Genomic DNA, 144,179 nt, shown 5'->3' on the forward strand with positions numbered 1-144,179 from the left:
CCTATTGGAAGACACAAAGAGGTGGAAGTGGTGAAAGGTCCTCTTTAAAGGGAAGACAAAATACATGCCTCTTAAAACACACATGAATGATGTTTTTTTTTCAACATGTTATGGGAAATAATTTTATTAAGGAAAGATAGGGTATCATAGCTTCCCTTTAACTGTGAGACCTCACTAATAAAGTTATTCTAAGAGGGTTTGGGTAATTCAGTGGAGATATTGGTAGGGTAGTCTGTGTTATTTTACACGCCTGTCACTATAATAATCACTATTAGTGGTGTAACAATGATCACTATTAATATGGACACCCGTTTGGTCATTTTATATATATAAAAAAGTCAATAATCACCGAAAAGGTTGGTATTGCACATTTTATAAGAAACAACATGGTGTCTCTTAGCCTATGCCACAGTGCCACTTATCTGTGTGTAGCTATACGTGCTGTGTGGGGTTGGTTCTAAGTGTATACTATGTGCTACTGTGAAATGTTAGGGCCGGTCATCAAGATCTGTCTACCCGGTCGGCATCGCCCCAAGGCTACCACTTGTATATGTCACTCCTGCATTGAAAGAGGTGGACACCATAGTCTAGAGATCCAAAGTGTCTCCACAAAACAGAGGTAGGTGAGCCGAGGACATGTCGCTCCCCTCTTGTGTCATTTCCTTTTCAGGAATAAGACCATGCATATAGAATATTGTGCCAAATGTAAGATCACTGTTTTGCATGAATCCAGAGACTAGATTACTATTGATTGTCTTGAATCTACTGTGATCATGAAACGCTTTCTCTACTTTTAAGCTGCTGCAAAGGACAAAGTTGCTTGGGGTTCTATGTGGTTTCTAAATACTTGCAATCTGTGTTTCCCAATCTATAAAAAAACAAACAAAATAAACCAAAAAAAGACATTGTGTATGGCTGTGCTGTGTCTCAAGTTAGCTCGATATTAGACAGATAGATAGATAGATAGATAGATAGATAGATAGATAGATAGATAGATAAGATATTCCTTTTAATAGTCCCACAATGGGGAAATTTCAGTGATACAGTTTCATAGATGGTACAGTAGTATATAACAAGAGAGAAACACATAGAAGCTCATGGCAGATAGAGAAATCCTAGGAATCATAGCAACTAAAAAAGAAAGAAACACAGACACACTGCAGGATCATTTAGTTCTCTGTGCAGATTGATGTTAATAATAATAATACAGCCGACTTGGTTGTAGGACACGAGGAGGGGGGTCACAGCATGTAGATATAACAAGCAGAAATTTTTGCAGAGGTGGGGGACATATGCAGCTATCATGATAACATGTGGTAGTTCCTTTGGTAGGTGGTGAGATCTCCTGCTCACAGCTGATAATTCGGTATCTTGCATCAGCACTATTGTCCTTTTAACCACAAAAAATGCCCCAAATGTCCTTCATCACAAGCCCTCCTCCTCCTCCTTACCACAGTGTTCTACTGCCCCAAGGAAGTCAGAGACCATCCAGGTATACATGGTGCTGCTCTCTTGCCAAGCTTCCATAACTCCTGGGGTAGGTGGGTGATGGTAGGTTCCCAGGTTGTAACAGTGTCCCACGTGTCCACAGTAATAGAAAGAAATACCAGTCAGCTGTAGCATCTTCACACATCAGCAATTGACGCCAGAAATCATCTCCTTGAACGAAGAAGTCCGCATTTCCATGTAGGTTTCTCTTCCATGCCGCATGTTGAGCCATGCTGTCCTAGCTGGGGGGATGGTAACAGGCACATGTGGAAACCAGCTGAACCAGGTCTTGAGTCCATGCTTTACAATGGAAACAAAAGGAACAAAAAACTCCACAGGGTCTTCCATTCGATTTATAGTTGCTAAATTCATAGTGCTAGATTGCTTGGTTACCGGATTCTTGAAGATAGAGAAAAAAAGAGTGAAAAAGGAAAGAAAAGTTTGCTCCCAGCTTGGAGCACTGCATCAAGGCAGCCAGCCTCTCAGGGGGCGGCGCCTAGTAGGGGGATAGATAGATATTAGATAAACAGATATTAGATAGATAGTAGATCGATAGATAGGTAAATAGATAGAGATAAATATTAGGCAGATATTGGATAGATAGAGAGAGAGAGAGAGAGAGAGATAGATAGATAGATAGATAGATAGATAGATAGATAGATAGATAGATAGATAGATAGATAGGAGATAGATAGGAGATAGATAATATATAGACAAATATTAGATAGAGGGATAGATAGATATAGGATAGGCAGATATTAGATAGTGATAGATATTAGGTAGATGATAGACAGATATATTAGATACATAGATATTAGATAAACAGATATTAGATAGATAGATAGATAGATAGATAGATAGATAGATAGATAGATAGATAGATAGATAACTTGAGTAAACACCTCCAAGGTTCCTTTCTTGAATATCCTTATTAAGACTGACCCGGAGGGTAATATGATGGATCTATATAGAGAAGACTGTTTTCTTAATGCCAAGAACACAGATTTGCCCCGGACCATTAGAGGAGTTCCTCAGGATGGAAAGGAATTGTTGTAGCTTTGAGGATTTTAAACATCAAGCCAGTGATTTAACCCCTTCCCTCCGGAGGAAATTTTAAAGTCTGCTGACACCCTTCCTGAACACCCTAAGAGCATTTGCCCACCAGTCTAACTTATTATCTATGAAACACCCATGTTACTTATAAACCAAGGCCCTCTCACCCCCAGCCCCTCCCCCTATGACGGGTGGACAGGTGCTCTTCCTGACAAAGTCAATCACCATCTCCCTGGTTTTGCCTAAATTCAACAGGACGCAAAATTTGGTGAAAGGTGAGTACCTTTGAAGGGCCGGCCTCTCCGGAATAACTGCATGTCTAGCAAACAAGGAGTAAGGAATTGGCTAAAGTGTCATTGGAAAAAACAAAAACATGGCGACAACCATCAAGTTATGTGGTGTCCACTTGAGGGTATACTAAGTTATGTGGGGGCTATTTGAAGGGACACTATATTATGTAGCGGACACTTGAGGGTACGCTAAATTATGTGGTGGCAACTTCAGGGATCATTATATTGTGTGGGATCTACTTGAGGAGACATTAAATTATGTGGGGTCAGTTGAGGGCACTCCAAGATCTGTTTGACCAAGAATTTCTCTCCGCAGTTTTCAGGCGGAAACCTGGCGGACCCAATTATAGTTTATGGGATCTGCAGGTAGGCATTTTTTAAATCTCCAAGTGGACCCGAAGACTGGAAACCGAACACAGTTGTGAACATAGAGCAAAATTATAATCTGAAGCATCAACGTACAGAGTGGATGTCTAAGGCAGTCTTCACCTTTAACCACTTCCGGACCGCCCGTAGACTATAAACGTCCAGAAAGTGATTGCCTTGTTCTGACAGGACATGCCGGTACGAGATTTTGCAGCTGCTGATACTGGGAGCCCCGTCTGTAGCTACAGAGAGAAGGCAGGCAAGGTTTATTAACTTCCCTGCCTTCCAGATCGAAGTATGTACAGCTATGCGCGCCGCCATGATGGGGCCACCTCATGGCTATTAAAAAGGCTATTGAGGTGCTGCCTCCAGTTCTTTCAAAGACCCCCCATTTTTAGTAAAATTTGGTAAAAACGATATGGTAATGAGGCTCACCGAGTACCCTGGGCAAGCGAGCACCCCCCACGTCATACCTCTGTAACACACCTCCGTTGCTTGCACTCCAAAAGACCTCCTCCTCCACACTAGCTGTACCACCTACATCCTCTGTTGTCTCGCTCCTGGTGCTTCAAATCCCGTGCATGCACCATAACGCTCCGTTCTGAGCGCTACTGCGCATGTTCAAGTGCCGTTTTTTTGTAGAGAACTGCATGACCATACTGCGCATGCATTGCACACTCGAGTAGTTCTCAGGGAAACTGAGCATACTAAGCTGCATGCGCTGCACGGTTGTGCAGTACTCTACAAGAAGATGGTGCTCGGGCATGCGCAGTAGCACTCAGAACGAAGCGTTATTGTGCGTGCACGGGATTTGAAGGACCAGGAGCAAGACAACAGAGGATGTAGGCGGTACAGCAAGTATGGAGGAGGAGGGCATAACGGGTCACAAGGCACAAAAGGTTGTTACTGAGGTATGACGTGGGGGATGCTCGTTGGCCCTGGGGAACGCCAGGGTGCTCAGTGAGCCTCATTAGCATATTGTTTTTACTAAAAACGGGGGGGGGGGGGGGGGGGTGTCACTTGAATAGCCTTTTTAAAGGCTATTCAGGCATATGCTTAGGTCAAAATACGTTTTCTGAATGATTCAGCCCCTTTAAAGGGATTCTATCATTAAAATGCAATTTTTTCTGGGTACCACTTCAGAATAGCCTTAAGAGAGGCTATTCCTCTCCTACCTTTAGATGTCTTCTCTGCGCCGCCATTCGGTATAAATCCCGATTTTCGTTGGTATGCAAATTAGTTCTCTCGGAGCACTGGGGGTGGGCCCCAGCACTCAAACAGCGCTGGGGGCATCCCCAATGCTGCACGAGAACTCTCCAGCGCCGCCTCCATCTTCCTCTGGAATGGCCTCTCTTCACGTCTTCTTCCGGCACTGCCTTCAAACTTCTAGGCCTCGGGCAAAGCCGACTGCGCATACCCACCGGTCACAAGAAAATGGCCGCTTACACAGCATTGTAAGTGGCCATTTTCTTGTGGCCGGCGGGCATGCGCAGTTGGCTGCCTGAGGCTTAGAAGTTTGAAGCCAGTGCCGGAAGAAGACCCGTTCCTGAAGAAGATGGAAGCGGCGCTGGAGAGTTCTCTCGCAGCATTGGGGACGCCCCCAGTGCTGTTTGAGCTTTGGGGACCGCCCCCAGTGCTGCCAGAGAATTCATTTAAATACTGACAAAAACTAGGATTTATTCCAAATGGCGGCGCGGAGAAGACATCTAAAGGTAGGAGAAGGATAGCCTTTCTTAAGGCTATTCCGACGTGGTACCCAGAAAAAATAGCATTTTAATGATAGAATCCCTTTAATCAACATAAAGAGGTACAAACTTTGTCACAGGAAATCCCCAGGTCTCTATTCCTAGAGTAGTTATTGATAGCTGACACAGACTCAAGTAAGAGATTCCATGTTATTGTATAGGAGCCCCAGGAAAAATTAGTAAGCCGATAAAGCAAAGGTCAAGACAGGCAAGTTCAATTGTTAGTAAAGGTCAGGCAGAGGTCAGGATGGGCAGCAAACGGGTAGATGAGAAACCAACTGGGTCATAAATGCAGAAATCACGCAGGAATGCACCTTTGTAGAAGAGGAACCAAATGGACCTTTGGAAGCCCTGACATGTAGTGATACTGAAGGGACCATTATACTACACGTGGGGCACTGAGGGGGCCATTACATAACTGTTGATGGGGGCTTCAAACAAAGCATTATTTTGTTAACATTTATAAGAGATCTTTACTTTGGGGCTACTCAGTTGGGATACTTTGCTTGCAAAGTTTGAGAAACACTGATCTAAGACAGTGCTTGAGGTACCTGTAACCCAGGGGGGTACGTTATGTAGTTTCAGGGGGTACCAGCCATGGCTAAGACCTACTGCTCTGGAAGTGACAGATTTTGCAAGTGCTTAAGTTCTGAAGCTCCTGGGGGGTAGTGCTGCGCAAATCCTCCACCATCTTCAAATACTGAGGCACAGTAATTGTCAAGCAGAGGCATACAGCACAAGACGTTGGGTCAGTATTAAGAGGGAGGGTCTCAATACTGAATACACAGATAGCTTCTGATCTGTGAAGAGATGGTAGGAAGCTAGAAGACCCTCAGAACTGTTAGTGTACGTCACCCAAAGCCGTCCCCATAAGAAAAAGGATTTCCTTGACTCACTATGTTTGCTGGTTCTTCATCCCCAAGATGTCCCATAAAGGACACCACAGTGTGTGTAGGGGGCACTTGGTTGGAACTTTTTTCACAAGAGGGTACTTGGCTCGAGAAGGTTGAGATACACTGGCCTAAGGCACTTGGGGGTAAATACACAAACTACTGTCAAGGTTTCCATATACTTTACTACTACTGCCTTTGAGGACTGACGTAATGGTATTCAGCTCCTGAGCAGCCGCCATATTTAAAGACCCGGCATCCACTGTAGTATTATGGCTGATGTCAGGAAGGGGTTAAAGGAAGTCTGCCACCAAAACAATTCACGTTATTAAAATCTATGAGATATGCTAATGAGCTGCTTGATGCAACGAGGATTATACCATGTAGTATAATACATCCAATAGTAACTCTAGGCCATTGACCTTGTTTCTTCTGGCACTTGGGACCCCCCAAAATGTGTAGTAAACTACAAAGGAAACTGACCGGGAATGGGGTGTTAAGGGCAGACGTGGAATGGTCTCCCACCACTGTCTGGTCCAGTTGCTCCAAGGGACTTGTTCCTGTGGAAATCCTCGCCACATGTGACTGGTCTCAGTGGCCTAAGTAAAGGAACTGGGATGTCGCTCGCATACGTTACTTGTGATTGGACTCAGCGGTCAAGTGCGGTGAGGGCTTCCGCTGGAACAGAGAGCTGTGGGGGACCCAGGAGCCTAAATTCATTTTCTCACTTTCCATGACCTCCTTACAAAAACCTGAAATTACTGGACAACCCTCTTAGAGTAAGTACATACAGTGGAAAACGTACAGGAATGCCTCTTCATTCTCCGCCGCTGTTTTCCGGCTGCAATCCACCGGCAACAAGATGCCGAGCCGGGCAATGACATTCCGTCGCGGCTTTCTGCTGCTGACTAGGCCCACATGAATGGGCTTGCAGAGGACCTTTCATGTCCTCGTCGGTGTCTGCTTTCCCAGTATGCAACTTGGTGCTGGAGATGTCAGTAGATTGTATATTGCGAGTCGCATATAGTAATCACAATGTACATTTTTTCTTCCTATCAGTATGTCTTTGTAGAATGGGAGGAAATCCACGCAAACACGGGGAGACCATACAAACTCCTTGCAGATGTTGTTCCTGGTGGGGTTCGAACCTAGGACTCCAGCGTTGCAAGGCTGCAGTGTTAACCACTGTTGCCCCCCCCCCGATGCCAGTATCTCCGCACTGTCAAAGGGGTGAACTTTACAGTCTAGCGTCATCACTAGTCTGTCAGTACAGGTCTATGGAAGGGTACACCAGGCTGTAAGACTCGCCCTTCTCACAGGGGGGGAGATATCTCCAGCACTGGGGTGTATACTGGGAAAGCGTTGAATCGGTACTGGTATATAATATCGCAAATTGATGAGGATGTGAAAGGTCCTCTTTAACCAGCAGGGGGTCTGCAGAAAGATTATATTTTCAACGTCCTGTTGCGACCTCTGCCTTTCCATGTAAACAATATGAGGCCGAATCTGGGTGGTGTATTGTTTTGCTTTCTTTGTGTATGTTCTGATTTGTTCTGTCCATATTGGACGTTTCTCTTTGTTGTGGGGCTGGCTGGGTCGCCACCTTGTCCTGCCTCCGTTTTGTATTTGTTCTTGTTTATATATAAATAAATAAAAAATTATATATAAATAATAATAAAAAAAATCTCAGTGGAATCTGCGTCAATGTGAACTTCTTAAGGGCTAGTTCACACGGCGGAAACCTTCTCCGCCGTGTAATTTCTCGGCACGGCTAGCCGCAAAGAGATGCCGATGCAGTGGGCCGAATGAATGGGCCTAATCGGGAGTGAGTCTCGCGTCGCAGGTCAGTCAGCCGAAGATAGGGCATGTCGCTTCTTTTTGCCATTAAGGGAAAAAAAGCGTCAGTGCTAATGGAGTTTTTTGTCGCTGATTTTGTCGCTGAATACACCAAAAAAAAAACTCCCAATAGAAATGGGAGGGTTTTTTAGAGACTGATTTTGAGGCGGATTCAGCATCAAAATCAGCGCCAATAACCTCCGCGTGCACTGACCCTAAGGTGCCCCAGGCGGTGTCTGTCCGGTGCTTACTCTTCTCTCTCCATAGACTGCACATTCTAGTAGGCGCGCTTATTTCGGAGTTCCAGTTAGGGGCTCAGCTAATAGGGGGTGTCATGGGGGCAATGTGTAACGGGCCCTATATCCTCAGGGGGCCTACTACATTAGAAGACAGCAGTATTGCAGATAACATAAGGCTGGTTGGGGCCCGGAAGCTTCATGTGCCACCTCCGCCTCCCTGAATACGGCCATGGCCCTTGCTTGGGCCCGGTATACCCCTGCTAGTCCGGTTCCACAGGCCGCACCCCCCGGTGTCCCCAGCAGAGGTCAGCTCACGTCACTGCCTACATCCCCGAGATGCTACTTCATTACTTTGTCCCCAGACTCCACCCATTCCTGCCCAAAGCCACACCCCTCTCCGGTTCAGTGCCGAATTATGATGACGTAACGAACGCGCTTCGGATTGGTCGGCTGGGCTGTACCACTCGAGCAGGGGTGTTCTGGCCGTGTTTTGCTTTCCCTTTCTGCCTCTCTCGTAAATCTTCCTAGCACGGCAAACCCTCTTCGCGCGCGAAGTGGTTCAGTCTGGGCCTCGCTGCCTCTTCGTTGTTCCCGGGAGCGGAAGGAGCCTAGAGTCCGGTAATAGGTGAGGGAGTCTACTGCGTGGCGGTAACGGAGGCCTGTGTAATTGCAGCGTGCACGGAGAAGTTAGGAGAGGGCTAGTGGTGCAAAACTGCGCCGGGTGGGCATTGCTGGGAGTAGAGGACACTACGTATGTAATAGGTGAATGTGCAAGTGCTGCTCCGAGTCACATACATGGCTGTAATATGTATAGGGCTCCATGTGCATGCATGTATGTGCACAGGTCTGTATGGAGCATGCATTGTGCTTATGTGTCACTGGCTGCATGTACGAGTCCTGTCTGCCTGAGGCTCTATGTATCAGTGTATACAGCAGTGTGCACACTGTATATACTGCCCTGTATGTATCTGTAGTATTACCAGGGCCATAGGACTGACCTGAGTCTCTGATGGCTATTACATTAGTAGTGATCGTAGGCCTTGTGTGACACTGATGTTAGGGGAAACGTTGGCCACACCTCTTATCACAATGACACCCCCCCCAAAAAAAAAAAAAAAAAAAAAAAGAGTCCCTAATGTGTCCCCTGTATGAATGGAGCTGTGACCATACCAAAGCACCAACACTCCATTTATAAGGAGTCCCTCAGAGGTGGTGGGTGTCGTAACATTCGGAACATCAGAGTAAAGGGAGTCTGTTGGGGGAATGTAAACACCATTAAAGGACGTCTGTCACCAGACCCAGCATATCTCCCCAGCTCTGCCGATAGATAGCCAAGGATCCCCAGACCCGCAGATAGATAGCCAAGGATCCCCAGACCCGCAGATAGATAGCCAAGGATCCCCAGACCCGCAGATAGATAGCCACGGATCACCAGACCCGCAGATAGATAGCCACGGATCACCAGACCCGCAGATAGATAGCCACGGATCACCAGACCCGCAGATAGACAGCTTATGATCATCAGACACAACATATCACTGCAGCCCTGCCGATAGATAACTTAGGGTCACAGGACCCCACCGTATCATCCAAGCCCCGCAGATAGATAGCTTATGGTCATCAGATCCCAGCATATTACTCCAACCCCATAGGTATCTGACTCAAATAGTGTTTCCCCCTTGTGAATCACTGCCTCCATTACTGAGATATCACTGTTTTTGTCAATTTGCAAATGACCTCTTTGGAGCAACAAGGACGTTGTTGTTCCAAAAACATAAGCCCTCGTTCACATCTGCGTCGGTAATCCATTCGGGGGAGTCTGCATGGGGACCCTCCGAACGGACTACCAAGCGCATTTGCAAGCGGTGTGCAGTGAAAGCATATGCACCCCATAGACTATAATGGGGTCTGTGTGCTTGTTGCAAGATCTCCGCAGGGAACATGCGGACAGGAAAGTAGATCACAATCTACTTTCCTGTCCGCATGATTTGTGCGGGCAGCGTGCGGCAAGCACACGGACTCCCCGAACAGATTGCCAAACGCAGATGTGAACCAAGGATAGGCTACAACACCCCCCTCCCCCCCCCCCCCACCCCCCATTGCTCCAAAGAACTCATTTGCATGTTGACAAAAACAACGATACGGAGACACTTCTTCAGATGACCTTAACCTATATTGGTCCCTTATATTATATATTGGTCCCTTATATTATATATTGGTTCCTTAGTTTAAGATAAGCCTGTCAGGCCTGAGACCGCCCATAGGGCGCCATTATCCTACTATGGACACAAACTGTGTAGCCCTAGTCTACCTTAAGTTGCTTTCACACAAGAATTTTTTCCAGCTTTTTTTGAGCATGTTAAACAGTGTCTTTGTACCACGAAAATTGCAGTTAGGGTTTATCTGGCTTATATGACTGATGGCCTATCCTTATTCTTATTCTTATGGTAGAGTTGGAAGGGACCTCAAGGGCCATCGGGTCCAACCCCCTGCGAGTGCAGGTTTTCCTAAATCATCCCAGCTATATGTTTATCCAGATTGCGCTTGAAGATTTCCATTGATGGAGCGCCCACCACCTCCCGTGGCAGCCTATTCCACTCTCTCACTCCCCTCACTGTCAGAAAGTTTTTCCTAATGTCTAATCTGTATCTCTTTCCCTTTAGTTTCATCCCATTGCTTCTTGTACTTCCTTGTGCTAATGAGAATAGGGGAGATCCCTCTGCACTGTGACTACCTTTCAGATATTTGTAGACTGCTATTAAATCTCCCCTCAGCCTTCTCTTCTGCAAACTAAACAATCCCAGGTCTTTTAGCCGCTCCTCATAGGACATGGTTTGCAGACCTTCCACCATTTTGGTTGCTCTTCTCTGGACTTGCTCCAATATATCGATGTCTTTCTTGAATTGAGGCGCCCAGAACTGTACACAGTATTCCAGGTGTGGTCTGACCAGGGAAGAGTACAGCGGAATAATGACCTCTCTTGATCTAGATTCAATGCTTGTCTTAATACATCCCAGAATTTTATTAGCCTTTTTTGCAGCAGCACCGCACTGTTGGCTCATGTTGAATTTGTGATCTACTATTATGCCCAAGTCCTTTTCCCCTATGCTATCACTTAGTTCTATTCCTCCCATACTATATGTTTTTTACATTTCTGTTACCCAGATGTAGAACTTTGCATTTGTCCCTGTTACATACCATTTTGTTCGCCTCAGCCCATTGTTCCAGTGTGTCTAAGTCCTTTTGAATACTCTCTCTCTCCTCTCTAGTGTTGGCTATTCCTCCTATCTTCGTATCATCTGCAAATTTTATGAGTTCCCCAATAATTCCATCGTCCAGATCATTTATAAAGTTATTAAAAAGTACTGGGCCCAGAACAGAGCCCTGCGGCACCCCGCTTTTGACTTTCTTCCAGTTCGATGTGTAGCCATTTAGTATTACTCGTTGTGCCCGATCATTAAGCCAGTTGTGAATCCACCTAACTGATTTTTTGTCAAAGCCATACTTAATCATTTTTTCAATAAGAAGGTTATGTGATACTTTATCAAATGCCTTACTGAAGTCAAGATATACTATGTCCACGGCATTCCCTTGGTCCAACCATTCAGTGATTTTGTTGTAGAAGGAAATCAGGTTAGTCTGACAAGATTTATTGGTCCTAAAGCCGTGCTGGCTCTGGTTAATTAATGCCTTCCCATCCAGGTACCGAAGTAAATGTTCCTTGACAATTTGCTCAAAGATTTTTCCTGCTATCGAGGTCAGACTTACCGGCCTGTAATTTCCTGGATCGTCCCTTTTCCCCTTTTTGTAGATGGGGACAACATTTGCCCTTTTCCAATCTAAAGGGACCACTCCTGTTTCCCATGACTTACTGAAGATTATAGCAAGGGGTTCTGTTATTTCCTCTGCTATCTCTTTCAGGACTCTAGGGTGTAAATCATCTGGTCCTGGGGACTTGGTTTCCTGTAACTTGGCTAAGTGCTCTCTTACCAGACCTTTGCTTATAGACAGCTTGGAGTCCTCCTTCCCCTCATCTCCATCACCATTAATGTCGATATTTCCATTAGTTTCTTAGGAGAAGACGGATACAAAATATGAATTTAGTAGCTCCACCTGCTGTTCCACCATGTTAACTGTTTCTCCTTTGTCATTCTTCAGGACTCCAATGGTCTCCTTCACTTTTCTTTTGCTTTTAACATATCCCCAAAATCCTTTTACCTTACTCTTTGCCTCTTTTGCAAGCTTCAATTCGTGTTCAGCCTTAGCTCCTTTGATGCTTGTCTTGCAGAGTCTGCAGACTGCTGTGTACTCTTCCTTAGGTATAGTTCCCATCTTCCACTTTTTGTATGTTTCCTTTTTAGCAGGTTATGTAATTTTTTGGTCATCCATCCTGATATTTTTAGGTGCTTCCCATTTTTCTTCCTTCTAGGTATTGTTAGTTCCTGTGCTTTAATGATTTCCCTACGGAAGATTTCCCACCCTTCATGTGCATTTTTGTGCTTAAGAATTTTGCACCATGGAATTCTGCTAACCCTTGCCTTCAGGCTCTTGAAGTCTGCCCTGCTAAAGTCGAGCCTTGAAGTCTGTGTCTTCTCAGGTCTTCTTCTTCTTGCAACCCCAAACTCAAGTATAGCATGATCGCTGAATCCCAGTGTCCCTGCTACCCGTAGTCCCTTAACCATGTGCTCTTTGTTGGTTAGGACTAGGTCCAAAATGGATGTTCCTCTCGTGTTTTCTTCTACTAGCTGGGCAATGAAGTTGTCTGCTAGAGAGGATAAAAATTTGATGGAGCCTTTACTCTTGGCTGTGTGGGTTTCCCAATGAATGTCAGGGTAATTGAAGTCTCCCATGATCACTATTTCATGTTTCTTTGAGAGCATGGTCATTTGCTGTGAAAAAATCTCATCCATGTCTTCTGTCTGTCCTGGTGGTCTGTAATAAACGCCTAGAGTCCTGAAAGAAATCCTGTTGGGGTCCGACAACCAGGTACCCCGCAGATCACGGGTACTGAGGCGCTGCTTACTTTACGTATAAACTGTAGCAGTGAGTGTAGGTATTGCAGCACTGCCTTAGACTTCAGTGGGGCACATTTCATGTTGTTGTTGTTGCTGCTTTTGCATTTTTTATCTGAAAATGCAGCATGTTCTGGGTCTGTTGTTATTTTTAGGCATTCTTCATTGCAGGTTGGAGTAAATTGCTTTAAAAAAAAAAAATACAGTAAAATTGCTGTGTGAATGAAAAAAATACCTGAATGTAAAACCAAGTTACAGATCCGTGGAGGCCTTGTACCCCTCTTGACTCTTATAGGCCCAGCAGAAGACGACTCCATTCAGAGCTGACCATTTTATTCTCCCTAGGCTCTATGCCTTTGAGTTAGTTCCTAATTTCCCTAAATTTTGCACACAAGCCACGCGATGTATCATGAATAACATCTAACTCTCTGCAACTAGAATTGGTTGCGCATATCTGAATGGAGTCATTTCTGATGGACGTCCATGAATTTTTGCAAACCTTATATACACTCACCGGCCACTTTATTAGGTACACCTGTCCAACTGCTCGTTAACACTTAATTTCTAATCAGCCAATCACATGGCGGCAACTCAGTGCATTTAGGCATGTAGACATGGTCAAGACAATCTCCTGCAGTTCAAACCGAGCATCAGTATGGGGAAGAAAGGTGATTTGAGTGCCTTTGAACGTGGCATGGTTGTTGGTGCCAGAAGGGCTGGTCTGAGTATTTCAGAAACTGCTGATCTACTGGGATTTTCACGCACAACCATCTCTAGGGTTTACAGAGAATGGTCCGAAAAAGAAAAAACATCCAGTGAGCGGCAGTTCTGTGGGCGGAAATTCGTTGTTGATGCCAGAGGTCAGAGGAGAATGGCCAGACTGGTTCGAGCTGATAGAAAGGCAACAGTGACTCAAATAGCCACCCGTTACAACCAAGGTAGCCAGAAGAGCATCTCAGTACGTCGAACTTTGAGGCAGATGGGCTACAGCAGCAGAAGACCACACCAGGTGCCACTCCTTTCAGCTAAGAACAGGAAACTGAGGCTACAATTTGCACAAGCTCATCGAAATTGGACAATTGAAGATTGGAAAAACGTTGCCTGGTCTGATGAGTCTCGATTTCTGCTGCGACATTCGGATGGTAGGGTCAGAATTTGGCGTCAACAACATGAAAGCATGGATCCATCCTGCCTTGTATCAATGGTTCAGGCTGGTGGTGGTGGTGTCATGGTGTGGGGAATATTTTCTTGGTACTCTTTGGGCCCCTTGGTACCAATTGAGCATCGTTGCAACGCCAAAGCCTACCTGAGTATTGTTGCTGACCATGTCCATCCCTTTATGACCACAATGTACCCAACATCTGATGGCTACTTTCAGCAGGATAATGCGCCATGTCATAAAGCTGGAATCATCTCAGACTGGTTTCTTGAACATGACAATGAGTTCACTGTACTCCAATGGCCTCCACAGTCACCAGATCTCAATCCAATAGAGCATCTTTGGGATGTGGTGGAACGGGAGATTCGCATCATGGATGTGCAGCCGACAAATCTGCGGCAACTGTGTGATGCCATCATGTCAATATGGACCAAAATCTCTGAGGAATGCTTCCAGCACCTTGTTGAATCTATGCCACGAAGAATTGAGGCAGTTCTGAAGGCAAAAGGGGGTCCAACCCGTTACTAGCATGGTGTACCTAATAAAGTGGCCGGTGAGTGTAGATGTTCAGTGAGAGACCAATGTGAAAACACATTATCGCCAACTCTTTCTTAGTCCCCTATACTTACCCATGATGTCCTATACTTTTCCTAGTTTAGGGTAGCTCCATTATGCTTGGTCCCTGACATGACACTTTTCTAAATCTTGGCTCCTTCATGGGTTTCCTGTCATTTCTATTTGCCAGTATGGCTATGTCCATTTCTCCTTACTTCCTCATCCCCTTCTTTCCTTGGGTGAAGTTTTTCCAAAAACTTTTGTTGAGGTTACATTCACACTGTTTAGTTTATGAAACAGTCTCAAAGTCAGCGTGCCGGCCGCTTCCATTCATTCCTATGGGTGCGTGCGTAACGGCCGTTTCGAACAGTACTCGCTCATCTCTAATAAGAACCTAAAAAAATGTGTCCTTATATTCTTATCTATTTATGTGTGACCTACCTGTTGTATTTTCTTCTGCACTTTGTTCCTCTACCTATAGTAAGTGGAGAAATGCATTTTGTGTACGTACCCTATCAGTTTTTTAGGTGACATGGACTTAAGACTTATTCTGTAGGTGAGGCCTTTTAGTTTAGCTCACTCGCCTTCCCTATTTCACATCAATAACGCTCTCATGAGCAGTAACAATGTATAATCCAATTAGTTTCCATTATAAGCAAGAGGCCTCTTGCACACGGCATAATGTATAGGATGTTATATGGCGGCTTTTGGAGACCCCTGCAGGTTTGCATTAGAGAACTTCAGGGATTCCTTGTGACATGTCACATGTTGTCAGGTGCTACATAGGGAGTAATCGCTTGACATGTATTGGATTGTGCTTTTGTATGACATTGACACTTAGAGAGATGCAGAGTTCCCTATTATGGGTGTTGGGGCTGAGCAGCTATATGGCAGCCACTGACTTTCCTGCTCCAGTTTCTTGTGTGAGAACAGTGCATTACATATGTTTGTTGGTAAAGGTGTATATCCCTGCATCGGATGGGTCGGTTACCTGGCCCTAATTGTCTTAGGTGTCCTCACGCGGACTTCTGGCACATGCTGTGGAGCTGCCCGGTTATCCAAGCTTTTTGGATGTTCTGAACCAACCTGTCCCATTTTCTCCCGAAATATGCCTATTCGGTGTGTTGGAGGAGGAGCTATGGCAGCATCACATCCACGTTTTCCTCCAGGAATGCCTGTTCTATGCTAGGAAGGCCATCGCCTTGCGGTGGATGGCCCCTAGACCTCCATCTCTTCCCCAGTGGCGGAAGCTGGTTAATGCGGTTCTTCCATTTAATGGGATTATATATAAAGGGAGAGGTTGTCCCAAGAAGTTTTCTAAAGTTTGGGGAGCGTGTGACTCCCCCATGACCCAATATTCTGCCCCTTCAATGCATTCGGCTATTGATGCCTTCACTTCGTAAGGGGTGGCGTGTGCTTTTCACGGCTCCCCCTGTCATGGTACTGCTTCATTTTGTTGGTGTGTTCTGTAATATTCTGCTCTGAACTGTACGGGCGGTGGGTGGGGTTTGGGGACGGGAGGTGATGATGCTGTGGCATATTTCTGTTTGTAATTTTTCTGTTTGTTTGATTTGAGCTTACATTCGATTCCACTGTGTTATTTGCTTTGTTATGCACTTTTCAATAAAACGAGTTTAATAAAATAGGTGTATATCCCTACACCATCTGATAATGACAGTGCCACATTGTGCAGGGTATGGGGAATGTAGCTCGGTAGAAGCAGTGGTGCGGACCCAAACATGTTAAGGGCCCTGTCACACGGGCACAGAGGGGGCAGATTATCACGCGTAATCCACGTCATAATCCGCCCCCTCACCATGGAGGCCTATGTAGACCGCCAAGGCTACTTTTTTCCCTGAGCGGCATGTTGCCACTCATGGGAAAAAAGAAGCGGGCTGCCCTTTCTGCAGATAGATTCCACGGCTCATGGAGCTGCGGCATCCGCCTGGCGGCAGCAACCTCCGGTGTCGGCCCATTCATTTGAGCCGACTCCGGAGGGGAAAAGCATGACAGTCGTGGCAGGCGTCTTTTGACCCGAGAGTGACGCGGCTCCCTGCGTCACTCTTGGTGCCAAAAATCGCCCCCCCCCGTGTGAACTTGGCCTAAGACAGATAAAAAAAAAAACAGGAAAATAAATAAACCTTCACTTCCGGCACAAATGAGTAAAACAAAATACAGCCTTAACTTCAGGCAAAAATAAAATATAATCCTGCTCTACCGAGCGACTAACTAAACAAAAAACACAAGCACAAATTAGTCTCACCGTACTCAGGGTTACAGGACAGACCCAGTCATCTCCTCACTCCCTGGATCTGCCCTGAAGTGAAGGCTCTGCAACCTTTTATGGGCCAGTAACAAGTCTCAGGACCCACTCCGGGGGCTGAGGCCTAGTCCACACAGGACCACACATAAGTCAGGAATCTGGGGCTGAAATAGCGGCACTACAGCACTTTGTCTTTAACCTTCTCAAAAGGGGTAATCCCCTAACAGGGACCACCCATAAAATCTTACGAGGAATAGCACAGTGCACAGTTATATGAACACATGCTTTAGAATTGTTATTTTGTCAGTAATACATGTACCCTATGTACGTAGACTTGTCAGGAGAGCTGATACACCCTCTAGAAATCAAAAACCTGCCTGGATAAAAGAACAGATTTTTATTATTTAGGAAGTAACTAAGGCTGGGTTCACATCTGCGCTTGTACTCCATACGGGGATTTTGTTCCCCTCTCCGCATGAAAAATGTGGAGAGAAAAGCGCTACAAACATCAATTATCTCTCCACATTTTTCGCCCTTTTCAGGCTGAAACCGAACAGAAACCACATGGACCCCATTATAGTCTATGGGGCCCATGGGTTTCCTAAGATATCCACATTTTTATGCGAATTAGATTTCAGTTCAGGGGGGCCCCAAGCGGACCCCCCGAATGGAAACATGAACTCAGATGTGAATATCGCTTAAGCAGGTTTCCACATGTAACCGCTATTGAAGCAGACAGGGTTTCTGAATGGGGACCCAAAGATTGAAAACACGAACACTAGTGTGAACCTAGCGTAATAAGACACAATATCTTCCTTCCATTTCCAAAAATTGTATTACAGTATAGTAATACAGTAAAGAGACTCATCCCTGGTCCACAGGATAGGGAATAAGTGTCACACTGGGTGATTATTAGGGGACTTCTGCACCCTTGTTCTCCTCATCACTGTGTGTCCCAACGATCAGAACCCCAAAGATGGGAGACTTCTCTTATTCTGTGGAAAGGGGATGAGTGTCTTAAATGGCACATTTGTGTGAATAAGACCTCAATCTAAAAATATCAGAGCCAGTTGGTATAGTCTGGTGGCAGCCAAATTAAAAATCTACAATTGCAGTACCAGCCACATCCAACGGACAGAAGTGGCGCCATTTCTGAAAGAAAGCAGTCCTCTTTTATAATCCTTAAAAAGAAGATATTAAGAAGAGTATACAAATTGTATTTTCCTCCACTAAGACCCCGTGACGCTGTTGTAGTAACACTACTCTTTTGGCGCATCTTTACACTTGGTTCAGCCATAGCAAAAGAAATCCAATGCCAAATCTGCAGCAAATTCTTGACATTAAAATGTGGCTTTTTCTGCTGTTTAGTTACCTATTCCATCCTTTGCATTGCAAATCTGCACAGCAGATCGGCCACGTCTGGGCTCAGCCACGATTTGCATTGGATTTTATTATTTATCCCTTGTAGTAGAAAGAATCTATGATTTACTGTATAAACCGGCGGAGATGATTTTATGCATTTATGTGTTGCTGCCATGTTTTCTAGGACAGGATCTGGACGCTCCGGCTTGTAAAGCAGACTGAAGATGTCTTCTGCAGCCTTCTTCCTAAAGAGCGCGCGCTGTATAGAAACGTAGACACGTTTGGAGCTGTGTCGGTAATAGAGATCTGGCTAACCTGTATCAGTATACCATAGATTATTATATTATATATGGCACATGCGTTATTATTCATGTCTTGTCACCCCACTAGAGAATCAGAGAGAGACTGTCACAAGAAACACAGCTATGGGCTCACAAAAATGCCCTGGCCCAGGAGACACCCAAGAATGTCTTCACTCTCCTCCTGAGCACGACAACGACTCTGGGATTGAAGATGAGCTGAGAGCAGAAGACAGCGATTCCACAATCTTCGTAGCATTCAAAGGGGACATAGGGGACAAAGACCTACAGTGCAAATTAGAGAAAATTTTACAAGGCGTACCCGATCTTATCACCATGGGTAAGAACATTCAGCATTGTACTACTCATACATATATCTCACTTAACATTGCAAAAGTTGTATTAAAGGGATTTTAATCTCCTTAGTATAGATCATTGGTATCACATTGGTGGAGAGTGATGATGCAAGGAACCCCCTGGTGAGCTGCCAGAACTAAACATTGGATTTAAAGGGGTTGTTCCATTATGGACACTTATTCCCTATCCACAGGGTCCCCGGTGATCAGGAAGACGGGGGAATGGAGCACCAATACGTTTACGTGACTGATCTTCTGTTCACTCCTATGAGGCAGTGCCTGTAACCCCATAGAAATGAATGGAGCATCGCTAACAAAAGTGCACTGGTGCTCCATTTATCAAGAGGCGTTAGGACAACTTTTGTGGCCCCTGTCCTCCTGATCACTGGCCTCAGCAGTCACATGCTTATAGGTCGCTGGTACCCGACCTGTGACTACTGAGGCTATAGCAGTCCTGTGCCCAACCACTTATTTTACTGTTCTGTTTTGTACATTTCATTGATGGTTTCTTAATGGATGTATTAACTCTATAGAGTCCAACCAACTGAAGCTTAGAAAGGTGGAGCCATGGAATAGTGTTCGGGTCACATTCAACATCCCCAGAGAAGCCGCCGAGCGCCTGCGTCTCCTTGCCCAAGGCAACAACCAGCAGCTACGAGATCTAGGAATTCTGTCAGTCCAGATTGAAGGTATGACCGTGTGATCGGGAGTAATTGTCATTTCATTAGACATCTCACATGTTATACAGACATATTAGGTTATGTAGGTGATGGTCTGGCCACTTGTACCCCGCTGACCGCTAGAATAAAGTTGCTTAAGAACACACGTGACTCTCCAGCTTTTGCAAAAACTACAACTCTCAGCTTGCAAAGATTTAATTTGCTGTCAGTAAATGGAAAAAAATATTCTGTACACATCCAGACGCTGAAAAACCTGTCCTGATCATGCCCTTGTTCATATGGGTGCATATTTGTTATGGAGACGCTGTCACCCTCTGTTTTCTTTGCTTAGACAGTGACTGAGTATTTCCACATATATGCAATAGTTGCCTACCTTTTGAAAACAAGGAACTGGGTCGGACTCTATAAATGCAGATCTTTGCTTTATGAAGCTTCTTCACTAGTGCACATACAGTCAGTACAGTCAGGAAGCAGAATAGACAGGATCTAGGTTCAAAGTGTTATGAGGATGTTTAGCTATGCTACTGGATACCATTTTAACATGTAAGGGTATGTTCACACAGCAAAATCTGGCTCTGATTTTGAGGCGGATTTTGCCTCAAAATCCGTGTAATATTCTGTTCTGATTCTGCCTTCCATTGTTTTCAATGGGAGGCAGGGATTGGCGCAGGACACAAACAGCAATGGCACGAAACAGTCAGCTGGTCAGCAACTGCAAATCACAGCAGAAACTTGACGCTCTACTGGAGAATCCACGTCAGAATACGTGCGGAAAAAAGCCTCCCATTGACTTCATTATAAATATAAACACTATGGACAAAAGCTTTTGATACCTACGCATTGAACTTATGGGAGCTTTATGTCATCCCATTATAAATTTGTAGGCAGTAAAACATTTGTCCAGGAATTTCATAACTCGTATAGGAGGCTGGGGAAGATGAAACATAAAAAAAAAATGATATTCACCTGTCTCCAGATTTCTGGTGTCTGTTGCCTCTGTACTTTTCCTCAATTGCTCTGATCCCCAAGGTCACAGCTCAGGGGATGGATCTGAACCGGAAATTAATTGCAAAATTGTCTTCCATAAATATTCCTTGTATCAGAATGGGCTTTAAATGACTGATTTATTTAATTTACGTTTCAGGAGAGGGAGCTATTAACCTGGCATTACCCCAAAATCCAGCGCAAGAAGTGAGGCTGAATGGTCCAGTAGCAGCAAGTAATGCCATGAGGATTGACCCCAACTTTGCAGTGCAAAATAGAGCAGGTACGTCTCAATTAGAGGTCCGCCTTCTACATTCAGCCATTTCCATACCGGGAATCTATGAAAAATGCGGAGAGAAAAGCATGTGGTTCCCATTATAGTCTATGGTGTCTGTGGGTTTCCTAAGGTAACCGTGTTTTTATGCGGCTTAGGTTTCCATTTGGGGGCTCCCCAAGTGGACCCCCTGAACAAAACCCAAGCACAGATGTGAACCGAGTTTTACCCTGCTTATGATATAGTAAAATAATAATAATAACTTCATTTGGAGATGACCTTTCTTAGACCTTCCACACAAGTATCACACTTACCAGCATAGGTTTATCACACATTATATGCCATTTTCTGTAGATTTGAGATTCAGGTGCACAGAGAGTAGAAGATTAGACTAACATAATAAAAGACATGGTGGAATATATTGGGCACATTTTTTTTTTCAATTCAAAGTTTTATTGCAAATTTTTGCGTACAACAAGGCCTGAAACAGACCAATAAACACAAAAAGGAAAAACGCAAGTACGAACAGTACATACCAACAAAATTAGTAGTAAAGACACCAACAACACCGGACCCCCAGGGAACCCCGGGAAAGGTCCGGCCATGATAGAAGCAAAAGGGCAAAGGGGAGAGAAGGAAGGAAGGAAAAAGAAAGGAGAGGCACCAGGGAGGGAGGGACGGAGAAGACGAGGAAGAGAGAGAAAAAAAAGTGGGGGGTACAGGGAAAGCACTCGAGAGAAGGGCACGGAAAGGGTTACAGATGGCAGACAAACCATCCGGGGAAAAAAAAGGGGGGAAGCCACAAGTCCAATACCGGAGAACATAAGGCAACAAAACAGTGGGAGCGAGAATGCACCTGCTTGCTGCAATCACGAGCAGAGTACACCTCACAGGTCTAGGAGGGAGGTTCAGAGCCCAGGAGCGTTCGATAGTCCCCAGAGCGTTGGAACTCAAACCAATAGAACCAGATCTTAGTGTAGGCTTCAGTCGTACCATGAAAGAGGTGAGATTTTCCAAACGCATGATCTCATTGACCTTCAAAATCCAGAGGGACAGAGGAGGGGGTTCAACTCTCCTCCAGAAGAGCAGAATGCAAGCACGGGCATATTGAGTACATCTTACTCCAGCGTCAACGAGATCAGTTCTGCTGTACGAAATACCAGTCTTCCTGAGTCTTCCCCACTGACTTTACGTGGCAACTAGCTATTCACTTTTGAATTCAGCCACTTAGGTAAAAAGTAGTGCTAGCAGCTTTCTTGCCCGTAACGCTCGCACCATTTTGGTTCACTGTTACGTCATGTGACTTGCAATCTGACCTTCTATATACATCTGCATCAAAGTTGACTGACGTCCTGTACTCTGTAAGAGAGAGAGTCAGTCTTCTAGTCACATGATGTAATAGCAGATCAGAAAGCAGTGGGTATTTTTCCAATAGGAGTGCTTCTTTGCAAGGCTTGTCCTATTCGAGATGACTCCTTTCAGAATGCAGCCCCCAGGATGATCACCTTATTGCCCCGGATATCACTCCCAGTACCCATGACAAACAACTGAATTTACCAACCCAAGATACAGCCAGCCAGACTCTCCCAGCAGCGACAATCGCAGTATAGATGTAGTATTACATGGTGACCAATAAAGGACATACATGGTGGCTTTCTGATCCAGCATACAAACGGGTTGTTATCCTGTATAAACACTTTAAGAAGCCAAATATTTCATCATTATTGCACTATGGCAAACCACATGTATTTGCTGCAATGAGATGGTGACAAAGGTTTTTCACTCATTTAAAAAAATATTAACTCTACTCTGCCTATTACTTCTCAGGCTTAGTCAGGATGAACAACCCAGCGGCAGCCTCCATGATGTCCCAGGGTCCTCATGTTTCATCAGCTATGATGGCTGCCGGTGGCAGCACGGACCTCCAGCCCAGGACTCCCAGGCCTCCTTCACAACAAGGTAAAATAGGTGAGATGAATCGTAAAATATTCAACCTATTCAAGCCAATGGAAACATTTATCAAAGGTAATGCCAGCCAAAGAGCTCAATGCAACCAATTAGGCTCCAGATTTCAGTGTTTTTGGGCGTTTGCTGCATTTTGGTTTTGCACTACTTTTGAAAATGTTCCCCAAATAATTTTCTTTTTTGTGTTTTGTTTTTTTTTTATCATGTTTTAATTATGAACAATATATTTTTTTTTTAATTTACATGCACATAGGACAACATATGAAGAAAAGATATGGATACAATTACAGATTCTACATAAAAACACAAACAGTAACAACAATCGACATGAGCCTCAGCTTAAACCCCCCCCCAGGAAATAGAGAATACATGTACTAGGGCTGTATATACTTCCAAATTAAGGATAAAGGGTCTCTCTAGCAGGGCACACATAGGATATAAGATATAAGCTTTTGTGGCGGAATCCGCCTGAAAATCCTGACCAAAAAAACGGCTCCCATTGAAATCAATGAGAGCTGGTCATTTCTTATTTACGTGAGCGGTCCGTTCCGGTTTCCGGGAAGAAGAAGCGACATACTCATTCTTCAGGCAGATGCCGCAGCCAGTTCAGCCACGGACGTCCGCCTGAAGACACTCCCTCTCGACTAGGCCCATTCATTTGGGCCTAATCCGGAGCGGAGTGCCTCAACTGCATGCCGATGCAGTGCACTGACATCCAGTCGCAGCTAGGGTTTTTTTGGTCCGGAATCTGAGGCGCCCTCCGCCTCAAATTCCGGATCAAAAAGCTCCATCTGTAAGTTTATTTCTGACGTTGTAAGCAGTTTACATCGAGCCACAATACATGGCCATGCTTTATACTATATTCTCTGCATTTCATCTATATCACGGAGATCAATGAGACCCAGCAAGCAAAGTCGCATCAAGGGCCAAAGTTGCATCACAAACCTTTTTGAAGTTGTAGAATTTTTCTCCAATAATCTCCCACATCATGTGCACTAAACTGACGTTTTCCATAGAGCACCTTGGGAATAATTGTCCTAATTTCTGCATTCTCAATCCAGTGTAAATGTGCATTTATCGCCCTAAGAAAAGATCATTCTGTGGAGTCCAGTAAATGGTTACAAGAATTTTTGACTCTGTAGGGCCTGTTACACAGACAACAAGGTTATATACACTGTCAATCTATCCAGAAGTGTATACCGCATGGTGAATTAGTTGTGTCATGAACCTCTGTCCTTTTGCTCACATACACCCCCAGCTTTTAACTGAAGTAGGTATTGTGGTGTACACAGCGGCAACATTTGAACTCGCTCAACTTTATTTATTCACCCTATAACACCAGTTGACTGTTAGATTCAGTAATAGGAATTTTCCGTCACATATATGCATTTTTCATTTATTATTACCATTATGTATTTTTCCATAGATTTTGTTTCCTTGCTGCAGATTATTACTAATAATCTGTTTTCCTCATAGATATTATGGATCCCTTCGGGTCTGGCTTGAATTCCCAACCTCAGAGTCACCCCTCCGGTTCCTTGGCTCCCCAAATGCACCCCATGCAGGGTGTTGTCGCTAACCGGCCAGTCAATCCAGCCAACTTTCAACAGTTTCAGCAGCAGGCTCGGCTGCCCCAACATCAGCAAGTATCCCAAGGCCTTCGCCCTGCTTTTGCAACGCCTGCACAAGTTCCTGTGCCCCCGGGCTGGAATCAACTAGCATCAGGAGCTCTGCAGCCACCTCCAGCCCAAGCAAGTATGGGGACAGTGGCCTCCAACCAACAATGGAAGAAATCTGGTCTGGGTGCAGGTCCATTACAGCAACAACAGCAGTTTCCTCAGAGGCCATCACTGTCCACAGGGCAAACACCTTCTCACCCACCACCTCCATACCCATTTGGCAGCCAGCAGGCATCACAAGTTCACTCCAATTTCCCTTCCATGGCCAATTCAAATCAGTTCAGCTCACCTCAAATGAAACCAATGCAGGGGGCACCTCCTCGGGTGCTCACTCCATTGCAGCAGCCCCATCTCTCCAAGTCTCCTGCCTCATCTCCTTCCTCCTTTCAGCAAAGCTCTCCTGCCTCCTCCCCTACAGTGAACCAAACACAACAGCAGGCCATGGGACCACGGGCAGGACAGGGCGGTACATTGCCTCAGGGGTTTCAGCAGCAGACTGTAAGCTCTCCTGGACGCAGTGGCATGATGTCACAGGGAAGCACAGCAGGAAACTTTTTGATGCAGCAGAACCAGGGTCCACAGAATATTCACACAGGTATGTTCACATTACCTAAAGCATACCCAGCCATACCATAAATCAGTAGTACGGTATGCGCACAGGCAGGAGTAACACCAGTTCTGGTTATTGTATGACTTGTATTCTGCAATTTTTTGGCAGTACCCCCTCTGCATGCACTGTCTTTAATGTTAAGTTGTTCTTGAGCTGATGGGTGAGGACTAGTTACTATGATGCCCACACTTTACGCAGAACCTAGAGGGGATTCTGCTCATCTGGCCATCTCACTCAGGGCTCGTTCACATCTGCGCCCAGTCTCCGTTCTGCAGGTTTCCGTTTCCTGCACAAAACAGAGGGAGGAGACGGAAACCTGCAGGACTCTTTCAATCCCAGAGTCGGACATGCAGTACTCTGTATCCGATTTAAAAAAAAAAAAAAAAAGGTTTGGCGGCGGAGAGCATAAAACGTTCACCGCGGCTCACGGCCAGACCCGGTCTGAAAGGTTTTCGTCTTCTGCAAGCAGAAGACAGAAACCACAGAACGGACTACCGAACGCTAGTGTGAACCTAGTGTAAGAAGTATTAGCAGGATCATTATAGGACATTATAGAATAGTACTGACTAGAGATGAGCGAATACTATTCGAAACGGCCGTTTCAAATAGCACGCACCCATAGGAATGAATGGAAGCGGCCGGCCACTTAACCCCCAGCTACGTCCATTCATTCCTATGGGTGTGTGCCATTCGAAACTGGAGTGTCGTATAGTACTCGCTCATCTCTAGTACTGACCTGTATAGGATTTAATAAAGCACTTCGGTGAGATAAAAACTTCCTATTTAGCTCCAGCAAACACTGTCTGTGCCTGTATCTCTCCACTCAGCTCCAGAGCTCTCCTCCCCTATACTTCCTCCATAGACTTCTTTGTAACTTGATAACTGTGAATCCATTCTGTCTTGTTTAACCAAGACAGATTCGGTAGAGCTTTCATAGTGAGTGTCAGTTTAGTAAGGAGAGGAGAAGAAATAGAGCCAGATGAGTGTAGAAATTATACCACAAAGTTCCTCATGTGTTTCTACTATTGAGTATTGACAGTTACTGTTACCTTTATCTGTCTGCAGAATTTTCTGCATAATCCTTGACCCCAATAGTCATGTATAAATCCTGCGGAGAGTGTAGGAATCTCCTGGTGATCAATTCCATTTGGGGTTGGAGTCATTTGTTCTAGTGCAGACAGAGCAGGGAGGGAGGAGGCTCCTGCTGCAGCCAGTTGTCTTACAGTCTGTCTTAGGGTTGTCAAGAGGATAAGGATGAGCTCCTGGGACATGCAGATTTCTCAGACACCAATTTTTATTTTTTTTGTGTGTGTGTTGAGTGTAGCAGTTAAACAACTTGACATTTGCAATTTAGAGTAGGGCGATGGTTTAATGTAAGACAATAGACTAAAAATCGGTTACCCATGATTGTGCCTAAGGATACGGATTTGTTTGTTTCTTACACTATGTTCACACTAGCTTTGCGGTATCACAAGGAGTCCGATGGACCCTATTGAATATAATGGGGTCTATTTTAAACTTAACTGGTAGAAGAAAAAGCCAATTTTCAGTCGATACAGACTCCGGCACAGATGTGAACCTAGCTTAAGGGTAAAAACTGTCAAAGAAAGACTCTTTGCGATCCTACATTCTCTTATAGGATCAAATGTTTCTAAAAATACAATTGTTTTTATCAACATTGATGAGTGTTATTGCCGAGTAGCCCACTGGTGACTATATACTCTTGTTTAATAACAAATGATTAATAGTGGCCAATGGAACACGATCATGTGCTACATTCAGTTTATGTGTAATATGCGTCCTTTTTGTTTCAAGGAGTTCCCAAACGGCTTCCACCAGGTTTTCCAGCGGGACAGACAAATACAAATTTTCTGCAGGGGCAGACGCCTCCCAGTGCTGCAGGCTCACCGGCCAATGGTGGAGCAACCCAGCCACAGACAAATCCTCCTGGACAGACAACAGGTATGCCTTATTCAGGTTACCCGCTGAAAGGAATACATCTCAATATGCAAAGGCCGACAATATATCTGCAGACCGAAGCAGCTGTGGTTGAAAGTCAAAGCTTGACACAAACTATAGCCAAAAAATACAAAACTATAGCTCCTCAAATTACTGCAGAATTGAGCGCAAGTTTAAGGGCTCCAGTATCAGTGAAAGCCAGCTGGCGCGCATTGCACAAGGTTGATATCCATGGCGGTGCTGCAATTGCCATAGCACCGTCGAGCTTTGACTTCCGACCATAGCCGCTTTTTTTTTTTTTTTTTTAGATGTAGATTGTGAGCCCCATATAGGGCTCACAATGTATATTTAGTTCCTATCAGTATGTCTTTGTAGAATGGGAGGAAATCCACGCAAACACAGGGAGAACATACAAACTCCTTGCAGATGTTATTCCTGGCGGGATTCGAACCAAGGACTCCAGCGCTGAAAGACTGCAGTGCTAACCACTAAGCCACCATGTTGCCCCTAGCCGCTTTTGTCTGTAAATGTTTTGCCGATCTTTTCATACTAAAATGTGACTATGGAACCGGTATACCTTGATACACCCATTAACTCAGCAATCTGGGTCATAGATGCCCCTACCAGGGTCCAGACCAACCATCAATGCTTTGTGGATCTCTGTAAGGTCTGACGTACTAGGTCTCTAAAACAAATTAACAGATTTTTAGAATACCACAAGTTAGGAAATGTATAAATAGTGATGCAAGTTACGTCATGACTTTTTTTTTTCAAATAAGAAGGCCCAGTGGGCTAAAATTGAGTATATTAAAATGGGGTGTTTGAGTTATTTTCTCCAACCCCTGCACATCTTGGTGCCCAACAATTCTTACTTTGGGTGGATCACTGTTTGTTTTTTGTGTCCTTCCTAGGTGGTCAGACCAATGGATCATCCCATAGTCAAATTCAAGGATCCCACAGTGGTCCTAATCTGATGCAGACCAATCTGATAGGACTTCATAACAACCTGAATAACCAGCAGACAAGTGGAGGTGGCGTCAGCCAGGTCAATATCGGTGGCTTGCATGGTCAACCACAACAAGGACAGCAATCTCAGATCCTTGGCATGCACCAGCAGATAATCTCCTCTCAAGGGCAAATGGTGAATCTTCAAGGACAAGCACCTTTGAATACACAGGGGCAGCTGGTACTTTCAAGAAATCAGCTCATGTCACAGGGACAAATGTTGGGAGCATCCCAAAATCTGGGTCAGGCACCTCAGAGAATGACACCGCCTAAGCAAATGATTCCCCCTCACAACCAGATGATGGTGGCCCAAGGTCAAACTGTAATGCAGCAGAATCCTGTAATGGAGCAAATTATGCAAGGCAATAAACAGGGATTTAGTAACCAAAACCCAGGAAGTGTGATGGCAGGACCTAGCCAGATAGTCAGGGGACCAACTCCTGGACTACCCAACAACTTGTTACAGTTTCAGGGGCAGACTGTCTCCCAGCAGGGCACAGCAGGCGGTAATCCTTCACAGGGTGTTAATCTGCAGGGTCAGGTCCTCCGACAGACTGTACCTGGCCAACATCTTCAGCAACCACATACTGAAACCACCGCTCAAGGTGGCAGCGATCTGGGTGCCATGTTGAATGACATTTCAATGCAGCAACAAGGAAACATGGCTCCACAACATCAACAACATTTGCAAAACATGCCAGGGAACAGTGGGCCAGGCCAGCACTTTCCAGGCCACGGCTTACCCTTTGCATCCGCGTTTGGTCAAGGGGGAAATGCAAATCAGCTTTCCTGTGGTCAGAGCCCAGCGTTCCCTGTTAATAAGGATGTTACCCTGACCAGCCCTCTCCTGGTGAATCTGCTTCAGAGCGACATATCTGCTGGACACTTCGGGATGAACAACAAACAGAATAGTAATGCTGCCAAACCTAAAAAGAAGAAGCCGCCAAGGAAGAAAAAGAATCAACAGGGAGAGGAACTTATGAAGTAGGTGGAGGATGAAACCAAATGCAATAGGAAACTACTAAGGGGAAAGTATATTTTCCTGGTAGGCTGGGGCTGCACATAGGCTTTCTGTAGCACTACTGTGTGATTTTAGTGAGTGCTACAGTGTACACAGTGGCATACAACTCAGTATACTGCTGTGGACTGCAGCTGTAGATTGATAGTAAAATCTTTAAGAAGTGCCACAAAAAGTCTATGGCAAGCCTTTTATTATTATTATTATTATTTTATTATTATTATTGTTTATTTAAATAGCACCATTAATTCCATGGTGCTTTACATTTGGGGGTTACATACAGTACACAGAATATACAGGTAGATATAATACTAACAGTGGCCGACTGGCACAGTGGGGTAGAACACTGTCAGGGCTCCTAGGAACCTATCTATAATACATAGTGTAGAACACTGTCAGGGCTCCTAGGAACCTATCTATAATACATAGTGTAGAACACTGTCAGGGCTCCTAGGAACCTATCTATAATACATAGTGTAGAACACTGTCAGGGCTCCTAGGAACCTATCTATAAAACATAGTGTAGAACACTGTCAGGGCTCCTAGGAACCTATCTATAATACATAGTGTAGAACACTGTCAGGGCTCCTAGGAACCTATCTATAAAACATAGTGTAGAACACTGTCAGGGCTCCTAGGAACCTATCTATAAAACATAGTGTAGAACACTGTCAGGGCTCCTAGGAACCTATCTATAAAACATAGTGTAGAACACTGTCAGGGCTCCTAGGAACCTATCTATAAAACATAGTGTAGAACACTGTCAGGGCTCCTAGGAACCTATCTATAAAACATAGTGTAGAACACTGTCAGAGCTCTTAGAATCCTATCTATCCAATTTTTAGCTATCTAAGTTAAAGAGGACCTTTCATCAGATTGGGCACAGGCAGTTCTATATACTGCCGGAAAGCTGACAGTGCGCTGAATTCAGCGCACTATCGGCTTCCCGATCTGTGCCCGGTGTAAAGCGCTATCGGCCTCGGTACCGTAGCGCTTTACAGTCAGAAGGGCGTTTCTGACAGTTAGCCAGGAACGCCCTTCTGCCCAGCAGCGCCTATCGCGCTGTACTGTGTGAGCGGGGAGAAACACCCCCTCCCTCTGCTCACAGTGCTCGTCCATAGACGAGTATTATCAGGAGGGGAGGGGGCGTTCCTCCCCACTCACACAGTACATTGCGATAGGTGCTGCTGGGCAGAAGGGCGTCCCCGGCTAAGTGTCAGAAACGCCCTTCTGACACTAAAGCTCTACGGTACCGGGACCGATAGCGCTTTACACCGGGCACAGATCGGGAAAGCCGATAGTGCGCTGAATTCAGCGCACTGTCAGCTTTCCGGCAGTATATAGAACCGCCTGTGCCCAATCTGATGAAAGGTCCTCTTTAAGCACAGCCAAAGTAATGTCAAAGTGGAAAGTGACATTATTGCACTCTGGTTTCTCTTCAGACTCCAGAGTATGATAGATTGAGGCCCTCGGGAAGGTGTAAAAAAAAAAAAAAAAAATCTTCCCTTCTGTTACCTTTTTTGGCCCACCTTATGGCATCTTGCTGTATCTCTCTGCCTCCTTGGTGAAGTCATATGTCTGGGGTAATGTCTAAATCCCATGATTGGGTCTCAGTGGTGACATGGGCACACTCAGCAGACTTCAGCAGTGAACTTGGATGCCTCAAGGAGGCCCAAAAGAGGTAGCCGAAGGTGCAGATTGCTGATCGGCAGGATGATTTTCTTATTAAAGAGAACTTAACACTGTACACCAATTGTACAGACCAGTAGAGTTGTACTACTCACCGCTATTGTTCCCACTGAACAGCCCCCCAAAATGCCAAATGTTTCTATGTGTCAATCCTTTTTAGAGCTGCTGACATTTTGTCTTTCTGACTAGCACCAGCGAGACTCGTATGGAGGACTCTGACCAGACTGGGATAGCTGGTGAGCAACTGGGAAACCTGGATGCTGCACCGAAACTTTCAGATTTCACCAACAGGCCTCCAGGTGAGAATCTTTTTAACTAGGAGTTATAATATATGCAATATGGTTGTTTCTAATAGTTGTTGTAGAAACTTGGAATTTCACAATGTCCATGAGCTTCCAACTCTTAAATGGGTTGTCCTGTTGTGAACACTTATTCCCTATAGACAGGACAGGGAATAATTGTCCGATTACTGAGGCCCGACCAAACGGCCCCCCCCAAGTGATCAGGGGGAGAGGGAACCAAAAGTCTCCTAAGTCTCCTTGTGAATGGAGCGCCAATGTGCTTGTATGACCAATACTCCATTCACTACTATGGGGCCAGGACTATTGTCTCATAGCATAGAAGTGAATGGAGCGCTGGTCCATTCACACAGAGGCTTTAAGTAGACTTTTAGTTCCCTGTCACCTTGATCGCTGGGGGAATCCTGCAGTCAGGTACCCTAGTGATCAGACACTTATTCCTTTATGCCAAAAGACAAGGATTATAAGACACTGTAGCTTGTGTGAGGTCTTCTCTAAGACCTCCCAGCATTGCCTTTAATTTTAATGTAAACGCTCTGGGACTTACCCTTACACATTTCATCCAGTGAGAATGGTGCCTTTAGGGTGTTGCTTCCAATCAGAACCACCAATAGTAACAATATGCATGTATACATTATATGAGATAGTGTTGGGTGCAAACATCCTGCCCCACATGTGTGCAAAACAAAAACCATGTACAACCGCCAACGCCTGTGCACATCTGGAACCTGTTATACATTGATCAGCATTTATCAAACAAATAATATTTAACCCTATATACTCTCCAAATTATTCCTTCACAAGTAGAATGTGTTTGGATACTGTTACTATAACAGGCCATATCTTAGAGGACATGAAAAGTCCTCTGTAATTTTTAGTATCAATGTAAAAGTTTTAGCAACTGACCTGCCGGATACTGGATGCCAAAAAAATTGTGATCATCTTATATTTTCACCTGATGAATGTAGCTAGGTAACTGTGTTTCTATAATGTTTTTACATCTATCCTATTCTTTCCAATCTTCTTCTAGGATATCCTGCACAGGGCATTGAGCAAAGACAACTCCAGCAGATTCCTCCTCAGTTAATGCAGTTGGGACAGCAGCAGGGTCAAAGCGGACAGACCCCTCCTCAACAAATGATGATGATGTTGATGATGCAGCAGCAACAGCAACAGCAGCAGCAACAAGACCAAAAACCTGTGAAGCTTCCCTTGCAGCAAAATGTCTTCAACCCCCGGGCAGCTATGAACTCTGATGCACAGAGGATGCCCATGCAGCAAGGTGGTAACCTACCTGTTATGGTAAATTTGCAGGGTTCTGGTTCTATACCACCTTCTCCAGACAAGCAAAGAATGTCTATGGTGTCCAGTGCATCATTAGGAAGCAACGGTAGAAAGATGGGGTTCCCAGAAAGTGGGCAGAATCAATCTGGATCTCCTCTAGGTGAGGGATCCTCAGCAGCTCCTCTGACTGACATTCCTGATCTTCCCGCAGGATCTGGACCCCAAGGTGGTATGGCACCACACTTACTTATCTCTCAAAATCCAATGATGATGCCTGGGGCAAAGCCAGGGGCTGCTTCTACTCTTTCCCTGGGACAGGGTGCAAGCCCCCAACAGCAGCACTCCAACACTATGGCTGCAGCTCATGGACTCCACTACCAAAGTGTTCAGGCTCCTTCACAGTCATCTAGGCCTAAGACACCCAACAGAGCAAGCCCCAGACCTTATTACCCCCAGACTCCCAATAACCGTCCTCCTAGCACAGAGCCCTCAGAGATTAGCCTCTCCCCAGAAAGACTGAACGCCTCTATAGCTGGTCTGTTTCCCCCACAGATCAATATTCCATTACCTCCCAGACCTACACTAAGTCGAGGATTTGATCAGCAGGGGTTGAACCCAACTACCCTCAAAGCCATAGGGCAGGCTCCACCTGGCCTAACTGTGAACAGTCAGCATTTTGGCCAGAATGCAAATAAGATGGATAATGGTTCAGGAAAACCACCGAATGCTGGTGCCAACAAGCGAGCAAGCCCAAGCAACAGCAGACGTTCAAGTCCGGCATCAAGTCGCAAAACAACCCCAAGCCCTGGTAGACAGAATTCCAAGACTGCAAAAATGATGCTTGGAGGACCACAAACCCCTGGCGTTCTACACAGTGTAGAGATGCAGAGGAACATTGTGACTGGTCAGATGTCAGTGCAAAACCCTATAGTTCCTCCTCCAATGGGACAATATCCTCCCATTTCTGTACCAAGTACTGCTGTCATTACCGAGGAAAGTAAAGAAAATCCAAATGTGATTCCAGAAAGTGATGCACAAACCGTTCAGATGGTTCCTAAAGAACAGGCTACTACAGACTTCAAAACTGGGGTTCACCAAGACATGAAGATGACTTCCCCGGATGAACTTCCTAAGAAAGATGCACTGTACTCAGATGCCCCAAAGCCCACGAGTGGTGAAGATTTGACCGCCATGTCTCCAGCCATGAGAGAGGCCCCTACATCACTAAGTCAGCTACTTGACCATTCAAATGCCCCCAATGTAAATATTCAACCCCCAAATCCAACCCCTGACACATCGCTCATGCAGACAACCGCAGAAGACCCAAAAGCAGAAATTGCTGCTTTACCAGGAGATGCACTAAACAAAGAGGCCCATTGTATAACCAACCCACAGCAGTACCCGGAGCCAAGTCCTGGACAGTCAAGGTTAGATACAGGAGACCCTAATGCTAATGTCCAACTGAACCTCCCAAGCACATCTCTGAAGAGACCCGCTGCTCCTACAACCGTCTCTAGCGCTTTGCCACCAAGCCAGATTACTGTTTTTGTGACATCAAATCCCATCACCACCTCAGCAAGTGTGTCGGCCCCAATGTCTTCTCATCTGCAGCCCACTTTGGTACCAACCGTGGTGACTATGCCAAATGTAGGGAATAAAGTTATCGTATCTGAAGGACAGGCCGCTGTTCAGTCTAGTAGTCGGCCACAGTTTATCACTCCGGTCTTCTTTAATTCTTCATCCATCATCCAAGTAATGAAAGGGTCTCAGCAAAGTAATATACCTGCATCCAACACTAACCTGATGCCTCAGTCTGTTGCGGTTGTGGGCCCTTTACATATTTCTCAGTTCCCCGGGCCACCTTCTTCCTCTGCCCCTACCAGTAATAGCTCGAGCCTTCCTACCACCCGACCCAGCCTCATAAGCCCGGTACAAAGTACACCCCAGTTTACACCTTCTCAGTCATCTTCGCCACTACCACCTACTCCGATCCAGAGCAGCTCAGAAGAAGTTGGCTCCCAACTTGGAAAAACTCCAGAATTGCGTTCTCCTACACCATTGCAACCTACAACATCGCCAACACTGGATAGCAACCTGGAGACTTCTACAAGCAAGTTCTTGGCAGCACCATCGGTTGGAAATACCAACACCGAAAAGGAGAGTAAACTTACCATAAGCAGTGCTGGTGATATAACAAGTTCAGCGCCTGAAAGCTCTGATGCAAGTGGCACCTCTGCTAGTGCACCTGGTGGCCTGGCACCACAAGGCGGTCTTATGTCCTCTGAGAACAGTAGTAACTCTGCTCTTTCCATGGATCCGATTGCTCCTATCCCTAACACTCCTGTCGACCTTCTGACTTATCCTTCTCCTGATGCCCTAATGTTGGCTGATAAACCCAGCGAATCCACACTAGCAGAACGGATCAGCACCACCTTCGATGAAACCGTTCCTGAACAGATCTTAGAAACGGGTATGTTATATGTGATTGGATGTATCTTGTAAGCTGCCATATTGCTGATACTGTAATGTTACATATGGTTCAGTTTTGCAGTTTACTGTACTGACACTAGCTGAAATCTGGACGGGTTAGTTTCAGCAACTTGTTTGAGATCTCTGCTTGCTGTCAATCAATACAACCCATCCTTGTTTGCTTCCCGTCCTGGTCACATGTGTATGTTTGGTTGTAAAAGAGTTTCCCTGAAATATTCATTGATCACCTGTTAATAGCGTGGGTGCCGACTTGATCTGGGGTACTGATCCCCATCCTGTCACGCCATACAAACTGCAGTTCTGTGGGTGAGGTGGGATAAAAGCATCTAGTTCACGTACTAGTCATTAAAGGGATCCTATCATTCAAATGCCTTTTTTCTCAGTAACATGTAGGAATAGCCTTAAGAAAGGCTATTATTCTCCTACCTTTCGTTGTCTTCTCCGCGCCGCTGTTCTCTTGAAATCCCATTTTTTGTCGGTATGCAAATGAGTTCTCTCGTAGCACTGGGGGCGGGTCCTAGCACTCAAACAGCACTGGAGGCGTCCCCAATGCTGTGAGAGAACTTTCTTCAGCGCCGCCTCCATCTTCGTCAGCAACGGCCTCTTCGCGCGTCTTCTTCAGGCACGCACGGGGAGGAGGTGTCAAAATTCACATGCGGGCGGCCATAGAACTACAGGAGCGTACTGCACATGCTCATGTAAGCAGCCACAAAAAAATGGCCGCCCGCATGTGAAGTCTGCTCAGCCCGAGGCCCGCTGGCAGAGCCGACTTGTGCTTGCGTTGAATTTTGACCTCCCCCGCGCGCGTGAAGAGGCCATTGCTGACGAAGATGAAGGCGGCACTAGAGAGAGTTCTCTCGCAGCATTGGGGATGCCCTCAGTGCTGCAAAAGAACTTATTTGCATACCGACAAAAAACAGGATTTCAAGCGAACTTCGGCGTGGAGAAGACAACGAAAGGTAGGAGACGAATAACCTTTCTTAAGGCTATTCCTATGTGTTACTGAGAAAAAAGCTGGGGGCTATACTGAATATACAAAGCATACTCCAGTGTCAGAAAGAAACAATAGAAATGACACCTCTGATGATGTGTCCGATAGTAAAGGGACATTGAAACCGGTCAGGTGACAGATTGAGGTGGTAGAATGGGCGAGGTAAGTGTCTAGCTTGCCCTATTGTTAGTTGAATGATTCCCTGATATATGTGAGTCAGTAAACTTCTCCCTACTCAGCTATACACACAAGTTATCTGCAGTGCACTATTAGCATGAGAAAAGGGTTAATACAATAGTGGTTAAGAAGGAGGAATTGGCTATCAGAAAGCAAGGATTAGCCTAGCAGTACACGGATACCAGTGAACAGCAAAGAGTTAATGATATGGACACAAGTGCAGGAGTGTTGTGAGATTCCATACAAGTAAATCAGATTGTTCACTGTGGTTCTCTAGTAGCTGCTAGGTGTGAATGCTGTCCAATTGACAGCAATTTCAGAGACACACTACTCTGTCCATTCTCCTTTCCTTTCTTTTTTAATGGGGAATTTTTTGTTTGTTTGTTCCTTTGGGTATTTTAACTGAACCAATAAAGGCTATATTTTAATACGTCCCATTTTGGGTAGGTTATACTCCCCTACTCTGAGTTTACATGATAAAAATTTTTTGGGTACGCTACAAGAATATTGATAATCTAAAATAAAATAGATCATTAATAAACATCAATGTTGATCCAGCACCTCGGAACGCCGCTGATCAGCTGTGTGAAGGGGCCGCGGTGTTAATGGGAATGCCGTGACCTCTTCACTGTTCATATCACTTACTGACTGAGCTATTGCAACCATGTAATGAGCAGAAACTTTTGTGGGACAAAGTTGTAATGATATCCCTTCCCTTCTGTGAGCCATGATGGAGGGCTTCTTTCTGAGGGGACTTAAAGAGGTTGTACAGGAATTACAGGTTTTGGTAAGGCCATGGAAGATGAAAAAGAAAAAAAGTCCATACTCTCCTTTCCCTGGTTCTCTGGTTGTACTGCATCGTGGTCCAGTCCAGTGGCACCCTGGGACTTACTGGTTCCTTTCGCTAGGCCCGCCGATTGGCTTGCGCAGCCATGTGTGGCAATGACTATCACCAAACCAATCCCCATGACGCCAATGAACTGGAGCACGGTGTGGTGTTGCGGGGACAGGTGAGTATTTTTTCTGGGTTTTTTTTGTTTGACCATGTGTGTATGGTCTTCCTCATTTAATATTCTAGAATCTTCCATCCCAATAATTCTAGAATCATGGCACGGCTGCACCCTCCCCTCCTTCCTATCACTGACTCTCCAGCCTATTTTCGGTTATCTTCTCGGCGGACAGGAACTTCATACTCTCTGTTTTTGGAATATTGATGCAAGTCCATTTTGTGGCTTCTTTGCTTTCAATACCTTTCTTCTCTCTGTTAACCTTCCCTTGACAAAGCTCCTTCTGAGAACACTGGGCAGGAGGAAGGAGCAGTCAGTGAGAAGCAGTCTGTTCCAGATACTGTAGGTAAGATGTTTGTCATGTAATGGTATTCCAAGGCCTGAAGGCCACCATACTGTGGACGTCATGTATCAATACCATCTCTGAGAGTCTGCACTTTCTCCATCACTCTTATTTTCTTCCTCCTTGAAATGAACAGAGGTGGAGTTGTCTGTCAGCCACCCATCCCACCTATGGGTATCATATTCGCTGGGGCTGTGCCCACACCATATTTCTTCTCGTGGCCGTTGTCCCTTATCATCCTTGTTTGTTTCTGATAATCCTTGGGCCATATAACCAGTGGACTGTTGGGTATGCTGGACATTACAGCTAGGTTTGGCCAGGTCCCTGGATACGGCATTCACAGCAGGTCTCAAAGCGAGGTAGAAGTCCATACATTGACCAGTGTACATCTTCATCATTCCTCTGTGAAGTAGCAGGTTGGATATAAATGTAATATTCTGTGTTTTTTTTTTCCTTTTCCTTTAGATCCTGAGTCACAAGATACCATGGAAAGGTGAGTGCAACTTTACTATATTAGGCCTCATGCACACAAGTCCTATTCATTGCTATGGTTCTATACACACGTGTAGTTTTTGTGGCTGTGCATCAGAATTTTAGGGCTGAATCTGCCTCGAAATCAGAACAGGATTCTACCGTGTGAACATACATGGGAGTAGTCGCTTGGTCATGCACTCATAGGCCCCAAGCGTTAAGGAACTTATCAGAGTCCCTCCAGCTGCATAGACTGGTTTATAGAGAGGTAGATCAGTATTAATCCTGTTAACCCAGCAGGTAGAGGAGGGGGTCTTTGGGGGCTTCCAATTCTTGCATAGAACATAAGCTATTTGTCTAATCACTTACCGTACTTAGAAGAAACTATATCGCCCACTATTCAAGGAAAGTTGACCTCAAGGGTGCACACCCAATGCAATGCAAAGCACACCCAATGCACACCCAATGCAAAGCAATGAAGGAGTGAACACTGGATCAGTACTCCTATAGAACAGGGTATTCCCAGATCACATGAACAATAACACCCCCCCCCCTTTACATTATAGGATTAGAGCAACAGACATTAACAATAATTGAGTGATAGAAGCAGATGGAGCCCCCTCCAATTAGTGTCTGTTCCCATTTGCTAGTGCCACGCAGGGGCCTTTACTAGGAACCAAAATAGACCTTTGTAGCAACAAACTGATAAAGCAATGTAAAGATAATCCTTTTTTCATGGCTATGCAAATCAGCCTCAAGTGCACTGGGGGCCGGCCTAATTTATATACAAATTGCCAGAAGTGCTCTGAATGTTTCTGCCTAATGTCACCCCTTTAGCAGAGATTGATATTTGCAGCCTCTGCCTGCATCGTAGCTGTCTGTCTACAAATCTAGCAAACTGGGCCCGCCCCTGGTGCACTTGCGGGATGATTTGCATATTCATAAAAAGAGGATTTATCTCAGCAATGCTTCATCGGTTTGGAGCCACATAGATATGTTTCTGTTTCTATTAAAGGTCTCTACACAGCGCCATTATTGGTTTTCGGGAGCATTTTGGACGTGATAGACTCTGTCCATTGCTTTCATCCTATGACGGGTGAGAATAAGGCACATTTATAACAGTAGTGTGAATTTACCCTTACTGTGTTGTCCCTAACCCCTTCCTGTTGATGGTGTGCTCTTACATCATAGTATATAGATGGCTCCTGTGCTGGGTGCAGTATATACAGCTGACTTCCTCCTGTCTATATTCACTAAGCACTTTTCTAGCGCCGTCTGTACTGTGCTTATCCCTTATTAATAGTGCTCATGAATTCCTATGACATTGTTTAGATCTATGTTACCATGGAGAGGTTTAGGAACGACCGCTGAAGGGGCTTGTTAGTACATCTGTAGCACGCCACTTTGGTTGGAGTACTCTGGAGTTTAAAGGGGAAGTGTTCCCAGTCTTGATATTCTCCTTTTAGTATATACGTAATTAGAATTCTGGAGTTTCTGTTTTGTCGCTTCCTCCTCATGATACTGTCAGCATTGATTTGTACAGGGACGCGCCATTATCCGGTAAGGCTGTAGTCACACTAGTGTTCGTGGAGGATTCGGGACTCTGTTCACCATTCCACTTAAAATATGCGGAGCAAGCAGGACTCTAATCTCCGCCGAATTCAGGCAGAAACTTAGCAGACACCTTTATAGTCTATGGGGTTCACAGATAATCACTTTTTAAGCTAACAGGTTTTCCATTTTTCTGGTCCCCAAGTTTACTCATAGAATGGAAACACGAACGCGAGTGTGATCCTAACATTACACTGCGTATTTAATTTATTCAGAAATGACTAGGAGGCGTAACAGAGAAATGGCACAACACAGCGTTCTAGAAAACATATTTCAGAATTATTATAGTATACATAGTATTAGGAATACAGTTAGATACTAAAATAGACATGTCAGGAGAGGTGAAGGGGGTTTATAAAGAGGCCACAAGCCTTGATCTGCGCCTCATTCATCACAATGTGTATGTGGTGAAGCCGGGTAGGGACGCCTTGGCCTGTGGCCCAGGAATGGCTGACTGACTAGGGAATAGGCCGCATCACCTAATTCACTTTTGTGATATAAATGACAAAAATGTGAGCTGACAGTTTTCTGGTGAGGCGCAGTCCCAAAGAGAATGTGCCCGATCATGACTAGGGCTATGTCTCGTCATAAATCTGGCACATACACCGCCGTCACAGGTATCATCAAGACTGGTATATAATACACCGTTCTTGATGAACCGGCCCCTAGTTTTCAAAGTGGATTTGTCTACTTCAAACAAAGGCTGTGTGACTTTCTCATTGAGACCTTATAAGAGATGAGCGAGTACTGTTCGGGTCAGCCGATCCGAACAGCACGCTTCATAGAAATGAATGGATGCACCTGGTACTTCCGCTTTGACGTCGGCCGGCTGCTTAACCCCCCGTGTGCCAGCTACGTCCATTCATTTCTATGGGAGCGTGCTGTTCGGATCGGCTGATCCGAACAGTACTCGCTCATTTCTAGACCTTACTAAACATAAAGCTATACCATACTGTGCCCTGCTGCGCTGACTCCAAACCTTCCAGGGCAGACACTGTGGCATATTCGTCAAGACTGATATATTATATGGCGGTCTTAATGATGCCTGTGATGGCAGGGGTTTCATAAGATTCACAAAGAGATTCATCCATTGTCATGAATCTTACTTATTCATCAGCGGGCCTGGACCTCAGCAGAAATCTATATCAGCTCCTAGTTAGCCCAGGTTTCTGCAAGTGACAGTGAAGTAGACACAAGCAATGGACTTACCCATTTTATGAAAAGTGTAAACCCACTACTCGGTGCAGATTGATAGTGAACCCGCCCTATAAGACAGTTCTGACATTCACTCTTCTGCATTATAACCCCTCTAGTGAACCAGCCGAGCGATCGCGGCCTCCAAGCCGAAGAAATTCAAGGGCAGAAGAATTTCCCATAGCCCAAGAAAGTTTGGAGAGCGGACAGCGAAAGCGTTCAGCACGTCCCACTGCTGCGTCCAGCTCCGCAAAAGGTGAAGGCAACGGTCTGGGTGATCTACAGTAGATATATGAGAATGAGCATGGGTGTGATGTGGGTGTAATACTATTCCGTAAACTGAGGAGTGGGGGTCACTGTGGACCAATACTTAGTGTGGACTAGCAATGCCCATGTAAGAACATCGTGCCGCCATCTAATGGCTTGTGACTTGTACATCTGGTGGTCCACAGTGCAGATATGCCATATGTTCTGTATCCTTCTCTTACCACTTTCATAAACCTGCTGTGTTTCTTTCAGAATCTGGAGCCAGTCCCCCTCAACCCAAAAGGAGGAAGTCCAAGTAAATTTTATTTTTTGTCTCCTGTCTCCCCCCCCCCACCCCCACTTTTTTATACAAATCTGCTGACAGATATGTATATGTTCGTGTGCTGTGATATATCTCTATTTTTTTACCGACCGGAGGTGAATATGCTTGTACAGTTCTTATTGGTTTTAATTATTTTTCCTGCGTCTGTGGAGAGACCTGTTTTTGGGAAATGAACCTAGTTAAGCTACTACCTACCCTTTTTTTGTTGGACCTGTTATTTTCTGTACCACTAGAGGGCAGCGGGAGTTCATTATCATTATATAACATCCCTGATCTGATCCCTAAAATGTCACCCTTACAATGGATAGAAAACATTACCAGTAACCTTTATTGGGGCATTAAAGGGGTGTAAGTATACTAAGAAATCCAGTCTTATAGATTTAAAGGGTTTTTTTCCACGAACAAAACGTACCCCCTCTGCACAGGAGAAGAGATAAATAAGATGACAAGCATGTGAATCCTCACCGGTCATAAGTACTGGAGACCCCTTGAGACTGTCGAGCACAGCAATCCCATAGGGATGAATGGAGCAGCTACTCAGATTCATGACTGCTACTCCATTAAAAGAAGGCTACACTAGGCTCTCTTTCTTGTAATCGGTGAGGGTCCCAAATATCAGATCTCCAGCCATCAGACTCTTATCTCCTATCCCATGGATGGTGGGGTGTTTTCTTTGTTGGAAAACCCTTTTAATGGAAGCGTGCTTCAGTCCAACTCTAGTCTACCATGTTGGCTAAAGGGGTCTTGTTTTAATACACTTTAATATCACATTTTAATGGAAAAATGGGGGGCACCTTAGGAATAACCCAGCAGAGGGGTTCCCATCCAAGTCAAGTCTGTGTATGAACATTTTCATATGTTTCTAGAGAATTTACATACATGTGACTAGTAATGGAGTATTGTGGAGTATTGACTAGTATTAATTGGGGGTCTTATACACTTTTATGTCAGATAAAATTGACACGCCATGATGCCATTGTTGGAAAATTCCTTCAAGGGATTTGTCCGGGGCGGCTCTCGGCTCAGCAAACATCTGGGGGTAACTGTGAGCGCCATAGGTAGTGCTGCAGCAACAGAAGATCCCCTACCCATGTTTATTAACATCCCCCCGTGTACAAATATGATACCTTGAAGACTCATGGGAAATACTTGTGTGTGAGCACAGTAGAAATCCATTCCTATAATAAATGGGTGACCATTTAGTGAAAGGGTTCTTCAAGGGTTATTCCCGTCTCTGCAAGTCATTGCCAAGATGAGAATATCTGAGGATATCCCTAGAGCGGGAATTACAGGAACAGCCTAGGAGTGTTGCTCTACGTTACTTCCGTAACTGCCATAGAGGTCAATAGGAGCTGCAGAAACTGCGTTGAGCTACACAGTTTCTATAAGACTGGGCTAACAGTGTCTAAAAAAGTCCTGCAAGTCTGATGGACCCCATTTTAGACAATGGGATCCATTCTTATACACTATTTTAGCAGTCCGTTGTTCTGTTCCCTTGGTAGATGCTACTGTGAATCTAGCATACCATCACAATGATGGAAACAGTATGGCTAAATGTGCCATGCTGTTTCCATAGGTTCTTCTCTATGGCAGGTTCGGTAATGTACAGCAGCCCTGTTTGGCTATTGGGGTTAGTCCTGTTTTCGTGGTCGGGACTTAGGACACAGTTATTCCCATCTTTGGAGCAGCACCTATAAAATGATGATAAGAGCAGGACTTGTTGGAGGTGGTGACAGGTCCCCTTTAAGCACAGTATGGACATCATAGTCATATATTAACTAACGGGATATACCTTTGCACCTTACTTGTAGGACAGTTGGGGTATGTTCACATGGAGTTTCCTGCAGGTGGATTTACCTTTCAAAAATGCCGGACTCTCCTATTTCAATAGGAGTCAGCGGTAGATTTTTTTTTCCTCTAGCTAATGTTTTTCAGCTAGAAGGCAGAAAAAATGGTTGTGCCCTCCCTATGTTCAGGCGGATTCTGCCTGAAACGCTCATAGAAATGAATGGGAGGCCGAAAAAAACTTTGAAGGGGTCTATTTAAAAAAAAAAAAAAAGTTTCATGTTTTAAGAAACAGAAGCCTGTGTGCTGGGCAAAAAATCGCTCCCGAAAAGCGCTTCAAAAGCGTCTTCGAAAACTTCTAAAAAACTCAAAAAACACTGTGTGAACTTACCCTCATACAGTAGGGGACATTGTGAAGCATACTTCTTACAGAATGGTGGCGGTCTGAATGCTAGGGTTCAGGATGGCGGGGGTCTGACGACTAGCATGCAGGATAGTGGTGGGGGGGTCTGACTGCCAGGAGCATTGGTGATGGCGGAATACAGCGCTCATCTATTTATGGCAGTGCCATAAAGGACAATGGAGTGGCAGCATGCCTCCCTGACCACTGTTTATTTACCTAGGGGGACCCCTGTTCTTGAGATGGGGGCGTCTTAGTGGTCAGACCCTACTCGTTATACATTTATCACCTATCCCGTGGATAGGTGATAGGTTGTCATTCTACGACAACCCCTTTAACTGATAGGATGAAGATTATGAGTGACATCACTATATTTGGATGACTGGCCGATTACGGTAGCTTTAAAGCTGCGCTGTAATTAGTTGCTATGGGCAAAGCTGTTTTTCTTATAGTCGGGTTCCTAAATTTCTTACTAGGCCTCATTTATCAGAAAGGTAGGCCTTGTTGCACATAGCAACCAGTCACAGCGCACTTCAATGATCAGTTATGGGTAAACAAGGCCAGTTATTCTGGAGGCGCCATTATACCTCAGACGTAGCGGTGCCATTAATATGTAATAAATGTGCAGCTTTATTACGGTTTAGGCCATAAAACATAAGATGTTGGCCATGACTCTCCATCTGTAAGTACAACTCCCAGCATACCCTGAGGCTAATACTGGGAGTTGTACTCCGATATTGTATATACAATGTAGATATTGTGACGGTGATCAGTGAGCACAGGAAATGAAGGTTTGTACCCCCCCAGCCCCTCCTCGGTTTTACAGCAGTGATAGCGCCACCTATTTTGTGTTGTCAGAGTACTGTATTTATATAGCAGAGTTTAATAAAGCGTCAGCTAGCGACTGAAACCTTGTAAATAATTTTAACAATCATATGGTTAATTTGTTGTAGAATTGGACCAGTGGAAATGTTTGTAACAAAAAACGTGGATGTTTTAAAATTAAATGTTTTTTTTCTTATTGAAAACTTTGTGGCTTCTGCTTTGTGTGACTGGCGTAGATTTCCTGTATAACTCACTACTGTGTAATAAATATGTCCAAACTCGTATTAATGGAAAGTGGTGAGCAAGATGCAGAACGGGGGGTGTTTGTATATGGTAAGTAAACCCTTAAACCCCATATGTACAACTCAACCCAATGTGCATCTGATGTGGGGCCATGTGTTTGCAGCGGAATGACACCCGAGTACATTCTGTTATACATTCATGTCTATGGAGGTTCGGATCCATTCTGTATCAATGACACAGACCTAGATAGGACCTACTCAATAATTATCCTAAGTGTGTCATCTAAGTGCATTGCGCTGCAAACTTGTCCCCATATCGGATGCACACTTGGTCATTTGCATAGGGTCGTACTTATCCATCCTACACATTACATAATTTGTTTTAATGGGAGGTGAGCTGTTGCTAGAGGTGTGTGGCAGCCGGATATTCTTCTCTTGCCCTATTGAGGACACATACTGTTCAACAGTGGTTGGGTGGGATAGCTGTCAGCCATATGAGCATGGGACCATCTGCTATATAAGTTACTAGCAGAAGGACCCGGCTTCGCACAGGTATATTTAGTTTTTTTGTTTGTGTAGTAGCCCCATAAGAATTGCTCAGTTTTGCACCGTTGTATTTTGTATGTTGTTTGTGTGTGTGTCTATAAGCGTCGTGTGATCTTGTATATCTCAGTTTGGACATTAGTGAAAAACCTGCGATCGGTTGTTATGGAGACCTTGAGTAAAGCTGTGTGTATGTGACCTTGTGTAACAGTGTCATTCCTACAGCAGTGAAGAACAATGGCTGTGTTGTTTTGGAAACCTGGAGTAAAACTGTGTGTATGTGGAGACTAAGGGACTGCAAACTTCTATTGGCTGATAAAGGACATGTTGGAACATGAGTGAAAGATTTGCAGGCTTGTATTGGCTCATTGGTCATTGTTGTGGGAAAACTTTATCTCAGGAATGGCACATCCTAGAGAGAAGAGACCCAGTCTACAACCTTCCCAGACATCTGTTGTACATGTGTGCCAAATTTGGAGAGGATTGGTCCAGTCGTTTATGCGCGATCAAAGAACAGACAAACTAATTTTTTATATATACAGAGAGAGAGAGAGAGATTGGGCCACTTTTAGGGTATGTTCATGCAAACTTTTTTGCAGGCTGAAAAGATCTGCTTCCCGGAGGGGGAAGCTACGACAGTCGTGTTTTGACCCGAGAGTGACGCAGTGCCAAAATCCGCTCCTCGTGTGAACTAGCCCTTAGGGTTTATCATCACTAGATACCTATCTGAACTGGATCCTTGTATATGAAAGCAGGGTAAGGTGTTCACTGGATGGGATCTACTCTTAAGACCCTAAAAGTTTTAAGGGGTGTGTAACGAAAACAATTGTGAACAGCCCAGTGATATGAGAGATGTGTCTGAGACATGTAATGTGCTCCCCGCTGTACATGACAGGCACCATTGTAAGTGTGAACATGGCCATTATCCAAGCCGATGACGCCACAGCCAATAAATAGACAATACGCAGCAGTAAGTAGGACTTTTATTCTTTGCATTTTATCCTTTTATTTTTTATTTTTTTTTTTAGTCAATGACATGTTACAATTTAACAGGCTCACCTCAAAAAAATAAAATACAAACAAAATATATTAAACCACATACACCCATCCAAAGATATAGGATCTATACTCAATCTGTACCCACTAGTGATAACACATTATCACCCAAACTCACACAATAGCGAACGCACTATAGTCAGAATTCAGCTCTATTCCCTCTAAGAGGGAGGAGACAAGCCGACGTAACCCTTTAGCTACCACGCCAGTGCGACGTTCGTCCACCACGGCGGTAAAAGGGTTACTTCCGTCGGCTTATATATTCATTAATGACCCTCCTCGCTGGAAGGAGGGCGCTACACAGGCAAGAAGACAGAACAGCTAGACGGCAAATATCTCACGTCTCATATTACAGAGCCTGGCAGATCCCCATTGTCCTTCTGATCTCCATAAGATGTTTTGTTGTAAGGCATAGAATGGGTTAAAAGGCTTCACCCCCGAAATTCAGGGACGAATTTAATACATATCTAATTGCACTATGCTTATTAATAACAGATCATCAACTACACACACACAGACAGGTACACTACTAAGGGCAGAGAGAGCTCTAGTAGAGAGGGACAGGTTAAAAGGCGTCGTGGAAGGACGAAAATAATGGCGAAAATGCAAGAAAACGAGACCGATGTTACATGGCGGCTGTTACAAGGCAATCTGTTACCAGCTTGTTGCATTGTAGTACAGCGGGAGTCTCACTAGCACAGTGTGAATGGGATATCCCACAAGCGCACGTATAGGGCAATGTACAGATGATGGATGTATTGATCCCGCCACCACTTCTAACCTCTCTTGCTCTCTTTCTCTCTCTGCCGGTTGCTGGTTTGTTGCCCCGATTAGGGCGGCAAGGTATTTAAAAAGATCTCACATCTGGTAAAGGACGCACACGATGCTCTCACTGGACAGCCGCAAACGTTCACCCAGTCTAAGTAAAGACCTGTGACTGAAAAATCCATGCAAAAAACAAGACTAAAGGCACATGCATCGTATATACTGCAAGGATGTACGGATTAACCCCACTACTATATACAGTGTACTTGTTATCATCAGTGCTCTGCAGCCGGTGGCCATCCTGCAGCTGTGAGACTACAGATCCCAGCATGCCGCCTACTGCCCACAGGATGCTGGGAGTTGCTGTATCACGGATGACCTCAACTTGCAGACCATTGCTTTTCATATTGCTGCAGAACATTTCACCACACACCACTCTGGGTATTTTTTTTTTTTTTGTAACATTTTGACTTATGATCTAGTTTTTTTTGTGTTTTTTTTAAGCACACGTATTATCAAAACTAGCACCCAAAATACAACACCAGGATTATACGCTAATCCGGTGCACGGTGTAAGTACATTTGATAGATTATGACATTGAACAGCACCATCAAAAAAGCTGCGATATTCTCTAGAGTTTCCACTGATGCCGCAGATACAGAGACCGTCTTGGACATAAAAATGTCCGACGTGGAAATGGTATATTAGACACGTAAAATGACATGAGGCGAGCGTATCGCCATATAGGCTGATATCAAAACGCTTGTGATATAGTGGTGACTGTTGCCCTTCTTTAGCATGTAGTTCAGCATACATCATTTGGTAATGGACAGTGGAGGCGGCCATTTTGTCTGTCTAGGAGCCACTAGGCCTAATTTATCAAAGCAGAAACCCTGGCCTTGTTGGCGGTAGCAACCAATCTGAGCCAAGCTTTCATTATAGAACATACTCTTTATACAATGTGATTGGATGCTATGGGCAACAATGCCAGTTTTTCCCCAAAATAGTTTTGATAAGGCGCAACGCCATTCCAGCTGAAGTAAGCAATGGCGTCTCCCTATCATATGACGTTACCGCCATACTTGGTGCAACACTTCTGTATCACCACCCTACTCTGCCAATATATATCTAGAAGCGGCAATAACCAAACCGGGCTCCTTAAAATGGCTCCCCCCACTGTATGAAGATAATGGGGCAAATTTAACAAAATTGTCTAAAAGAAAAACTGCTTTAGTTGCCCATAGCAATTTATCACACCGCAGCCTTCATTTTGTAAAGATTGGTTGGCTTGGGCAACTAAGACAACCTCTCTTTCGGACAGTTTAACATATCTATTGTGACGAGTACACACAAATTTGCAGAAAATGGCTGCCGTCTACAATGCCTTGCCCTGTGCGTGCAGCCGGCAACCTAATCTGGCTCCTTACTGGTTAAATGTCTATTCTCGCATATTATTAGAAGAGCAGACGACCGCCTGTTTACTTTGGATCTCATTCCATCAAGTGATGTTAATTATAATTGTGCTGAAGCGCAAGCTCGCCAAAAACACTAACTAAAGCGAAAAAAATACACTCCAGGGTGTACAGCGCCGGTGACTACACATCAGGTTATAGCACTTTAAATGCATGGCTCCTAAATGGCCTTTAAAGGTCACCAGACCCCAGCATATCATCCCAGCCCTGCAGATAGATAGGTTAGGTTTACCAGACCCCAGTATATCACCCAGCCCTGCAGATAGATAGGTTAGGTTCCAAATTCATTTGCATATCTCAGTAATGGATGCACAAGGGGAAAAGACTGTATCTAACCTATCTATCTATCCATATGGGTTCTGGTGACAGACTCCCTTTAATTCTAGCTTCCTAGTGAGTGTATCTCAGCATTGCTACCGTCTTCACAATGCAGTGCCCTGAAGGACTATTAGGAAGATAGCCCTAAACCTTGTGGGGGTGTTTGCAGTCTTAGATTTGCGCTGGCACATCCATATAAATCGCCTTGTATTTTCCGTACGTATTGTTCCAGATGTAAATCCCTTTGTTGCCCTGAGCAACTAGTCTTGAAAAAGCTGGGTTGCAATTGTTTGATTTGGGCAAGAAAGCTGATTTTTTTTTTTTTTTAGATTGTTTCATAAAACGTCCCCTATAATCTGAAATTTTGCACTGTCTGTCGTGTTGATATGACATCATTCACAGTAGTCATACACCGTGTCATCTTTTATGGAGTGTCTGTTTTAGGATATAATGGTATTTACTACAATTCTGGAACATCTTTTCTTATTATTACAATTTTGCATTGTGATATTCCTCCGTTACTCTTCTTGGAAATTAAGGAATTAACTCAATGCCAGTTCCCTTCTCAATAGTTGGTGCCTTTGTTATCTTTCATCAATATCCAAGTAAGATTTTTGGAGCAACCATTGCTTCAAAGCGGTAGGCGAATATGCCCTTGTTGTTCTAAAACCAGAATATTAACGGAAATACACTGTGTGATTCAGGTGATCCTAACCTATCTATCTGCGGGCTTAGGTTGATATGTTGGGTTCTGGTGATAGACTCCCTTTAAAGACATGCCCTGTTAACAACCTGACGTCAATATTTCTATTTTTTATCATTTCCAGGAGGAAAAGCACAAAGCCGAAATCTAATAGAAGTTATTATCTTATAGGAAATACAAGTAGGAGAGCTGATAGAGACTCTTAAAGCCAAGATGATGATCGGACTGATAATAGTAATGAGTGTGGGAGATATTGATCTCGTCTGACGATTAGTAATGGCGTCCAATGTGATATCGGCCACTATATAGCCAGCTGACGGATGTAAGCGTATAGGGCACATGGATGTATACCCCTTGCAGGTCTTTGCCACCGTACACCCTCCTAAGCCCTCCACCTCAGTACAGAGATAGCACAACGTATAATATCTTATTTTATCATTTTTGGTATGTTTATCCTAAAGCTGCATGATATTGTGTTAGTTTTGTTCATGTTTTCTACTGACTGAGTTGGAGGGACCTAAAACAAGGCCGCACAGCATGGACGGCAGTATACTGTATAGCGGATGGGCCTGATACGGGTCCCCAGTGGTGGGGGTCTACAAAGCTGGTGTATAATACTACTATGTATACCTATGCAGCTAGTGCAGTGGAGCTAGGATTGATTTTGCATCAGACCATGTACAATACTCTTACTTACACTATAAATATGGTTCATTCGGTCTAATCTACGGTAAAATATCTTATGATTGTAAGGTATGATTTTATTTTAGTAGGTTTTTCCTTTTATGTATAGGATTGATTTCATACACAACACAGAAGTAATGCTAATCAGAAGTAGAACGTACACAGAAGTATATATATATATTTAATTTTTTTAGCTATTAATTTTCTTCATTTTGTGTTTTTTAGTTACTGTATTTTTTATTTTTTTTATTTCTACAGTGGTGTCTATTTTCTAGCACAAGTGGACAGATGTAATATTACCGCCAATGAGTAGTACTCATACGTATGCGGTATGATAACTTCGCTCATGCTGCTGAGATTTCAGTCCGCGGCAATTTGCATACTACGTTTGTCTAAACGGGATTTTTGGGGAGGGGCAATATATATGCAAATGAAACGCAGACTGAAGATAGGGCCACATACATGTCACTGTAGGAAATAATGTGGCCTGGATGACACATGGTGAATCGCCACCTCCCTTTTCAGTATAGTTTTACGTCAGAGATGTTTGCGCTCGACTGATCAGAAGGCAATGATATCGTGATACAATTGTGACATATTCAGTGCGGTACATGAAAGCAATGGGGATTTCGGTAAGTAAAGCGTAGTCATTCTGCAACTTTTTAGAATCTAAGTGTCCTTAACATTTACTTTTCAAGATTTCTTCTTGCTGCACGTGAATATTCGATGGTTGTCTTGAAAATGTACTGCTCAGTAAGGGGCTCCACTTCTTAAAGGGGTTTTCCAGATATTGTATTTTGATGGCCTGTCTTTAAGAGGGATTTCCAGGCTTAAAAATTGATGACCTATCCTTTGTGCAAAAGCTGTGCTTGGTTTCGCAACTCAGCCCATTCGCTTGTATGGGACTGAACTGCAATTAGGCCAAATGTCGGATGAATGTGACATCATATGGCCAGTAAAGTGAAAGAGGCACTCTATGCTTCTGGAGTATCAGACCCCCATGGGCCATAATATGGATACATCCATGTGTTTGATGCGTCACATGATCCCCTTCCCATTGAAAAAAGTAAAGTTGAATCCAAAATGGCGGCTTTGCACATGGCCACCATGGGCGTCACCTGGCCTCAAATGTTTCCCCCCCTTCCATGTACTAATACGCCACAAACAGTAAGGTGATATCAGCACCCACTTCCATTTTATCTGGGTGTATCCATACTTATGGCCCACCCTGTACAATGGTTCTTCAATTTAAAAGTTCTGTAAATCCCCTTTAAGACAGGTCAGGACAGGTGGAGGGGCCAAACACCCAGCACCCCCACCAATCATCTGTTCTCATCAGCTGCCGATGTCGATATTGCACAGTAGATAGAGCTGGATGCAGATGGCTCCATCCATGAGGACAGATGACTATGGTGCTTGGAGACTGGGTGTTTGGTTTGGGAACTCTGGCCATCTTCCACTCCGTATTTCACGGACCGGATATACTCATGTGGATCTGTGGCCTTATGGTCTTCTAATATAGGGCCAGTTTTTATATTGTCATATAATATCATACATCTGTGTGAGCAGGACATTATCAGGACTCCACTCTATTTCCATTCAATGACAGCAGGCGGAGATCTTTACAATGTCAAGGAGGGGATAAAAAGAGAAATTTTAGCAGGTCGCAAAACTCTCTTATAGATTTCAGATCTCCATTCACTGCAGTACCTGTCAATTTGACTGGAAACATAGCACTACATGATGGAGCCTTCGACATTGGTGTGAACAGAGCCTAAGCTTTACTTACATAAAACCATTAAAAAAAATCTTATTATAAAGTTATTACAAGTCAGTTATTACTTACAGAACTATGGCCTCATCAGATCTTATTATCTAATCTTTTGTAATCTGTAATAACTTTAAAATATTCAATGCAATAAACTTTTATTAAAGGGGTTGTTTGGTACTACGAAAGAAATTGCTGCGGCCTCTTCTTGCCAAGCTGTACATTGTACTGTGGCCGTGCTTGGTATTGCGGTTCAGCACCATTCATTTGAATGGAGCTGAGCAGCAGCATAGCCATGTGACCAAGGGAGGTGATGTCAATGGAGTGAGAAGAGGAAGTGCAGTATTATAGTCCCAGAGAACCCCTTTAAGGGGCTATTCAGGATTAGAGATCATGGCTGATTTCTGTTTTAGGAAGTAACATCACGCTGGTCACGCGGCCATGCCGCAGTTCAGTCTCATTTTTTAAATGGAATTGAGCTGTAGCTTTGCCACGTGACCAACGCACATATGGTCACTTTCTGGAACAGGAAAGCAGCCATGTTTTCTAATCCCGTACAACCCCTTTAATGCTGGGATCACACACTGCAACGTCGTAACATGCTTTAAGGGGTCTTCCAGTATTAAAAAAAAAATCTGCTTTATTCACAAAACAGCACCACCCCCGTCCACAGGTTATCTGTGGTATTGCAGCTCATCCCGATTTGTTTCAATGGAGATGAGATGCAATTCCAGGTACAACCTGTAGACAGGAGTGGTGCTGTTTTCTAATACTGATAAAACCCCTTAGAGAATATGCTTTACAAGTGAGGAGAAGCAGAACATTTTCCTTCATGCTTCTCTCATTTGCGTTCAGTTTCCTTATAAAATGGTGAAACTGAACACCCGAATTTTTGGCGACAACCCTGGCCCAATAAGGGGGGCATTCCTGGGTGGGGCCTTGATTTTACCAATTGCATGTGTGGATCCAGCCTAAAATAGAAGCCCCAGAATTGGGAGCTCTACAGACGTTTCCATCATGTATATCGGTCGCCATTTTACATCGTATTTAGGATTATTACTCATACAGAAGGTGTATGTGAAGATGTAAGTAACACATTTAACCACCACAACAAAATGGACGGAGAAAAATTATCATCTCCCTTAAGAAAATGGCCGCCCTTTCAGTGTCAGAGGGGGTTAGCAAAGCGTCTGCCACTGAAACAAGCAAACCAAATACAGCTCAACGATTCCAATATGGTTGATATCAATTATAAAGTGGACCTGCGGCCTACACACCCGAGGCAACGATTTTGAGGACCAGGCCAGCACATTGACGTCACCGTCATCGATGACGTCACTGAGAGAATCGTCCGGGTGCCCAAAATGGCTGCCTGCGGTGTAAGTAGATAGGATGGGTATGTTTCATTTAACATGCACATCCAGATAGCTTCCTCACTAGCTGATAGGGTCCCTGAGTCCACACAGAAATGTACATTTCTTCACACATGCACACGAGCCTTCCGTAACTAGTTGACGCGTCATTCATAGAAGTCCATTATAAAAGAAAATGAAGCAAAACATCTACCTGGTAGCGGTGAGGCATCTAATGGATCACGCCAATCGTGCATATTCCCCATTTGTGAAAACACTGTCGTCAAATACTCACACATGCTTCATAGTGTTCTAAAATATGTACACGCCATTAGAGAACGTTACTCTAGTAAGCACCTTTTAAGTGATTATATACAAGTCTGTCGGGTAGGTATACCAAGATAAATGTTTGTTCAGTCGTAGCACTGTCCATGATACCGTCTCTGTGCTAGTGCACCAATAGGGATGTCAGAAGGGTTGGTATATAGGACTGAGCTCCCATGATGGCAGATAACAGGGCATCATATAGATACCGGGATGGGGTGGGGGGTACGCTCCATGGCAAGCAATCACATACCTGCTGCCACTCTCTACCCTTGCAAAATGGCGGCTGATATCTAATTGTTTGCATGGTTATAGATCAAGTCTACCCGCACTGAGTACATGAGGGACATGCAATGCTCAAGCTCTGATCTCGCCCCCATGTCAGTATGGCTGCTGTAACAGACTAAAGGCCAATGACACACAGGAGGATTATTCACCCTGTTTGTTTACTAGGCGGTGCCAGGGAATTGTACTCGGATTAGTCACCAGGTGCCAACTCAGCAAATACAAGGGGCTTGTATTAAATGAGACAGAAATGTCATAAACAGCGCCACTCTTGTCCACAGCCTGTGTCTGGTATTGCAGCTTGGCCCAATTCAAGTGAACAGGGCTGGGCTGTAATAACAGACACGTGGTCAAGGGACAGAAATAATTTTTTGCTAATTTTCTTTATAATAAGGCTTGAGCTGCACGGCAAATCCCATCACAATGACCAAACATTGCTGTGTCGCTCTTCGGCCCCTTCACTTATGTTACTGAATTGAGTTGAATTGCGCAGTCGCGGGAGTCGCAAATGCAACTCCATTCTCTAGCATAAGTAAAGGAGTCGCAGGGCTACACAGCCATCTTTGTTTACGCAACGCCGTGTGTACATGTGTATCAGCATACTGATGAATAGGTTAAAATATAATAGGCATACGATAAAAAGTATACACCAGATTTCTAGTCTCCAGTCTGAACAGCAGCCTTACTCACCCAACATTGCTCCTTCTTATCCCCGTTATATCAGATTAGACTCATCAGATTTCCTTTCTATCTCATATTCCCTTCGCTCCTTCCCTTTTATCTACATCCACTTGCCATCGTCAACCTGCGCCCCCCTTCTGCTGATGCCAAGCATTGCAGGTCCCTCTGGCAAGTGAAGGGAACATAATAGAACTCAATGTACTCTATAGTCTCCGTATACCAATCTGATGAATATATTGCATGCCATAACTTATGTACTCAGTGTATAAACATCAGCATAGACCATGTTGGGGTAACCTGATTTCTCTAATAGTTCGGTAATACTAACAACAGTTTTTACCGGTAACTCGGCACTTGTAACTGGATCTTAAAGGGAACCTGTCATGTTATATATGGTGTCCCAGGCAGGCAGCATGTTATAGAGCAGGAGGAGCTGAGCGGATTGATATATAGTTTTGTGGGAAAATATTCAAAACAACTTGGTAAATCCCGCTCTTTTAAACCTTAGGAGTCCAGTAGGCCGTCCTACTTAGTGATTGACAGGAAAGACAATCGGTTACTGATTAGGACCGCCCACTGGACTCCTAACTGTAGAAAGAGCAGGGGTTTAATTGAACAAAATACAAGATATACTGAATCTTTTCCTATAAAATTATATATCAATGCGCTCAGCTCCTCCAGCTCTATAACATGCTGCCGGCAGATCGACACTATATTCAGGTCCCTTCTTTCATATACACCCAGTGAACTTTTTGTATCACAATTATCCTTACTTATTAAGTCATGCCAAACCTTTGGCCACTAGAATTTCGGAATAACATTTCTGAACATAACCGGATAAACCATGAGACATATTTGTAGTATGACACAAGACCGTATTACATGTGAGAACATGGAGAAATAAATATATTGCCTCCAAAAGGTTGGGGTAACCTATCAACAAACTGTGGAGGTTACCCCTTCCTCAGGCCGCATGCACATGGCCATAATCTGTTTTAGTTGCCCAAAGCAACCAATCACAGCCAAGCTTTCATTTTCTATAGTGCTTGTGAAAAATAGAAGCTTTGCTGTGATTGCTTGCCCCAATGTTTTCAAAGAGGCTAGTCACATGTTGCTTTTTTTTTGACGATCCATCAAAAAAAGGGATATGTCCTATTTTTGTCTATAAAAACAGCTGACCCCCCCAGGATGCAAAACGGCCGTCAAAAAAACCTTGTTCATGTGCATGTAGCCTTAATAAAGACACTAGAAATTCTATGTACTTACAGCACTCCTGGCATTAAGGGTATATTTACTACCAGAAATCAAAGGGGGTTTGGTGGACTTGTGCTTAGGGTAAGGGAAAAGAAGAGGCAAGAGACGGTATTGCCAACCCATGAGGCAGGACAGGAGATTTCTGGGTAGAGATAATGCCCATGTTCATGTAAACAAGCTAAAAAGAAGTTCAGTGGTTGCACTGGCGCTGCCTTGGTTGGCACACGTAATTGCGGTGCCGCACTGTGTTGCGACCCTGGAACTCCCGCGCCAGATTCTGCCTTTGTAGATTTTTACGTCCCAGCTTGCGCCTATCCACAATAGCTTTGGCGCGTTGGATCCTTGAGACTTGACCTACTTTTTCTAAAATAGCGGCTTTGGCAGTAACTGAGGAGGCATGGTGGGGTGTGCGACGCTCCACTCTGGTTTTGGATGGAGACCTGCAAAGTAGGGGGGCAGATATTACAAGATTTTATTTTTTTGTCATCCCGAGTAACTCTATCCCCATTATGGCGCTGAATCCCATTTATTATATAATTTATATATAACTTCTACCCCTAGACTATCACCCCCCACCCGAATACGTTTGTATAAAAAATTTGGTAAAATTACCTCTAACTCCAATTTTAGAAACATATCCCACAAACACAATACATACATATTCACCAGAAATCTATATAACATACCTGTCTCTGGTTATTTCATTGGTGTCTTGCTCCACCACGATGCTGCCAGTAGTGATGTACACGGACATGCTGGGGTGCTCGATCAGGAGGTCTTCCAGCGGACTGCTTCCCACCACATTGTGTCCAGGACCCTCTGCAGTGAAACAGGGGGGAGGGGTAACGAACCAGCTCTCGTCCATCGATTGGGGTGGGTGAGGGGAAATGGACCAACCAACCCGATCACCCAGGGAGTGTGGCATTGGGCTGGAGTCAATGCTGTCCGTTTGGCCTTCTGCCACATCTTCCCCGCTTGACGTTAAGGTGTAGCTATCTGATATGGCCAAGGGGTTAAGTTAGGAGTGGGAAGAAAGATGGAGGACCACACACATACAGTGTTAAAGAAGAAGGGGTAGGGGATGGGAGAAAGGATGGGGAAGTTATTAGTTATGACAACCATTATAGATATCATATAGGTGTCTCTTGTTACCAATGATATTTTGTCTGCCCATACTATTAACTCCCATTCCTCGATGTATAGATCTGTGTACCATATAGCTTACGAGTTATCTACAAATCAGAAGCCGTATCCTTTGGCTTGGGGTTATAATGTGTCTATATAGTGTGCAACTGACTAATACATAACTTTAGGCACAACTGTTTTTGGTCATACTTTCTTGTCCGTCAACCTCTCTTTGGGGACATCCGAAATATCGTCACAATGACATTATAATACAACAGCGTATAGAAGGACAAGAAAGAATTAACAGAAACAATTTGGCCAATAGAACGTACACATACATGTCAGATTACACATATTATACTGTCCCAGGTACCTCCGAAACAGAGCTATGGCCTCCACCACCGCACCATATTATAATCATACCAACGCTAGATTGAAATAACATGTAAAAAAGTTCCCAAGATGGGAATGCAGAGACGGATAAAATGTGTCAGATCGCTAAAGGGTTAAAAAGCACCGGAGATCTGTGCAAAGGAATATTTATTTTAGCCATAAATTAAAAATCTACAATAAAAAAAAAGTGACGACTTTGGGAGGGTTTTTGCAATTTTAATAATAATTTAGGGATTTTTGGTGATTTTGTTTTAATTTCCTATGTTATCATCTATAGTTAAAAAAATAATCTAATAATTCAATGCCAACTCTTGCCACTAAGCCTAATATAGCGTGTGGCTTCCTGTCTGCTGGAGATGGACCATGGGCCAAATAAAGCTACTGTATATGTGAACCCAGCCGCAAAGATATAAGAGATCAACTCCACAAGGTCTGTACTAGAGGGGATGAGATTTTCAGTATCAGTGCTGCCCCTGGTGGTAGGCATTGAGATTGCAATTAACCTGTTTACAGTGTAAATAAACTTTTACTTATTTTTGTTCAGAAATCTATAGTGCAAGTGAAGGGAATGCAAATTACAATATACTTCCCTAAAGATAAATACTGCTGTTGTTAAAGGGATCCTATCACTCAGACATGATTTTTTCTAAGTACCACGTCGGAATAGCCAGCTCAGACAGCAATGGGGGCGTCCCCAATGCTGCAGAGAACTCTCTCCAGCGCTGCCTCCTCTTCTTCAGCAGTGTCATCTTGAGACTCTTCTTCCGGCCGCAGCTTGTAACTTCTAAGGCCTCGGGCCTTGGAAAGACCAGACTGCACATGCCCACAGGCCACAAGAAAATGACCGCTTGCACAGTATTGGAAGCGGCCATTTTCTCGTGGCCTGTGGGCATGCGCAGTCTGCTCTGCCCGAGGCCTTAGAAGTTACAAGCCGCGGCTGGAAGAAGAGGCTGAAGATGACACTGCTGAAGAAGAGGAGGCAGCGCTGGAGAGAGTTCTCTGCAGCATTGGGGACGCCCCCAGTGCTGTCTGAGCGCTGGGGCCCGCCCCTAGTGCTGCGAGAGAGCTCATTAGCATACCGACAAGAACCAGGATAGTAGGTGAACGGCGGCGCGGAGAAGATGACGAAAGGTAGGAGACGAATAGCCTTTCTTAAGGCTATTCCGACGTGGTACTTAGAAAAAATCATGTCTGAGTGATAAGATCCCTTTAAGTATCACTTCTGTCTTCACTTCTTATCCGAGTGATTTCATACTAACTATACGATTACAATAAAGTCTATGGAGGGGGAGAAGGAGATATGAGGCTGTCCACAAAATTAAATGAGTCAAGGTAAGTAAGTGTTGTGAAAGAGAACTATCTCTCTGTGATGCAGTTGTCTCTCTGCCTCCCCCTCTCCATCTCCATAGACTTCTATTGTACAGATTTGTTTAGTGACAGAAAAAGGCAAATAAATGAAGAAACAAGCACTTTTCTTTAATAAAGTACATTACAAAGTTTGTTTTCTTAACTTGCACTACGGATTTATGAAAATTTTTAATAAAAATTTACTTACACTTTAAATTTGAATTCAAAAGTTCAGTCACTTTAAGAATATTATATGATGGCTCCTCATATATAACAAGTCCTGCTTGTTGTCCTAGGTAATTGCTAAGCTGTAAAGACCTGCCATATAAGCTCCCACAATGCATTGCAAATGCCAGAAACGCAGCAGAATTTTTCATTTCCAGTGGATAATTAAGTTTCATGTAATTACAAATTGTTACAATGTTAGTAAAGTTTTAATAATTGTAAATTAATGTTCTGTAGTTGAGTTCTCCTTTAAAGGGGTGTTCTGGGACCAAATTAAGTTTTGATGTACAGGTCATCAGTATGTGATTTGTGGGGGTCTGCCACCCGGACCCCACATAGATCATCTGTTCTAGCAGTCTCTGGGTGCACTGCAGTTCACCAGGACCATTGCTATGCAGTGGACGGAGCTGCTGTGCCATTCCTATTACTTGGATATTCCAGAGTTGGCTCGAACAGCTGATCTGTGCGGGATCTGGGTGTTGCACCCCTACAGATCACATACAGTACGGATGACCTTTCCTATGAAAATGTCATTTGTGTCCCTAAAACCCCTTTAAATCCTGCAGATGTGTTCTGCTATTGCATTTGTTCGTGCCGTTCTGTTGGAGTGTGTGATGAAATGGAGCAGAAATTGTTGTAACACTTGAGAAATATCCAGCAAGTAGTGGAAACTATTGCTACTTCCTGTAACTTCTATGCCAAGCCCAGGAACAAGGGCCGCTGGGCCTTTAAATGAAACCCTGCCTGGAAACAGAGATAAATACTCATGCCCTTAACCTTTTTCCATAACAAAATAGCATGCGACTGAGAGCAGACACACACTGGGTCCAGAGCTAAATTTAAGGCAGGCCTCTGGAGAATGACTCAAGGAATGTTAATTGCACAAAATGTGGCGGTATAAAATACAGGGCGGTAGAAATCAGGTTATGGAAAATAATCCTGTTACCCTGCACACCTTACCTGGGATGTCAATTATTAACCAGCCATCATCTTCCTCCTCTGATACAAAGGCTTTGGGTTCTACGGGATCAATGGCTGGTCCCTCGCTGAAGAACAGTCGGGTGAAGCGCTGGAACATGGCGGAAGTGAGCCTTGGAGATTGCTGGAGGTTATGGGACTGGAAGTCGGAGGGGGTGTAAACAATCGGGCGACGACACTGTGTGGTGGGGTCAGCAGAGTCCTACTGGAGGATTTGTAAACATGAGGCTTCTGTATGGCTTGGATAAAATAGCCCTGCAATAAGAGACATACAAATGTAACAGCTGATGATACGAAACATGGGACATGTCATTGTGTCACTATGATGTAGTATGATGCAGTATTATCGATGAAGTGCTGCTGCCCAATTCCAAATCCCAGTTTAAACAGGACCTTTCACCTCCAACTGCTTTCGTCAGGTGATGCTCCACTGTTTCCAGTTCAGTTGGAATTTTTTCTCTAGCCTCCACCATACCTGAGCAATCGTTGCTGTTAGTTTGCACTCCCAATATAGTAATAAGGCACAGGTTGGCGGTGCAAGCAGCAGGAAATAGTCAGGGACCTCCCACTTAATAATAGAGAGCCTAATTAGCATATGAGGTTCTGAAACTTACTGCACTGATTGCTCAGGAATGGTGGGGGATAGAGAAAAAAAAATTCTAACTGTGCTGGAATCGGTGAAGAGGCGCCTACGGTGCAAGTAGCTGGAGTTGGTGGAAGTGGTTAAAGGTCCTCAACAGTGTCTACCACCATCATGTATGCTGTATATTGGACATTTGACACAAAAATCTATGTTCACAAACCACCTCAGAAAACAACATATGAGTATGTAAAAGAGATTTTTGTAACAAGAGCAGTGTATCTCAATAAGATTCTAGACAACACTGTTGTAAAACTAGACAGCTCTTGTTGTGGCTTATTTCTCTGGAGTACAAAAAGATTGGACATGCAAAATTCAATATGCCTGATCCTTCCTTCAAATCAACCGAGGGATAGTCGGAATGCCCCCTTATACATCAGATAAATCCAACATTCAACCAAGTTGGTGGGTTTGGCTTACATTAAAACACTGTTTGATTTAGGTGACCCTAACCTATGTATCTGAGGGTTTGGGTTGAAATGCTGGGTTCTGGTGACCCTAACCTATCTATCTTAGGGGTTGGGTTGAAATGCCTGATTCTGGCGACCAAAACCTATTTATCTTAGGGATTGGGTTGAAATTTTGGATTCTAGTAGCTCTAACCTATCTAGCTTTGGGATTGGGTTGAAATGTTGGGTTCTGGTGACCCTAACCTATCTATCGTACGGGTTGGGTTGAAATGTTGGGATCTGGTAATCCTAACCTATCTATTTGAGGGGCTAGGTTGATGATATACTGAGTTTTGGTAACTGTATCCTATCTTTATGAGGGACTGGGTTGATATACTGCGTTCTGGTAACACACTCCCTTTAAGGCCAGATATGGACATATAGCTGAAGATCAAACACACTGACTCAGCTTACTCAACATGAGAGATGGAGACAAGAGGCTGCCAAACACTAGCGCTTCTGGCAATGGCCTATCTCCTGGCAGAACAAAGGATTGGTCACGCTGAAATCCAACATCCCAAATACTCCTGGTCCCTCTAACATCTCCCATTAGAGATAGAATCTTCCCATAAACATAAGATTATCGCGAAATCTGCCGACATTATTTGTATGTTTCCGACCAGTTTATGGATCAAAGTCGCCTACGTTCAGGAACGTGGAGCTTGGATGTAAATATTATTGTAGAGTTGCATCAAAAGGGCTAATACAGTGGGAGGATATACAGAAGGACATAGAGGGCAAATACATGGGAGCTATATGATGAATATCTTTCATATCATGTGATAAGCGCCAATAAACAATGCCTCATCTGTAACTGAAATCTATGGTTGCTTCCTGGAAGAAGCTCGAAACCGCTCACCAAAACCAAAAAAATGTGCTTCAAGCAAATTGTGGAATTGATCTATCCTTCAGCATGGTATATACTGTATATAATACCAGGTCAGAGTATACATATCCTAGGATCCGGGGCGGTCACATAAACACTACAATATGTCACCTAATTTCCTTCTGCTCCATCTACACAGAACATTGGTATCTTTCATTTAGGGCAAAGAGCAAGCTTCACTAATCTCCTTACTGTCTGAGCTGGGACTGGCACAGAAACCTCCCAATAAAGCAGTCACCCGACTCTCCTAACCGGATTAATATTCTCTATTCAGCATATATTTCAGCCGAGCCCCCTGCTATGGCAGGACTGCAGGCTACAAGGAGTTAAAGATATTTACTGTACGGTGATAATCCGACCCAGGGCCTTGGACAGTTTGTACTATTCACGGGGTGAGCTCACCTTACAGGAGGGACACAAATACGCAGACCTGTGTATCAGACTGATATGGCTGGAAAAAGATCAGCACCCACACACGAGATTTTGCTGCCCCTTTTAGTAATCTATTGGCTATGATGCCAGCATGATGTGCCTCTCCTTCAGAATCAGGTTGTCACCAGGTCTGGTGTTATGTTTGTCCAAATTTGTTCAGCTATTCCAAAGATATAAGCCCTTTCAGTGATGCAAATTAGGGTAACCTAGCCAAGGGGGTAGTAACACTGTGGTTTCTCAGGGGTGGGGTCTCTGTGGGCTACATACCATGCCTAGTCGTCTAGTATACCCTAATTTACATCATCACTTAAAGGGCTTATATCTTTGGAATAACTGAACTGGCTTTTTGGACCCCTTTAAGCTCTATAATCCATTAGTTGGGTAGTATCAGACGTATCTAGCAGGTTTAGGCTGCCACAACCCTCTATATCTTGTCAGCCAAATGAACAGACACCAATACCAATGGGAAGGTTAAAGGAGATGTTTTATAACACACCATGCCTTTAAAAGGCTAAGGTACCGATTGGCAAACAGCTGGTTTTGTCAGTGTAAATTGCTAATGGCTGCTCATTTGCCCTGTAGGGGTCGCTATAGGGGAACTGTGGTATTATCTATGTCCCTGTCATGAAAGGCCATCATTCTTAGCACAACTTTCATGTCTGTGTTATGTCAGACATATCTTAAGTCCCCATTCACCCGACTGAGGTCACAAGAACGTCCTTTTGGCCTTCGTTGGACCACTAGATGTCAGTATACCCTTTTACTGTATGGAATAACGCAGCAGACTGGTAGCCTATAGGCGACAGATGCCAATGTAGGTCTATACACTGGCATGTCTATATGCTGGCATGTCTATACACTGGCATGTCTATACACTGGCATACCCTGGAGCCTTTCATCACATACATCAAGGACATCCTCTTGATATAGGCCTCAGATGTTCCTGCACATTTAGTGTCCTATAAGGGTACATGGATCTTCTGGACCAGTGGTGGTCAATCTGGGACATTTTGGGGGCTTCAAACACAGTCTTTGACAGCTTTCTGAACCCATTCAAATGTGCTTGTCTTTGTATGTTTTTTTTTTCTATTGTGGTTTCCCATGTAGCATTTCGGCACAACAATTTTCATGGTTTTCGAGTAAACCGAAGGGTTTCCTGACTACATAGCATAAAGGAATGCATGTAATGTCACATGTTTCGCCAGACAAGAGCATTTCCAAGAACTTCTTTAAGAAACAAACGGAGATCAGTGCCCAAATTTCATGATGCAACTGCACCAGTAAGACAACAAACTATAGGCCATTTTGTGGCCCAAAATTCAAGGTACAAAATGGCCGCTCACCAACCTCAGGGACATTACAGATCAATGGCATCAATATACTGAAAAGTTGCATTCCACTCTGTGTCGGTGACGGGTGGAGTTTGGTGTCCATGGACATACAATATACCAAGTTGTAATTCAACCCCTCACCTAAATATGTAGTTGAAGTTTAGCAACACCGCACAAACAAACACAATGGAAATAAGAGTCGTGTCAGACAGTGCAGCCCGGGGGCAGACTATTACACGCGACCTTTGTACTACTGCACGAGAATGGAAGGAATGGAACGCCGCTCCAAACCTGAAACTCAATGTACCCCAATACCCCACACTGGCCGCCCCCTATAACCTTGTAGGCCTCATATAAAGAAACCTGAAACTCAATTTACCCCAATACCCCTCACTGGCCTCCCCCTATAACCTTGTAGGCCTCATATAAAGAAACCTGAAACTCAATTTACCCCAATACCCCTCACTGGCCTCCCCCTATAACCTTGTAGGCCTCATATAAAGAAACCTGAAACTCAACGTACCCCAATACCCCACACTGGCCGTCCCCTATAACCTTGTAGGCCACATATAAAGAAACCTGAAACTCAATGTACCCCAATACCCCACACTGGCCGCCCCCTATAACCTTGTAGGCCACATATAAAGAAACCTGAAACTCAATGTACCCCAATACCCCTCACTGGCCGCCCCCTACAACCTTGTAGGCCTCGTATAACGAGAATCAGATACGGAAATAATAAGATTAGGTGGGGTACACCATGTACCGAGCAGAAACTTGTCCACAAGGTTGGCAGGCCTGGAATAAGCCTCCATGTCGGAAAGTGTGGGCTAAGACTGTCTAAAAATAGAGTCCAGGGCATATATTAACCTTCTACCTGACTCAAGGAGCTGCATTACTGTGCATGTCCTCTGGCCAAGAAGGAGATGTCCAGTGTTGTCACTAGCTAAAGGTCAGTCTATGACCAGGAGCCCCGTCAGAGGACAAGACAGATCAGTATAAGGTACCACAGCTTCATCCAACCATGAATCTGTCACCAGAACCCAACCCAATTTGCCTTGTGAACTGATGCCTTCACTGCCGAGACAGCGCTATTTTTGTCCATATATAAATAACCTCTTTAAAGCAATGAGGGTGTTACTAATGCTCCGAAGATGTAAGTGGCAACACCCTTGTTTCTCCAAAAAACTCAGAAAGTGAAGAATTCTGGCTCAATGCCATATAGCCAGAAAAGCACTGCCAAAGCTTTGGTTTTCAGTGGGACCAATGAGGTCGGTGAGACACTTTGGATCTTGGTGGTGTGGCAGATCACGCCACCGCAGGAAATGTAAGACCTAACCAAGAAGGAGTCTCCATGTCAGAACCAAAGTTTGGATTCTTGAGAATGACAGGGGTGCAGCCACCACCTTCAGGATCCACCATTAAAGGGACACTCCATTTTTTTTTTTTTTTTTTACTCGTATTAGCCTTCCATAAGTGTCTTTAGTTATCCTGCTTTTCACCTTCTTCTATAAGTCACATGATCACAGTGTTACCTCTTCTTTTTCTAGCATGGGTTGCTATGCAAACAGGAGTTCTCTCTCTGCTGCCTCCAAAGTCCCACCACCTGCTCTTATATCAAAATGTCTCCCTGCACCTCCCTCTGTCTTGTCACATAATCTGCGTCCTATAGCCCCTCTCTCTCACAGTCAGATCACCATACAATCCTTGCGTTATCAGCAGTGGTTGGTGCAGCTCCCAGGGCCTTTGATAACCTCATCCTCACAGTGTAAGGTCCATGAAGGCCCATTTTGTATTAGCTCTTGAATGGAGTGATTTAAACCAGTTGTGTCTTGGATCCAGTAGGTGGTGCTGCCTTGGCTCCGGGAGTGTTAGCTGTGCGGTCTGGCAGGGTAACTAGGACTCTCCTATATGCAACCCTGACCTGCTTGGTTTGACATGGATATAGCAGGTGGTGCCTCATATTAACAGGTAAAGGAGGCAGCGCCACCTACTGGATCCACAGCATACCAGGCAGCATCTGACTCCATTCTAGCATCTACCATTAGGTCTGCAGTGTTTTGCAAAAACAGGAAATAGACTTGGGCACAGGTACTAGCCCAAAAAAGCTGGCGTGTGGATTTAACTTCGAGTCTATATCAGCTAGAATGCATCTTTTAAAAATGAGAGCTGGGCCTTGAAACCACTAAGGATCTGTGAACTCTTAAAGGGGTTGGTCAGGAATTTTTTTTATTTATGGACTACCCTCAGGATAGGCCATACATATTTAAATGGTGAGGAGCTAACAGCTGGCCACTGCACCTACCAGCTGGTTGAGGCCACTTCGGACACAGTACAGAGTTGGAAGCAGTTGGCTCTGTGCTCTGTATAGTGGCACTGCAGTTCACATTGACTACAATGGGAGCTGAGATGCAGTATCGGCACCGGGCCACTAGATAGGAACCAAAGACAACTACTAATGGCTCAGTGCTGTGTATAGTATAGTGCCTTGATGGCGAACCTATGGCACGGACGCCAGAGGTGGCACTCAGAGCCCTCTCTGTGGGCAACCATTTGTGGAACAGATTATACTGTAAAGGGCCACTGTGGAGCAAACTGTATTGTGTGGGGGCCACTGTGGAGCAGAGTGTACTGTGTCAGAGCCACTGTGGAGTAGATTGTACTGTGTAGGGGCCTCTGTCTGCAATTGTGCATCCGCACAGTATTAAAGGTTAAATTGCCGTGTAGGCACTTTGTGATAAATTAGCGGGTTTTGGGTTGCAGTTTGGGCACTTGGTCTCTAAAAGGTTTGCCTTCACTGGTATAGTGTATAGTCAAGTGGCCCCAAACAGCTGATACGTGCAAGGGTCGACTGTTGGCCCCTGATAATCAGATATTTAGAAAAGGCCATAAATAAAAGATTCTTGGTCAACCCCTCTAAAGCTTATGAACCAAGTGATGAAACCACCAAGCCTCAGTGCCTCCGTGTAGGACCAAAAAGCTTCTGAACCTCTGTGTAAGTTCTCAACAATCCCATGAGCATGTAACCTGTTCTCTGGTGTGGAGACTGAACCACAATTTTTTCGGTGTAGCACACCCAGTGTACATAGGTAGTCGTTCTCGGCTCCAAGAGTCAACCTCAGTCAGGACTGACAACCAACCGGCTTTGAAATATAAACATCCACTGACAGCAAGTAAGGAACAAAAGCACAAGTATATTAGGAAGTTAAGTAACTTGATCATACAGTAATAAAACTTGTACACGGCCAATACCAATCATCTGTATACACCATCAATAGAGTCTGTATACTGTACACAGACGCAACTCATTGTGTTTATAGGCAACCAAGCAACCAAGCTGCGAGGATACCGGCCTATCCTATGTCAACACCGTCACCGCAATCCACCTGCCTTGAGATATTTGCTTTGCAAGAGAGGAATGCAGCGACTACTTTACCGAAACGCACGATTAACCCTTTCCGTCATTGCGGATTGAAAAGACATATTACATAAAACCTAACTAAACCGGGATCATCGGATGCCCCCAGCTGGATGCTGCTCAGGGCTTAAAGTAACTAGATAAGGACCACCGAGACAGACTTCATCCTAGAGCAAGCCCAGACTTGCGAGACAGGTTGAGTAATGGAGTCCTAATTCGTGACAGCAGTTTACTGACACGTTCTTCAGCGTTAACCCCTACAATGTCAAGTCCGCTGCACGATCAAAGTAGGGTTTGGAAGGTAAACAGCTTTATTTAGAGGAGCAGAGTTATTCTCAGCACATCCTGGAAGTTCAGGGGAGGACAGGCACAGACGGCGTGACGTTCAATGTCATATGCAAATTAGACCCACGTCACGGGATTCTTCCATGTGAAATCCAAGGAAGGTGGATCCTGTTTATAGCCGGTGCTGAACAGATAAACTATATATAGAAATATCTACAGTGATCCAAGTGGTCCCAACAAGATCTCCCACGATCATAATATTATTACATGCCGCTTACGACTCCTCCTACTCCTTTGTTTAGCCCCTCCTCTAACTTTTTTTTTCGCAGTCCACTATTTACAAGTTTTCGCCATATGGATCTGATCTGATGAATATGCATCCTATAAAATGACTGACAGCGACAACCATCACACTTCATTAGAAGTGACCTAAATACTTGCCACGAATGTACTGCATGAAATTAATGTCATAATCTGTAATCTCCCATCGTCTATGGAAAAGGAGCATAATTGGGACCGCCGGAGGGGGAGAGACGGGATTAACTCCTGAGATGCTGGAGAAAGTAGTCATGTACGGCACAAGGAGCCTATGTAAGGCTAGGGCTGTGATCCGCACGCAAGACACCTGACAGTAATGTAGATTTCCATAGAAGGGATGAAATTTCGTGCAGATTTCTCCTGCGGATGACACCCCACCCCCTGTATAAAGCATTCTGGGCTTTTAACAGACCCGGATTATATATTTGCATACAGACAGGCCAAGCTTGGGAAGAAGGCAGGGAGGGGAAAGCTAGATGACCGGGATCCAGGGGCATTGGTGTCCTCTATGGCACCGGTAGATCATGACCTGCTAACCTCTTCCCTGCCTGGAGGACCAGACGTAACCAAGGGAGGGGGATTCATACGGATGATGAGGAGTGGGATACATACAGCCAAGGGGATGAGCCCACCCCGAGAGAGGATAAAGAGGAGGAGAGAAGCAGAGGGGGAGGGAGAGGTACAGATGGAAGAAAGATGATCAACTACAGGGACAAGCAAGAAGAAGGGAGCAGGACATAAGCACACAATAGGGCAGGCTCAGGGTAAACAAAGAGCCCAGTGGCACGGGGCAGCACAGGGGCAAATGCAGTAAAGGGGCGGCAGATGCAAGACGAAATATGACATAATAAAGCCCCAGCCTGGAATATTCCTCATCATTGTTCTCTGCATTCAACCCCCATACAAAATGCACCTTACACAGGATTAAAACATAAAGATGTCCTCTTCTCTCATCCCCTCCCCCACCCTTCTCTGTCCATTGTCACCTATGACAACATCTGCTGCAGGTGACATCACAGCTGGCTCCACAGGGTCATAAAAAGGGAGATGTCAAACCGTAAAACCCACCGCCCCGGCGTAAAAAGTGCCATAGTACAGACTACTACTATACACAGTGCAAATACACCACTATAGGGTAATAGTAGTATTAACCCCCTATAGCCTGCCATCCCATTAGCAATGACACCGCCTGGCAGAACGCCGGTTAACCCTTGCAGTGTTGGAGGGAGCCATCAATGCCATACAATGGATACAGAATCATGCACAGACTGCAGATATAAAGTTCAGCCACATACAAGTGTTACTATAGCGGTATTATCTATGCAGGTATTAGCAATAGAAATCTTATATAAGACACAATGCAAGATCCTGGGCAGAGGAGGACAAGATCCAGGGCTCCAGTCACCTACCGTCAGCAGTCAGTGTATACAGCCACAAACAAGGTCCAGCTCGCTATACAGAAGGCCAGTTGAGGTAGATGCACAGTACTGTATACAGGACAGGCTCTGCCGGCTCATCTCACTGCTCAATCATTAGAACAGCTTCAACAGCTGACAGCTACGTCACACACTCAGCCCTGGCCACGCCTCCTCCCGTGATGTCACGTTCTGCAGTTTAAACTGCTGGAAGGAGGAGGAGGAGGAGGCAGGCGGGGGGGAGGAGACTGGAGTGTCCACTGTGGTGACGTCATAGCAGTGGGAGAAGGAGGAGGACAGACCTGTATACTGTACTGTTAGCTTCTAGGGAGTGACCACTAGATATAGGAAAGGATAGAAGGTTGTGATAAATCTGCAATGAATGTGGTAGGAAGTAATGGAGATCTCTGATATCATCATCATCATCACTAGTAGTGGTATTATAGTAAGAATGCACCAAATAATGCCAGCCACAAAGCACTGGTAACATATTAATAAAGGGATTCCCCAGCCCCCAGGACTATGATATAGATCCCCTGTCCTTGGGATATGTCATCAATATCCGATAGGTGGGGGTCTGACACCAGGAACAGCTACTACAGCTGATTTATGGCGCTGCAGCATCAGGACAAGTGCAGCGGCTTCTTCACTGCTTACTAAGAACAGCGCCGCACTTAGTATTGTGGCTCTGTTTGGTATTGCAGCTCAGTTCTATTCATTTGAACGGGACTTAGTTGCAGTACCGTGGTCCCTTGACTTTCGCGGGGGATACGTTCCAAGGCCGCCCGCGAAAGTAAAATTTCCGCGAAGTGGAGATGCAATGCTGGGATGTCCTGCAATACTGTTCATATCCAAAATAGTCTACGTACAGTACAGTATATGAAATGATATGGGTACTCACCATTGAAGAAGATACACCAAACTTTTCTGATGATATTGATGAGCGGCCGCGGGAAAACCTGTGGTGTTAAAAAAAAACAACGGAGTATCCTTCCATTAATATTAAAACCTGTGGTATAGCCCTTCCGCGAAGGTCGGACCCGCAAAAGTCAAGGGACCACTGTAGGCTTATGTGACCAATTGACGTGATGTTATTGGCCTGTGAATAGGAAGTGGAGCTCAACCAAGCACCGCAAGATCTTAGGGGTTTTAAGTGTCAGATTTTACTGATCTAATATTGATGGTCTATTCGAAGGCAGAGTCATCAATATCATAATCCTGGATTAGCACTTTAATACAATAGAAGCACCATCAAAAATCAGCGCGATAGAGCAAATCGTGTTTGCCAAATCTACATTTTTTTCCACTGTGTATTTCGAGTGTATTATCATTTATTAGTTGGATTTTATTGGTGTTTGCAGATTTCATCCAGAAATTTGGTCCAGTACCCAGTACAGTCCTGTACATTGCATAGTGCTATGCTTGGTATTGCAGATCAGTCCCATTCACTTGAATGGGACTGAGCTGCAGCTGTACCCTGTGAACAATAAACATAACTTGAAGCTGGAATGGGGCCCCTGCCTATCTTGTGCCATACAGAATAGTGGCATATTTTATATGGCAGAAGGGCCTTTGTTGCACCCTCAGCGTCCAGGATCCGGTAGCAAATGAGCCACCCCACCACACGCCCCTAATGAACATGACATCATCAGTACAGAGGGCTTGGTCACTTTTGAGCGCAATGACTTCTTCAAACGACTGATTCCCGGGTGTCAGGCCCCCACCATCTGATATTGATGACTTACCCCAAGGATAAACCATCAATATTGAAGTCCAGGAAAACTCTGTAACCTAAAGTGCATTGGAGTAAAATGTAGTTAATTTATTTAGAGCATTTCTGACCAACTGTGCACTAAAGGTCAAATCTATACCAGCTATGAATTAGCGTAGATATCATTTACATCAATTTCTGGTGTAAATTCTAGTAAATTTGTTGGCCTTAGGGGTGCCATCCAGTGGCGTAACTAAAGTCTTGTGGTCCCCAGTGTAATCTTTTGTCCGGGGCCCCCTATCTCATCCCTACAGTGAATTCTTGATAGTGATGGTTGTGGGTGCTAAGGAGTTTAATCCACCTTAGTGTGATTAGGGTAATCTGGGGTCTCCTTGGTTTATGGGCCACATGGAAGCTGCAATCTCAATACTGATGCCAGTGCTTATGGGCCCCCCTAAGGCTCCTGGGCCCCGATGCGACTGCACCCTCTGTACCCCTCAAGTTACACCGCTGGGGCCATCTCTTCTATTAATTGGGTCTGCCAAAGCAAGAACCACTCACCTCCTTGGCTCATTTAGGGTGTCCAGAGCAGAAGTCCCCCCTCTATGATGTCCATATGTTCTAAATAGAATACTGAAGATCCAATCCAATCTGCAAAGAGTCTGTTACACAGCAGGGGGAGCTGAACTAGTGGCAAGAAAAAGTGGTTAATAAAATGTGGCCCCAATTACAGACAAACCCAACCTAACAAATCTAATAACACACAAACAAAACTAAACTAAACCCATGTGTGTTTGTGCTGATCCCAGCTGTCCCTGGTATGGTAATGTAGTGTATTCACATGTATCTTTTTGTGTTCAGAGTCTTTCTTCTTTTTGGCTACCACATCTGGATGGACTAGTCACTTACAGTAATAAGGTTCCTATACACACTGTGTGCCATTCATATAAGTGTATTATATCCATTTTTATGTAACACACTATATATACCTGTGGCACTTCTCCACCTCCCCTACTTTCTCCTTATTTATAATCATGTGTCTATTATGTTAATTTCAGCCGTTATTATGTACGTGATTTTTTTTTTTTACCCTAGTGGAATTATTTTTTTCTTGTGTTATTTTTCTGCTGGTAATTCCATGTCTTGTTACATGCTACTGATTATATGTCTTCTATGTGTGTTGTTAGTTTAGTTATATTTTTGTATATACTTCATTGTAAGCTTGCGCACACAGTAGGTTGTCTTTCCCTGTGTATAAGATAGCTGTCAATCCAGCCTGATTCTGCACCCCGATCCTATGATCGGAACTAGTGTTCTAACACTGGGCCGCTTTGTCCCCAAGGTTCTCCACCCCCTCCTTCCTCTCTGATCTCGGAGGGTAAGTACCCGTGCTATGCTATGGTTCGGATCACAGGACGCAAGGGTCAGAATTAGGCCAGAAGCCCTGTGTCCATCATCAACAGTCTACTGACTCAGGTAACTTAATCTAAACACCCCGGACAACCCTTTAATGCTTCTGAATACTTGGGGTAATTAGAGATGGGTGAATCGCTTTGTCTAGGTTCAACCCAAATATCCAAAATTGTTTAGTTTTTAACAAAACTGAACAATTTGGGGATTAGTCTCGGATGAAGTAAATTGGCCATTGTGGTAAACCATTATGCTTTGGGGTCTCTTCAGATCCCAGAGTTTAATAGGTGGAGCCTCAGGGTAGGTGAAAAAAATATTTAAAAAATTCATACTCACCCTCCCTCAGCTCTTTTGGGTCTCCTCTGTGACGTCACAGACCTCAGTGGTACATGACGTCACCAGGAGAGAACCAGACACAGTGTGGAGGACCAAAAGAGGTGATGAGAGGTGAGTATGAATGTTTTTGAGAGGTGAGAGGTGAGTATGAATGTTTTTGAGAGGTGAGTATGAATGTTTTTGAGAGGTGAGTATGAATGTTTTTGAGAGGTGAGAGGTGAGTATGAATGTTTTTGAGAGGTGAGAGGTGAGTATGAATGTTTTTGAGAGGTGAGTATGAATGTTTTTGAGAGGTGAGTATGAATGTTTTTGAAAGGTGAGAGGTGAGTATGAATGTTTTTGTTTATGAATATTTTTCTCACCTCCCCTGGACCACCACCTGTTATATTCTTATTTGACCCAAAACGAATCAGGGACCCGAGCCACCCAAAACAAATCTTGTGAAGTTCGCCCATCTCTAGTGCTAATAGTAACACACAATTTTAGCACCTAAACCAAGCAGAATTCCTGACAGGGTATTGTATGTCCTCAGTACTGGTGTCCTTATAAACTTGGACGACCCCTGCCATCCTCTAGAAAACCTTATTCAATATTCAGATTAGATACTTGAGGTCAAGGGGTGGAGATCTAGCTGAAGAAGTCAAGTTCTCTGTGCCCCCTTTGCTGTAATTGATGCCCCTTTTGCCCCTCTGATGTCACTACAACAGCCCTGTGGGGTTTTTTTTACCCCATGCTCGGTTTGTGTCCTGCTGATGGGTGCATTGGGAGTTGGGGACTTCACACCTGTAAGGAGGAGGGTACTGAACAGAGGAGGGATTCAGCATCTACAGGAGGGGGTATTTTTGGGTATGTGGTGAAGACGTAGATATGACCTCACAGTATACAGTATACAGGTGCTTCAGTGCTACTGGTATTTATTGTCCTGACAGACGGCTTGGTATAGGATAAATGTCCAGGAAGACCACACATTCTAATACCACCATCTAAAACCAGATTAGCAAGTTGTGGATTATTTCATGACCGAGAATTTTCATGGAGATTTTGACATGAATTTCACCTATCAGTAAAATAGTCATTTCCTCTGGTCCACTGCAGCGTGTGAATGGGGTCTTTTAAAATCCTATTCACCCTAGATGTAACCTTAACCCTGCAAAATACTGCACAGACCTTCACCTACAAGCCAGAACAGAGCAAAGCTTGTATAATGAAGGCTGATGAAACACTTCCTTGAGGTTACACTGTACGGCAGTTTCTTCATCCTGGCGACATTATATCTGAGTCAGCGTACTTTATGTCATAAACATCATAAAGGAAATTAAACTCTAATAAAAAAAGTCCTTGTGATCTAGAAACAGAAGACTCTAAACACAGACTGTCCCAGACGTCCAACATTGCCTGCTCCTGTACCTAGGCTGGGTACTAGCCCCCCTATTCTGCAGGACACTAGCCCCCTACTCTGCACAAATACTAGTAATATCTACCCTGCAGTCTTTATCACATGGATACATCATATACTTACTAGATAAACATGTGACGGGATATGTTTGTGTTTGAAGAGCTTATTAGAGATACAATGTCATTCTCTTCTTTTCCAATAGGTGTATGACAGTCTTGCAATTACATTGTAATTGCTAAGTCGTGTATTATTAATCATCCATCTTCTCTATGACATTTCCTGCAATCTACCGATTATTCAGCATGAAAATATTGTTTACATGACATTTGGTATCATTAGGTTGTCGGCTTGTTGACCCCGCCATACCTGGTCAAGTGTACATGTGCTGCCAATAGGGTAAGGGGAGTAATGCCCTGTGTTCCTTCATCCTGGACCACCAAAAGTTCTGGCAGCATGTATGAAAAAGCGTACCACCGGCCCACCGCTAGTAATGCATTAGTCAGATATATACAGGAATGTACAGATATACTTATGTTATCCTCTCCCCAAAATGTATATTGTTAAAGGGGTTGTCTGGCTTGGAAAACACTTTTGAGTCCTCTGTTAGGGAATTCTAAATGGATAGATCCCTGTGTAATATCTGGAGAGAAGATCTGGAGGACCACAGTGGCCATGCATTAAAGGATAGGTCATCATTATCAGATTACTGGGGATCCAGCGCCTGGTACCCCATATGATCCGCTGTTATCAGCAGTATGCCTGATGAGTAACTATCTCCGAAAAATCCTATAGATGAATATGCGTGTCCCTAGCTCCAATCATGAAGACTCCAAGATTATGGGGTTTCGGTGGTCAGACCGCCAACCTTTTAACAGTGTCCGGCAGTAATCCTGGATGAAAAAGTTTGACTTTTCTTTCCAGCAATACCTGGTAAAAGATAACAAACACCTGACATACACCATTATAGCAAAAGGGGTTCCTCGGGATCCATTGTGGTCCACCATTTGACAGCTTTTCAGTTCACCTGGTTCTGCAATGGAGCAGAAGAATGGATACTGGGATGCCAATGTGGATCTAGTCTGTCTACAAGACAGGGAATAAGTGACTGATTGCCTGGTCCCCCAGTGATTAGGAGAATAGGAGACCAAAAGACCCCTCTGGCAATGCCCACAGCCCCATAGAAGTGAATGGAGTATGGCTGGCACTCCATTCACAAGGAGGCCTCGGGGGGAATTTCAGTCTCCCATTCTTCTGATCACTGGGGGACCCGGCATTCGGAAACTTATTATAGGATACATTTCCATAAAAGGACAGCCCCTTTAAAGTTTATTTGTCTTGTTCATTGAAACACAACAAACCGGGTTCAAGAGGCTTTATCTCAGGTTCTGTGTTATGCGGCCTACCTTGTTGACCTTAAACCTCTTGATTGCTCCTTACTAAGGGCCCCTTCACACGGAGTAAACGCGCGTGTATTTTGGCAAAATACACGTGTAAAAATCAGACTCCCATTGACTTCAATGGCATTTTCTTTTACATGTGTAAAAAAAACACATCAAAATACACGCCAAAATATACGCGCGTTTACTCCGTGTGAAGGGGCCCTAATACTTCTTTGGCTCGTCTGTGTACCTGTTACACTCTCATATTGTATCTTTTCACTGAACCTTACCAGTTGCTTCTGGCCCTGGTAGTTACTCCTGTCATTGTGAGGACTGCAGCCTTTAGCTGGGATAGTGTCTTGTATTTCTACCTTAAGCAGCCCGGTAAAGATCATGCATCCTTATATATGCAACCTTGAGAGAGTTTATGGAGTGTACTCATGTTTCCTGGTGTTTAGAAGATGGGTATACAGCTCAGAAGGTCCGTATACATCTACAGCACAGGCATAAGGACTGAATCAGTCCAGACAGTAGACTATAACATTGTATCCCGTCGCTTTTCCAACTTCTTGGGGTGCATTTTTCTTTTCTCCTATCTACTGTGAGTGTTCACTACTGTGCATAGACACCAGCAAATATTGTAAGTATCCCGTTTACCATAGTGTTAGGTAATCCTGTGCTGTTTACCCCCTGAGCAAATGTATTAATGCAGAAATTAATCTTGTTTCTAAGTCATATGATGAGTTATATGGCCTAACCTGCCCCTATACTGTATATCGCCCATATATCTTCTCACTGTTACAGCTATCTCCTGCGTCACATACACCATGGATCAAAATATCAACAAAAATACAAACCATGCAGTTATGCAATGTGTTTACAGTCTTATTCAGCTGGCATGTCCGTGCTATACGTCACCCACGTATGTGTACATTCTACAGGAATGCGACATCTGCCCAGGAGTCGTCATAAGGTATACAATACGCATTCAGTGAGTATATTTCTACTCCCGTCACTATATTGTGTGCTTCTGCCTCACATTGCTATTTTTATCAGTCACTCTGATCCTCGGTATCTTTTTAACTCTTTGTATATTCGTCATTCATGTCTGAACAAGTCAAGAAATCAAAGATTAGCGGCGAAAGCTTCCTGTTATATGCATAGGAAAACCTAATGTCACAGTATATAACAATAGAAGTCCACCACTTTTCTGTCTACTTTTGCGCCACAATTTATGGTGCACGGCTTTTAGTCAGATGGTATTTGAGTCAGAATTTTGGAGCTTCTAGAAACACTCCATATACATAAAGGTGCAACTTTTTCATCAACCAATTTAACCTTACATACTCATGATCTATCCTTAGGATCGGTCATCTGATCGTTGGAGATCCGTCATCTGGGACTTCCTATAATCAGCTGTCTAAAGAGACCACAGCATTTGGGTGAGCACTATGACCTCTTCTCTGAATACCAAGTACAGCACTATACATTGCAGGGGGTCTATGCTTCTTGATGTAGTTCAGCCCCATTCATGTGATTGGGCCTGAACTGCAAAGAGGCCACAGGACAAATGAATGGCCTGTGACCTATGACGTGACGTATTGTGCAGCTAATCCGTGGGGGTCTCCAGTGACAGACCCCCATCAAGGATAAGGATAGGTCATCAATAATTAACAAAACAATTCTCAAGACCTACTGGAAGTGGTTGTGGCATATCCCCAAAATGGGCATGGTCTTAAGGGAAGATGTCCAGATGACTGCCAGTATGTTGGTAAGTATAGGATTACTTTCTGGGCAGAGGGCAATGGTTTAACTATAGGGAGTGCAGAGGTAGCAATGGCTACCAGGCCCTGGAGCCTAAGGGGGCCCAAGGGTCTCTCTACAACATAGGAATACACCAGTCCAGTATTGTAGATAGCACATGGTAAGTGAGGGCACCCATTTCATATTATTACATATTGGTACATATATTTGGCACTAGAGCTCAGGATGTTCAAGTTCTGCCCAAGAGGGTGGAACTATTGTGGTAGAAATGCATCACACAAGTAGAGCATTGATATCAAAGGGTATAAGATGTTCACAATACAGGAAACACTGCTTGTTTGAGACGTCTTATCTTAGTACCTCTCCATTGCACTATTTCTCCACAGTCACAGACAGAGCCTGTGGGCTTGGTAGACCAAATCACTAACTCCAGCTCCTGTATTTTTCACAGCTTGACTCCGACTTGCTGATATAACTAAAAACAGGTATCCATGCCAAATTTCAGATGTGCCAACATCTTCCTATGTGTGCAATGCAGATTATGCAAGCCTCAAGAAAATGCATTTGAACGGCTAAAATCTTCTCTGCAACTGCAAGTGTGTTCTCTGCACCGTCCTCTGTATCTACCTTGAAAACGTTACTCCAAAACTGAAAAGTAGGATTGTCAATGCTCAATATTAGTAAAAGGGCATAAGGTGTGGTCTTCATATAACATCCATGCAAATGTCATTGTGTTCTTAGACTATGTCAATGGGAAAGGTTTTGCACAAAAATTAAGACACATACAGACTACTAGCTGGTAGAGATTAGCGAGTACTGTTCGGATCAGCCGATCCGAACAGCACGCTCGCATAGAAATGAATGGACGTAGCCGGCACGCTGGGGGTTAAGCGGCCGGCCGACGTCAAAGCGGAAGTACCAGGTGCGTCCATTCATTTCTATGGAGCGTGCTGTTTGGATCAGCTGATCCGAACAGTACTCGCTCATCTCTACTAGCTGGGTCACAAGCAACAACCAACTAGACTAAAAAAATGTATTAGTCTTAAAGAGGACCTTTCATGAGTTGGGTCACAGGCAGTTCTATGTACTGCTGGAAAGCCGACTGTGCACTGAATTCAGCACACTGTCGGCTTTCCCGATCTGTGCCCCGGGTAAAGCGCTATCGGTCCCGGTACTGTAGCTCTTTACAGTCAGAAGGGCGTTCCTGACAGTCTGTCAGGTACGTCCTTCTCCACAGCAGCGCCTATAGCGCTGTACAGTGTGAGCAGGGAGGAACGCCCCCTCCCTCTGCTCACAGTGCTCGTCCATAGACGAGTATTATCAGGAGGGGAGGGGGCGTTCCTCCCCGCTCACACTGTACAGCGCTATAGGCGCTGCTGTGGAGAAGGACGTACCTGACAGACTGTAAGGAACGTCCTTCTGACTGTAAAGAGCTACGGTACCGGCACCGATAGCTCTTTACCCGGGGCACAGATCGGGAAAGCCAACAGTACACTGAATTCAGCGCACTGTCGGCTTTCCAGCAGTATGTAGAACTGCCTGTGCCAAAATAACACCGCATATACGATCCAGGCTCCCATTGAAAGCAATGGGAGCTTTTACGGCGTGCAAAGTCTCGCACACCGTATACGTGCCACATCACGCAGCACGTTACTCCGTGTGAATGGACCCTTATAGAGCCCACACTCTGTATCCTGTTTAGAGATAGTGTACAGATTTCTAATGGAAATAAAGAAACAGAGATATAATGGATTTTAGTGCAGGATTTCACAGAAAGTCAACAAAATTTGCTAAGAAAGTAAATTACAATATTAATTAATGTGACAAATACTGCCAGAAAATCAAAAGATATAAGAAAGGTTTAGGTACACTTTAAGTGTAGGATTGATGCAAAGGCGCCACTGAGGCATTGTATCATTGTTGCATCCACCATTCTTTGTGGTCTATAAATGTCTTGGCCTTGTACCATTGTGGCATGCGTCATTCTTTCGTTTATAGATTTCTTGTCATTGTACTGAGAAAGTGTTGGCTGTGTATTGTATGGGTTACAATACATGCAAATGTGATGACTCATTGCACTGCATATTTTACGCTACTGTCACTTTAAATTGTCATCACGCCACTTTTGGTAGTGATACATTTTGGATGAGAGGTGGTGCAATGATCCCCCCCACACACACACAGTTGCGTCTACTTGCTGGGAGTCAAGAGCAGTCCAGGGCTTTCAGAGTGACCACTGTAGTTACCCATCTGTGCAGAATAGCTGAGAGGACCGTGGGCTTATCCCAAAAGCAGAACAAGGAACAGCAATAGTCTTGAGCAGCCTGATACATCTCGAGTGTGAACAAGGCTGTAAGGAAAGGCTGTTAATTTCGTTCTGTGAAGCTTCCATGAAACTACGGTAAAGTCCTGCCATAATCCAAAACTAATTCAACTAAAGTGCCTGGTGAAACCGTGACCCATAAGTGTTGGTGGTGCCCTAACTACAAGAAACATTGGCACTGGGTAGGATGGCATAAAGGTGGGTGCACACTCAACGCCGTTGCAATGATTTATTAGGGAATTCTTCTAGGTCTACCCGCACAAGCAGCTGTAGCAACATATCTAGCAATACGATATGGAACTAGAACATGCAACTGTATTGCTTTTCTGTGAGAGGCGGTCAAGGTGACCATACCAGAGAGTTTGTCACATAGATATGCAGAAATGTGTGTGAAAGGTGAAATCCCGCAGAACAGCTGATACACGTAGTGTACTATCTTTTATCAGGAAATCACTGGATTATAGTTTATGGACATTTAGAGGTTGCACAAAATGAGAAAAACATGGCTGCTTTATTCCAAAAACAGGGCTACAACTGTCCTTAAAGGGGATGTCTGAGATATTTGTTTTACATGTTTAACAGTGCTGCTGAATATAAAGATACTTTACTCACCTCTCCCCGATCCTCCTGCAGTGGCCGGTCCAGTTAGCAGTGACGTCCCGGTTGTGCTAGATGATTGCAGCAGCTAATCCGTGGTCTTAGTGGTCATCTCTTCACAAACTGCTGTGATGTGCCATTTGTGAAGAAGCCACCCCGGAGACCTGTGATAGGAAGCAGTGGTCACCTGGCACAAACGGCCAATGGCCTTAAACTAAAGACTGGACCTGCCGCAGCAGGGGCTTCTGATGTCACAGAAACCCCATTGGGATAACAATGCCTGTTGTGATGTAATAGAGCTCCATTTTAATGTCACAATGCCATATTGTGATGTCACAATGTGCTATAGTCTATGTATAATGGCATAGCAATACGTGACGTTAGCAATAAGCATTGTGACATCATAATGGAGCACTGTGAGAACACAATACAACATTACGACATCACTATAGTCACCGACTCTCCCACCAACATACCAGAGGATCCTCTGGTGGGCTCCGACTAGGGGTTTGTGGAGGGTAGGCCCAAGCAATCTTTTTATTTGGTGAGCCCAAGGAATCTCAGGCTGAACTTACCTTAAGCATTTATCTTGCATTGCTCAACATTGGAATGAACAGAGATGAAGTGCAGTTGTCGTCCATTCATATAACCCCGACCATTCAGCACTATACAGAGGTGACTTTTACAACCAGGGGAGTTAATGATATACTATAATGTCGCAGAGTCATCTGTGTTCCTGGCAGATTCTGGAGCACAATCAGGCCTGTGTGTACCAGCACAGAAATGCAAATGTAGACAATGCAAATATTGCCCTAGGGTAGTCAAATGTAATATGTATTGCAAACTCCACTATGAATATCCCCTTTTTGCAGAAACCGCGCCACTCTTGTCCACGGACTCTGCTATTAGATTGACAATACTAGACACCAAGGACTGTAAGTGCTCACATTTTGTGCAAATTCTCAGTCCTTGAACGCTTATCTTACGGATTGTATCAGGGAGGATGAGGGCATTGGGTTTGTTTACACGCCTCTCTATGGTCACAGATATGACCATTCAGCAGTTTTAGTTGACAAACGTGGATTTACATTATGATATGTTGGTTTGTTTTTTTTTACAGTGGCCAATAACTGGGCTGTAAAAGGGCTTTAAGACACTGTTCACATCTGCTCTAGTATTTCTTTTTCCATAACGGACAGAAATGGTGACAGATGGAGGTTTCCACCAGGGAGTCTAGAATTTTCCCAGACAATGTAGTATAGCAAGCTCAGGGGCAGCTTTAGCCTTAACCCCCCCCCCCCCCCCCCCCAAAAAAAAAAAAAAAAAAAAAAAAAAAAAAACCCCATTAAGCTACCTAATAAGTTATTCCAACAGGTAGTGGCTACTATATAACTCATCCATCCATGCCCCTGTTCAGGTCCACCATAGGGAGCTCCACACTATGTCTGGTTGCTGAACATTGTCAGGATGTGATGCCCTGATGGTTATCAGTGTCCACGCGTAGTGAATGGTACACCCTAGAGACCAAAGCAAAGACAGCCTGGACAGGAGCAGGAATGAGTGAGTATAATATTGGCCTCTACCTGTTGGAATAAACCAATAAGTACCTGCCGAATCTGTCACTGTGCATTGTGTTAGGGCCAAAAAAGGGATAATATTCTATGTAGGGGCCAAAAACGGAATGATATTTCTGTATGGGTACCAAAAAAGGGTCAGTGTACTGTGTGGGGCCAAAGAAGGGGGCAATATACTGTGTGGGGGCCAAAAAAGGAATCAATATTTTGTGTGGGGGCCAAAAAAGGGAGTAACATACTGCATGGGGGCCAAACAAAAGACAATAAGATTTGTGGAGCCAGTGTAGGGGAACTGTACTGTGAGGGCCAATAAAAGGGGGCAATATAATGTATGGGGGCCAATAAAGGGGGTAATATACTGTGTGGGGAAAGCAAAGGGTGCATTATACTGAGTCGGGACCAGTAAAGGGGGAGTTATACTGTGTATTGACCATTAAAGCTGGTGTTATACTGTGTAGAGACCAGTAAAGGGGGCGTTATACTGTGTAGTGACCAGTAAAGGGGGTGTTATACTGTGTAGTGACCAGTAAAGGGGGAATTATATTGTGTAGTGACCAGTAAAGGGGGCGTTATACTGTGTAGTGACCAGTAAAGGGGGCATTATACTGTGTAGTGACCAGTAAAGGGGGCGTTATAATGTGTAGTGACCAGTAAAGGGGGCGTTATACTGTGTAGAGACGAGTAAAGGGGGTGTTATACTGTGTAGTGACCAGTAAAGGGGGCATTATACTGTGTAGTGACCAGTAAAGGGGGCATTATACTGTGTAGTGACCAGTAAAGGGGGCATTATACTGTGTAGTGACCAGTAAAGGGGGCGTTATACTGTGTAGTGACCAGTAAAGGGGGCGTTATACTGTGTAGTGACCAGCAAAGGGGGTGTTATACTGTGTAGTGACAAGTAAAGAGGGTGTTATACTGTGTAGTGACCAGTTAAGGGGGCATTATACTGTGTAGTGACCAGTAACGGAGGCGTTATATTGTGTAGTGACCAGTAAAGGGGGTGTTATACTGTGTAGTGACCAGTTAAGGGGGCATTATACTGTGTAGTGACCAGTAAAGGGGACAGTATACTGTGTAGTGACCAGTAAAGGGGGCGTTATACTGTGTAGTGACCAGTAAAGGGGGCGTTATACTGTGTAGTGACCAGTTAAGGGGGCGTTATATTGCGTAGTGTCCATGATTTTTGACAGAATATGCAACAGAGCCCACAATGCAGATGTGAACAAAGCCTTAGCAAATAGACAAATGTACTGTAAACATGCAAATACCCTTAAAGCAAATGAAACAACACTGCTGAGGTTTAGTGGTTGTTTGATAAGAGGAAAGATGCAATTTTCCTTCCTCTCTACTTCTTCTTCACACCCTCTTCCTTTCCATTTAACCATTACATTTCCAGTGAGGATAGAGATCCTGCTCGGTTACTGCCCAGCTGGGCTTGTAGACACAGCTTCATGTTACACGGATCAGTCGTAATAAATATCCTGTGTCTGCCTGAGATAAATAGGGCCGGGAATGTGCTGTTACACAAGTGTCCACCGCTGGTCAGTAAATATAAACATAAGGGGACGAGCCCGAGGAGGAAGCAATGTGTCTGCCGTATGATGTGGTGCCAGGGGTAAAGTACATTGCCGATAATAAAATGTGTATATACAAAATGCAAGAAATTAATTTAATAAAGATGTAGAAATAATTCACGGAGGAATAAATATCTGCAGGCACCACGGCTTCAGGAAAGGAGACATTTCTTCTAATAAAATGAATAAGGATGGGACCTGGTAGTCAGAATTACAGAGAAGTCCATGGTGGTGGCAGCCATTTTGAGTGGGAAAGCAATAAGCACTTATATAATAAAGCGTAACTAAAAGTTTTTTTTCATAAATCCAAAGTTCATTTGAATATAACAATCTTTACAACATACTTTATATAAGAAGAGTTCCTTTAGCTTCACGTTTTTGCCTCTTTCTGTTGCTAGTCAAATCTGTACAATAGAAATCTATGGAGAGGGGAGGGGAAGGTAAAGGAGATCTGCACTACAGAGAGACAATTCTCTTTCACAACATGGCTGGGTTATCAGGAATTACTATCCAGTCTTCTGACTGACTCATTTAATACTGTAGACATCCTCTTAGCTCTGTTTCTCTCCTTATCCTTCTCCTCCGCTCTCCATAGATTGCATTGGGAACTGACAGTACTTGAGTACTGAGTACGGACTGAATTCACTCAGAGAAGACAGCACCCAAAATCCAGGACTGTACTGCTGGATCTGGGACAGTTAGGAGGTACTGTATGTGCATGTGTATGGGGGGATGAGTAGGAAAGCTGTCAACCGAATGAGTATTCAGCTTACATCTAAGGGTCTGTTCACACTGAGTTTTTTGGCAGTGGATTTTGACACGTAATCCGCCTCAAAATCTGCTGCCAAAGATGGCTCCCATTGACTTCAATGGGAGCCGCTCGTTTCTTTCTTCCGCTAGCTAGTAGCGGAAAAAAGAAGCAAGCTGCTCTATCTTGCTGCGGATTCTGCGGCTGACTCAGCCACAGCGTCCGCGGCGTGAGGCTCCCTCTCAATTAGGCCCATTTATTCGGGCCTAATCCGGAGCGGAATGCCACGACAGGATGCCAGTGCACTGCACCGACATCACGTCGCCGCTGACTGTGTGGAATGTTCACACGTGGAATGCAAATTCCGCCGTGTGAAAATACTCTAAAGTGTATGGCCAGCTTAAACTATCCACAAAATGCCCTACAGAGGTAGAATTTGCTAAATAGTTACTGAAGTTCTAATCGGAAAAGTGATTCAATAGAGCAATGGACTGTGAAGGCCTAGAGCACCATGGGAGATGTAGTCACTGTAGGACAATAGGTTTGTCCAATTCATATTTAGTATTACATGTCCCCATACCCTGACTAACCCAATTAAAGTTTATGGGGTCTTCTGAAATTAAGTGACACTCAAACTAGTTGTCATGAAATCTTTGACACTAATGTGAACAGAGCCTTAGGTCACGTTGTGGAAGCTGCCTCAATAAAGAAAGAGCGTGTTAAGCTATACGCACACGGCATCCATGGACTTAGCCTAATGTACAGTATATGCCGGAGGAAGCTTGGAAGAGGTTTCCTAAAGCTGGTCATGCACGTCAGAATTTGGACGTCTGTCATACCTATGGGGTTGTTTGTATGAACGAACCCACCATTAATAATAATAATAATAATAATATATAAGGTACCCTATTGGGGGGCAGTTTAGTGCAGTAAGTCTATGCATATTGGCTGAGGATTGGCTAAAGATAGGCGTTCATGCCAAATACAGAAATTTTTCACCAACCGCAAGCCAAAAATACCCACCATATCCATTCCATTACACATTTTGTCTGCCAGGGTCTGATCAGTGTTAAAATGCCTGAAATCAAAAATCTAATGTGTATGGCCATCTTTAGTCCCTCATTCTCCAGACCAAGACCAAGAGAGTGTTCTTTAGGCCTCTACCTGGGCAGTAGACATTGGGATACCATTTTGTCGTCCATTGTGGAATGTGCAGCAGACTGCAGTTCCCTACAGAATAGGCTATATGATGGGTGACAGATACCACTGTATCATCATAAGCCAAGGACATTGGGCTCAACCGCAAGGAGGCAGATGTATTGAAAGTAAAACTGTCTTAGTTGCACAAAGCAACCAATCACAGTGCAGCTTTCATTTTGTATTCTGCTCCTTTAAAATTAAAGCTGCATTGTGATTGGTTGCTATGGGCAACTAAGACAGTTTTGCTTTTAGGCCAAATTTAATAAACTTGCCCCAATGGGGGAGGTTTATATTAATTAGTGTTGGATATCTGGCATAAAAAAGGTCACAGAACTTGGGTTTGCATTTTTTCAGTACTTATTAGACACCGATTGCGATAATTGTCACCTCCCACTTTCAGTGGCGTGTGAATTGCAATACATTTATTATCAGTGGGGGCGCAGTGGTTCAGCAGGGCTGGGGGTCCTAGATTCTGAACAAGGACAACATCTGCAAGGAGTTTGTATGTTCTTCCCGTGTTTCTGTGGGTTTCCTCTGGGTACTCCGATTTCCTCCCACACGCCAATGACATACTGTAAGGTAGATTGGCTACATAAAACAACTGACCCTTTTGGGTGTAGGGGATGAGAGCCCATATGGCAGCCATTAATGCCACAACACTTTGGGTCCCTTGTGTAAGAAGAGCGCATTACGAATGTTTGTCATCGCCATTTGCGCCAGGTTACAGATTTCAGCACAGGTGCACGCTCTGGCGGCGGAGCTGCAGTATAGATGAAGAGATACGTGGCGGCGGCTCTTTTGTTGTTCAGTACTTTACTTGCAATGTCTTCTTATGCACAATTCCCACACCATATCCCTTCTATCATATCACACTACCCAGGGGCATAACATGAGGGGTAGCAGATGGTGCAGTAAGATCAGGGCCCAGGAGCCTTAGAGGACCCATAAGGTTTCTCTTCACAATATGAGGAGACCAGTCCTATAAACAATACACTATAGTTTGGGGTGTCAGATTTTGCATTGGGGCCCGGGAGCTTCATGTTATGCCCACAGCATTGCCCACAGCACGACATTTGTTAAAATAGAAAGTCCTAATACTGGTGGGATTAGCTGAGAAATAAAAGTGCTACATAAAACCCCGACATTGGAAGGTCACAGGCAGCTGAAGACTCAGCCCAGGGACCAGGAAAATTCCTGCACTGTATGAATACAGGCCAGGATACAAATGCATATAGTGCAGATTGCTGGAATCTTACCATTGAATGGAGTCATTGACTCCTGTAAACGTCTAAGAAGTCACATTCTTTTTATCTTTTATGTCTTTGTATTGAATTCCACACTCCTTATACAGTGCTATACCATATCATTAGCTCTCAGACCACATATTAGACACGAATGAGCATTGCTTGGATAGAAACATTCAGACATTCAATACGCCAATGCAAAGTTCTGGCTTCCTGCCAAGTAGCTAGAGTCAATGGGTTCATGCAAACTTCTATGATGCCTGTGACATTCCTTAAATCTACCCCTCCCATCCTCTCCGAGACAGCAAAACACTACACAGACTGTAGGATTACTGTATTTGCAGATTGCTGAAGTGCAAACAGGTTTTTACCCAGATCTCAATACACTTAGGTAACATATTCTGCATGCAAAACAATCATAACCTGACCCAGCACTTTCAGCTTTTTCCTGGACACTGAGAGCAGGGTTAAAGCTGGGTTCACACAGGGCATTTGTATGGATTAGAGATAGAGAAAACACTGCATCACGCATATGTTGCATGGTAAAAATGGGACAAAAGTCATTCCCTTTATCAAGTGCCATAGTGCATGCTGCAGAGTGTTTAGAATGTGAACCGGTAGATTTTCCATTTTTTTTTATTATAGCATAATATAAGCAAAATATATATATATATATATATATATATATATATATATATATATATATATATATATATATGTATACTAGCCTCTGCTCGCGACTTCATCTGCGGATTGTTGGCGTTGATGATATATTCAGCAAATTGCTGCCGTTGATGGTTTGCCTGCCTGGGCATTTCGGCAGCTCTCAAACTGTCCTGCTGCTGAACTTGTTCCTCACACCGTGCCTGTTATTGTTCCAGCATCTCAGCAGCTCCCTGGGATGCCATATAATGAGTGTGTTGTTGGCGTTGATGATTCGCATGCTCTGGCGTTTCGGCAGCTCTCAAGCTGGCCTGCCGCTGAACTTGTTTCTTGCACTGTGCCTGTGATTGTTCTGGCATCTCAGCACCTTGCTGGAACGTCATATAATGAGCATGTTGTTGGTGTTGATGATCCAGATGCTCCGGATTTTCAGCAGCTGTCAAGCTGGCCTGCCGCTGAACTCGTTCCTCACGCTGTGCCCATAATTGTTCGGGCATCTCAGTAGCTGGCTGGGACACCATATAATGAGTGTGTTGTTGGCGTCGATGATCCCCGTCAGCTCCGCTTGAGAAGAACTCTGTGACTTCTGGCTACCTTCATAGCTGTCGTTGTTTGCGACAAATTAGATTTTCTTTTACCAGGCATGTTTAAAACTGGCTACAACTAAGAGGACTCATTATCCTCGAAACGCGTCAGCTGGTCGCTTTTCCCAGTAGATTTTAATCAGTGCAAATAAATGTTAAGATTTAAGGATATTTGGAGTGGAGCTGGATTCTTCTTCGTTTTTTCATGTTTAAAACTGGCAAACTGCCAATTTGGATTAAAGGTGTTTGCCCATGTCAGTTTGTCAGCACTGGAGCAGATCAGATAATATGCAAATGTGTGTACACAAACCACTGAGGGTTACTGTGTGTTTACACATAGAGATAACAGCCCTGGCTGAGATAAGGCTGCCAGAGGAGCAGTGTAATATAGTATGTGAACATAATTTCATAACAGTCGTGAAGCCATGTCATTTACCGGGATAAAAATTAGCCTATATTTTAATTGAGCTTACAATCGATCTGTGTGCCAAATTTCATTCAAATCCGTTCAGCCGTTTTTGCGTTATTGAGGATATTTATATATATATAATATTAGTAGGATATATATACATACACTATCCAAAAAACCCAATAGTAATCCAGCAACCAATCTTGCATTAAATTAAAAACAGTTTGTTTTTATTAGTCCATTTACATTTCCCCCTTTTTTCATATTTTTTTCATATTTTTTCACTGGTTTCTTGTCACCAAAAAGAAATTTTAAATGGACAAACTTTTTTTAATTTAATGCAAGATTGGTTGCTGGATTACTATTGGGTTTTTTGGATTTTGTACTAGCACCTGTACCGGCAGGGTTCCATGGTTATCCGTGCACCAATAGCAGCACATCGAAAGAATTTTTTCACTAAGACCACTGAAAATAGAAGGGCTGTGGAACACAACTTTTTAGATACATACACTATGGCCCATTTGAGTGCAAACAACCACATTTGCTCCCCTCCCTTGTGTGCCCAATTATAGTCTCCTTGGCTTGCCAAACATAGGTCAGAAAAAGTGCCCAAGTGATTTTATACTTCGTGATCTATGAGAAACAAGGCCCCAAATAGCATGCGGATACTGGAGCTGAAAACCATTCTTCTCATCAGAGGGAGTTTTTATATAAATGGAACCCTTTGCTTGACCCTATGGAGAACTCTGCAGCTGTTAGATAAGCACACAGTTCTCTCTACCTTCTGCTCTGCATTGATCTCCATGGTAAATTCTGAACAGGAAGAGGAAGCTAAAAGCGCGCTTGAGACAGGTTTGGCTTCTTATCACAGTCTGTCACAGGACAGCACTTGTCTAGTGACCCTTCAGAGACCATGTATATGGTAATGAATAAGTGTATTCCCTGCATTGGTTAAGCCTATATTGCTAATACATAAGCTGATCCCCAGGATCCCTGAAGTTTACCTTTGCAGAGGGCAGCTGGGGTGGCCTGAACTATCAATTCTCTGCCTTTCCTGCAGACACCTTGACTTGGTCACATGACTGACTCCACTTTACTCAACAAACCTGTGGTCAGAGTAGAGAGGATTTGGTGACACCACTGAGTCAGAGCAGCTGCAGGGATGGCAGCACTCATACAGTTCCGGGCACCCTGCTTCGCTCTGCCAAGATAAACTTCAGGGTTCCAGGGGACCAACTTATATATTAACAATAAAGCGTAACCACTGCAGGGAATGTACTGAAATGTTTATTATTCCCTTGACCACCAGGAATATTACCATTAATTGTTAAGTCATCACATCCCACAGGAATTTTACTATTAACTCTTAAATCACCCTAGTCTACCAACATATTATTATTGGATAAAGGGACAGGAAGGGCAGTATATGGACAAAGGGATGGGCTAGTGTACTAGAATATCAAAGGCGACTTCAATAGACCATGTTCTGTAGAGATGGAGGGTAGGCCTTCAGAGTCATTTTGTCTGGTGACAACTAGTCAGATACCAGCTGGGCTAAGATCTAATGGAGCCACAGCAGGTCAAGTGTGTGTATCCAATATCACATGTTTTGTCCAATTTTCAATAAATATCCAGTATCCAATTGATTTTTGTCCACAGTCTATCTCGTAAGGACCCTTACTTATGCCCACATGCTATTCGCCTATGAATTTGCTTCAGTATCAGACAGTGCTCAGATGAAAACAGTTTTTCTTTCAGTCAGTTATTATAAATTTGTCCTATCCAACAACTGGTGCCCCCCCCCCTCGCAATAATGGAGGGTCTTGAGTGCATAGGATAGGGAATAAATTGGTGACTGATGAAGGTCCGCATGCTAAGATCCCTACTGATGCCACATATGGGGCTGTTGTACTCCCATGTAGAATGCATGCCACCGCTCCATTCATTTCAGTGGAGATTGTTGTGCGCTATACTTTAGCTATTTCTGACGCTCACACTGAAATACAGTGGGTATGCCTATTATGTGTCCACTGCTACATCCCCATTATTCTTCTGATCAGTGATGGTCTCAGTGGTTGGACCCCATCATTCAGTAATTTACCATAAATAAATAATTTTCATGGTATAATCCTTTAATATTAATTACACTGTGTTCACACCAGCGCTCGCATTACGTTCTGGGATTCCACTCCCCTCTCTGCATGGAAAATGTGGAGAGAAAAGTGCTGTAGGCCGTGCTTTTCTCTCTGCATTTCTTGCTGTTTTCGGTTAGAAACCGAGTGGAAGCCACATGGACCCCATCAGTGGCGTAACTAGGAATGGCGGGGCCCCGTGGCGAACTTTTGACATGCCCCCCCCCCCCCCGAAGACCTCGACTGACCCCCTCCTACGCATGCGCCTGTGCGCTCTATTATGCCCCATAGTGGCCCCTTCACACAGTATTATCCCCCATAGTGGCCCCTGCACACAGTATTATCCCCCATAGTGTCCCCTGCACACAGTATTATCCCCCATAGTGGCCCCTGAACACAGTATTATCCACCATAGTGGCCCCTGCACAGAGTATTATCCCCCATAGTGGCCCCTGCACACAGTATTATCCCCCATAGTGGCCCCTGCACACAGCATTATGTCCCACTGTGGACACCCATAAACAATTATTATACTCTGGGGTCTTTTCAGACCCCAGAGTATAATAATCAGAGACCCAGGGGGAGAAAAACATTAAAAAACCTCTGTTACTCACCTATCTCCCATCTCCTACGTTGTCGGCCTCCGAAGTAGTCGATCTTCAATGGCGTCAGACGTCACATGACCCGGGACGCAGGCCGGGGTCATGAGACGTCAGACGACTAGGCCGAAGCCTGCCCGGATTGTGAAGAGGTAAGTAACAGTGTTTTTTATGTTTATTACCTCTCCCGGTCCGCCAATGATAGCAGCGGTAGCGGCTGTCACCGGGCCCCTAATGTTCCGGGCCCTGTGGAAGCTGCCTCTGCTGCTATGGCGGTAGTTACGCCACTGGACCCCATTATAGTCTATCGGGTCTACTGGTTTCCTAGGGTATTTTCAAGGGGTGCGCTCTCTGTTGCGCGAAACCCTGAAACGCGTTATCTCATCGAATAAAGCTTCTTCCCGTTCCAAGTCCATGTTTATTCCTTGAGGTGTGCACCACTAGGCTTCTTGTTCACTGTCATCAGTGTATATGTAGCAGTTTCGATACCAACTCCGGTCGGTTAGCCAGATTGATTGCGACCCTCACCTGACCATTGTATTGCTACATCCTACAACTCATCCCAGGAACTTGGGAGCGGTCTGTTTTTTGCAGCTCAGATTGGAGGTTCGGTTTGGTATATCATATTGTTTATCGAAGATCCTCAAGGAGAGCGCAGTTATCTGTGTTTTTTCCTCCCACCTGTTTTTGTTCATTGATTTTTTTTAGATGGATTCGCAATGGGCGCACATGGATATACCGTAATATAAGGATGGCGATTGTATGTGCCCTTCGATGTGACACTTTGGAGAATGGAAATAGATTTTCTAAGTGTTTATGACTCAAGATAAGTTTTGTGTAGACAAATTTATTCATGGAGGCCTGTAGCAGCTCAGATCCTGAATATCGAGCTATGACTACTGCTTCCTGGAATTGTTTCTAAGACATTCATAGATAGGTATCAGGTGGAACATCACATGTCAGGTGCCATCTGTCTGCGGCGGGCCAGGATATTTGCCTAATAATTAATAAGTTGTTAGACAGGCCGGTCCTGCTGTAAAGTGCTGCCTCTACCCCTCATTGTTGAATACCACAGTACTGACTAACTACTAATTTGCTGTCAACACGCTCCATATCATATTCAGAAATACCAACGTGCCAAGACAGCGGAGACAACTATTTCCTACTCATTTTAAGTAATACATCTAGGACTTAGCATGAGTTTAATATCTATATATACAGATACAATTCCCAGCCTGCATTGTGCTCCAGAGCTGCATTCACAATTCTGCTGGTTTTTATTGTAAACAACATAACAACTGAGTTCTAATGCAGATTACTGTACAGGGCCTGGTGTAAAGGCCGCACTGGACATAATGCAAACTTTGCACAAAGAATGCTGCTATTCCAGCACCGACTCTTGTAGAACTGTGAATGCAGCTCTGGAGAGTGATACATGGTGTAACCCCGGGTCAGACCAACATGAGATGCAATATAAAGTAATTGAAAAGTGAATCAGCTTTTTATGTATGGCAATTATATATATAAGGTGAATTGGGAGTTTAAAGGGATTGTTGTACTAGAACACAGCACATACTGTATGCAGACAATGCCCTCATTGTTCCAAAAAACGTATTTCCATATTGATAAAAACAGCAATAGCTCAGCAATGAAGGCAATGACTCACAAACTAAGGAGTTGCCGCAGTATGGGGTTACTCACAGGAGTGCTGTACCCTGTTGCTCCTCGTTTTACTAAGGGCTCATGGCCATGCATTAACATGACTTTATCTGGTAAAACTACTACTCTGTATCTGCAAAATCAGTTTAAATACAGCATCTGTACTGTTTTCAACTGAAGTGTGAACAGAGCCCTAGACCAGACTCTAAAAATAGCTACAAAATATGAGTCGAGATGAGAATAGTGATATTGTGCAGTGTATATTTATACATAACTAGCCTCTGCCCACGACATCATCTATGTGTTGTTGGCGTTGATGATCCATCTGCTCCGATGTTTCAGCAGCTCTCAAGCTGTCCTGCTGCTGAACGTGTTCCTTGCGCCATGTCTGTGATTGTTCCGGCATCTCAGTGGCTGGCTGGGACGCTATATAATGAGTATTTTGTTGGCGTTAGTGATCCGCCTTCTCCGGCTTTTCGACTGCTCTAAAAGCCGCTTGATGCCTAGCTTGCTCAATCCTCCTCAACTCCGCTTGAGGAGAACTCTGTTGACTTCTGGCTATCTTCATAGCTCTCGTTGTTTTAGAATTTTGCGACAAATTAGATTTTCTTTTTCCCAGCATGTTTAAAATTGGCAAACTGCCAATTTGGATTAAAGTGGTTTTCCCATGTCAGTGTCTCAGCACTGGAGCAGATCAGATAATATGCAAATGCTTGTACACAATGGACTCAGTGTTATCTGTGTGTTTATAAAGAGAGATAACAGACCTGGCTTTATCAGAACCTGAGATAAGCTGCTGCAGGAGCAGTGTAATATAGTATATGAACATAAATTCATAACAGTCATGAAGCCATGTCATTTACCGGGATAAAAAGTAGCCTATGTGTTAATCGACGTTACAAACTATATATGTGCCAAATTTAATCTAAATCCGTTCAGCTGTTTTTGCGTGATTGAGTAACAAACATCCAAACATACATCCAAACATACAAACTTTACATCTATAATATTAGTAGGATAGGATAAGAGCAGATACTGAGAATTGCACCAGCATACAGGATTCATTGGACTGTGCCTACATAATACATTTGTAGGCCAGTACATTATGTACTTAATATACAGTAATTTCTAATCATACAATCTACTAAGATATAGAGAAAATTCTCTCTATATCATACATATGGCGAGAAAGAGAAAGCTTAGTATGAGAAAAAACATATCTAATGAAAAAAATAATAAAAAAAATTACGATGAGGCTTTAGTAATTTTTTTTTTTAGAATGTAATGATTATAAATGTGTATATTATATTCAGTGTAACCAAAATTATGTAAAGTGATCACAAAATTATTTTTTGTGTTATTATTATTATTGTTTATTTATATAGCACCATTAATTCCATGGTGCTTTACATTTGGGGGTATAAAAAATAAAAAGGTATAATAATTTTTCATCCATAGTATACTGATAGCATATAGGTTAGGTGACAGCCTTTGATTCTGAGATTCATCCCGATCGCCATATTTTATTTTATATAATTTTTGTAGTCAGCACACACATGAATAGCTTAATATAAAATAATATATACTATTATATAATAATAATAATAATAATAATAATAATAATAATATATATATATATATATATATATATATATATATATAAAAATTTGGTTTAGTTTCATATAAATTATAGATTTAATGACCGATAAATAGTTTACACCTACATACTTTTATACTTGTAATCATTATTTCATAATTTATATAATATATTATTATATAATATAATAATAATAGTAATAATAATAATTTATATAATATATATTTATATAATATATTATTATTATATTGTTATATTTATATAATATATTTAGAATCCTCCCCCTTACCCCCTTACATCTTTGTGTTTGTCTTTATTTCTGCTGGATATCAGTGAAACGAATACTATACCGGTCTTAATGTCTTTTTGTCTAACATTATGGACTTTCACGGGGTTATGAAATCTTACATAAACGTAGTACACAAATATATGTCAGATATAAAGGTGTGAACAAGGCTCTATAGGTGTTATTGGCCGGCTACATGGTATTCTACTACATAATCTGTCATACACACAGAGATCTGTGGGGGAGTCCAGTTGCAAATGTCCCGCTATCCTACAGTGCCACTTCAAGGCAAATGCAGCATTACATAGCTACCACTAAAATCTATGAGCGTCCAGGAAATGAATGGACGAGTCCTCCGAAGCAGATACTGTTTGTATCTCCTCTCCATACTAACCAGTTGAGCTGGTTATGGAGATGATGGCATTAATGTCTTATTGGGACATGATGAATTAAAGGGGAGGAGTATCCTAATGGGGTACTGGGAACCCCCTTTGGTCAGTGGGTGGTTCTTGGTGCTGCTGGTCTCAGATCAACTACAAACAATGATGAAGCTGGACTGTGCAAAGCTGGTCATAGAGTTTCAGTATTTGCCTGCTGACAAGGATTCTTCCTTACTTCACTGTACACATCATACTCAGTGAGTGTGCACATGTTCTTAGTGGGTAAAAGCAATTACTCTGGAGATCCTCCTTCCAACAACCCCTAGTAAATAGACCATACTATCTTTCAAACTTGGACGTCTTCTGCTGGACCAATGTTGAGTTAGAGCCTGGACCCATCGTAGGATCCTCTGGTATGCTAGTGGGCCAGTCCAACACTGGGTAAAAGGTGTTACAGCAGCAAATCTCAGCAAAAACAGGCATGTTGAAATTCAACATATCCAACCCTGAGGCCAGGTTCACACGATGTATTTTGGCACGTAATGTGGCACGTAGACGCCACGGGAGCTTTTGCGGGCCGTATACGCTCCCATTGTTTTCAATGGGAAAACACGGTACCGGCTTCCATTGAAAACAATGAGAGCGTATACGGCCCGCAAAGGCTCCCGCGGTGTCTCCGTGCCACATTACGTGCCAAAATACATCATGTGAACCCGGCCTAATTTGCCATCCCCCTATCAAGGGAGAGTTGGAATATCACCTTTCACATTAGATGGTCAACTGGTCCTGCATGTTTGGACGACATTAATTTAATGAGTGTAGTCATACCTCACAACCGTCCTGGATTCTGTGGGACATTCACGGATACGGTGTCCTGTCCCGCAGTCCCGGTCAGCGGGAGGTATGTCCCAGCTTCAACTCATCTGCGTCCTCTGAGATGGGGGGGAAATAAAACTGGGGGCAGAGATGGGGGGACATGAAACTAGGAACAGAGATGGAGGGGGGAACATGACACTGGGGGCAGAGATGGAGGGGGGTACATGAAACTAGGAACAGAGATGGAGGGGGGGACATGACACTGGGGGCAGAGATGGAGGGGGTACATGAAACTGGGGGCAGAAATGGGGGGATGTGAAACTGCGGCAGAGATGGGAGGCAGAGATGATGGAACATGAAACTGGGGGCAGTGATGATGGGACATGAAACTAGGGGCAGAGATGGAGGAGGGAAATGAAACTGGGGATAGAGATGGGGGGACATGAAACTGGGGGCATAGATGGGGACATGAAACTGGGGGTAGAGATGGAGGAAGGTGAAACTGCGGCAGAGATGGGATGCAGAGATGGGGGTCATGAAACTGGGGGCAGTGATGATGGGACATGAAACTAGGGGCAGAGATGGAGGAGGGACATGAAACTGGGGCAGAGATTGGGGGACATGAAACTGTGGGCAGAGATGGGGGACATGAAACTGGAGGCAAATGAAGGGGGTATATGAAGCTGGGGGAGAGATGGAGGGGGGACATATAATTTACAGGTGACTGTAGAAGGATTATACTGTGTGGGGGCACCTGAAAAATGAATGAGAATGGGCGAAGTCAGAGGCGCTAAATTTGCCACAGCACGCGCTGTACATTTTTTTTTTTTTATGTAGATTGTGAGCCCCACATAGAGCTCACAATGTACATTTTTTCCCTATCAGTATGTCTTTTTTTTTGGAATATGGGATGGAAATCCATGCAAACACGGGGAGAACATACAAACTCCTTGCAGATGGTTTTATGCCCTTGGTGGGATTTGAACACCAGGACTCCAGTGCTGCAGGGCTGCAGTGCTAACCACTGAGCCACCGTGTGGCCCTTGTGCTGTGCATTTTATCCTTCTTTCTGTTCATCGCAAGTTGGCAGGTATGGCTAATTCACATGACAGATTTCCTTAACCATGTGCTGGCCGTTGTCTGCTGATCCAAGAGAAAATGGAAGAAGTCTTATCTCAGGTCGAGTTCTTGGATCCCTCATTAGACTCGTATGAGGGATCCCTGGAATCGGATTAACCTCGGTTGTGCACATGGCCGAGTGCAGGGCTCTATTGTGTGAATATAGCCTAAGACCTCTCACCTTTCACCATCTTGCACGTGCACCCATTATTATGTCCTGACACATTTATTTGGAATCACTCTTTTAGCATGTCAAACATTAGAGCCATAAGGATAACAGCCTGTTTACCTTCCAGGAGGAGATGATAAAGTTTTGCAGCTTAGATATCATCAGAGTAGATACAGAGACACAGGTCTGGGCATGTCACAGGAGCCTTGTAAGGCAGACACACATCTCAACGTTGCGTTGTTTACGTCTTACTCCAAATGACCATCGGCGGGTCTACACTATTAGTAGAAAATATAGTGAAGCCTATGTAGAAGAAGTTTCTATATAGGGAAACCTCATAACCCAGAAAGAAAACTGCCCTCCAGACTATTCCTGTTATTCCAGATGAGGCAGCCACTTGGATACTGTAGGCGTATTGTTCAGGCCTGCCAATGACTACAAGTTTTAGAAACCGTAATAAGCATAACATGATCGGAATGCAAAATGTAATTGAAAACAATGGAGCGGATTTACTAATACTGTCTATAATAAGAGCGTAAAAACTTAGATTAAACAGTCTTATACTACACCAGATTTATTACAGTGTCTATTGCTGGATGATACATTCGGTTATATTTGGTCTTTCTAGTCTGTCTTTACACCACCTATTAGTTGGCTTAGTTTTCAATACAAAACTGTGCCAAAGTATGTGCTATTTTTTGGCACATGGTGTTGCCTAATAAGCCACGTCCCTTTCCAGAAGCCGTGGGTGATGAACCCTCAAATTTTCGTGTTCAACTGAACCCCAGAAAATGTGGGCTTGGCTGAGCCCAAAATTATTGGGATAATTAATGTAGGGGCTACTTGTGGACATTGTACTGTGTGTAGCGGCCAGTATGTGACATTATACTGTGTGGGGGCTGCTTTGGGGCGTTATTCTGTTACAGGGATCTTTAGTATTAATGGGGGGGGGGGCCCACTTTATTAACAACCTTAAGCCCATGGTACCCTTAATTTGCTGCTTTGGTAACTAAAGAATGTAGCTTACCACTCGCTCCATAAACTTCACTGACTGTGGGGGGCCTTTATATTATATTATGTGTTGGGGGTCATTATATTATGTGTGGAGATACTGGGGGGAGTATATTACATGTGGGACACCAAATGTGTGGGCCATTACATTACTTATGGGGTTACTGACTGGGCCATTATACCACATATGGAGGCACTAATGGGCTATTATACTATTTGTGGAGGCACTGATGGGGCTTTTATACTACATGTCGGGGCGCTGATGGGGCCATTACATAATTTTTAGTTAAGGCTCCAAACAAAGCCTTATTTTATTAACATTTCTAAGTGACCACTACTTTGGGAGTACTTGGTTGGGACTTTTTTCACTAGGGGGTACTTTGCTTGAAAAAGTTGAGAACCACAGGATTAAGTCGCTGTCCATAAGGACCTGTGGGTGGCTTATTGGCGCAAATTATCCTGTCAGTTACCCTTCACTATGCCCTAAAGAAATGAAATCAATAATTTTTCAATGTTTTTTTTTCCCCCAGTGGAGCTCCCCTTTAAATCTATATTAAATAGATCCCTAAATGGTGTGCTGTTTAATAAGCTGTAAAAAGGATGACTGTGACATCATCAGTCCACTTCAAACAGCTGATCAGTGGGGGTCCTGGTGTGAGTCCCGCACTAAAAGGCTTCATCTCTATTGCAAAAATATGAAATTTTTTTACAATTTTACAGTCCTATGAAAAAGTTTGGGCACCCCTATTAATCTTAATCATTTTTTGTTCTAAATATTTTGGTGTTTGCAACAGCCATTTCAGTTTGATATATCTAATAACTGATGGACACAGTAATATTTCAGGATTGAAATGAGGTTTATTGTACTAACAGAAAATGTGCAATATGCATTAAACCAAAATTTGACCGGTGCAAAAGTATGGGCACCCTTATCATTTTATTGATTTGAATTCCCCTAACTACTTTTTACTGACTTACTGAAGCACAAAATTGGTTTTGTAACCTCAGTGAGCTTTGAACTTCATAGCCAGATGTATCCAATCATAAGAAAAGGTATTTAAGGTGGCCAATTGCAAGTTGATCTCCTATTTGAATCTCCTCTGAAGATTGGCATCATGGGCTACTCAAAACAACTCTCAAATGATCTGAAAACAAAGATTGTTCAACATAGTTGTTCAGGGGAAGGATACAAAAAGTTGTCTCAGAGATTTAACCTGTCAGTTTCCACTGTGAGGAACATAGTAAGGAAATGGAAGACCACAGGGACAGTTCTTGTTAAGCCCAGAAGTGGCAGGCCAAGAAAAATATCAGAAAGGCAGAGAAGAAGAATGGTGAGAACAGTCAAGGACAATCCACAGACCACCTCCAAAGAGCTGCAGCATCATCTTGCTGCAGATGGTGTCACTGTGCATCGGTCAACTATACAGCGCACTTTGCACAAATAGAAGCTGTATGGGAGAGTGATGAGAAAGAAGCCGTTTCTGCACGTACGCCACAAATAGAGTTGCCTGAGGTATGCAAAAGCACATTTGGACAAGGCAGCTTCATTTTGGAAACAAAAATTGAGTTGTTTGGTTATAAAAAAAGGCGTTATGCATGGCGTCCAAAAAGAAACAGCATTCCAAGAAAAACACATGCTACCCACTGTAAAATTTGGTGGAGGTTCCATCATGCTTTGGGGCTGTGTGGCCAATGCCGGCATCGGGAGACTCATTGGACCCATCTAAATGCTATAAAACCCCTTGGTGACTATACTTAGATGTGTGTGCTATCAATAAAGACCAGCAGAAACCTTACGTGTGGTATTAGTGGGGTAGGCCACAGCTTTATTTAGAAAAATGAAAGCAAAGGTTAAGTAAACAAACTTGTGAATCGTCCATGCCCCGCTTCCGGCTCTTCCTTTCCTTTCTTCTTATCTTGCCCTGAATGCTCCGCTGCGACCCAGCGAGCATGTAGGTTAACGTAACTTCAACAAATGGGCATGGACACCCCCGCCACACAACAGGCAGTGTACTGCTACCTCCCTACACCTGCCTGTTGGCCCCCCCACACAAAAGAATCAATGCCCTCTCCAGGCCATCTTGCAACCCAGAAGGAAATATGTCAGAACCTATGGGATTGAGGTGCACCCCGTCTCTCATCAACAACCTTTCGTTATTACCCTCCAAGTCCACATGCCGCACCGCAATCCCCCCCAAAGACCTAACAAATTTAGAAACCCGGATATTCAAGACACGCCGAGCCCTATCAATTGCGGCAACGTCTCGCGCGCCCCTCCAACAAAGGCGAGGCACGATCTCTGACCATACCAGCACAACCTTCCCGAAGAAATCATAAACTCGGCGGAGGTCCTGTTTTATCATAGTTATAAGTTCCGCTAGCTTCACATGGCCCAAATCATTACCTCCAGCGTGGACGATAACGACCGCAGGACCCGCTGTCAAGCGGCTCGCGGCCACTATATCCGGTAGGACCTGCCTCCATTGTAACCCTCGGCAACCTCTCCAACGAACCTCCACTCCGTCTAGGCCGAAGTGCAGACCCCCAGGCCGAACCGCCGCTCTCCTCTCCGCCCAATAAAGGAAAGAGTGGCCAATGAGCCACACCACCACTGGAACGTTAACTACAGAAAAAACAAAACACAAAGAGAAAAACAGAAAACATAGCATGCACCAGACAACAATGTAAAGGCCCAAATCAGCACCCCATCGCACTCAGCGGACGCCGAGGCTCAGGGAGTCATCAGGTCGGGCCAAATGTAAGACCGAAAGCAGTCGGAACTCCAGCGCCCCAGGCGTTTCACCGCCTCATCTCCCAAGCCGCAAGCGTCAGCCGTTGTAGCGGCTCCGATGCGAAAAGAATGGGTGCCAAAGTCCCGAGGCTCCAGTCCCACAGCAATTAAACAAGCACGAAAAACAGATAAGAATTGAAAGCGAGTGAGGGGCGCACCAGCCTCATGCAACAAAAAGACGTCCCCTGCGGGACGCCTAGCAATATACTCCCGTATCAAAAACACGGGACAAAACTCAGACCCCGTGCGGCCAATAGTAACCCATGTACCCCGCCCGAAAACATCCGTTTTCGAGCGACGAAGACAGATTTTAATCTCGTTATCAGACGCCACCACATCGTCCACACCCAAACCCCCGGGCTTAAATTTACTTGGACTAACTAATTCTCCAATACGGAGGGCCGCAAAAAAGGCTAAGGCGAAAGCGGCCCTCAGCAAAACCAATTCAAAGCTATCCTGACATACTACCTCCAAAACCCCAAACAAACGCGTCAACAAACTAAAGGATACCGGTCGACGCCGATCCCCTCCCCGCTTCTCCTTCTTCCACCCCTTCAAAACTTGTTTAATAGCAAAATGTTTTGTAATATCAAAACGACCAAAAAGCTTAAGCATAAAAGCAACCCCAGCTAACTTTTTAACAACCGCACAATAAGACGACCCCTGACTCCTCAATCTGGCTAGAAACTCCAAAGAGACATCTAGAAGCTTCGGAGCGTCCGCGGGTACTGAACCGCCAGACACGGACAACCAAAGGACCCAAGCACTGTAATGACTCTTCCAAGTAGTAGCAGAAACAGACCCCCGAATGAGCTCTAGCAGCTGTTCCCTACCAGGTTCCACAAGGAATCGGGGCAACTCCATCCCTCCAGTCTCGCCGACGGATGCAGGGCACGGAAGACCTGAAAACGTGAGCGAGACAGAGCGTCAGCAATCTTATTCCGCACACCAGGCACATGGCGAGCTTTGAACCAAATGTTACGCTGCAAACAAACCAAGACTAAATGCCGAAGCAGCGCCAGTACCGGAGGCGAGGAAGAAGACTGGCTGTTTATGACCTGCACCACAGAAAGGTTATCACACCAGAACACTATCCTACGGTTGGACATCCTATCACCCCAAAGCTCTATTGCGGCTACAATCGGGAAAAATTCCAACAAGGCCATGTTCCTAACCAGGCCCGTCTCGAACCACAGTAGTGGCCAAGACCCCCTGCACCACTCATCCCCGAAAACAGCCGCAAAGCCATCGCCACCAGCATCATCCGTAAATAAGGACAGCTCAGTGTTGGTAACCTCCCCCTGCTGACAGATCGCACGACCATTAAACTTAGAAAGAAAAGCGCTCCAAACACGCAGATCTTCCTTCAGCGCACGCGTAATGCGGATAAAATGGTCGGGGTGGAGCACGCCCTTTGTAGCCAGCGACAACCGGCGACAAAAGGCGCGCCCCATGGGCAGCACCCGACATGCGAATGTCAGCAGGCCGAGGAGACACTGCATCTGATGCAACGTGACCTTTTTGGCGAGAAGGAAATCCTCAACCGTACCCCGAAGACGGTCAAGCTTGTCAGGCGGAAGCCTGAAAACCATCTCAACCGAGTCTATCTCAATGCCGAGAAAGGACAGCCGCGTAGACGGGCCCTCCGTTTTCTCGGCTGAAAGGGGAACGCCCAGCCGGGCCATCAAGGACCGAAATGTAGCTAACGAGTACGCGCAAACAGGCGACCCTCCCGGACCAACAAACAAGAAATCGTCGAGATAATGCAACACCGACGGGATGCCCGATTCATACCTCAAAGACCACTCCAAAAAGGAGCTAAACAACTCAAAATAATAACAGGAAATAGAGCATCCCATGGGCAGGCACATGTCGACGAAAAAACTATCCCTAACCCTACAACCTAACAAGTGGAAACAGTCTGGGTGTACCGGAAGCAGCCGGAAAGCCGACTCAATATCGGACTTAGCCAACAACGCACCCGGACCAGCCCTGCCAACCAGAAAAACAGCCCTGTCCAAAGAGGTGTACGACACAGCCGCATCCTCCTTTGAGATGCCGTCATTAACCGATGACCCGGGAGGGTATGAGAGATGATGTATGAGCCGAAATTTGCCCGCCTCCTTTTTAGGTACCAAACCCAGAGGGGAGACCCTCAAATTCGACAGCGGGGGATCGGAAAAGGGGCCGGCCATCCGGCCCAACATCACCTCCTTCATAACCTTTTCCCACGCCATCTCCTCATTTTCTCTAACAGATTTTAAATTAGGAGAAAGAAACATAACGGAAGAAGGGGCGTGGGGAATGTAAAAACCGCAGGAGAAACCCTCAAGAAGCAGGTTTGCCTCCCGCCTCCTGGGGTAGAGGGCGAGCCACTGCTCCAACAGCCGTACGTTCACCGGTGTTCTCTGCGGTGCCGGCAGCACCCAGCTTCCCGCCCTGTCGGTTACGGCGGAAACAGCGCAAAGCTGAGTGCGACCCCCCACAGATCGAGCACTCGTGTTTGAAGCGGCAGGAAGAGTGGAATCGGCAATGGCCCTCATTATAGAGCCAGCAGGTTCCACTCTGGCGCTGTGCCGTCGCTGCGGGCTGCTGCCCCGCACCGGCGGCACTGGGCTGAAAGGTCCGCTGAGGACGTTGGGAAAGGATCAGTTGGATCCAAACGTCGGTAGCCTTAGAGGCCCAACCGACGGCAGGGGTCAAAGCCAGGCGGCGACGATACTCCTCGTCGTACCGCCACCAGGCTGAACCCCCGTGCAGCTTATACGCACTGTAAACCGTATCCATATAAACAAAAAGCTCGGGGCCTTTCATCGGGGAAGCCTGGCATACGATATAAGCAAGAGTAGCGAAGGCCTGCAGCCAGTTCCCAAACGTCTTCGCCACTCTCTGTTTACGCTCTGACCCTTTCTCAAATGTCCGCTCCTTATCGACGGCAATGTGGTCTGCCGACAATAAGGACCAGATATCTACGAACTCACCCTTGACTATCTTGTCCCTAACATCCGCCGGGACGTGCGTCCCTAGCGGAGCAACTCCGCAGAACATAGTGTCCCGGAGCATACAACTCGAAACCAAATCCACGGCCGGAGCGGGGGAACCCCCCCCGGGTGCGGCAGCGGACACCGCGTCCGCCCTACCCTGAGAACTACCCGAAACCTCTAACAACTGTCTAAGAAAAGAAGAAAGATCCTGTCCAGGTGTAAGTGCCTGTGTAGGTGCGGCGTGAGGTGCCCAAGCCGAACGGCAGGCGTACTCACCGGGTTGCGGCCCCGGATGGGCCGGAAGAGGAGCAGCTGGGACAGGAGCGGTCGGTAGAGGCTGTGCGTCCTGGCGTTGAAGTCCAGCCGAAGATGATGTAGCCCTCTCCGGACGGCCTTCCACTGGAGATCGACAACGACTCTCCCGATGCGAAGAGGTCTGATGCGACCCGTCCCGCAGCCTTCGGTCTGAATGACTGTAGCTCCGCCTGGACCTGGAGGACGAACGACTGCGCGGGGTGCGATGCCTTGTCCGACTCCTGCGACTGCGAGAACTTCTCCGGCTGCTGTGTCTCCTTGAAGAATCCAAGTGCCGCCCACTTCCGCGGCGGTACCTGTCGTCTTCTGATGAAGAAGACTCAGAAAAAGAGGAAACGTAAGAGGGATGCCGCGAGCCCTGAAAACCCCGCCCCCAGTCCCCCCCCCGCAAATGCTCCGCTGAAAGGTGAGGGGCGGAACGCAACCCTCGGGTGACCCTCCGACCCCTGTGACCTGTGGGACCCCCGGACGCCGCCTGACATCCCACCCCTTCCACAGTAACCGCCGCAACCGCACTGGGGCCCGCCCCCCCACCACACCCGGAAGCCACGCCCCCGTGCCCCGCTCTGCCCATGTCACTTACGTGGACCTGCACGGCTGAAAGGGCTTCAGCCGAAATATTCACCGCTCCATAGCTCAGGGAGCCAGCAGCCGCAGGGGGAGGAGGAAAAACAGCCGGAGCCGCGTCCTCGGCAGCTCCGGCGGGCACATCGCGAAGCCCCGCCCCTTCCGGCCCGTCACATCCGGCCGCCGCGATGACGCCCGCCAGGGAAGCTCCGCCCGGCGGCGCGTCATCGAACAGCAGAGGGGAAGCCCCGCCCACGGGAGCAGCCGCAACCGCCGAAGATGCAGGCCGCGTGGCGGCGGCCATTTTGGGGACAGCAGAGGTAAGCTGAGCCGGCGCTGGGGACCCCCCCCTCCCGCCCACCCCACCCCCCCGGGCACGCTGCGCAACCCGGCCGGAGCGCTCACCTGTTCCGCCGCTGGTGGACGCCGACTGCCCGCCGCGAGGTCTGTTCTCCCTCCGCTGCCTGGATGTCCTCGAGCCTCCACGTGCAGGCGGGCTGGGACTCAGCCGTGATGGTGGGCGAGATACCCGCTGTGGCCGGCCATCAGCCCTGGACACCGACCCGCCGACCCCCGAATCGCACGTCTGTTGAAGGAGGCTGAGCAACCAGCCAGGGCCCTGGCTAGCTACCCTCTCCCGCACCAAGAGCTCCAAAGAGTCCGCCATAGCAGGTCCTGTTCCTCTCACCACGTCCTGGTAGAAGGTGAGTAACCCGCCTACGTGCCCCCTTTTTATGGACTATTGCCAGAACGTCACCAATATTTTCAAAATACCATCTGAAATCAGCCAATGAGTCCAAAGCCCTTTCCTTATACAGTCCAGGGCTATCTAATCTTGTTAAAGTTGAGGGTCGCATGGATTCCACTCAGTATCAGCAGATTCTTGAGAATAATGTTCAAGAATCAGTGACGAAGTTGAAGTTACGCCGGGGATGGATATTTCAGCAAGACAATGATCCAAAACACCGCTCCAAATCCTCAGGCATTCATGCAGAGGAACAATTACAATGTTCTGGAATGGCCATCCCAGTCCCCAGACCTGAATATCATTGAACATCTGTGGGATGATTTGAAGCGGGCTGTCCATGCTCGGCGACCATCTAACTTAACTGAACTTGAATTGTTTGTCCAAAATACCTTTATCCAGGATCCAGGAACTGATTAAAAGCTACAGGAAGCGACTAGAGGCTGTTATCTTTGCAAAAGGAGGATGTACTAAATATTAATGTCACTTTTCTGTTGAGGTGCCCATACTTTTGCACCGGTCAAATTTTGGTTTAATGCATATTGCACATTTTCTGTTAGTACAATAAACCTCATTTCAATCCTGAAATATTACTGTGTCCATCAGTTATTAGATATATCAAACTGAAATGGCTGTTGCAAATACCAAAATATTTAGAACTAAAAATGATTAAGATTAATAGGGGTGCTCAAACTTTTTCATAGGACTGTATATCCATGGACAACGACGGACATTCACTTTATAGAGCGACGGCTCGCCAGGGATGGATTGTAGAGGGAAAGCGGTGTCTAAAAGTGGTAAAATCTAATAATTCATCTTAGCACCTGCACAGACCATATACTAAAAATTTCTTATTCACCAGAGTGATGTGAACTTATGTCATTGAAGCTTCCTCTTGTAAGAGTACGGAGTGTGAATACCATAACAATAGGAATGCTGGCGGCGCAGGAAGCCACTGCCTATAGATTTCTTCTTATTTAGGCCGGGCTGCACTTGCTAATAGACTTGGCTATTGTTGCTGATAAAAGCCGCGTCTTGCTGTTATTATGTTCCATATAAAAAGAAACTCTTTTAGATTGACCCACGTAGAAAATCTCCACCTCTTCATTTAATACGTCTCTGCGGCGGCTCATTAGAACAGAATGGCGGCGCTTTGTGAAATTGACGGCTGCCTTCATTAAAGAGCGAATAATCTGACGGGAGGAAATAGACTTTCAGCTAAAATCGCATTAGATTTCTTAAATTTATTGATTCCCGGTCGTAAGTGCAAAGGAAGGAGACGTAGACCGTATTATAGGATTGTACTAAACGGATTAAGGCGATAGAAGTGATCAACATAATTGGTCTACATTATGTGTAAGGGTATGGGTGTTTGCAAGCAGAGGCCAAAACCCACGACTACCCCTATTCCTTTCAATGGGAGTCACCGGAATGTCCTTTCATCTGGTGCTGGAATGTCCATTGAAATAAATGGGAGGCAAAATTTGTTGCTTTTTTTTTGTCCCCGACATGTTTTTCATTGAGTTTTTGTTGCGTCTATTTTTGATTTTTCTTTCTTCCCTTTCTAAATCATCACGGTTCTTCCCGCAACGCTTTCCATAGAAAGTTCACAGAGGTTTCCTCTACGGACTTTCTTTCTTTTTTTTTTTTTTTGTAGATTGTGAGCCCCACACAGAGCTCACAATGTACATTTTTCCCTATCAGTATGTCTTTTTTTTTGGAAATGGGATGGAAATCCATGCAAACACGGGGAGAACATACAAACTCCTTGCAGATGGTTTTTTGCCCTTGGTGGGATTTGGGCCGGGGACCCCAGCGCTGCAGGGCTGCAGTGCTAACCACTGAGCCACCGTGTGGCCCCCCTCTATGGACTTTCTGCTTCCATTATACCTATAGGAAAACTGCTGGCATTTCCACAGTTTTGGAAATCGTAGCGTGTCCTCTGCGCGTATTTTACAGCAAAGTGAGGATGAGAATCTCATCCACTTTGCTGTGACTGTAAAGCGTCTCGGTTGCTTGATGCCATTTTGGGCCCTGACCTTAAAGGGGTTTTCTGGGTAACCCCCCCTTTTTTAAAAAATAAAAAAAGATATTTTAGTGCTATTAATGCATTAATACTTGCACCAAAATACCTTTAGCAGTGTTTTGAGTGATTCCTGGCTTTCTCTGAGAGCTCCTGGCATCCTTTGCATTGGTTTACTTGCTTCCCTAGCCTACAACTCCAATTATCCCCCTCTCACTTCCTTTCTCACACCCGCTCCCTGTTTCCCTAGCTAGCCTGTGGACTACTAGCTCTATCTACCTACCTAGCTCAGCCCCAATCCCCCCAAAATTATACTTACCTGTCTTCTGTGTCCTGGAGATTATTTTCTTCAATCCCGGAGGCATCTTCTCCTGTGGATGTCTTGCGAATGCGTGGTATGTGCTCTTCACTTCTGCCAGTGACTGTACAATAAATCTCTATTGCGCAGGCGATGGCAGAAGCAGAGGAAGTGCTACTTGGTGCCAGAAGAATGAGGATGGGTAAGTGAGAAGGACGGTAGGATGGAAGGTGGGTGGGAGTATTGGCAGGGGCGGATCCAAGGCCTAACAAAATGGTCCCAGTCGGCACGTCCCGATTTCAACTCATCGGCGTCCTACGGACGCCGATGAGCTGAATACGTAGGCGTTTCAAGCAGGGGCTGTCAGCTCCTGCTTTAACACTGAACTCCGGCATTTGTAGCCGCGATGTGATGACGTCACATCGCGCCTACAATATGTGAATGAGGGAGAGAGCTGCGGGGGAGCGAGGGAAGGTGAGTGTGTTTTTTTTGTGTGCTAAACATTTAGGTGGAAAATAATGTAGGGGGCCCATGAAACTGGGGGCAGATGAGGGAGGGGGGGGAGGGGGAGAGAACAGTATGACGCTGGGGCAGATGAACGGAGGGAGAACGGCATGACACTGGGGCAGATGGAGGGGGGGAGAACAGCATGACACTGGGGCAGATGAAAGGGGGGAGAACGGCATGACACTGGGGCAGATGAAGGGGGAGAGAACAGCATGACACTGGGGCAAATGAAGGGGGGAGAACGGCATGACACTGGGGCAAATGAAGGGGGAGAGAACAGCATGACACTGGGGCAGATGAAGGGGGGAGAATGGCATGACACTGGGGCAGATGAAGGGGGGAGAACGGCATGACACTGGGGCAGATGGAGGGGGGAGAACAGCATGACACTGGGGCAGATGAAGGGGGGGAGAATGGCATGACACTGGGGCAGATGAAGGGGGGGAGAATGGCATGACATTGGGGCAGATGAAGGGGGGGACGGCATGACACTGGGGCAGATGAAGGGGGGAGGGGGGAGAACGGCATAACACTGGGGCAGAGACAGGGGGGGACATGAAACTGTGGGCAGATACAGGGGGAGAATGGCATGAAACTGGGGACAGAGATAGAAGGGGGGGCATGAAACTAGGGGTAGATGAAGGGTGTATATGAAAATGGGGAAGAGATGGAGGGGGGACATATAATTTACGGGTGACTGTAGGAGGATTATACTGTGTGGAATCAAATGAAAAATGAATGAGAAAGGGCGGAGTCAACATTAAAGTGGGCGGGGCCTAATTTACTGTGGCGCGCTGCACATTTTATTCCCTCTTTCTAGTCTTCAACAGTTGGGAGGTACAGGTTAGAAGTGCGAGACCCCCCCAGTAAGTAGGGCCCCACCAAAGTCAATTGCCCAGGGCCCTGCAAACCCTGGATCTGCCACTGAGTATTGGTGATGCTTCATTTCCGGAAATGAAGAAATGGAACGTCACCGAATCATTAGAAACTGTGCCTGGGGTGATCACCCTATGTATATAGGTAAATATAATTTTTTTTTTCTTTTAATGAAGTCATTTAGAAGTTGGGTGAGGAGAGGGTGTTTAGTTTAGGGATTGATTTTACATTTATGGCAGGCAACCCCTTTAAGCTATCTTGCTATTTTGGTACAACTTTTTGGCTTCAAAAACTGCACTTAAAAAGGAACTTTCAACATCTCCGCCAATTCTAGTTCTTAGCCAATAGTTGTAGCTCTACTGATTTCAGCACAGTTGGAATTTTCTCTCTAGCCCCCACCGTTCCTGAGCAACCAGCACAGTTAGTTTTGGTGCCTGATGTACTATTTCAGCTCTGTAATATCAGGTGGGCGGTGTCAGGCAGGGGGAGTGATTCAGAGCTCCAATCAGAGGCAGCCAGTGTCAGAGCTCAGAGTCACACCCCTTGTCTGCTCCTGCCTGACACCGCCCTCCTGATTTTACAGAGACTAAATAGCAGATTAGATTGCTCAGGAATGGAGGGAGCTAGCCGGAAAATTCCAACTGTGCAAGAACCAGTGTAGCAGCAGCTATAAACAGTTGCTAAGAACTGGAGTTGGTGGAGGTGGTGAAACGTTCTCTTTATAAGGAGCCTGTCAGGTCCAGAATGTCTCCCAATCCAATAATAGTGCACTGTATGTGCCTTTAATAGAAGCAGAAACATTTGTGGTCACAAACCAACAAAGTAATGGAGAAATAATCATTTTGATGGATATACAAATCAGCCTGTAAGTGCACTGGGGGCGGGACTAATGTACTTACAGACAGCTGTACTGAAATTAGACACTGAAAATGTTAAGCAAGGCTAAAGGGCCGATATTTAGCAGCAATTTTGAGGACATTCAGAGCACTTGTGACCAGAGAAGTAACTTGAAGATCCTGAGCCCCCAATGCAAAGTCTGTAATGGGGCCCTACGTACCTTGTGCCCTTTAGAATAGTGGTAAATTTCATGACTTACCTTTGGGGTCCCCTCTGGGTCCAGAGCCTGGTAACCCCCTATAGCTACACCCATGTTTGTGGCTATCTGTAGGTGAATCTGACCAATCAGGTCGCCCCATAAAAAGATGTCTATCTCTGCATTACTTCATTGGTTGCGGCCATAGAGCTCTGCCTCGGCTGCTATTAAAGTACTGGTTTGGGAGGCATTTTAGACATGACAGGCCCTCTTGACACTTCAGTAGACAACGGCTCATAAAAGCTATCACTCGGAATCATCCTAAATTGTGTAATTAAGTGTGATTAAGTGTAATTAGTGCACCCAGACTGTGTATGAGTAATGTGTGCCATACAAACATGTCCAAATCTCACTTTACCTTCCTGTGTACCGTCCATATCAGCTGAATAGTTTATAAAGCCGAAGTCACATGGCTATAGGACAGTAGATATGTTCTCTTAGATCCCTATGGTCTGGCTAGCTTCTAGAGATGAGTGAGCCAGTTTGAGTTTGTTACAAATTTTGGCAAAAATTTGAGTTTGGCTGAACACCAAATTTTGGGGTTTTTACATTGCCCAGTCATTATTATACTCTGCGGTCATGTAGGGAGTGTCAATGTCATGTCATTGTGATGAAGATGATGGTAGTAGTAGTGGGGCACTCCATATAGTAAGCCATCTTTAGCCTGATGGTGGTCGGAGTACTGTTGATACAGTTGCAGCTTCTATAAAATCTTGGTAACTGAGGCAGGATGATGGCACTTCCATGGGTCAGTCAGTGTCTCCTCAACAAAAATTGTACTCTAGGTCTTCCAGAAGAACACAGAACTACTCGCAATGCTCAGGCTGTGGGAAGTTGACCTAAGATTTAGGCCGGCTGCAGACGGGTCGTGCTTCCGCGGCTCCTATCCTTAAATGAATAGCCATGGAAGCACGGGCCACAAAATAGGACAGGAATAGGACCTGCTCTATCTGATGCAGCTTGGACTGTCGGTGCTCACATGGGACCGTGAAAATCACGGTGGTGTGTATGGGCCCATAGAAAAGAATGAGTCAGTGTGCTGTCCGTGAAATCTTTAGACTGCCTAGTCTACGTTTATACCATCCATTACTTGGCCTAGTTTGTGGCCTAGAATTTTGCACATTGTTCTCCTTCAATTCCAAGAATGTTAATTTATCTAATATATTTTGCACCCATTCCCAATCAGCTAGAAATGACCACTTTTCCTGGAATTAGAGGAGACAAGGACAGCTAGGACAGTGGTAGGGGGCAGCCATTGTTATATTGTGATCTTATGGTCACTGACTAAGCACCTATTACCTCTATTCAGTGTCACCCTGACACTTCCTCGTATCGTCCTACCTGGCACAACCAGTCCATAATATCTCAGCTACACAAGTAAAGGAGGAATGGAAAAAACATGACAGATCCCCCTTAATAAAGTTTATTGTTTGGGATGCGAGTTGATATAAAACATATCACTTTTATATATTTATTATTGAGGTTTTGTTTAGTGTTGAGTGAATAGTATTCGAATCTTAGTTTGGAATACCTCCGCACCCATGGGAGCGGCGGATCGCGAAGGGGTTAAGCGCCGGATTCGAATACTATTCGCTCAACACTAGTTTTGTTCATTCAGTCCTTGAAACCAAAACCAGGAGTGGGTTAAAAATGAGGAGCAGCCTGTTTTTACAATGTACGCCAGGTCTTGGCTTCAAAAACAAGACCTGAACGTTTGTCCTTAGGGAATGTTTACATGTTCAGTTTTCCAGATGCAGTTTCAGAACCTAAAATGAGGTGTGGATAATAAAGGGGGATAAAGGGGTTTCTCGACCCAAATGGAGTTTTTATTTTGGTGATCTGTGCACAGAAGAGGTCATCAGTATGTGATGTGTGGAGGTTGGAGGACACCCAGGCCCAGCGCAGATCAGCTATTGCAGTAATTCTTAGGTAGATGGTGAGCGTGTGCAGACTGCTCTTATACAAGTAATACCTGCACGTGTTTACAGTCCACCGCACCAGCTTCCGGAGCCTAGAGATTTCCACAACAGCTGATCTATCTGGGTTGGGTTGGGTTTGGGTGTTAGAAAACCCTTTAGGGCAGGGGCCCCCCGTGGTGTAAATGTGGGGCCTAGGTTTTTTACAGACACTGTAAGGTGGATGGGATACTAGCTAATCCCATCCAGATCTTGCTGAAAAATACACACAGAAGAAATGGTTGCGGTTTTGGAAATCACAGCATGTCATTTATACCTACAGGTGGTTTCCCTATAGGTATTATGGAAGCAGAAAGTCTGCAGAGAAAACCTGCCATTGCTGCCAGGGTATTTCCCACAGTGCTTTGTAGCTGCAGCCTCCTATTTGGTTCTTTAGCCTTAGGCTCAGGCCCCATGCAGCGAAACACAGCTAAAAAACAGAAAAAAATGCAGCAAAACATGTTCCATATTTGTCTTTAAAGGGGTATTCCCACGTCACATACTCACCAGTCTTCACTGCTGTAAAATCTTCTTTCTTCCTGGTTTCTTGCATCATTTGGTGGGCAGGGTTTCACATGCAACCTGCCATTTAGCTCCGCCCCAAATTAGCATGTAGCACCGCCCACCACATAGCGTGATCCTATGGGGCAGCTGGAGGGCCTGTGATGTCATCAAAGGTCCTTAAACACTATATGCACAATATTGGACTATGAAGTACAGGCAGGAGCAACTCCATTCTGTGTTACATACAGAGACTGCTGGTCTCTGCCATAATGAACACAATTGAATTAGCTAGCCTGAAAACTGGGAGAACAGAATACGAGTTCAGAAATGCAAGCAGCTCCTCTCCCCTATCTGAGTGCAGGACCTAGGTCACATGGTGCAGACACAGGAATAGCTAGAAACACAGGCTCGTTCCCGTGCACTTAGCCCCTCCTCCCTCCCCCCTGAGAGCAGCAGATACATCACTTGACTTATGACCAGATAAGTCAAGGGCTGTGTCAACAATGAATTGAATAAAGTAAGATAGTGGACAAACAAAGCAGTTTTGCTGAAGCAGTGTATTTAGGAAAAGTCTTACATCCACATTAACAAGCAGTATAGATAGGATCCTTGTGATGGGACAACCCCTTTAAATTTGGTTATGTTTGTAGGGAAATCCCTTTAATATCCTGTACTGTATACCAGGACTCCTCGTTTCATAGATCACTACAATGTAAAGAGTCCTGTCTACAGGATGCGTTTGTGTTGCGAAGTCGGCTGATGTACGGACCAGATTTTACAGCCTTGATCCCTTTGTGTGCATGGGGCCTAAAGGGGTTGTCCAGGATCAGATATTGATGGATTTTTCCTAAGTATAGGCCATCAATATCCGGTCTTTTACAACCCTTTTAAGCTTTAAATTTAACAAAGAATATATTTAAAGTGAACGCTCACCTTTCCTGTGTATTAGATAAAAGCTTCTACAACAATTCTCTGACATACTGTACTAACAGTCTATACTATTAGAAGGAAATTCAATTTCCTCTGCCAGTAACCTAATAATACCTGGATTGCTCCAGCCTGTATATTGTGTAGTTTGGGGAATTATATATTACAGAATTGCTTTAAATCAATTATTGTACTTAAGAAATAATCAAAGATTCACTATAAATAAATACGGCCCTAGAAAAACGTAAAGGAGTAATTATTTATTCTGCCATTAGAGGGCACTAGAGAATAAACTTTCTGCTAACAAAGACTGTAATGTAAATTTCCCGTATATTCTGTAATATGAGCAGCATCGCAGCAATTCTTTGATTCCAGCTTTATTCCCTTTACATGTGTAGTAATAGTATGATGTTACACAAGATCTCATTGTAAAGATCGCAGTGTAAAGTGCAGCAGTGAATCCACAAGAACATTAGCCCCATACAATACCACATTTCTTTGTGTGTGGTGATTTTCATTAACATGTGAATGGGGGTGAGTTTTACAATAAACCCTAAAGGGAGTCTGTCACCAGACCTCAGCATATCACCCCAGCCCTGCAGATAGATAGGTTAGTGTCACCAGACCTCAGCATAACACCCCAGCCCTGCAGATAGATAGGTTAGTGTCACCAGAACCAGCATAACAACCCAGCACCACAAATACAGTCCTATGAAAAAGTTTGGGCACCCCTATTAATCTTAATCATTTTTAGTTCTAAATATTTTGGTGTTTGCAACAGCCATTTCAGTTTGATATATCTAATAACTGATGGACACAGTAATATTTCAGGATTGAAATGAGGTTTATTGTACTAACAGAAAATGCGCAATATGCATTAAACCAAAATTTGACCGGTGCAAAAATATGGGCACCTCAACAGAAAAGTGACATTAATATTTAGTACATCCTCCTTTTGCAAAGATAACAGCCTCTAGTCGCTTCCTGTAGCTTTTAATCAGTTCCTGGATCCTGGATGAAGGTATTTTGGACCATTTCTTTCTACAAAACAATTCAAGTTCAGTTAAGTTTGATGGTGGCCGAACATGGACAGCCCGCTCTCAAATGATCTGAAAACAAAGATTGTTCAACATAGTTGTTCAGGGGAAGGATACAAAAAGTTGTCTCAGAGATTTAACCTGTCAGTTTCCACTGTGAGGAACATAGTAAGGAAATGGAAGACCACAGGGACAGTTCTTGTTAAGCCCAGAAGTGGCAGGCCAAGAAAAATATCAGAAAGGCAGAGAAGAAGAATGGTGAGAAGAGTCAAGGACAATCCACAGACCACCTCCAAAGAGCTGCAGCATCATCTTGCTGCAGATGGTGTCACTGTGCATCGGTAACAATACAGCGCACTTTGCACAAATAAAAGCTGTATGGGAGAGTGATGAGAAAGAAGCCGTTTCTGCACGTACGCCACAAATAGAGTTGCCTGAGGTATGAAAAAGCACATTTGGACAAGGCAGCTTCATTTTGGAAACAAAAATTGAGTTGTTTGGTTATAAAAAAAAAGGCGTTATGCATGGCGTCCAAAAAGAAACAGCATTCCAAGAAAAACACTTGCTACCCACTGTAAAATTTGGTGGAGGTTCCATCATGCTTTGGGGCTGTGTGGCCAATGCCGGCATCGGGAATCTTGTTAAAGTTGAGGGTCGCATGGATTCCACTCAGTATCAGCAGATTCTTGAGAATAATGTTCAAGAATCAGTGACGAAGTTGAAGTTACGCCGGGGATGGATATTTCAGCAAGACAATGATCCAAAACACCGCTCCAAATCCTCAGGCATTCATGCAGAGGAACAATTACAATGTTCTGGAATGGCCATCCCAGTCCCCAGACCTGAATATCATTGAACATCTGTGGGATGATTTGAAGCGGGCTGTCCATGCTCGGCGACCATCTAACTTAACTGAACTTGAATTGTTTGTCCAAAATACCTTTATCTAGGATCCAGGAACTGATTAAAAGCTACAGGAAGCGACTAGAGGCTGGTATCTTTGCAAAAGGAGGATCTACTAAATATTAATGTCACTTTTCTGTTGAGGTGCCCATACTTTTGCACCGGTCAAATTTTGGTTTAATGCATATTGCACATTTTCTGTTAGTACAATAAACCTCATTTCAATCCTGAAATATTACTGTGTCCATCAGTTATTAGATATATCAAACTGAAATGGCTGTTGCAAATACCAAAATATTTAGAACTAAAAATGATTAAGATTAATAGGGGTGCCCAAACTTTTTCATAGAACTGTAGATAGGTTAGGTCCCCATAATCCAGCATATCTAACCAGCCCTGCAGATAGATAGGTTAGTGTCACCAGAACCAGTATATCACCCCAGCTCTGCAGATAGATAGGTTAGTATCAACAGGACCCAGCATATCTCCCCAGCATTGCATATAGATAGGTTACTGTCACCAGATCCCAGCAAATCACCCCATCCAGATAGTTAGATAGGTTACAGTGTCCTGAATCATACAGTATTTCCTCCCTTGTGAATCAGTATCTTCATTACGAAGATATTGCTGTTTTTGTCAATGTGCAAATGCACTTTGGGGGCATTGAGGGTGTAGTCATTTCTCCAAAAAGCAGCAATACACAAGGGAAAACAATGTATGATTCAGGTAGCCTTAACCTATCTATCTGGGTTGATATATTGGGTTCTGTTGTTCAACTCCCTTTAATTCTATGCTCAAACAGACAGAGAATATCTCAAAATCCACTTCAAAATTTCTAGAGCATCAGTGGTCAGACCCCCACTGATGCCAAGAGCTGGTGTGCCCAGTCCATGTTTCCAGTGGACTGACTTTCACTGATCAGATGTATGGCATTCCTCCATATTTTAGGAAATTTCTGTTTGTATGTCCCATTCTTACTGCAGTGATATAGGTAAACTACTTCATACACCTGCGTCCTGCTCCTCTACTTTTCATTTTGTGATCTGTTTGGCTAATTCCCACCAAATCTGTATATAAAGAACCACACTGATTGTAACGTCCGTCGCATACTGAGCAGACAACTTAGTCTTATTTAATAGAGAATGTAATTCATGTAGTGCACGTTTAAAAATGTGGTTGCATTCTGCCTAAAAAATCCTGCCTAAGCTTCCTGCCATTAGCTGCCACCCTTCTAGCTAATTTGCAGTTCTCTCCCTGTTACTAGGGAAGTTCTGTCATTAGACACCATTAAAAATGGATTGGTCTTTTCATAAGGTGAATACAGATGGGCGGGGTTGATTCATCTGCAAACTGCCTGCCCTGTGCACTGGACTGAACATTCTGCACTTACATCTTACAATGTAAGAAAAATATTCTATGTACTTCTGACTGCTTATGTATGTACAGATGGGATATTATTCACAGACAGAAAGCAGCTTTACTGACTGTGCTCATAGATTGATCTATTCCTGTGCCAGGGTTCTGTTTGACAGCCTCATACCTGCATATATTTGTCCTGTATTTGCATTCCAGTGTTCCAGAATCTCCTATATTATGCTCACTTGGGCCTTTCTCAACTATTGTTTACTATTGTACAGTTACTCCTGGCAGAATTACATGTACATAAATCAGTAGTAGTTATAATGAATATTGGAGAGGCAGGTTGTTCCTTATTTTAACCTGTGAGACAAATGTAAAATGTGCTGCAGCTGTAAAGGGAATACTAGCAGAAGAAAAATGATATGAGACTATGTATGAACACCTATAGAGCCATAGAACAGACTGTCCATCAAGACCCTACAGATATTCCAACTTTCCATGAAAACTCAGGTACCCTTTAAACATATGGCATCATCTGCTCAGGTACAAGTGACCATCCTTTATATTATTTTCACAGTGAACACGGGTTATCCTACAAGGGTTGCATTCTTCAGGAGGATACAGATAGATAAGAAAATCCAGAGAAGACTAAAGGTGCCAGACAAGATGCTGGACAAGGGATTAGGCAACACTATATGGACAGGAGTCTCTAACTAAGTCCTGCCTTTCAGTCAGTAGTACCCGGCCAAAAATGGAGCAGATCATCAGAAGATTAACTCCTATGTTCTCTGCAGGATTCCTTCTAGACGTCTTGATAAAGAAAACACCGCAGACTGACAAATAGTAAGGATTAGAGATGAGCGAGTAGTACTCGATCGAGTAGGTATTCGATCGAATACTACGGTATTCGAAATACTCGTACTCGATCTAGTACCACTCGCTGTTCGAATGGAAAAGTTTGATGCAGAACCAGCATTGATTGGTCGAATGCTATACAGTCGGTCAATCAACGCTGGTTCTTCTCCTACCTTTAGAAGTCTTCTCCGTGCAGCTTCCCCGCGGCGTCTTCTGGCTCTTAATTCACTCTGCCAGGCATCGGGCCTGGGCAGAGCCGACTGTGCATGTCCGCTTGTAGTGCGGGCATGCGCAGTCGGCTCTGCTCAGGCCCGATGCCTGGCAGAGTGAATTCAGAGCCAGAAGACGCCGCGAGGACGCTGCAAGGAGAAGACTTCTCGGAGGATCCAGCCCGACCCTCACTCGTGGACTCAGTAAGTATAATTTGATCGAATGTTGCCTACCCCTGAAACGAGCATTTTTCCCCCATAGACTATAATAGGGTTCGATATTTGATTCGAGTAGTCGAATATTGAGGGGCTACTCGAAACGAATATCGAACCTCGAACATTTTACTGTTCGCTCATCTCTAGTAAGGATAAGTATATTGATATCACCATACATTGCTAGGCTTGGTGTTCCCCAAACACGTGCAACCACCACCTGTCTCTTACAAGTACATAAAGAAAATCCTGTATGTGATTACTGGATTTAGTAAACCTGGTTGTGCATTCATAAACTATTGAAGATCTACAATGCCTGCTCAGACGTTTCTCCGTACACAATACAGGTGTGAATATACACAAAATTATAGGTCATTATAATGTTCCCTGTTTCTGTGGAAACTAGAGAGCACTTCTAATCAAGTCCAGTACCCGCACGTACCTGATCCACCACATTGTAAGATCCGCTCTTCATTTATTTCAGGCGCTAGAACAAAACATGTGAAAGGCCTTTCTGTCTCCTTCTCTATAGACCCTGAGGATAGAAATAATAGATGAATGTAATGGTTATTAATATCTAGAATTAGGGGATCGTGTTCTTTTAACTTCAGATGGAGTGTGCAATGCACGAGCGCAGGGTCGGACTGGGATGTCTAGGGCCCACCAGAGGAATTGTTTCTAGGGGCCCACCGCCAGGACCCTGCAGATCAGCGGTACCGAGACAGGGCGGTTAAAGGTAATAACATGTTGGGAGCCATGCTACTCACGCACTATACCATGTGCAGTACATATACCTACTGCTACAGCCTGTATGGCAAGTGAACAGCATGGCTCCTAGAAATGTTACCATTACCCGCAGCTGAAGTGTCCTGGAAAAGCTGATCTGCAGAGGTCCTGGCTGTTGTATCATCGCAGATGTAATATTGATGGCCTATCCTAAGGACAGACCATCAATATTAGAAAGATGGATAAATCCTTTAAAGTGGTTGTCCAGGAATTGGAGCAACTCATGTGGTGGGAGGGAGGTGTAAAATAAAAAACAAATAAATAAAAAAAGAATACTCATCTGTCCTTGGCGCTCCGTTGTCTGCCGCCAGTGTCCATTCAGTCTCGTACTGGCACTACTTGCTGGGAGTCCTGCACCTCATGTGATCACTGAGACCAATTAGGTACAGGAACTCCAGAAATGAGGCCATGAGACCAAACACAGGCGGGGACAACGGGGTGCTGGGGACAGGTGAGAAGGCTCTTTTTTTAAAAAAAAAAAATATATATATATATTTTTACACCTCCCTGGCGGCCACCACATTGATCACTCCAGTTTATAGACAACCCGTTTTAAGGGGTTGTCTGGGCCAAATATTTTATGGCCACTTCACTGGTCCCCCATAATGTATGGGATACAGTGATGGGGCCATTATACTGTGTGGGAGCAGTGATGGGGCTAACATTGTGCAGAAGGGGGATGGTAAACAGTGTGGGGCATATTAAAGGGGTTTCCAGGGTTAAACTTTTTTTATGGCCTATACTCTGGATAAGCCATAAATACCTCAAACCTCACATTGCAGAAACACAACGTCTTTGGCTACTACAGAAAAAACCAGCAAAGTGAATAAAATATAATCAAATTTACCTCATCCGCACACTGCAGGAAAAAAGATGTGGAACAGCCACAAACTCTAAAATGTGAGCACTTCTAAAAACATGGCCGGTTACTTTCAGCTGCGCAATCGGGAGAAAGTGCGGGGAAAAAAACACTGTGGAAAAAATACATTGAGATTCGCCGCTATTTTTTTCCACAGCTATTTTTTTTAGCCGCGTCTCACTGTTGGGCCTCATCCTTATTATCTCAATAGACTGAGCATTATACTATAAGGCTGAGTTCACACAGTTTTCTGTGAGTTTTCTGGTCAGGAATTTGGTTCTATTGGGTTAGAGTTCTATTGGGAGGCTTTTTTGGAGGATGATTTTGAGGTGGATTCCTGACCAAACAACTCCGTGTGAACTCAGCCTTAGGGCTCGTTCACATCTGCCCCCGGTCTCCGTTCTGCAGGTTTCCATTTCCTGCACAAAACAGAGGCAGGAGACAGAAACCTGCAGGACTCTTTCATACCCATTCATTTGAATGGGTGAGAAAGATGTCCGGCTGTGAGCGGCGCTGAGCTTTTTATGCTCTCTGCCATTAAACCGATTTTTTAAAATCGGACACAGAGTCGGACATGCAGTACTCTGTGTCCGATTTAAAAAAAAAAAAAACGGTTTTGCGGCGGAGAGCATAAAACGCTCACCGCCGCACCCGGTCTGACAGCTTTCTGTCTTCTACATGCAGAAGACGGAAAGCTGAGAACCGACTGCCAAACGCTAGTGTGAACCTAGCGTCAGCCTAAAGCCCCATGTAGCAAGACAAAGCAAAAAGCGCTGCGGGAAAAACCCCGGCGGCAACACATCAGTTTTTCCTGCAGCGTTTATTGCAGAAACTCCGCAGAGGTTTCCTCTGAGGACTTTGTTTCCTTTAGGGTAAGTTCACGCAGGGATTTTTGGTCAGGATTTTGAGGCCGTATCTGCCTCAAAATCCTGACCAAAAAGATGGCTCCCATTGAAATCAATGGGAGCCGGTCAGTTCTTTTTTTTTCCGGAAGCCGGTTTGTTCCAGCTCCCAGAAAAAGAAGCGTGGTGCTCATTCTTCAGGTCACTCCCTCCTCCCAACTAGGCCCATTTATTGGGCCTAATCTGGAGCAGAGCGCGTGACTGGAGGCCGGTGCAGTGCACCGGCATTCAGTCGCGGCTACCCGATTTTTGGTCCGGAACCTGAGGCGGCCTCCGCCTCAGGTTCCGGACCAAAAAACCCCGTGTGAACTTAGCCTTATACCTATAGGGAAACTGCAGGTGTTTCTGCAGATGTAAGTGACATGCTGCAATTTCCAAAACCACAACAGTTTTGGAAATTGCAGTGTGTCCGCCGTGTGTGTTTTTCTGCAATGTGTGGATGGGATTGCACTCACTGCGTTCAGTAATGCATTCGGGGAGTCCGCATGGGGACCCTCCCAAACAGACTACCGAACGCATTGGCAGACGGTGTGCAGTGAAAGCACACATAGACTATAATGGGGTCCATGTGCTTTCCGTGCGGTGTCCGCATACAACATGCGGACAGAAAAGTACTTTACAATCTACTTTCCTGTCCACATGACTCATGCGGACACCGCGTGGAAAGCACACGGACCCCATTATAGTCTATGTGGTCCGCGTACTTTCACTGCATACCGCTTGCTAATGCGTTTGGTAATCTGTTCGGGGGGAAAGGGGAGGGGGTTCCCATGCAGACTCCCCAAACAGATCACCGAACGCAGATGTGAACCAGGCCTTATACATATACCATATATACTCACACATATACAATAAAATATACATATACAATACTATAGCACAGGGGTCTCAAACTCAACTCAGCATGTGGGCCGCAGAGCAAGATCCCAGCCAGTCGGCGGGCCGCACCGCGGCAAATTTAGCTCCACCCACTTTTATGTTGACTCCGCCCATTCATTTTTCATGTGCCCCCACACTGTATAATCCTCCTACAGTCACCCGTAAACTATATGTCCCCCCTCCATCTTTCCCCCAGTTACATATACACCCTTCATCTGCCCCCAGATTCATGTCCCCCCATCTCTGCCCCCAGATTCATGTCCCTCCATTTCTGCCCCAGTGTCATGCCGTTCTCCCCCCTCCCTTCGTCTGCCCCCAGTGTCATGAGCCCCTTCATTCCACCTCAATGTTTAAAGAGGACCTTCCACCATTTTGCCCACAGGCAGCTCTATATACTGCCGGAAAGCTGACAGTGCGCTGAGTTCAGCACACTGTCGGCTTTCCCGATGTGGGCCCAGTGTGAAGAGCTTACGGTCCGGTACCGTAGCTCTTCTATGGTCAGAAGAGCGTCTCTGACACTCAGTCAGAGACGTCCTTCTTCACAGCACAGCCAATCGCGCTGTGCTGTGAGAGCCGGGAGGAACAACCCCTCCCTCCCTGATAATGCTCGTCTATGGACGAGTACTGCGAGCAGATGGAGGGGGCGTTCCTCCCGACTCTCGCAGCACAGCGCGATTGGCTGTGCTGTGAAGAAGGACGTCTCTGACTGAGTGTCAGAAACGCCTTTCTGACCATAGAAGAGCTACGGTACCGGGACCGTAAGCTCTTCACACTGGGCCCACATCGGGAAAGCCGACAGTGCGCTGAACTCAGCGCACTGTCAGCTTTCCGGCAGTATATAGAACTGCCTGTGGGCAAAATGGTGAAACGTCCGGATTCAACTTGGATCCGGCGTTCCTAGGCTTGTGCGGGCCGCGAGTTTGAGACCCCTGCTATAGCACATATACATTTATATACATTCATATACCATATAACTCATATATATATACTTGTATGAATACTATATACACACACACACATATATACATACACATTATTATAGCATACAGTATATACTCACACATACCTGTATACAAACATACAGTACTCACACAGTATACAAGTCACATACTTTACACAAATGTACATATATACATATTAAACATACAGATTTTACAAAAAGAGTTTACTCACCATTGCAGCAGACGGCTCCTGTCTTCCCCACACGCTGCGATGTAAGACGACTCGGTGTGAGGAGGAGGGGGGAGGGGGAGGAAGTGCATGCAGGCAGCAGGGGATACCTCACAGGAGAGCAGCATAGCAGCTGCAGGTAAGTGAAGGGAGCGACCGTTAGCTGATGCTGAAGAAAGACACGTTGTCCTCCGATGTGTACTTCTTCAGCATCAGCTAATGGGGGCCCCTGTGTGTGGAGGCAGATGCATTGGCCAGGTGCCCGGTTGGGGCCCCTGGCCATCCCGATCGGGCCCCGACCAATGCATCTGCATTGGTAAAAATCAAAACTTTAAGTCAGGGCTCGGGGGCCCACCGGGGGATTCCCCAGTACACCGGTGGGCCAGTCCGAGCCTGCACGAGCAGGCAGTAAGGCACAGCTAAACATACCAATGGATATATGGAATAGCATTTACTGTGCATTTAGGGTTAAAGGGTTAATATTGCCGATCTTTCCTTAGATAGAGGTGATCAATATCAGGTGGGTGAGGGTCGACTCCAGGTATGGCCAACTGATTGAAGGGGCCGCGGGACTTTGGAACAGACATAGCTCTGTACACAGTGGCGTAATTAGGAATGGCAGGGCCCTGTGGCAAACTTTTGACATGCCCCCCCCCCCCCCCGAAGACCTTGACCGACCCCCTCCTACGTATTCCTGCACGCTCTATTATGCCCCATAGTGGCCCCTGCACACAGTATTGTCCCCATAGTGGTGCCTGCACACAGTATTATCCCCCATAGTGGCCCATACACACAGTATTATCCCCCATAGTGGCCCCTGCACACAGTATTATCCCCCATAGTGGCCCCTGCACACAGTATTATGTCCCTTAATGGCCCCTGCACACAGTATTATCCCCCATAGTGGCCCCTGCACACAGTATTATGTCCCTTAGTGGCCCCTGCACACAGTATTATCCCCCTTAGTGGCCCCTGCACACAGTATTATCCCCCATAGTGGCCCCTGCACACAGTATTATCCCCCATAGTGGCCCCTGCACACAGTATTATGTCCCTTAGTGGCCCCTGCACACAGTATTATCCCCAATAGTGGCCCCTGCACACAGTATTATCCCCAATAGTGGCCCCTGCACACAGTATTATCCCCCATAGTGGCCCCTGCACTCAGTATTATCCCCCATAGTGGCCCCTGCATACAGTATTATGTCCCACTGTGGACACCCATAAACAATCCTTATACTCTGGGGTCTTTTCAGACCCAAGAGTATAATAATCAGAGACCCGGGGGAATAAAAACATAAAAAACTACTGTTTCTTACCTGTCCCCCGGCTCCTACGCTGTCGGCCTCTGCTGCTGTCCTCCTTCAATGACGTTGGACGTCACATGACCTGGGACGCAGGCCGGGTTCATGTGACGTCAGAGACATAAGACAACTAGGAAGGAGGCCTGGCCAGGATCGTGGAGAGGTAAGTAACAGTGTTTTTTATGTTTCTTACCTCTCCCGGTCTGCCAATCATTATGCTTGGGGGTCCGAAAAGACCCCAGAGTATAATGATAGCAGCGGTAGCGGCTGTCACCGGGCCCCTAATGTCCCGGGCCCTGTGGCAGCTGCCTCTGCTGCTATGGCGGTAGTTACGCCACTGCCAGTACATTGTGTAGTGGCTGTGAGTTGGACCGTCACCGATCTGATACAGATGATCTATCCTAAAGAAAGGTCATCAATGGAAAGTCCCAGAAAATCCAGTTAAATTCTAGAAATGTCTTGAACAACGGCCTGAATTTGGAGTCAGAGTAGGAAGATTTACAGTATAGGAGAACCTGTATGGTCAGTATGGAGGTAGTGGATGTAATCTATGGGGCACCACGCCATGAGACATCAGGGGTGATGTGTGTGTCATAACGGACAATGGTGGTGGTAGTAGTAAAAGACAGTAAAAGCTTACCTCCTTGGTGCATTGCCAAAGCATCCATCCAACCCACCACTCCAAAAGGCAAATATTGAAATTAGTAAGAATTTGGCTGGAGCTCAGTTATAAAAGATCAGTCCATATCTTTATTTAATGTTCCCAGCCTGAAAACTTCAAGTGGAGAAATTTCTGATGCATCTCAGATTTCAGATGGCTCCAGAGCGAAAAACATACCACGCCATGCACCTGCAATACCAAGACCTTAGATTCCGGTGCCTGATGTGCGCTGAGCTGACGATCACCCCACAAGAACAAACATAAATCATGCAAAATTACAAAAATGCAGAAAATATATGTAATAGAAATTCATTCCTAATATTAAATGGCCAAATGGAGTTCATCTTGAGCAGGGGTGGGCAATTAATTTTCCCATGGGGCCGTATAAGAAATTGAAACTATGCTAGAGGGCCGCGCCGCGGCAAATTTAGCTCCACCCACTTCTACGTTGACTCCGCCCATTCCCAATAATCTTTCCATGTGCCCCCACACAGTATAATCCTCCTACAGTCACCCGTACATTATATGCCCCCACATTGTAATGTTCCCTTCCAACTGCCCCACAGTATTAAGTCCCTCTCCTGGTGCCCCAGTATAAACTGGTGGAAACTAGAGGGGACATGAAGCTGGGACAGCTGGAGGGGGACATTAAACAGTGGGGGTAGTTGGAGGGCGGCAATAAATTGACAGCTGGAGCGGGACATGAAACTGGGGGCAACTAGAGGGGGACATTAAAATCGGGAAGCTGGAAGCAGACATTAAACTGTAGGGGTAGCTGGAGGGTGACATTAAACTGGGGGCAACTAGAGGCAGACAGGTCCCCCTACAGCTACCTCCATGGTTTAATGTCCCCCCAGTCTGTGCCCTCTTCATCTACCCCCAGTTTTATGTCCCCCCTCCTCCATTTCTCCCTCAGTTTCATGTCCCCCCTCCATCTGCCATCTCTACCCTAGTATAACATTCCCCTTCCATCTCTGCCCCTAGGTTACTGACACACACACACACACACACACACACACACACACACACACATATATAGACAGACAGACATAGACAGACACACATATAGACACGCACACATATAGACAGGCACACATATAGACACACACACATATAGACAGACACACATACAGACACACATATAGACACACACACATATAGACACATATAGACAGGCACACATATAGACACACACATATAGACAGACACACATAGACACACACATATAGACAGGCACACATATAGACACACACACATATAGACACATATAGACAGACACACATACAGACAGACACACATATAGACACACACACATACAGACACATATAGACAGGCACACATATAGACACACACATATAGACAGACACACATATAGACACACACATATAGACAGGCACACATATAGACACACACACATACAGACACATATAGACAGACACACATATAGACACACATATAGACACACACACATACATACAGACACATATAGACAGACACACATACAGAGACACACATATAGACACACATACAGACAGACACACATATAGACAGACACACATATAGACAGACACACATATAGACAGACACACACATACAGACACATATAGACAGGCACACATATATATAGACACACACATACAGACACATATAGACAGACACACATACAGAGACACACATATAGACACACATACAGACAGACACACATATAGACAGACACACATATAGACAGACACACATATATATAGACACACACATACAGACACATATAGACAGGCACACATATATATAGACACACACATACAGACACATATAGACAGGCACACATATATATAGACACACACATATAGACAGGCACACATATATATAGACACACACATATAGACAGGCACACATACAGTGGGGCAAAAAAGTATTTAGTCAGTCACCAATAGTGCAAGTTCCACCACTTAAAAAGATGAGGCGTCTGTAATTTACATCATAGGTAAGACCTCAACTATGAGAGACAAAATGAGAAAACAAATCCAGAAAATCACATTGTCCGATTTTGTAAGAATTTATTTGCAAATTATGGTGGAAAATAAGTATTTGGTCACCTACAAGCAATCAAGATTTCTGGCTCTCACAGACCTGTAACTTCTACTTTAAGAGTCTCCTCTTTCCTCCACTCATTACCTGTAGTAATGGCACCTGTTTAAACTTGTTATCAGTATAAAAAGACACCTGTGCACACCCTCAAACAGTCAGACTCCAAACTCCACTATGGTGAAGACCAAAGAGCTGTCAAAGGACACCAGAAACAAAATTGTAGCCCCGCACCAGGCTGGGAAGACTGAATCTGCAATAGGCAACCAGCTTGGATTGAAGAAATCAACTGTGGGAGCAATAATTAGAAAATGGAAGACATACAAGACCACTGATAATCTCCCTCGATCTGGGGCTCCACGCAAAATCTCACCCTGTGGGGTCAAAATGATCACAAGAACGGTGAGCAAAAATCCCAGAACCACGCGGGGGGACCTAGTGAATGAACTGCAGAGAGCTGGGACCAATGTAACAAAGCCTACCATCAGTAACACACTACGCCGCCAGGGACTCAGATCCTGCAGTACCAGACGTGTCCCACTGCTTAAGCCAGTACATGTCCGGGCCCGTCTGACGTTTGCTAGAGAGCATTTGGATGATCCAGAAGAGTATTGGGAGAATGTCCTATGGTCTGATGAAACCAAACTGGAACTGTTTGGTAGAAACACAACTTTTCGTGTTTGGAGGAAAAAGAAAACTGAGTTGCATCCATCAAACACCATAGCTACTGTAAAGCATGGGGGTGGAAACATCAAGCTTTGGGGCTGTTTCTCTGCAAAGGGGCCAGGACGACTGATCCGGGTACATGAAAGAATGAATGGGGCCATGTATCGTGAGATTTTGAGTGCAAACCTCCTTCCATCAGCAAGGGCATTGAAGATGAAACGTGGCTGGGTCTTTCAACATGACAATGATCCAAAGCACACCGCCAGGGCAACGAAGGAGTGGCTTTGTAAGAAGCATTTCAAGGTCCTGGAGTGGCCTAGCCAGTCTCCAGATCTCAACCCTATAGAAAACCTTTGGAGGGAGTTGAAAGTCCGTGTTGCCAAGCGACAGCCCCAAAACATCACTGCTCTAGAGGAGATCTGCATAGAGGAATTGGCCAACATACCAGCAACAGTGTGTGCCAACCTTGTGAAGACTTACAGAAAACGTTTGACCTCTGTCATTGCCAACAAAGGATATATAACAAAGTATTGAGATGAAATTTTGTTACTGACCGAATACTTATTTTCCACCATAATTTGCAAATAAATTCTTACAAAATCAGACAATGTGATTTTCTGGATTTGTTTTCTCATTTTGTCTCTCATAGTTGAGGACTACCTATGATGTAAATTACAGACGCCTCTCATCTTTTTAAGTGGTGGAACTTGTACTATTGGTGACTGACTAAATACTTTTTTGCCCCACTGTATAGACACACACACATACAGACACATATAGACAGACACACATACAGACAGGCACATACAGACAGATACACATATAGACAGATACACATATAGACAGACACACATATAGACACATACACTCTCTCCCCCCCCCCCTGCAGCTCACCTTACATCTCTCAGTACTTTATGACACGCTCCACATCTCCATCTTTGGCCGGCACTAAGACACGCCCCCTAGACACTCCCCCCCTAGACACGCCTCCCTAGTCAAAGCTGTGCGGGCCGGACTGAATCAGTCAGAGGGCCGGATATGGCCCGGGGGCCGGACTTTGCCCAGGTCTGATCTTGAGGATCCAAAATCCCTGGTGATGGGTCAACACACAAGGAAGTTCTTGAACCATTAATATATTGCCTAATTCTATTTCGTAAGGTTCGGCTAGTCCAGCCAACATACGGTATTTCTATTTATAAAACCATCAATCCAATGGCTTGAGCCATCCGCTAATAAAGATAAATCTTTCATCTTGCGGGCAAACCTACAATACTTACTCACGATGCAACCTCACCGCAGTGGGAACGGAAGTTGGTCAAGAAATGGTTACATAGTAGATGAGGTTGGATGAAGACATCAGTCCATCAAGTCCAACCTATAACCCTACAATCCCCTACAGCAGGCATGTCAAACTCAGGGTACCCCGAGGGCCACATGAGTAACAAGAGGTTGTTGCGAGGGCCGCACACAGCAGCTAATGTCACACACGTATTTTAACAGCAGTCATGAAAACAAGATATGAAGTAGTAATATGTTACAGCAAGATATATTTAACAAAAATACAGCAATTAAAAACTAAACATTTATTTGCTAATCTTTTTTAGATTATAAGTGGTGATCAGTCAGCCTTGTTCTCTGAGAAGATTTTGTTAGTTTCATAAAAGAAAATTATCTGTTTACATATACACCCTTCATCTGCCCCCAGTTTCATGTCCCCTCCATCTCTGCCCCCAGACTCATGTCCCTCCCATCTCTGCCCCCCAGATTCATATCCCCCCATCTCTTCCTCCCAGATTCATATCCCCCCCATCTCTGCCCCCCAGATTCATATCCCACCATCTCTGGCCCCCATATTCATGTCCCCTCCATCTCTGCCCCCAGATTCATGTCCTCTCCATCTCTGCCCCCAGATTCATGCCGCCCATCTCTGCCCCCAGTGTCATGCCGCCCATCTCTGCCCCCAGTGTCATGTCCCCACATCTCTGCCCCCAGTGTCATGCCGCCCCCTCCTTCATCTGCCCTCAGTTTCACGTTCCACCTCTATGCGTACACAAATTACACTTACCTTCTCCGACGACTCCGAGTCCTCGCTCTCTCTCTCTCTTCGAGGGCTAGTTCACATGTGAACTGCCCGCGCGGGTTTTGACACCGAGAGAGCCGCGTCTCTCTCTGGTCAAAACCTACCTGCCGCGACCATCGCGGTCGCGGCTTTCCCCTCCGCTGTCGGCTCAAATGAATGAGCCGACATAGGAGGGTGCTGCCGGGGGCGGAAGCCGCGCGGCTCAACCCGCGCGGCTTCCGCCTGAAGATTTAGACACGATGTGATGTCATCACGTCACATCACGTCTACACAGCAGCGTGTAGTAGCGAGTAGCCGCGAGAGTATTGCACCTCTGCGGCCCGCACAAAAGTCTCAAACTTTGTCTCTTAGAAACAAAGTTTGAGACTTTTGTGCGGGCCGCAGATATGCCTGTAAAGGGCCGCATGCGGCCCGCGGGCCGCATGTTTGACATGCCTGCCCTACAGTGTTGATCCAGGGGAAGGCAAAAAACCCCATGGTGACCAATCTTTCCTCATATGTTTTATGTAAGAAGAACATTTAGGTACTATCTATAGGGTTAGGTTTTGCCCCTATCTACCATTTTGATCTCTATGAGACAACACATGATATGAACCAGTTTAATAGAACTCTTACAACATTTTTCAGTGATGAAATGGTTGAGCAGACGCGGATGATTCTTAGGTATTTTGTATGGACATTTCGCCTACGTTGGTTCAAGATGAGGTCAAATTGTTTTTGATTTCCCGAAATGTTTGGCCATCCAAACACTTGAAAGATTACAGCAAAGTGGTCAAATAATAGAGTCTGATGTTGTAACGCAGGCAGATGGTTTCCAAATCAATAATCCGTATTTTTATCCAGTTCATTCCTATTCTGATGTTGTTGACCAATTCCAAGAACTAATACAGGCAGATCTAATTGTGTTACATGGATATACAGATTGATCTATCGATCGTCTGATGTTGGAACATAGAGCTTTATCTTAATGATTTGGTGACAAGTTCTGAAGATAAAACTAAATGGAGAAATGGAATGAAATGTCTTGACAACATGTTATAGAATTCAATGGATTACACAATATACTGCAATACAGCTGTAATGTAGTATATTGTATGGGCGATCAGACCCCCAGTCTAAAATAAAAGATAAAAATAAAGCTTATGTATTAAGAATTCACCATAAAAGCCAAATGATTAAAAAATGTAATCTCTAAAAATGTAAATATAATAGTTCAGATGGATTTAGGAGCCAAACTGTTGGATGGCCTTACATTAGCTCTAGAGAACTTTGGTTTGCAGAGAAGTTCATGGTTGACTCAATGACGACATGGTGCCCAGGTCCTGTGTCTGCAAAATAAGCCCAAATTACCACCCCTCGATCACTATGAGAGCATATATGAAATATTTGCACTGACATGATGTGTTTGGTTTATGCCAAACTTGGTGCAGCACATTATGGCCAGACATCATTGCTTTGGTCTCATCTAGCCAGAGGACTTTGTTCCATAAGTCTTGTGGTTTGTTCATATGCCACATTGCTCACTTAAGCTGTGCTGCTTAGAAAAAAGAGCCTATCTCCTGGAAATCCTTCCACAGAACTTAGACTTGCTCAGCCTTTTACTGAACTTGACCATGCCAGGCCCGGTTCACATCTGTGCTTGGGCCATTCCATTCCCCTCTCCACATGAAAAATGTGGAGAATATAGAACTGCAAGCAGCACTTTTTGGAAGCCGAGCGGAAAACAAAAGGACCACATTATAGTGTATGGGGTCTGAGGGTTTCCTAAGGTAACCGCTTTTTATGCAGATTAGGTTTCCATTCAGGGGGACCCCAAGCAGACCCCCAAATGGAAACCCATGTACAGATGTGAACTGGAACTAACATAAGTAACTGAGGCCTGTAGAGTCTTAGATGTAGCTCTAGACTTTTTCCAGATTCTCTGAGCATTGTATGGTCTGTCCTTGTATTTGTTGGGACATCCACTCCTGGGAAGATTGTCAAGTGTCTTAAGTTTTGCCCATTTGTAAATAATATTCCTCACTGGACTTCAAATTGCTTGGAAATGTACTAATAACCTTTCTGATCAATTGCTTCTCTAAGATCATTGCTGATGTCTTTCCTCCTTGGCATTGTCTTTCCCAGCTCCTCCATATGCACACTCAAATTTGGCGCGACATGTGAATTGAGCAAGCATAGGAAGCTTATTTCCTACTTAAATCATAGGCTTGGCCAACAATCTAATGTGCATGGGTGGGCCATCAATCCAGCTTAATCCCATTTTAGGTAAGCCTACACAGTATTGGATATAACACCCTACCGGGTAGGTATTGTTTCAATACAGCTGTTCTATAAATCTACTTTGTGCCGTCTATTGTGTTTTACTATATATTACATAACTCCACCACTAAAACAAGCTGCAAGCTGCAGAGGTCTGTAATGTAATCTTAATTGGAGTGTTTACCGGAAAGGGATTGTTATAGCCGTATATAATAACTGGATAGCATTCATTACCTTGTGAAGGGGAGGTCAGTCCACACTGTAATGCACTTCTTTATATCGGAAGATTTCCAATGACAGAATTTTTTTTAACCCTTTTACAGTTCTATAGCTACAGACTTGTCTTATATGTCTTACAAGCGCGCAGAACTCCCACAACAAAAGGTATTGAAACAACCCATGATACTCATAGAACGTACAGTAAAGATAGTAAAGTCCAATCTGGTTTTCCAGTTGATGAATAGTACTTTGCTCTTAGCACTTCTTAGGACAGATTTACTTGCAGAACATTTGTTGCTGAAATTTTTGAATCTACTCTATTCATCTAATAGATATTCCCTAGGGACTCTGTGTACATGGGTTTTTAGGTGCCAAGTGCTCCATGATGGTTCCAACCTCGGGTCAAGTAATTGGAACCTTCCCCCGGCTCCCAAATTGCTCTGCTTCCTGCTTATTCTTAAAGGGCTTTCCCCATGAACGTGTCCATATTTAAATTTGTAGAAAATTATCTTTATTGTATTTATTTATTTATTTTTACATTCTGTGTTCAGTTTGACCTAATTCAGACTGTTTTTATTTGGTTGATTATTTCATGCTGTTTTTACCCCCTAGGATTTTCCTCCCCTCCCTTTTTCTTCCCTTCCCTAACTATCTGTGTATTTTGTATATCTTATGTTACCGTTTGAGTTCCAAAATTTTTGTAAAAATTACAGTTTTAAAAAAAAAAAGTTCAACATTTTTACAAATACAGGTATAAGTATTTCAAAAATTTTCTAAATTTTAAAGATTTTCTCTAACCATCTCAGTGGTGACATCTGTGGTCTTGATCAGTTGCCAAGAGATATGACCATGAATGCAGGAACTTTCTATAATGTGGGACTTGTCAGAAACTCAGCCATGATGTCCTTATTGAGGTCAGGCTATCAGGAGGACACTACATGTATGAAAAGATAACATGGACACAATAAGGACATCATGGCTGGTTATCAGGAGGACACTACATGTATGAGAAGATAACACAGACACAATAAGAACATCATGGCTGGTTATCAGGATGGGGCACTACATGTGTGAGAAGATAACCTGGCCACAATAAGGACATCATGGCTGGTTATCAGGAGGACACTACATGTATGAGGAGATAACCCGACCACAATAAGGACATCATGGCTGGTTATCAGGAGGACACTACATGTATGAGGAGATAACCCGGCCACAATAAGGACATCATGGCTGGTTATCAGGAGGACACTACATGTATGATCAGATAACCCGGCCACAATAAGGACATCATGGCTGGTTATCAGGAGGACACTACACAAATGAGAAGATAACCCGACCACAATAAGGACATCATGTCTGGTTATCAGGAGGGGACACTACATGTATGAGAAGATAACCCGACCACAATAAGGACATCATGGCTGGTTATCAGGAGGACACTACATGTATGAGAAGATATTCCGGACACAATAAGGACATCATGTCTGGTTATCAGGAGGGGACACTACATGTATGAGAAGATATTCCGGACACAATAAGGACATCATGGCTGGTTATCAGGAGGACACTACATGTATGAGAAGATAACCCAGACTCTATAAGGACATCATGGCTGGTTATCAGGAGGACACTACATGTATGAGGAGATAACCCGGACACAATAAGGACATCATGGCTGGTTATCAGGAGGACACTACATGTATGAAAAGATACCCCGACCACAATAAGGACATCATGGCTGGTTATCAGGAGGACACTACATGTATGAGAAGATAACCCGGACACAATAAGGACATCATGGCTGGTTATCAGGAGGACACTACATGTATGAGAAGATAACCCGACCACAATAAGGACATCATGGCTGGTTATCAGGAGGACACTACATGTATGAGGAGATAACCCGGACACAATAAGGACATCATGGCTGGTTATCAGGAGGACACTACATGTATGAAAAGATACCCCGACCACAATAAGGACATCATGGCTGGTTATCAGGAGGGGACACTACATGTATGAGAAGATAACCCGGACACAATAAGGACATCATGGCTGGTTATCAGGAGGACACTACATGTATGAGAAGATAACCCGACCACAATAAGGACATCATGGCTGGTTATCAGGAGGACACTACATGTATGAGAAGATAACCCGACCACAATAAGGACATCATGGCTGGTTATCAGGAGGACACTACATGTATGAGAAGATCTTCCGGACACAATAAGGACATCATGGCTGGTTATCAGGAGGACACTACATGTATGAGAAGATAACCCGGACACAATAAGGACATCATGGCTGGTTATCAGGAGGACACTACATGTATGAGAAGATAACCCGGACACAATAAGGACATCATGGCTGGTTATCAGGAGGACACTACATGTATGAGAAGATAACCCGGCCACAATAAGGACATCATGGCTGGTTATCAGGAGGACACTACATGTATGAGAAGATATTCCGGACACAATAAGGACATCATGGCTGGTTATCAGGAGGACACTACATGTATGAGGAGATAACCCAGACACAATAAGCAGGGCCGGCGTCAGCACACGGCATAGTCGGGCAAGTGCCGGGGCCCACAGAGCCTCTGGGGCCCCCTGGCACTTGCCCGCCCCAGCACCTGCCTGCATAGCTCCCAAGAGTCCCGACAGCAGTCTGATACCGGGACTGTCCAGCTATGCCACTGATACGTGTCTACGGCTGTTATCCCCGGGTAAAAGTTTATACTACACTCCTGCAAGGACCTGCTGATGACATCAGACATCACATGACAGGGAGGGGGCGTGTCTATGCTTGTAACACGATCCTTCACATGAAGAAGAATCATATCAGTGGAGGAAAATGGAGAAAGGACAGGTGCCTGGTGTACTGTGTGAGAGGTGCAGAGATGGGGGGTGCAGGGAGTACTGTGTGAGGGGGGCTGCAAATTGAGGGATGACATGAAACTAGGGACAAATGAAGGGGGCACATTAAACTAGAGACTGATGAAGGGAGAGACATAAAACTGGGGGCAGACATACAGGGGACATAAAACTGGGGGCAGATGGAGGGGGGACCATTAAACTGGTAGCAGATGAAGGGGGGTTATTAAACTGGTGGCAAATGGAGGGGGTGGGGACATTAACTAGGGGAAATTAAGAGGGACATTAAACTGGTGAAAGCTGGAGAAGGACATTAACAAATAAGGGTCAGTGGATGGATACATTAAGCTGGGGCAATTGGAAAGAGACAATTTAATCTCCTTCTCTAGTTGCCCAGAGCTTAATATCCCACTCCAGCTACTATTAATTTGTCCCCCTCCAACTACCCCATTGTTTAATGTCCCCCTCCAGCTGCCCCAGTTTAATGTCCCCCCCTTCGTATTTTCCCCCAGTTTAAATTGGGGCATGAGAAGAGGGACTTATTATTGTGGGGAAATTGGAGGGGGACATTATAATATGGGGGCATATAATGTTAGGGTGACTGTAGGAGCATTATACTGTGTGGGGGCATGTGGAAAAATGGATGAGAATAGGCGGAGTCACAGAAGTGGGCAGAGCTAAATTTGACGCGGCACGCATAGCGCACCGCACATTTTGTCCCTCTTTCTGTTCCTTGAAAGTTGGGAGGTATGTTGCCTGTCCCAGCACAGAACGCAGGTGCGGACTCATTCATCGCTCTGGAGCGTCTTCGCCGGCCGGCTGCGTAGGTGACGCTGCGCTCCTGTGTGACGTCACTTGCTTCGTCTGGCCGCAGCGGTGCGCAGTGTCCTGACTCCCGCTGCCTACAAGCAAGGGTTTTTTGCTCCACAAGGGGGCCCACTGAGTCTCTGTCGCCAAGGGCCCATAAAAAACTGGAGCCGGCCCTGACAATAAGGACATCATGGCTGGTTATCAGGAGGACACTACATGTATGAGAAGATAACCCGGACACAATAAGGACATCATGGCTGGTTATCAGGAGGACACTACATGTATGAGAAGATAACCCGGACACAATAAGGACATCATGGCTGGTTATCAGGAGGACACTACATGTATGAGAAGATACCCCGACCACAATAAGGACATCATGGCTGGTTATCAGGAGGACACTACATGTATGAGAAGATAACCCTGACACTATAAGGACATCATGGCTGGTTATCAGAAGGACACTACATGTATGAGAAGATACCCCGACCACAATAAGGACATCATGGCTGGTTATCAGGAGGACACTACATGTATGAGAAGATAACCCGGACACAATAAGGACATCATGGCTGGTTATCAGGAGGACACTACATGTCTGAGAAGATACCCCAACCACAATAAGGACATCATGGCTGGTTATCAGGAGGACACTACATGTATGAGAAGATAACCCGGACACAATAAGGACATCATGGCTGGTTATCAGGAGGACACTACATGTATGAGGAGATAACCCGGACACAATAAGGACATCATGGCTGGTTATCAGGAGGACACTACATGTATGAAAAGATACCCCGACCACAATAAGGACATCATGGCTGGTTATCAGGAGGACACTACATGTATGAGAAGATAACCCGGACACAATAAGGACATCATGGCTGGTTATCAGGAGGACACTACATGTATGAGAAGATAACCCGACCACAATAAGGACATCATGGCTGGTTATCAGGAGGACACTACATGTATGAGGAGATAACCTGGACACAATAAGGACATCATGGCTGGTTATCAGGAGGACACTACATGTATGAAAAGATACCCCGACCACAATAAGGACATCATGGCTGGTTATCAGGAGGGGACACTACATGTATGAGAAGATAACCCGGACACAATAAGGACATCATGGCTGGTTATCAGGAGGACACTACATGTATGAGAAGATAACCCGACCACAATAAGGACATCATGGCTGGTTATCAGGAGGACACTACATGTATGAGAAGATAACCCGACCACAATAAGGACATCATGGCTGGTTATCAGGAGGACACTACATGTATGAGAAGATATTCCGGACACAATAAGGACATCATGGCTGGTTATCAGGAGGACACTACATGTATGAGAAGATAACCCGGACACAATAAGGACATCATGGCTGGTTATCAGGAGGACACTACATGTATGAGAAGATAACCCGGACACAATAAGGACATCATGGCTGGTTATCAGGAGGACACTACATGTATGAGAAGATAACCCGGCCACAATAAGGACATCATGGCTGGTTATCAGGAGGACACTACATGTATGAGAAGATATTCCGGACACAATAAGGACATCATGGCTGGTTATCAGGAGGACACTACATGTATGAGAAGATAACCCGGACACAATAAGGACATCATGGCTGGTTATCAGGAGGACACTACATGTATGAGAAGATAACCCGGACACAATAAGGACATCATGGCTGGTTATCAGGAGGACACTACATGTATGAGAAGATAACCCGGACACAATAAGGACATCATGGCTGGTTATCAGGAGGACACTACATGTATGAGAAGATATTCCGGACACAATAAGGACATCATGGCTGGTTATCAGGAGGACACTACATGTATGAGAAGATAACCCGGACACAATAAGGACATCATGGCTGGTTATCAGGAGGACACTACATGTATGAGAAGATAACCCGACCACAATAAGGACATCATGGCTGGTTATCAGGAGGACACTACATGTATGAGAAGATAACCCGACCACAATAAGGACATCATGGCTGGTTATCAGGAGGACACTACATGTATGAGAAGATATTCCGGACACAATAAGGACATCATGGCTGGTTATCAGGAGGACACTACATGTATGAGAAGATAACCCGGACACAATAAGGACATCATGGCTGGTTATCAGGAGGACACTACATGTATGAGAAGATAACCCGACCACAATAAGGACATCATGGCTGGTTATCAGGAGGACACTACATGTATGAGAAGATAACCCGACCACAATAAGGACATCATGGCTGGTTATCAGGAGGACACTACATGTATGAGAAGATATTCCGGACACAATAAGGACATCATGGCTGGTTATCAGGAGGACACTACATGTATGAGAAGATAACCCGGACACAATAAGGACATCATGGCTGGTTATCAGAAGGACACTACATGTATGAGAAGATAACCTGGCCACAATAAGGACATCATGGCTGGTTATCAGGAGGACACTACATGTATGAGAAGATATTCCGGACACAATAAGGACATCATGGCTGGTTATCAGGAGGACACTACATGTATGAGAAGATAACCCGGACACAATAAGGACATCATGGCTGGTTATCAGGAGGACACTACATGTATGAGAAGATAACCCGGACACAATAAGGACATCATGGCTGGTTATCAGGAGGACACTACATGTATGAGAAGATAACCCGGCCACAATAAGGACATCATGGCTGGTTATCAGGAGGACACTACATGTATGAGAAGATAACCCGGCCACAATAAGGACATCATGGCTGGTTATCAGGAGGACACTACATGTATGAGAAGATAACCTGGACACAATAAGGACATCATGGCTGGTTATCAGGAGGACACTACATGTATGAGAAGATAACCCAGACACAATAAGCAGGGCCGGCGTCAGCACACGGCATAGTCGGGCAAGTGCCGGGGCCCACAGAGCCTCTGGGGCCCCCTGGCACTTGCCCGCCCCAGCACCTGCCTGCATAGCTCCCAAGAGTCCCGACAGCAGTCTGATACCGGGACTGTCCAGCTATGCCACTGATACGTGTCTACGGCTGTTATCCCCGGGTAAAAGTTTATACTACACTCCTGCAAGGACCTGCTGATGACATCAGACATCACATGACAGGGAGGGGGCGTGTCTATGCTTGTAACACGATCCTTCACATGAAGAAGAATCATATCAGTGGAGGAAAATGGAGAAAGGACAGGTGCCTGGTGTACTGTGTGAGAGGTGCAGAGATGGGGGGTGCAGGGAGTACTGTGTGAGGGGGGCTGCAAATTGAGGGCTGACATGAAACTAGGGACAAATGAAGGGGGCACATTAAACTAGAGACTGATGAAGGGAGAGACATAAAACTGGGGGCAGACATACAGGGGACATAAAACTGGGGGCAGATGGAGGGGGGACCATTAAACTGGTAGCAGATGAAGGGGGGTTATTAAACTGGTGGCAAATGGAGGGGGTGGGGACATTAACTAGGGGAAATTAAGAGGGACATTAAACTGGTGAAAGCTGGAGAAGGACATTAACAAATAAGGGTCAGTGGATGGATACATTAAGCTGGGGCAATTGGAAAGAGACAATTTAATCTCCTTCTCTAGTTGCCCAGAGCTTAATATCCCACTCCAGCTACTATTAATTTGTGCCCCTCCAACTACCCCATTGTTTAATGTCCCCCTCCAGCTGCCCCAGTTTAATGTCCCCCTCCAGCTGCCCCAGTTTAATGTCCCCCCCTTCGTATTTTCCCCCAGTTTAAATTGGGGCATGAGAAGAGGGACTTATTATTGTGGGGAAATTGGAGGGGGACATTATAATATGGGGGCATATAATGTTAGGGTGACTGTAGGAGCATTATACTGTGTGGGGGCATGTGGAAAAATGGATGAGAATAGGCGGAGTCACAGAAGTGGGCAGAGCTAAATTTGACGCGGCACGCATAGCGCACCGCACATTTTGTCCCTCTTTCTGTTCCTTGAAAGTTGGGAGGTATGTTGCCTGTCCCAGCACAGAACGCAGGTGCGGACTCATTCATCGCTCTGGAGCGTCTTCGCCGGCCGGCTGCGTAGGTGACGCTGCGCTCCTGTGTGACGTCACTTGCTTCGTCTGGCCGCAGCGGTGCGCAGTGTCCTGACTCCCGCTGCCTACAAGCAAGGGTTTTTTGCTCCACAAGGGGGCCCACTGAGTCTCTGTCGCCAAGGGCCCATAAAAAACTGGAGCCGGCCCTGACAATAAGGACATCATGGCTGGTTATCAGGAGGACACTACATGTATGAGAAGATAACCCGGACACAATAAGGACATCATGGCTGGTTATCAGGAGGACACTACATGTATGAGAAGATAACCCGGACACAATAAGGACATCATGGCTGGTTATCAGGAGGACACTACATGTATGAGAAGATACCCCGACCACAATAAGGACATCATGGCTGGTTATCAGGAGGACACTACATGTATGAGAAGATAACCCTGACACTATAAGGACATCATGGCTGGTTATCAGAAGGACACTACATGTATGAGAAGATACCCCGACCACAATAAGGACATCATGGCTGGTTATCAGGAGGACACTACATGTATGAGAAGATAACCCGGACACAATAAGGACATCATGGCTGGTTATCAGGAGGACACTACATGTCTGAGAAGATACCCCAACCACAATAAGGACATCATGGCTGGTTATCAGGAGGACACTACATGTATGAGAAGATAACCCGGACACAATAAGGACATCATGGCTGGTTATCAGGAGGACACTACATGTATGAGGAGATAACCCGGACACAATAAGGACATCATGGCTGGTTATCAGGAGGACACTACATGTATGAAAAGATACCCCGACCACAATAAGGACATCATGGCTGGTTATCAGGAGGACACTACATGTATGAGAAGATAACCCGGACACAATAAGGACATCATGGCTGGTTATCAGGAGGACACTACATGTATGAGAAGATAACCCGACCACAATAAGGACATCATGGCTGGTTATCAGGAGGACACTACATGTATGAGGAGATAACCTGGACACAATAAGGACATCATGGCTGGTTATCAGGAGGACACTACATGTATGAAAAGATACCCCGACCACAATAAGGACATCATGGCTGGTTATCAGGAGGGGACACTACATGTATGAGAAGATAACCCGGACACAATAAGGACATCATGGCTGGTTATCAGGAGGACACTACATGTATGAGAAGATAACCCGACCACAATAAGGACATCATGGCTGGTTATCAGGAGGACACTACATGTATGAGAAGATAACCCGACCACAATAAGGACATCATGGCTGGTTATCAGGAGGACACTACATGTATGAGAAGATATTCCGGACACAATAAGGACATCATGGCTGGTTATCAGGAGGACACTACATGTATGAGAAGATAACCCGGACACAATAAGGACATCATGGCTGGTTATCAGGAGGACACTACATGTATGAGAAGATAACCCGGACACAATAAGGACATCATGGCTGGTTATCAGGAGGACACTACATGTATGAGAAGATAACCCGGCCACAATAAGGACATCATGGCTGGTTATCAGGAGGACACTACATGTATGAGAAGATATTCCGGACACAATAAGGACATCATGGCTGGTTATCAGGAGGACACTACATGTATGAGAAGATAACCCGGACACAATAAGGACATCATGGCTGGTTATCAGGAGGACACTACATGTATGAGAAGATAACCCGGACACAATAAGGACATCATGGCTGGTTATCAGGAGGACACTACATGTATGAGAAGATACCCCGACCACAATAAGGACATCATGGCTGGTTATCAGGAGGACACTACATGTATGAGAAGATAACCCGGACACAATAAGGACATCATGGCTGGTTATCAGGAGGACACTACATGTATGAGAAGATAACCCGGACACAATAAGGACATCATGGCTGGTTATCAGGAGGACACTACATGTATGAGAAGATAACCCGGACACAATAAGGATATCATGGCTGGTTATCAGGAGGACACTACATGTATGAGAAGATAACCCGGACACAATAAGGACATCATGGCTGGTTATCAGGAGGACACTACATGTATGAGAAGATAACCCGGACACAATAAGGACATCATGGCTGGTTATCAGGAGGACACTACATGTATGAGAAGATAACCCGGACACAATAAGGACATCATGGCTGGGTTTCTGACATTCCTGTCGTATCCATTGGCAACCTAATTGGAGAAAAATCTTTAAAACCCTGCAAAATTTTTAATTATTTATATTTGCAAAAATGTTTAGCTTTTAATTCTCTACAAATGTAAATATATTTATGTTCACGGGTAAACCCCTTTAAGTGTCCACTGTTTTTTACCTGTGCTATGGGGACTATATTCTGCCAACCCCCATAACATAGATAACTATTGTACCTGTGAACATAGGAGGGCAGGTAGGAGGAAGAATTTCTCTTTTGTGTTCATTCATTTCATTTTGTTAATTGACAAAAATAAACTATTAACCCTTCTATTTCTGAAAGCTTTCTTGCTTTGCAAGAAGGAAATCTCTGAATATGACATAAAATATGTGGGTTTATGAAATTTCATATAGTGAATGTATATGCAGTGGAAGCAATGGGGGTCGGAAGTGAGTCATGAATTGATTGTTAATCTACAAGCCATACAACGCCTCTTGTATGTGTCACCAGTTGATATACACTCACCGGCCACTTTATTAGGTACACCTGTCCAACTGCTCGTTAACACTTAATTTTTAATCAGCCAATCACATGGCGGCAACTAAGTGCATTTAGGCATGTAGACATGGTCAAGACAATCTCCTGCAGTTCAAACCGAGCATCAGTATGGGGAAGAAAGGTGATTTGAGTGCCTTTGAACGTGGCATGGTTGTTGGTGCCAGAAGGGCTGGTCTGAGTATTTCAGAAACTGCTGATCTACTGGGATTTTCACACACAACCATCTCTAGGGTTTACAGAGAATGGTCCGAAAAAGAAAAAACATCCAGTGAGTGGCAGTTCTGTGGGCGGAAATGCGTTGTTGATGCCAGAGGTCAGAGGAGAATGGCCAGACTGGTTCGAGCTGATAGAAAGGCAACAGTGACTCAAATAGCCACCCGTTACAACCAAGGTAGCCAGAAGAGCATCTCTGAACGCACAGTACGTCGAACTTTGAGGCAGATGGGCTACAGCAGCAGAAGACCACACCGGGTGCCACTCCTTTCAGCTAAGAACAGGAAACTGAGGCTACAATTTGCACAAGCTCATCGAAATTGGACAATTGAAGATTGGAAAAACGTTGCCTGGTCTGATGAGTCTCGATTTCTGCTGCGACATTCGGATGGTAGGGTCAGAATTTGGCGTCAACAACATGAAAGCATGGATCCATCCTGCCTTGTATCAACGGTTCAGGCTGGTGGTGGTGGTGTCATGGTGTGGGGAATATTTTCTTGGCACTCTTTGGGCCCCTTGGTACCAATTGAGCATCGTTGCAACGCCAAAGCCTACCTGAGTATTGTTGCTGGCCATGTCCATCCCTTTATGACCACAATGTACCCAACATCTGATGGCTACTTTCAGCAGGATAATGCAATGCCATGTCATAAAGCTGGAATCATCTCAGACTGGTTTCTTGAACATGACAATGAGTTCACTGTACTCCAATGGCCTCCACAGTCACCAGATCTCAATCCAATAGAGCATCTTTGGGATGTGGTGGAACGGGAGATTCGCATCATGGATGTGCAGCCGACAAATCTGCGGCAACTGTGTGATGCCATCATGTCAATATGGACCAAAATCTCTGAGGAATGCTTCCAGCACCTTGTTGAATCTATGCCATGAAGAATTGAGGCAGTTCTGAAGGCAAAAGGGGGTCCAACCCGTTACTAGCATGGTGTACCTAATAAAGTGGCCGGTGAGTGTATTTCCCTGTATTCTCTCTGTCTCAGTAGATTGGGTATATACTATGTTCTGTGGTCTGTAAGAAGGATCTGACTATTGGATATATCCAGAAAATAAAAATAAATATGTCATAATACGTGATCTAAGGAAGGGGAAGGGTTAATGTTGCTTGTGTTAGTCACAATGGATAATGGAGTAAAATTTTTACTCAGAGCTGGTCACGTTGTGCCACTTATCTTCCATATTTCAGACCTCCAACGATCCTGAACCCCTTTGTCAATGCACATCATTGTACAGTCCCTGCGAATCCCATCCACACATTGCAGAAAAATACCTGCAGCAAAAATGCGTCAATTTCCAAAACAGTCGTGTTTTTGGAAATCGCAGCATGTCAATTATACCTAAGGAAACACCGGCAGTTTCCCTATAGGTATAATGGAAGTAGATAGTCCGCGGAGGAAACCTCTGCACACTTTATGTGAAAAGCGATGCGAAAACATGCAATGCAGAGCTACATGGGTTCTTAGCCTTACTCATGAAACTGTACGTCTTATGGATGAACAAGTAAGGCAGGCAATCCAGGATACTACAATTTGCCTCTCATTTTGCAGGATGTAATTGGCACCCCTGCAATTCTGTCAGATAATACTCATGTTCTTCCAGAAAATGATTGCAATCACAAATTCTTTGGTATTAATATCTTTATTCAATTTGTCTTCAATGGAAAACCACAAAAAAAATTGTCAAAAAGCCAAATTCGATTTAATTCCACAGTAAACATAAAAAATGGGGTGGATAAAAGTATTGGCACTGTTTGAAAAATCATGTGATGCTTCTCTAATTTGTGTAATTAACAGCACCTGTTACTTACCTGAGGCACCTAACAGGTGGTGGCAATAACTAAATCACACTTGCAGT

The 144,179-nt window shown here is 44.8% G+C and overlaps 2 protein-coding genes across 7 annotated transcripts; one reads left to right on the forward strand and one right to left on the reverse strand.

The window, feature by feature from the left end:
• Nucleotides 1-8,461: 8,461 nt before the first annotated feature.
• On the forward strand, nucleotides 8,462-44,418 carry NCOA6 (nuclear receptor coactivator 6). Of its 6 annotated transcripts, none has more exons than XM_075277509.1 (15): nucleotides 8,462-8,532; nucleotides 18,443-18,553; nucleotides 18,651-18,897; nucleotides 19,447-19,602; nucleotides 20,738-20,860; nucleotides 22,679-22,819; nucleotides 24,293-25,090; nucleotides 26,921-27,067; nucleotides 27,976-29,053; nucleotides 30,966-31,075; nucleotides 32,106-34,829; nucleotides 37,302-37,370; nucleotides 37,833-37,860; nucleotides 40,763-40,899; nucleotides 41,163-44,418. In XM_075277509.1, the coding sequence occupies exons 3-15, from the start codon at nucleotides 18,684-18,686 to the stop codon at nucleotides 41,207-41,209; spliced, it is 5,772 nt and encodes a 1,923-aa protein (XP_075133610.1). In that variant the 5' UTR covers nucleotides 8,462-8,532; nucleotides 18,443-18,553; nucleotides 18,651-18,683; the 3' UTR covers nucleotides 41,210-44,418. The 6 variants fall into 6 exon arrangements, with proteins under 6 accessions (XP_075133610.1, XP_075133612.1, XP_075133613.1 ...); XM_075277511.1 differs by having other exon boundaries at nucleotides 22,679-22,810; XM_075277515.1 differs by having other exon boundaries at nucleotides 8,476-8,532; nucleotides 18,448-18,553.
• A 1,574-nt stretch (nucleotides 44,419-45,992) lies between these two features.
• On the reverse strand, nucleotides 45,993-69,078 carry TP53INP2 (tumor protein p53 inducible nuclear protein 2). The gene is made up of 4 exons (XM_075277576.1): nucleotides 68,926-69,078; nucleotides 59,740-60,012; nucleotides 56,376-56,685; nucleotides 45,993-56,129 (listed from the first exon to the last, which is right to left on the reverse strand). Exons 2-4 carry the CDS (start codon nucleotides 59,855-59,857, stop codon nucleotides 55,880-55,882), a joined length of 678 nt encoding a protein of 225 aa, XP_075133677.1. The 5' UTR covers nucleotides 59,858-60,012; nucleotides 68,926-69,078; the 3' UTR covers nucleotides 45,993-55,879.
• Between the last annotated feature and the right edge of the window lie 75,101 nt (nucleotides 69,079-144,179).

The sequence above is a fragment of the Leptodactylus fuscus genome, chromosome 6 (assembly GCF_031893055.1).
Source record: "Leptodactylus fuscus isolate aLepFus1 chromosome 6, aLepFus1.hap2, whole genome shotgun sequence".
Taxonomy (NCBI): Eukaryota; Metazoa; Chordata; class Amphibia; order Anura; family Leptodactylidae; genus Leptodactylus; species Leptodactylus fuscus.

Excerpts from the sequence above, each read along its gene's own strand:
- NCOA6 (XM_075277509.1), top strand. The coding sequence starts at position 18,684 with ATGGGCTCACAAAAATGCCCTGGCCCAGGAGACACCCAAGAATGTCTT. Across the intron at positions 22,820-24,292 it reads TTCACAACAAGGTAAAATAG|ATATTATGGATCCCTTCGGG; the intron begins GTGAGATGAATC and ends TTTTCCTCATAG. Across the intron at positions 40,900-41,162 it reads TGCGTCCAGCTCCGCAAAAG|AATCTGGAGCCAGTCCCCCT; the intron begins GTGAAGGCAACG and ends TGTTTCTTTCAG.
- TP53INP2 (XM_075277576.1), bottom strand. The coding sequence starts at position 59,857 with ATGTTCCAGCGCTTCACCCGACTGTTCTTCAGCGAGGGACCAGCCATT. Across the intron at positions 56,686-59,739 it reads GTTAATAATTGACATCCCAG|ATAGCTACACCTTAACGTCA; the intron begins GTAAGGTGTGCA and ends TGGCCATATCAG. Across the intron at positions 56,130-56,375 it reads AATGAAATAACCAGAGACAG|GTCTCCATCCAAAACCAGAG; the intron begins GTATGTTATATA and ends CCTACTTTGCAG.